Genomic DNA, 144,179 nt, shown 5'->3' with positions numbered 1-144,179 from the left:
TGTTCAGCATTCGCTCGACCCCTCGCCTGCTCTGATTTAATTACCTGACGAAGTTCTGTCAAGTGCCCGCTCCTTAATTCACACTATTCAGGATCAGCATTTCATCTGCACCGGGTTGATGGAACTTCTGGCGCCGTGTCAATGCTGCCATTTAATCTTCCAGCGGACAATATATCAGCAGTCATTAACCACAATTCCAGGCTCCTCACGCTGCTCAGATGTCAGATCTCCTGCTGAATAAGGGGCCAGATTGCGATATAAAAAAGCACTGGGGAAGGTTTCGATTGCTCGGGTTCTCCTGTGAACCACAGCCAAGAGTCAGCGTGAAAGTGAACCCTCAGCCGTCACGTTTTATACACTTAATCCCACGGCGGAGTTGGGGAGGGGTCGCCGAGGACCAAAAGAGTAGGCTGTGCGGAGACCCCTGAGCCTGTCGCACTGAGCAACAAGCTTGCGTGACGTGTTCTCAGCTCCGAGTCAGGAGGGTGAGGGTGAGGGTATGCCCCTGATATGTGTGCTGAGGGAGCGGCACCACACTGACTTTTGCATGGGGACCATAAAAGATCATATAACACCATCTCAAAGGAAAAGGCAGGGTTTACCCAGTGTGCTGGGTAGCCCTTCTCTCCATATTACTGTTGTTAAAGCTCAGAATCTAGTTCTAATCTCATTATTGTTTGTGGCATCTTGCTGTGCAAATATGATTACGTTTTCCTCGGTTTCCTCATTGTATGGCATTGGTAGTGAAAGAGGTTAGTCCTGCTCTGTATCTTAACATTAACAGCCCACTTTGGTTCCATGAATAAAAGCGTACAGATGCAAATTTGGCATGGGCTAGATGGGCCTAAGGGCCTGCTTCTGTGCTATTGTGCTCCGTAACTCTATAAATGCCAGAAGGTCTTTCTGGGACTGAATGAGATACCTCCTCAAGCAGCGTACAGATTAACCAGGAAAGGACCTGCAGGCTTTGGTGGGGCGACACAGGTACTTGTGCTGGATTCAAGGCAGGAGGGGTAAGGGTTATGTAGAGAGATGGGAGAAGCTGAAGTTGTTTGCAGCTCAGAGGGTGAAGGAAATCTTGGACACAAGGCGTTCTCCAGAGGCTGGAAATCTAAAGCAACAAACACAAAATTCTGGAGGGATTCTACAAGGAAATAAAGAGCCCATGTTTTGGGCCGAGACTCTTCACCAAACCATGCTGCAAGCTTCTGCTGCCTTCCGTTCCACTCCTAATTAAGGGTCTCAACCTGAAACATCAACTCTTTATTTCTCTCCGTGGATGTCTTTGCTGATATAAAGTGCATCTCCTCAAATTCCTAATGAAGTTGAGCCACTAGCGTTCATCGTGATTACATAAAATTTTCGGTTGAATAATAAACACAAGAAGTTCTCATTCCTCCCCTCTGCGGTCTCTGCTTCTCTCCGACTCTTCAACGATGTGGGTATCTCTTCACCTCTTCACCTCTCCCTACCTCTTACATTGTCTCCTTCCCCCTTCCTTTCCAGTCCCGATGAAGAGTCTTGGCCGGAAGCTTCGACTGTTTATTCCCCTCCGTAGATGCTGCCTGATCTGCTGATTCCTCCAGCATTTTGCATGATTGAATATTTTTTTGTTAATGTATAGAATGGTGGACAAGCACCTTTGGACACAACCCTATAGTCCAGAGACAAGCTCTCTACGTGTTGATGAGGTCCCTTTAAATCATGGTCGGACTTGATATTTTCCCCCTCCATTCATGTAAGAGTTGTGGAAACACCTTTAACAACTAATTTTTGTGTTAGATATGATTGAAAAGGACTTTATTGATGGGCCATGCATAAAATGGATTTAAGTAGCGGTTCCCGTTGTGAGTTATTGATTAGTACCAGAGTTTTGTTGACTTAGAGAATAATAATTGCTGATTTGTGCAGACGGAAGACACTGTTTGCTCACTAGTGTGGAACTGAACTATCTAAAGCGAAGAAAGCCCTTGTTTTTGCTTCTTGACCTTGAGGCTGGAGTACTGTAACACTTCACTCAGTTAAGTTTAATTCATTTAGCATGCAGTGATCTCAAGTGGCTGTAATAATCAAGTTCTGCTTTCAGATGTAGGCATCAAACAGAATTCATGGGAAATTCATTGCCAAAGATGGCAGTGGAGGCCAAGTCATTTCATATACTTAGAGTGGAGTTTGATAGGATCTTGATTAATAAGGGTGTCCAAGGTTATTGGGAAGAAGGAAAGAGAATGGGGTTGGGAGGGAAAATAAATCAGCCATGATCGAATGGTGGAACAGACTTAAAGGGCCAAATGTCCTGTGTCTTATGGTCTTATAGTCTTTGGTACTGGTTCAGTTTAATGAGATATTGTTGAACTGCTTTTTGTTTAAGAATGTGCACATGTGATTTGTGTGCATTGAAAACCAGAGTTTTATTCCAGATGACTGAGCAAATTCCTCTCACTGCAACACAAAGCATTTTTGTGAGCTTGAATGGCCTCACTCTGCCTTCTGGTTCTCTGCATTCTGTGTCCAGGCCTAGTGTGAATCTTCTCATTCCTCAGGGCACTTTCCTACCATCCTCTCCCATGTCAGTACAGTGGGGTGTCAGAAAGGCAGAAAACCACCAAGGAAGCTGGATAGAGGCCAAAAAGCTTTCTGCAACCAAGAGGCCAAGTTTCCAAGGTGCCCAGTAACTGAAAAAGCATTTTGGAGATTGAGTAGGAGTGGCTGATGCTCGATGCAGAGAATGGAAGGTTAGAGCTTCTGGGATGGACGGGGAAGTTCAGCACTGGAAAGGTGGACACAGCAAGCTGGAGAGTCAAGAACCAGACAGCAGGCTACAGGATAAAGAGTTTCTCAGCTTCAGATAATTAAACTCCACACCAGCGAGCAAGCAACACAAATCAGCAAAAATCAATAACCCGCAGCAGGAACCATCACTTAAATCCATTTTAGAACCAGGATGAGACAATTCTTTTCACTAGGGGTTGTGGGTCACTGGGCTTTTCTGCCATTGGGATCTGTGATTGTTGGTCATCGGGTGCAATCAAGACTGGGGCTGATAGATTTTTGGATAATGCAGTGGGGATCAGACCAGAAAGTCGAGGAGTTTCAGCATCCTTTATGAGAGCAAAGCATGCTGCAGAACCTTCGAATATATCTTATGTGTTTTATAAATGATATGATCTAATAATTAGATTGCTGCATATTTCCTCATGACATAGTAGGCTACCGCAGCCCATCAAGTCTGTGCTGGCTCATAGAACAAAGCAATTGTGCAATAGTTTCCCATCTGAGCAATTCTTCCCACTTTTCCATCGGGGATGGAAAGCAGAGTGAGAGAGGAGCGTAGTGGGAATGAGAAGGGCAGAGGGAGAGAGGAGAGAAAGTTTGGGGAGTAATGAGAGTGGAGGAAGGGAAGAATGCATGAGAGAGGGAAGAATCTGAAACTCATAGAGTAAACCTACGTGATCACAGGGGGAGCATGCAAACTCCACACAAACAGCACCTGAGCTCGGGATGGATCTTGAGTCTCTGGACCTATGGAGCTCTGCCATTGTGCAAGCCTGTTCTATTCTTGTCTTGTCTTGTCTTGTCTACACGGCACCTTGCAATCTAGTGGTGCACGATGAATATAAAAGATAATATATTCAAGTTTGAAATCTGTCCTCAACACTACTGAAAGCACCATCATACCTCAGCTTTGTGCTACTCCCTATTCCGGGTCTGCTTTTGGTGAAATGAAGTCCCCTACAAAGTGGTTTACTGTAGAGTCTCAGTTCTGTTCATACTGAATGATCACTGCAACCGACTTGTCTGGTTTTGAATTCATATTTCAGTGCCAAACAGCTGCTTCTTTCCACCCACCCCCTCTGTCCTTTCTTCTTCCCTCTGCCGTGCACTCTTTCCCTTCCCTCACTGTCTCCTCCACAACTCTTTCTCTTCCCCTCATCTCCTCACTTTCTCTCCTCTCCCCACTCTCTCTCCTCTACCACATTCTCTCCTACCACAGCACTCTCTCTTCCACAAGCTCTCCCTCCATTCTCCCTTGTCCCTCCAATCTCTGTCCAACCACCATTCTTTCTCTTCCACCCACTCTCCCTCCTACTCTCACCGTGCTCTCCCTCCGCTCTCCCCTCCCCAAACACTCCTCTTCCTCGTCTCTCCACTTTCTCTCCTCTCCTCCACTCTTCCCTCCTCAAGCTCTCTTTCCTCTCTCCCCCACTTCCTCCTTCCCCACATTCTTTCCATCCCCTCACCTCTCACCCACTCTCCCTCCCTCACCTCTCACTGACTCCCTCCCCTTCCTCTCTCTCCTCCTCATCTCTCACCAACGCTCTCCTCCTCCACTGTCCCCCTCCCTATCCAACCATCTCTGCTTTCTCTATTCCCTTCCCCTTAAACTTCCCTTCCTCTCCCTTGCTTGCTACACCCTCCTTTCTCTGTCCTCTACCCTCTCTCTTTCACCCCCACCCCACACTCACCCCTTCCCTTCTCTGCTCTCTGCCATGAGGTTTTCAGTCAGTACCAAGCCAGGGGTCCCTTGTTCTAAGCAGACCATTAACGATGGATGTGTGTGTGGGGGTGATTGGGGAGGGGTGGGTTGTGATCTATGCTTTGTGGGTGATGGAGAAAACATGGGCTCCAGTGGAGGAGAGTAGAGCAGAGGGAGAGAGGAGCAAGTTTGGGGATTAGACTGCTGCAGTGTGTCTGGGAACTCCTCCCTCCCCCTTACACTGCATCAGTCTGCGGTGTCTGACGGAGGCTCCAGGAGCACTGCTCATTGGCTCTTCACTCGGACTGCATAAGAAGAAATACTGTTACCTGTCTCCCTTACCTCTGCTTGGTATTTTCCCTCTGTCTCATTTACTCTGTTCCATTACTTACCAGCTCTCTCTCTCTATCTATCTCTCTTATCTTTTCTCACTCACTCTCTCTCTCTTTCTCTCTCACACACTCTCTCTCATTTTATCTCTATCACTCTCTCACTTTCTCGCTCTCACTTTATCTCTATCACTCTCTTACTCTCTTGCTCTCTCTTTCCCACTCTCTCACTCTCTCACTCTCTCCCACTCTCTCTCTTCCTCTCTCGCCTTTTACATTCACATTTTCTCCCTTCTTTCTCCCTTTCTGCCTTTGTTTTTCTCTCCTTGGCATTTCTCTCATTTTCCCTTTCCATTCTCTCTCTCTCTCTCTCTCTCTCTCTCTCTCTCTCTCTCTCTCTCTCTCTCTCTCTCTCTCTTTACACCAATATATTACACGTTTTAATCTCTGCTGCCTGTTGTTTCCCATTCTCTAATCTCTCACCTCTTCCATCAGGCCCCCTCTTTTCTTATCTCCTCCTTGCTCTTGCGATTTATCTGTGTCACCTCATGTTCTCATACCTCAGTCACTGGATTAATCTGTCGTTGTCAGCATCCCATCCCCAGCTGCACATTCCCCCTCCCACATCTCTCCCTTTCTTTCTCTGTAACTCTTTCTCACATTTTTCATTCCCACCCCCACACTTTCTCCTCTCTCTGCCTCTCTCTCTCGGATACATACCCTCCCTTTCTGTTGCGCTCTTTCCATCTTTCTCACTCCCCTTCTCCGTTACGCATCTTCCTCTTTTTCTCCCTCCCTTTTAACCTTCTCCCCATCTTTGCCCCTTTCTCCCTTTCCCTTTTCTCCTTTCCCTCTCTCCCTCTGCCCTGTTTCCCATCTCTCTCCACACTACCTCTATCTTCCTACCTATTGCTCCCTCACCCTGACTGACCGCCTTCTTTTTGCCGTGTGCTCCCTGCAATCTTGAGCTGACTGAGGCCGCTCTCAAGACTGCAGTGCGTCACCACCGCAACGTGCTTATTAAGCTTCAGTTACATCTGCACATCTCCAAAGGGATCTGCAGCCAGGCATAAGCCAATTGTTTTGTGGCTTTTAGTGGCAATTGACCACAGCTTAGCCTAGCACGACTCCCAGACACATCAAGTGAAGGATAAACTGAGAGTGTTCAGCAGGGAAAGATCTGAATCTAAAGTGTTAAACCATTTCTCTCCACATTCACTGTGCAACAGAATATTTAGAGAGTTGCTGGCAGGCCAGTCACACTTGCTGTCCAATCAGCAGGAGGCTGTAGCTCCCGCAGGCTGGTATTCTTCAAGTGTTGCAAATAGATGATGGACAGACTTAATAATCAAATTAAAACATTACACTCTGAGCCTTAAGGCAGAGCAGGTCAGTGTAAAGTCAGCATAGCGTGCCTTTGAGTGTAGGGAACAATTAAATTTCCCCAATCCAGGATGTCCCACACCAACTTCCCTATCCCTGGAAGTCCCACTCCAATTCCCTATCTCTGGGATGTCCCACACAAGTCTCCTTTTCCAAAGATGTCCCACACCAACTTCCCTATCCCTGGAAGTCCCACTCCAATTCCCTATCGCTGGGATGTCCCACACAAGTCTCCTTATCCTAGGATGTCCCACACCAACTTCCCTATCCCTGGACGTCCCACTCCAATTCCCTATCCCTGTGATACTGCACACTAGTGTCCTTATCCCAGGATGTCCCACATGAGTTTCCGTATCCCTATCTCTGGGAAGTCCTACCCCAATTCCTTATCCCTGGGATGTCCCATAGGACTACTAAACCACCTGATCACTTCCTGAAGCACCATCATTTTTATAACAAAGTATCACCAGCAGCCAATTGCCAAATGGACAGCTCCCCACAACAACATAATAATGACCAGATAATGGGCTCGAAACTCCTGCTTGTTATCCATCCTCTGTCCCCACCTTCTTATTCTGGCTTCTGCCTCCCTTCCTTTCCAATTCTGATGAAAGGTCTTGGCTCTAAATGTCGACTGTTTACTCCCCACCATAGATGCTGCCTGACTTGCTGAGTTCCTCCAGCATTTTGTGTGCATTGCTCCAGTGTGTACCAATGCGCGTGTGCTGTTGTCAACTGAGTCACAGAAAGACACGGCACAGAAAACGCCCCTTCAGCCAACCATGAGCACAAAAGCCCACCAAACGTAGTGGATACGGCCCAGTCCATCACAGGCGAAGCCCCCCTCACCGTTGAGCACTTCTGCAAGGTGCGCTGTCACAAGAAAGCATCTTCCATCAGTGAGGACACAAAAGCTTCCAGGTTATGCTCTCTTCTTACTGCTGCCATCAGGAAGGAGGTTGAGAAGCCTTAGGTCCCATACGACCAGCTTCAGGAAGGTTACTACCCTTCAAACATCAGGCTCCTGAACCAGCATGGATAACTTCACTCTCCTCAACACTGAACTGATTCCACAACCTATTGATTCAGTTTCAAGGATTGTATGGTCATATTCTCAATATTATTTACCACTTATTTATTATTAGTAGCAATATTATTATTTGTTTTTTTTATTATTTGCAGTTTGTATTCTTTTGCACATTGGTTGTTTGTTTCTTGCTGATTCTTGTAATGAGTTCTGAGCGCCTGTGCCGATTGCCGGAGAACGCTGAGCTCCGAGGCTTCACGGCTAACCTGAATGGGTTAATTGTTGTTTAATAAAAGTTGTTAATTGACTAGGGTTCCTTGTGCTTTCTCCTGAGCGACTCGCTCTATGTAATGCGATCTCCCAGCGCTTTCTGCTTAAGCTTATAATTCATTTTGATAGGCTCTGGGATTCCGTGTTACTTGCAATATTTAAGCAGATGCCCAATTTGCGCTAATCGCAGGGTCTGCGTTTTGAGAATTTAATTTCTCACTGAGTCGCTCAGCCAAGCCACCGATGTTCTTCCGGAATAAATATGAATGAACTTCCATCACAATCTCTACATCAGAATCTGTCTTTCCTCTGCACTTGGGTTTCGATGTTGCCAGGACCCGTCGTGGCAGGTTCTATTGCGTTTCTTTGTATCTACTGTGAATGCCCAGAAGAAAATGAATCTCAGGGCAGTATATGGTGACATATATACACACGCATTGATAATAAATACTTTGAACTTTGAGACGCTGCCAACCATCAACCATCCTTTTACATTAATCCAACATCAAAGCCATTCTGTCATTTCCCCACATTCCCATTAACATCCCTCCTCCCTCAACTGCATCCCAGAGCAGTTAATGGTCACCAGTTAGCCCACCAACCATGTCCTTGGGAATGTGGGAGGAAACTGGAGCACCCAAAGGAAGCCCATTCAGTCATAATGGGATAATGGGATCCAAGCTCTGAGGCAGTACCCACTCATTCTTCCATTCAGTGTTGAGAATACAAACAACATCCTTTTCGTTGTAAAAGTGGCCTTGACTTTGCCCAATCCTCCTTCCTGAGCATCATGAAGGAACCTGTGTCACCGCTACAGTTGCCTACCGGCTAGTGATGTGGTGTTGGCACTTTCTGGAAGCCGTTGCCACGTTTGCCCCACCTGTCTCCACCTTCTGAGGGCACTTGTTTGGGCAAGTGAACCCAGCTGCTGGGGTTCTACTTTGTAACCATCATTGCAAATGGCTACAGGTGATCAGAGGCGAAATGGTCAAGCGACATGCGAGCAAGGGTCACTCGATAGTTTAAGAATAAGGGGTAGGCCATTTAGAACAGAGATGCGGAAAAACTTTTTCACCCAGAGAGTGGTGGATATGTGGAATGCTCTGCCCCAGAAGGCAGTGGAGGCCAAGTCTCTGGATGCATTCAAGAGAGAGATAGATAGAGCTCTTATAGATAGCGGGGTCAAGGGATATGGGGAGAGGGCAGGAACGGGGTACTGATTGTGTATGATCAGCCATGATCACAGTGAATGGCGGTGCTGGCTAGAAGGGCCGAATGGCCTACTCCTGCACCCACTGTCTATTGTCTATTGTCTAATAGAATCCCCAGGTCAAATGTTAGACGATGTGAATTTCAGGAGAGAGGAGATATAGATTTGACCAGAAGGATTTTTCCTTTTTTTTAATTGTATCCGCAAGAATGGACCGCCCAGTCCCCCTTTCTTTTGTTTTAGGTTAGTTTAGTGGGGGGGGGGGGGTTTCTCTCAGTAACAGAAATTTTTGAGTCTTTCTTTTCTATGAATTGTTAAAAGGAGATGTGGTTCTTTTTTTTCTTTATATTAGCTTCAGCAATTTGGGCATCGAGGGAGAGGGGAAGAGGAGAGCCATCTGCAGTATCACTGATGTGGCAGAGAGGGCCTCAAGATGGCTGTGGCTTGAGAGAGGGGAGCCATGGAGTCATAAGCAGCTAGCCATCTGGACACAAGCTGGGGTCTGATCAGCCCCGGCTCGGTCACCTGGAGAAGGGTGTGTGATGTTGAAAGACCCGAAACACCCGATGATTCCAGGAACATCACTGATGATGTGTCCACACAGCAATACTATATATAATTTTGACAGTGTATATTCCTTTCTTTGTACTGTTATTGAAATATGTATATGAGATAACTTCTCCTCTGACTCGAATTTATCCTTACCCTTTTAAATCAATAAAGAAAGATTGAAAATGAAAAATGAGAGGAGATAGGTTTAAAGCAGATGTGCGAGGCAAGTTATTTATTTATAATTTTTTGTGTATTTGCTCAGATTGTCTTATTTTGCATATTGGTTGTTTGTTAGTCTTTGTGTGTAGTTTCTCAACGATCCTATTCTATTTCTTTGTTCTGCTGTGAAGGCCTGAAAGAACATGAATCTCAGGGGTAGCATACGGGGCATATAGACTGTACGTACTTGATAATAAATTTACTTTGAGCTTTGAAGTTTATTTTTACAGAGTGGTGGGTGCTTGGGATGGGCTGCCGGGGGAGGGCTGGTGGAAGCAGATACGACAATGGCTTTTAAGAGGCTTTTAGATAGGCAGAGAGTGTAAGGATATGGACTACGTACAGGTAGAAGGGAGTTAGTTGAACGTGGCGTTGTATTTCACTCAAACATCCTGAATGCCAAGCTCTATGACAGTTCCTCCTAGAAACCGGGAGAAGGCTGGTTTGCAACCAGTTGTCGCTTCTGCATTTCAGTGTGCTCTGGTTTTTAATGTGGACCCAGCCTCCGGTCAGGAAAAATTCCCTCTTTTAAGCGCAACTCAATAAAAAACTCTCGGCCTCTCCTTCTGAGTCATAAAGTCCAGGGACGATCTGAAAAGAAATGTTTATCACACGGAGGAGACTGTGCAGACGTCTTAAGGAGATTGCCCACTGCAATCTCTCTCACAGGCAAAGATTGATTAGAACCATATCTCATTCCACAAAGTACAATTTCTGCCCGCTGCTACTTAGGCTTCACAATGGTGCAATATGTTGCTAATTTAAAGTCTATTACTCATGTACTTTGAGAGGGGGAATTTAATCCTCCATACATCTGGGGATTTATAACAATGATTAGCTGGAGTGGTCAGAGACATGGCCGTATCTAGGTAGAAATGGCAAAAGGAATCTTTAACTATATTTACATTGAACATCCAGTGTAGTGGGCTCCTGTTCTGTCCGTTTCAGGAATTAATTGTGATTTACTAGGCAGAGCAGACTTCATTGCATTGTTTATATATTGCAAGACCCTGCATTGGTCCTCCAACCACAATGTGTTAAGTGCACCTCCCCCATCCCCACCTGCCTCCTCCCTGTCAGAAAAGAAGCATCAGTCCTCCCATGGCTGGGTCATGAGGAAGGGACCGTCTCTAAATTGCATTCCACAAATGATGGAGAAAGCTCAAAAGTATTATTACTGGGGTGAGGGGGAATTTGGACATCATTGGAAGAAATGGCCTAATTGTCCAAGCCTTCTTCAAAATTTATCTGCCTTTATCATCTGGAAGCCACCATTCCTCCAGCCGATCGCTTTCCTTTTCAAATAAATATAAACATCAGAACAGTAGGAGTCCATTCTGCCTTTTGACTCTGTTCTATCATTCAGCTAGTGTCAGGTCCATTTGAATTTTACCCCCCGTTCACTGCTCTCCATTCTTTTTATTTATTTATTGAGTTACAGTGCAGAATAAACCCTTCCAGCCCTTGGAGCCAAGCCGCCTAGCAAGCCCCAGTTTAACTCTAGCCTAATCACGGCACAAATAGCCTACCAGCCGGTACATACTTGGACTGTGGGAGGGCACCAGAGCACCAGAGGAAACCCATGGAGTCAGGTCATAGAATCAGTCCATTCGATTTAACTATTTATTTGTTTACAGGCACAGCACAGAACAGGACGCTCAGGACCAACGAGGTGTGCAGACCGGCAACCTATTTAACCCCAGCCCAATCACAGAACAACTTACAATGATCAATTAACCTATCAACCAGTGTGTCTTTGGACCACAGGAGGAAACTGGAGCACCCAGAGGAAACCCATTCAGTCACAAAGAGAGCACACAAGCTCCTTACAGGCAGCAGGTAACCCTTCTCCAAAAAAGACCTCCTCACTATTTTGAAACTATCATCGGACATCCCTTCTTCCCCAGAATCAACACCAACACCATTTTTGTGCGAGAGGTGAGGGGTGCCAGTGATGCAGAGCCCAGTAAGAACACTCCCTGAAATCACTCCAAGCCATTGGTCTCTTTTTTGAGGTTGTGCCCGCCGTTTTCAGCACACCCCCACCCACTGGAGAAAGACATGCACTTTTAAGGCATCTTTTACATTCTTTGCGGGAAATCCAAACATGCTTTGAAGCCACTGTTGCAGATTGGATTAGCTTCCTTTTTTTAAGATTAGCTTTACTTGTCACATGTCCATCAAAACAGCAAGGAATTGAACCTCGAATGGTGATCGCTGGCGCTGTAAAGTGTAGAAGTACGAATGGAAGAGATTATCTTGTCGTAATCATCTGGACCAGAATCAGGTCTATTATCATTGACTTAGATAAAAACAAATTTCAGTTCGGGTGGCCAGATGGAGATAAGGCTCTACCATAGGAGGTGTAAGGCGCTCCTTCAATCCACTAGCCTGCAGGTCACCCTTAGGCAAGATGTAGCACCCGCTTGGCCCGCGATCAGGGTCACATGAAGCCATAGGAACAGGTGGTGGATGGTCATATGAGCAGCCGGTGCATATCACAAGTCATGATTACATGACCACTGACACCAGGCAGACAATCTTTGAAGAGCATTGATAATGGCTGGGATCAGCCATCTTGTAAAGACACTGCACAGAATGGCAAACCACTTCTGCAGAAAATTTTTCCAAGAACAATCATGGGCATAGACCATGATCGTCTACATCCTACGACACAGCATATAATGATGATGACAATAACCTCAAGTCAAGTCAAGTCACTTTTTATTGTCATTTTATTGACCATAACTGCTGGTACAGTACACAGTAAAAACGAGACAATGTTTTTCAGGACCATAGTGCTACATGACACAGTACAAAACAACTACACTGAACTATGTAAAACAGCGCAAGAACTACACTAGACTACAGACCTACCCAGGACTGCATAAAGTGTACAAAACAGTGCAGGCATTACAATAAATAATAAACAAGACAATAGGCACAGTAGAGGGCAGTAAGTTGGTGTCAGTCCAGACTCTGGGTATTGAGGAGTCTGATGGCTTAGGGGAAGAAACTGTTACATAGTCTGGTTGTGAGAGCCCGAATGCTTCGGAGCCTTTTCCCAGATGGCAGGAGGGAGAAGAGTTTGTATGAGGGGTGCATGGGGTCCTTCATAATGCTGTTTGCTTTGTGGATGCAGCATGCAGTGTAAATGTCCATAATGCCGGGAAGAGAGACCCCGATGATCTTCTCAGCTGACCTCACTATCCGCTGCAGGGTCTTGCGATCCGAGATGGTGCAATTTCCGAACCAGCCAGTGATGCAGCTGCTCAGGATGCTCTCAATACAACCCCTGTAGAATGTGGCGAGGACTGGGGGTGGGATGACACTGATTCTGATGATTATGAGCAGATAAGAGGCCATCACGTCACTTAAAAACTGAATTCTGGGTGAATGCAAATGTCCCAGGCAGGTGAGGTGAACACAGGAGTGGGAATAAGGGCAGGGGGTTGAGGGTGTGCAACTCTTGGGCTCCCTCTGTGGTCAGGCAACTTCACTGTGGGGCAGGACTCAAAATCTTTCAGAGAACAAGCTCGACTGTTGCCAACATTGGAAAGGACCTGCCTCAGATGAAGAGTTTATCCAGGAATGCAGTGTTTGGCTTCACAGACCACTGGTAATGCAATGCACATAAAAGGCTGTAGGAACTCGGGTAGCATCTACACAGGCAAATCAACTGTCAATGTTTGGGATGAGACCCTTCATCAGGACTGGAAAGGAAGCCAGAAAAAGAGAGTGAGAGTGGAGGGAAGGGGAGGAGCAGGACCTGGTGGGCGATAAGTCAATTCAGGTGAGTGGGGGGCAGGTGGGAATGATCTGTGAAGCTAAGAGGTGACGGGTGGAAGAGGCAAACCACTGAAGATAAGGATTCTGGTAAGAGACCATGGAATAAAGAGAACGAGGTTGGGAACCAAAGGGAGGAAGATGAAGGTGATGAGCAGATCGTGAGGGCAGGGGAACAGTAAGAGAAGGGGTAGAGAGGCAAGAGCGATAGGGGAAAATGAAGAGGGTGGTGACAGAGGCGAGCTTCCAGAAGTTAGAGAAATTGATGTTGATGGCGCTAGGTTGGAGACTATCAAGATGGAATATGAAGTGTTGCTCCTCCAACCTGCATCTGGCCTCAAGGTGGCAGTAGAGGAGGCTGTGGACACACATGTCAGTGTGATTGGCCACTGGGAGGTCCAGGCTCTTACAGCAGCTGGAGTGAAAGTGCTCAGTGAAGTAATACCCAAATCTCCTTTGGGTCTCACCAATGCGGAGGAGGCGACAGCAAGAGAATTAGATGCAATAAGTGGCCCCCAAATGTTTCACCTGTGAAGTGCTGCCTTACCTGGAGGGACTGGTTAGGGCCCTGAGTAGTGATGGCGGAAGAGTGGCAGAGGCAGGTATAATGCCTTCCTTTTTATGGTATTACAATTTGATCTAGCAACACCAGATTTACATTGATAATTGACACAATCACATATGTGATGAGTACCCTGTTGACAATGTTCCCTCTAACTTTATTTTTTACAGCTGCATGGACCAACCATTGCTCTGAGCAGGAAATTTTTACATGGCCTGAAATCTGCACGGCACTTTACATTGTTGTTTTTGTTTACAATATGGACAACAAAGAAACACAAACCACAACTCACAACACAAGTAAACAATGTCAGTCAGTCAAAACAACTGACAGGCAAAAATAAAATGTTTTGATGGGACTTCTTTGGCATTTAGCAGCCGGTGGGTTATTAACAATGAGCTACCAATTTCCATTCTGTGTTTATTGTTACAATTGTAACAGTGTTGTAACCTGAAACACTGACAATATTGAATGTTGAAGCTCTAAAATTTTTCATAATAAAGTTTGTAGTATTCAGAAGAATGAGGGGGGATCTCATTGAAACCTATCAAATGTTGAAAGACCTAGATAGAGTAGAATTGGTGAAGATGTTTCCTATAGAGGGGTGTGTAGAACCAGAGGACACAATCTCAGAAAAGAGGGACATCTATTTAGAATGGAGATGAAGAGGAATTTCTTTAACCAGAGGTGGTGAATGTGTGGAATTCATTGCCACATGAGGCTGGAGGCTAGGTCATTGGGAGTATTTAGTATGGAAGTTGATAGGATCTTGAATAGGTATGGGGAGAAGGCAGAAGAATAGGGTTGAGAGGGAAATGGATCAGCCATGATCAAATGGCAGAACAGACTTGATAGGCTGAATGGCCAAATTCTGCTCCTATGACTTCTGGTATGTTTATTACTTGGAAAATTTATGGCTTATATTCATTAGCACATAATTAATTGCAAGACATATCAAAATTATATTAACACTATATGAAAGAAAATTCCACCTGTACGGCAACAAAGGCTATGTGGGCAAGAGAATTTCAGTTACTGTGTGGCCTCACACATAAGCAACTTAGAGGGAACAGTGCTTGTTGCTGTATCTAGCAATTCATTGCTTTATTAAGCCATTTTCTTTATGGTTTAATGTTTATACTCTTGATGGCATCTCATCTATTTCTTCCAAAGCCCTAAGGTGTTTTCTTGGGTTCCTGGTTTATTGTTATTGTCAGATGTATGAAGGTACAGTGGAAAGTGGTTGTTTCTGTGCCATTCAAGCAGATCAGGCTAAAGTAAATACAATGAGATAGCAGAAAGAAAATCAGAATATAGTCGAGCAGCTACTGAAATTTCTGGGTAGATTGGGAGATCAAATCTTCATTTCTACCATATGAAGGTAGATAGGTGGAACACAAATTCATCTTTACTGTGCGAAGGTAGATTGAGAGAACAAGAATTCATATTTTCCATGTAAGAGCTCTGTTCAAGAGAATAATAAAAGCAGGACGTAGACCGTCCCTGAGTCTGGTGGGTATATCCAGATGTTCGGGGAGGGACAGACAGGTCCCCACATCTGTATTGTTTGCTAATTGGCAGTTCTACTAGTGTAGCCTGATTTATAGACCAGTGCTGTCTTGTGTCAACCCAGACAATAGCCTCTACCTATTCAGGGTTCTGGAAACTGCCAGTAATGCTGGTGTTTATTTCCCATCCCTAATTCCCCTTACTCCAATGGCAAATGTGATGCACTCAAGGAAGATTTGAACTAGATGAGAGAAATCCCTCAGCTTGTGATATAAAACAAAGGGAGAGCTCTTTCAAATTCTTTGTTAGGAGCTGACACTAGCCCAAGCAGAACTATAAGTTTATTTGGATGCAAATTTTATTGCCACATCTATAAATGGCTTCCATTTATGTGTGTTTTAGGATTGGCAGTTCCTTGTCAATATGTTGCAACACTTCTGGGGTTCCCCCAGTAGAATTTATATTGTGTTTGTTAATGCAAGTGACCCATTTCACTGCATGTTTTAATGTATGTATGATAAATAAATGAATCTGAAATCTCATTGTAAGGATTGCCCTTACCCAGTCTCATCTATCACCTGCCAAACTGTACTCCTCCATCTCCACCTTCATATTCAGGCATCTGTCCCCTTCCATTCCAATCCAGAGGAAAGTTCACAGCCCACAATGCCGACTGTTTATTTCCCTCCATAGACGCTGCCTGACTTGCTGGGTTGCGCATGCATTTTGTGCGTGTTTACAACTGCAGAATTTCTTGTGTCCTAAGGTTTTTGAGGAAGTCTAACATTCCTCCTGCGGCCAAACTTTGCAGACTAAACATCTCTCCACAAGCCTGTGTACTCAGCCCCCTGCTGTACTCATTGTACACCCATGACTGTGTAGCCAAGTTTCCATCGAACTCAATATATGTTTGCTGATGACACCACAATTGTAGGCCGTCTCTCGGGTAATGATGAGTTTGAGTACAGAGAGGAAATTAAGAACCTGATGGCATGGTGCGAAGACAATAACCTCAACGTCAGCAAGACGAAGGAATTGGTTGTTGACTTCAGAAGGAGTAGCGGGCCGCATGACCCCATCTACATCGGTGGTGCGTAGGTGGAACAGGTCAAAAGCTTTAAGTTCCTCGGGGTGAATATCACAAATGACCTGACTTGGTCTAACCAAGCAGAGTCCACTGCCAAGAAGGCCCACCTTTACTTCCTGAGAAAGCTGAAGAAATTTGGCCTGTCCGCTAAAACCCTCACTAATTTTTATAGATGCACCGTAGAAAGCATTCTTCTAGGGTGCATCACAACCTGGTATGAAAGTTGTCCTGTCCAAGACTGGAAGAAGCTGCAGAAGATCGTGAATGCAGCCCAGCACATCACACAAACCAATCTTCCATCCTTGGACTCACTTTACACCGCACGCTGTCGGAGCAGTGCTGCCAGGATAACCAAGGACACGACCCACCCAGCCAACACACTTTTTGTCCCTCTTCCCTCCGGGAGAAGGTTCAGGAGCTTGAAAACTCATACAGCCAGATTTGGGAACAGCTTCTTTCCAACTGTGATAAGACTGCTGAACAGATCCTGACCCGAATCTGGGCCATACCTTCCAAATATCCGGACCTGTCTCTTGGTTTTTTTTGCACTACCTTACTTTCTCTTTTCTATTTTCTATTAATGATCTATAATTTAAATTTTTATTATATTTACTATTGATTTGTAATCCAAAGAGCACGAAGCGCAGAATCAAATATCGCTGTGATGATTGTACGCTCTAGTATCAATTGTTTGGTGACAATAAAGTAATAATAATAATCTCTCCAAAATATTAATTTGTCTCCAGTCATTGGCCCCCCTACTTTGAGAGGAACCTATACTTAGGCAGCTCAATGTTTCCATATTCTACCTCTTTGTCCATTTTCTCTCCAAAAGCGACATATAAAAGGGGAGCTGCAGGGAATAAGTTTCTCCATGGCTCAGGCCATCCAGGAATAGCGACAGCATTCAAAATTTAGAGGCAGGCCTTTCAAGAGTGAAGTTAGGACAAAGGGTAATGGAAATTTAAAACCTTTCCTCAAACTGGTGATTGATTCAGAGTGAAATGATTCATTTTTTAAATCTGGGGTTGACAGAAGATCTTCAGTGATTTGGGCTCAAGACGGTGTTAGCATCAGCCCTGATGATAACCTCAGGAGGCTAAACAATCTCCTGTGTTGTGACAATGCCATAATATATATCGTCCTGTTGTAACACTACTTTATCTCTCCTCTTCAATCTCCTATGTACTTTTCATCAGTTACAGCAGGACATGACATGATGAGGAGGTGGGCTAAAAAGTGGCAGATGGAGTTCAATTCGGAAAAGTGTGAAGTGAGGAAGGTTGAGATTAATGGCAGGGATCTTAGCAGTGTGGAGGAACGGAGGGTTCCTGGGGTCCAAAATCAAAGTTGCCACATAAGTTGATATGGTGGTTAACAAGACTATGGTATGTTGGCATTCATTAGTCAGGGGTTGAGTTCAAGAGCCCCAAGGTAATGTTGCAGCTCTGTAAAACTCTGGTTAGACCACACTTGGAGTATTATATTCATTTCTGTTCACGTCATTATAGGAAGGACTTGGAAGCTTTACCAGGTTTACCAGGTTGCTGCTTGGATTAGAGAGCATGTCTTATGAGGAAAAGCTAAGTAAACAGGGCTTTACTCATTGGAGTGAAGGGGGTTGAGAGATGACCTGATGGAGGTGTATAAGATTATGAGAGACATAGACAGAGTAAACAACCAGCTCCTTTCTCCCAGGATGCCAATGGCTAATACGAGAAGACAAGTGAAAGAAAGTTCAGGGAAGATAGTTTTTTTACACAGAGGGTGTAAATGCACTGCTAGGGCTGAGGGTAAAGGCATAATACACAAGGAACATTTCAGAGACCTTTAGAAAGACACAAGGGTGAACAAAAAATGGAGGGTTTGGGGCTATATTCGAGGGAAGGGTTAGATTGACTGTAGAGTAGGTTAAATGGTTGACACAACATTGTGGCCAAATGGCCATACTGTGACTTACTGTTGTACGTTCTATGTTCTATTTCCAAGCAGAGTACCTACAATTAAGAAAGCCTTCTCCATCCTCTTTCAGCTGCCACCACTGTCATTTCAGTTATTCAGCCTCTCATGGTCTCTGCCCCATCACAGACATTTATTCTCTCCACCTCTCCCTCCTTTCCACTACTAAAAACATGCCTGGTTTCTAACTTTGACCCTCATTTGTTTGAAATGGATTGCAAAAAGATCCTGAGGGATCTTGAGAGAGTGGATTTGAAGAAGAAGTTTTCTGCTGTAGGTGAATCCAAAACCCCCATTTAAAAATAAGAAGTCACCCATTTAACACAAGTCTGAGAGAGCCATGAACGTTTGGAAGTCCCTTTCTCGAAAGGTGAATAACTTGAAGGCAGCTGTAGGTACGTACCCCTCAGGAAGTGAGTGGGTAAAAGGTCACAGAGGGTGGGCAGAAATGCAGAGATTGAGAGAGATTAGATGTATTTTATCACATGTACATCAAAACATGCAGTAAACCCACACAAAATGCTGGAGGAACTCAGCAGGCGAGGCGGTATCTATGGAAACATTTTGGGCCTAGACTGTTCACCAGGACTGGAATAAAAAAGAAGTGTCACCGTGTTTCTGGCACCAACATAGCATGCCCGTAACTCACTAACCTTAACCCTAACCATATCCTTTTTGGAATGTGGGAGGAAATTGGAGCACCTGGAGGAAATCGCACAGTGACAGAGAGAAGATACGAACTTCTTACGAGAAATAGCAGGAGTTGAAACCCGATCAGTGGTCGCTGCATTGTAAAGTGATGCACTAACCGCTACGCTACCATGTCGTGTAGAATCAAATAAGTTGTGATCTTACTAAATGATGAGCTGGGCTTAAGAGGCCGATCTGTCTAATTCTGCTTCAAATTTAGGTGACACTTTTACATGGTTTCTGTCTCTATAACCGATACAGAGTATTCCCAATATTTTTTGAACTGAAGGAATTGAGAATGAAAGATCTTCTGTTGTAAATCTTACATCCAGTTAACATCAGATCAGTCAAGAACAGCAGGGTTCATTCCTCGATACAGCTTCCTCTCACTGGTGCTTCTCACATTTCTCCCTCGACATAACGAACACACCTTTCGCGGGGCGAGGCGGCCTTCTCCCTCAGTGGTGGAAATGCATGTCACCCATTGCACAAGTCTCAAGGGTCCTCTTGAGAAGATGTGAGTTTAATCAGAATCAGAATCAGGTTTATTATCACTGGCATGTGACGTGAAATTTGTTACCTTAGCAGCAGCAATTCAATGCAATACATAATCTAGCAGAGAGAGAAAAAAATGATAATAATAAATAAAATAAAACATAATAATAAATAAACAAGTAAATCAATTATGTGTATTGAATAGATTTTTTTAAAACATGCAAAAACAGAAATACTGTCTATTAAAAAAAAAGTGAGGTAGTGTCCAAAGCTTCAAAGTCCATTCAGGAATCAGATGGCAGAGGGGAAGAAGCTGTTCCTGAATCATTGAGTGTGTGCCTTCAGGCTTCTGTACCTCCTTCCTGATGGTAACAGTGAGAAAAGGGCATGTCCTGGGTGCTGGAAGTCTTTAATAATGGATGCTGCCTTTCTGAGACACCGCTCCCTAAAGATGTCCTGGGTACTTTGTAGGCTAGTGTCCAAGATGGAGCTGAATAGATTTATAACCTTCTGCAGCTTTTTTCGATCCTGTGCAGTAGCCCCTCCGTACCAGACAGTGATGCAGCCTGTCAGAATGCTCTCCATGGTACAACGTTAGAAGTTTTTGAGTGTATTTGTTAACATGCCAAATTGCTTCAAACTCCTAATAAAGTATAGCCGCTGTCTTACCTTCCTTATGCCTACATCAATGTGTTGGGACCAGGTTAAACCCTCAGAGATCTTGACACCCAGGAGCTGCTCACTCTCTCCACTACTGATCCCTCTATGAGGATTGGTATGTGTTCCTTCGTCTTACCTTTCCTGAAGTCTGCAATCAACTCTTTCATCTTACTGACGTTGAGTGCCAGGTTGTTGCTGCAGCATCGTTCCACTGGTTGGCATATCTCGCTCCTGTACACCCTCTCGTCACCACCTGAGATTCCACCAACAATGGTTGCATCATTAGTAAATTTATAGATGGTATTTGAGCTATGCCTATCCACATGTGTATACAGAGAGTAGAGCAGTGGGCTAAGCACAAACCCCTGAGGTACACCAGTGTTGATCATCAGTGAAGAGGATATGTTTTCTCCAATCTGCACAGACTGTCATCTTCTGGTTGGGAAGTCAAGGATCCAATTACAGAAGTTACCATTCAAAGATTTGATGGTGACCTGTCAAATGACACCACATACATAATTAACTCTGGTGAGTTGGCTCTCCTATAGAGAATTCTGGGAATTGAGGGTCTCTTTACACTGCTCTGAACCAGAATTCCTGTTAAGTGCCATTTAATCAATCAACAGTGCACAGCATCATTGATGTGTAATCTTAAAGCTTTCAAAGATGTCGTTTGCAAGGACGGTAATCCTACAAAGTTAGCCTTGCCTCCTGTTGTCCTTTGTTAATAATGTAGGACATATGTTCAAGTTGTAAGGAATTAAGCCTTGTCAATTTGCGGGGCAGTGATCCAGCTGAGCTTTGGCAAAAAGTCTGTCAGTTTAAACGTGACTTTGCCTTCGAGGCTGATAAGGAATTGTGTAGGTTTATTAGCTGAGTGAACATAATGGGTCTTGGAAGCCAGAACAGCTATCGGTAAATGTTTCTGCCCTTCAAAGCATTGTATCACGTTCAGGTTACATTGTCCACCATGGCCATGGCCAAAAGTGATCAAAGAAATAATGACCATCAGGGGTCCAATTATGAGCTGGTCTTGGACCCTGAGAAGAAGGACAAATGTGAAACACTGCCTATTGGTTATTGATTAATATCAAAATCTGGTTTAATATCACTGCCATATATCATGTGTTACTCACGTGTTAGCCATTTCATCCCTGGTAAAAAGCCTCGGGCTATCTACATGATCAATACCTCTCATCATCTTACACACCTCTATCAGGTCACCTCTCATTCTCCGTCGCTCCAAGGAGAAAAGGCCAAGTTCACTCAACCTATTCTCATGAGGTATGCTCCCCAATTCAGACAACATCCTTGTAAATTTCCTCTGCACCCTTTCTATGGCTTCCACATTCTTCCTATAATAAAGGGACCAGAACACGTGATTTTAAAAAATCTGAATGTAAGACTTTCAATTCTTAGCCATCTTCAAAACTTCCCCTGCAGTTCTCCCACTGGTTCTGACCAAAATTATTACTTGGAGTCCTATTAACCAGTTCTCTATTAAATGAGAAAGAAGAAGAAACAGGCATCTGTGTGAAATGCCTAAATGTTTGGACCATTCACTACAATGAAGCATATATACACTGGGTACAGGGTAAGGTCAATGAACCCATTCACTAGCATGGTATGGTACTAGGTAGTGTAATGAGTTAATTCCCACCGCTGTCTATAAGGAGTTTGTACGTGACCGCGTAGGTTTCCTCCAAGTGCTCCGGCCTCTTCCCTCATTCCAAAGATATATGGGGTAGGTTCAGTGAGTTGTGGGCATGCTATGTTGGTGCCAGAAGTGTGGCAAAAATCAGCTCAATCTTTATGATTTCATTTGACGCAAATGATTGATTTTTCTCGATATTTTGATGAATATATGACAAATAAAGACAATCTAATCATCTTCAGCTGCCTCTGCAGTGCATGGCGAGGAGAACTACAAGGGTCCTGGGTCCTGGTTGCACTGAGATACCCAACTGGGCTAACCAATCGATCCCTCCCAGTTTCCTCCCAACGCTCTGACCTCAATCACCAATCGACTCTTGTCGGCCCCATCCTCATGCCCCGTCCTTCCCACACCATCGTTGGCAAACATGCCTCCTGCTTGTAGCTCCATGACTGTGTTGGCTCTGTTACTAATCCAGAGATAGAATTACTGAGTTCAAACCCGCTGAGCCAAAGCTGGGGAATTCAAAGGCAATTAAGTTCAGCAGTTGAGCTGAAGTCATTGAATTCAAGGGCATTGATCAATGAACAATAAATGCTGGTCTTTCCAGCATTCTGGATCAATTAATAGTTATTATTAGAATTGCAACACCTCTCAACTATTTTCCATGCTTCTGTTTTTTCCGATGCCAGCGTTACTATAACCTACTTAGAGAGATTAGTCATCTCCCTCCATGACCCCTGCAAATAAAATGCTTTCAAGGGATCCACTGTAAGTACATGCACACCTTGCCCCTGAACATAGATACACATCTTGCCAGTAGCAACAGACTCCTCCAAATCAGAGTAAATCAAAGTTCAAAGTAATTTTTTTATCAAATGATGTATATGTCACCAAATACTACCCTGCAATTCATTTTCATTCAGGCATTCACAGTAGAACAAAGAAATAGACAAGTGCTCCCAGGGATTGTTTATAAATTGAGATCTAATCTTGGAATCCCCCTTGCAAGTTTTTGAGTGCACTCAGAATCCTTTATAAAGAGTGATTCTTCCACAGGTTTCTCCTGCAAATAGCCCCACTGTCTTGGTGACCTTTTACAAACAATGCCACTGCTCCCAGGATCTCCTGCAAATAGCGACACACATCCCACACTTCTAGGAAGGGTTCACACGTCCGCTTGGTCGCTTGAATAAACATTCACTGCCCCTTTCCATGCTTCCAAACAGCTTGGGACATTCGACCCATTGCGATGACGACTGCTCTTGGAACAAGCTCGCTCCCCAATCGCACAGACCAGCCTCCCCTCCACCGGCCCCCTCTACACTTCCTGCTGCCTTTGTCATCAAACTTGCTGGTTCGTTGGCAGCAGTACTCTGCCAAACATTTTAAAAATACCGTAAGTTACAAACAACGCGGTGCAAAACAGAAATAGTGAGTGGTATTCATGCATTCATGGGCCCTTCAAAAATCTAACGGCGGATGGAAGAAGCCATTCCTAAAATGTTGACTGTGGGTCTTCAGGGTCCTGTACCTCCTCCCTGATGGTTGTGATGAGAAGAAGGCTTCTACCCTGCTGTTATCAGACTCTTGAACGGATCTCTCATGTGCTGAAGATGAACTTTTGATCTCCCAGTCTAGTGATCTTGCACTTTTATTTGTCAACCTGCACTGCATCTTTTCTAGAGCTACATTATGTTTTTCTCTATACTACCTTGATGTAGTATAAAAGCTTCTCGGTACATGTGGCAATAATAAACCAATATCAAAGCTGAGTTCTTCTGAAACCTATTCCTGCATTCCCAGCCACTTGGGTCAATTTAGAGTGGTAATTAATCTACTAAACTGTGTATCCCGTAGGATGCAAGAGGAAAGCAGGACAAAACTACATGGCCATGGAGAAACTTCATGCAGACAGCTCTGGGGACAGGACTGAACCCGGGTCACTGGACCTACGAGGCAGTAGTTCTGTTAGCTGCACCGCTAATAACCAGTAAGCTGTCAAAGACAGCAGTAATCACCTGACACATATCTGTACGCACTGCAGAAAACCTGCTTAGCAAAAGCGTCACTGCAGCAACAGGACATGGGTGGTCACCAGAAGAATTCTGGTTGCCTCAGAAGATTTTGGAATCCCCTTGAAGCTTCTGTAGAAAAGAGCTCCGTGTGAGACTGATTACAGACAATATTTTCATTAGCTCTGCAATATCTTTGAGATAATCTTTTCTAAAGCTTAATTTGGCCCATAACAAAGTTGAATTTGCTTTGAAACATAAAACGGGTTCAGCTGCAGCAGCACTAATTTCATTTATGTACTGGCTTTAACGAATGTAAGGCAGGAGCGTCAATGAGACGTTATTACAGGAGATTAAAATTGCTGAGGATTGTTCAAAGAGAGGAAATAAAGGCTGAAATAGTTGAGGGCACGGTCAGAGATGACTCATTCAGCCTGTGGCTGAGCATGGAATGGGGGAGTGCAGACCCTGGAAGTGTAAGGGACTGGGAGAGGTTAAGAGGTTGGGAGAGGAAGGACCTGTGAGGGATTTGAAAACAAAGATGGGAATTCTAATAAAAATCATTAGGGCGCAATGGTAGCATAGTGGTTAGCTGAATGCTTTACAGTATAGGCGACCCGGGTTCAAATCCCACTGCTGCCTGTAAGGATTTTGTACATTTGCCCTGTGACCGCATGGGTTTCCTCTAGATTCTCCAGTTTCCTCACACAGTCCGAGGATGTACTGGATGGCAGGTTAATTGGTCATTGTAAATTGTCCTGTGATTAGGCTAGGATTAAATGGGAGGATTGCTAGGCAGCAAGGCTTGAAGGGCCGTATGGTCCTACTCAGTGCTGAAACGCAATCATTCAATCAATCAATGGAAAGACTGTAGATATAGGAAATCCGAAGTCAGAAAATACTTGGCAGGCCAGGCAGCATCTGTAGAGATAGAATGAGATTTTATGTCAGTGACCCTTCTTCAAAAGTGGGGCAGTGCTTTTCTGGTTGAAGTGTCATTAATTCTGCTTCTTTCTACATAGCTGAAACCTGGCTCTGCTGAATATCCCGAAGCATGACCTGTTTGTAATTTTAAATCCCTGATTCAATCCTAAATCACACGCTATGAAGACTCAAGCATAAATTCCTTCACTGTTGCTGGGTCAAATTCCTGGGAACAGCGTGCGGCCAGAAAGAGTCAGACCTTCTGAAGGACACTGACAGAAATGAAATAAATGCTATGTGGTGGCTTCCAAAGCCATACGTGATGTTTGAAAAGCCAGGAGTACAACAAATGGCAGTTAAAAATTCCAAAAAATTACTAGCAAAGAGAGACATCAGAAAGAAACATTAAGGGAAGCAGTTCCTAAAAAAGCTCAGATTAATAAAGAGATTGTCTTCAAATCATTATTTTACATTGATCTGTTGCAAACCTCACAAGGGCATTTCAGAGCCTGGTTGGACTCAGCAGCCTGACTGTATGTCAAATGCACTGAAAGCATTTTTGGAATATGTCCAATTAAATTAGACGCCCTGGAAAGATAAATGGCTGGACAGGACTGCAATAACTTCGGCTCATATTGACCAAATAATCCAGCCATTACTGCCCCACTGCTACGACTTAATAATTGGGAGGTGGCCAGGTACAGACAGTCCATTTGGCAGTACGTCTTACATCTGTAAAGAATAATGTGCCTCATGTGCCCCAAGATATTCTTTACCCTTGCTGAGGTTTTGATGTGTTTTCATAAATGTGACTTCAGAAGTAAAGCCCCATCCTTCCTAGGTGTAGTCCTTTCATAAATCCTCAATCCTCTCGGTCTACGGGAGATTGGAACCCACACTGAATCTGAGATTCTCTGTAGATAGAGGGAAGCCACTGAAGCTTTTGTGATCATTGCATCATGGCCTGATATGGAAACATCAATGACCAAGAATGGAAAATCCCACAAGAAGCAATGGATACAGCCCAGCCCATCACATGGAGAGCCCTCCCCACTATTGAGCAGATCTATAAGGAGGGCTACTACAAGATAGCGGCATCCATCATCAAGTAGCCATGCTTTCTTCTCATTGCTACCATCAGGAAGGAGGTGCAGGTGCCTTAGGATCCACACCACCAGGTTCAGGAACACTTATTGCCCTTCAACTATCAGGCTCCTGAACCACCATGGGCGTCTTCACTCACCTTGACGCTGAACTGATCACTGAACACAATCTATGGACTCACTTTCAAGGACTCTACAACTCATAATCTTAGTATTATTTATTTATTTTTGTATTTGCGCAGTTTGTCTCCTTTTGCAAATTGTTTTTTTTTTTGTTCATCTGTGTTTGTGCGTTGTTGTTCATTAATTTGATCTACCATGAATGCCTGCAAGAAAATTAATCTCAGGGTGGTATATAGGTACTTTGATAATAAATGTACTTTGAACTTTGGACTTTGTGTCACAGGTTTTGGAGCAGCTACGGGCTAGCAGAGTCCATTGTTCATTGATAATTGGTTTATATTGCCACATGAGCCAAAATGCAGCGAAGGACATTGTTTTGCATATCATCCAGACAGACAATTTTGAGTAAGTACAAAGCGAAGGGCAATTACAGACTGCAGAATATAGTGTTACAGTTTCAGAGAAAGTATAGTATAATCGCTAACTAAGGTGCAAGGGCCATGACAAGGAAGCTGCAGTGAACAAGGCTTCATCTTTATTGCATAAAGGGTCCATAAAGTGGGGTAGAAACCGTCCTTGAACCAGTGATGCCTGGTGGTACAAGTTTTCAAGTTTTTGCATCTTCTATCTGATGGGGGAGGGGAAGAAGAGAAATTGTCCAGAGAGGGTGAGGGCTTTGATTATGTTAGAGGTTTTTCCAAGACAGTGGGATGGTGGAGAATCAGGCGGGTTGGTGTTCTGGTTTTCCTGATGGTCTAGGTCACGTTCACAACTTACTGCCATTTGTTGTGGTTTTGGGCAGAGCAGTGGCCACACAAAGCTGAGGTTGTAGCTTAGGCTGGGCTCAACTGATGGGTAGAACAACCCTGAGTAACCTCCAACTTCTGACTGCGATCTACTTTACAGAGTCCGTCAGAAACTTCAAACACATCTGCTCAGATCACTAACCTCTCTTACATCAATTACATAAAACAGGAACAGACCCTTCATCCCACCATATCTGTGACAGCAGTGATGCTAATTTCAACTATAAGGTATACCTCCTGCACATGGTCTATGTCCCTTCATTTCCTGTTTGTTCATGTGTCTGTCTAACTTCCTCTTTAACATTGGTATCATATTTGCTTCCACCACCTCCTCTGGCAGTGCGATCCAAGCATCCACCATCATCTGTGTAGAAAGCATACCCCACATATTTCCTTTAAACGGTCCCATTCTCACCTTGAAGCTATGCCCTCCTGTACTTGAAGAGAGGTGAATGGTCTGAACAGGTCTGTTTGGACTTTCCGAAGGGTTCCTTAAAGTAGTGAAAAGCTGGAGGGATTTACAAGCCCATAAAGTTCATTCTCCCCTCAGTAAAATCTACCCTGAGCAGCACCTCAACTCTGCCAATCCATGTTTGCTCTGTAACCCTTGACATCAAACATGAAGGCTTCACTTGACAATTGCTTCATTATATCGAATAGGACAGGTGCAAAAAAGACATTTGAGATACTCTTAGATAGGATGATAGAAAAATGGAGGGCTCCGTAGGGAGGAAGAGTTAGATTGACCTTGGAGAAGATTAAAACATTGGCACAACATTGTGGTCCAAAGGGCCTGTACTGTTCTATGTCCTATGTTCTATGTTCTATGTTCTAGGATACAAGTAGAGCATTTACCCCATTATAATATTCCTTTGAAATAACCAGTCACTTGTTCCAGATATCTCAACACCAATCTTCATTGTATCTCAGTGGGTGACAATAGTAAAATATTTACCAAATAACAATAACTCTGTCAGATATGGCCTCACCATCCAATCCTTCCTTCATTGACAACACAGTGTTTTCCTTGTTGAGTACCTAATTTCTTGGTCAAGATGGTTACATCTTCTTCTTGCACCACCAGGATCTCATATCATCACTCAGTGTTAACAATGTTAAAGATCTTTGGAAAAGTAGGAGTTGGAAGTGGGACAATATAATGGACATTGTTCAGTGCAGGAGGAACTGAAAGAACTCGCAATATGAGAGCTCAAATCTTGAGTGTGTGGAGGAATCAAGAGCTTTAGAAAAGGATAATGCATGGATGTTGCAATTAAGCATCCGATTCCTGGTGTCCATCATCTGTGGCCTATTCTTGTCCCTCAATGAATCACAAAAGGTTGGTTTGCAGTTGCAGCAGGTTATCAAGAAGACAAATGAAATGTTGGCCTTCATCACTAGAGGGATTGAATTTAAGATCTTCAAGGTTATGTTGCAACTGTACAGGGTACTGGTGAGGCTCCACCTAAAGAACTGCATGCAGTTCTGGTCTCCTTACTTGAGGAAGGATATACTGGCTTTGGAGGTGGTGCAGAGGAGGTTCACCAGGTTGATTCTGGAGTTGAGAGGGTTAGACTACGAGGAGAGATTGAATCACCTGGGACTGTACTCATTGGAAATCAGAAGAATGAAAGGAGATCTTACAGACACAAATAAAATTACGAAAGGGATAGATAAAATAGAGGCAGGAAAGTTGATTCCACTGGTAAGTGAGACTAGAACTAGCGGACATAGCCTCAAGATTCGGGGGAGTAAATTTAGGATGGAGGTGAGGAGGAACTGCTTTTCTCAGAGGGTGGTGAATCTGTGGATTTCTCTGCCCAATGAAGCAGTGGAGGCTACCTCAGTAAGTATATTTCAGACAAGGTTGGACAGATTTTTGTATAGCGGGGGAATTAATGGTTATGGGGAAAAGGCAGGTAGTGGAGATGAGTCCATGGCCAGATCAGCAATGATCTTATTGACCGGTGGGGCAGGTTCAATGGACTACTCCTACTCCTATTTCTTATGTTCTTATGTAATTCTGTTCTCAATTTGTATGAATTTCACTGCCTGGGAAATACCTTCTCTTTACTGCTATCAGGGAGGAGGTACAGTTGCCTAAAGACCCACACTTAATGTTTTAGGAACAGCTTCATCCCTTCAGATTTCTGAATGGTCCCCAATCCCATGCATACTACTGCACTTTCTCTTTTACACTATTTTTTGAGGGGTGGTGACAGTTGCGGGGGGAAGATCTCAAAGAAAGTATGAAGTGCTCCTTCCCTCCGTTAATCTGCAGTTCCCCCTTGGGCAAGGTGTAGCACCTGCTTAGCCTCCCAATGAGGTCACATGAAAGCAAGGGAGCAACTGGTGCATATCACAAGTCCTCGTTATGTGACCACTGACGCCAGGCAGACAGTTTCTGAAGAGCACTGTTAATGGCTGGGGCCACCCATCTCGCAAAGACACTGCCCAGAAGAAGGCAATGACAACCACTTCTGTAGAAAAAATTTGCCAAGAACAATCATGGTCATGGGTAAGACCATGATCGCCCATGTCATACCACATGGCGCATGATGAAGATTGTAACATAGTAATTTTTCATATCTTACACTGCCACAAAACAACAAATTTCACAACGTATGTCAGTGACAACAATCCTGATTCTGATTCTAATTCAATGTCTTGACACTCTGGACTCCTTCACTCTGCTCACATGTGTCCTCCACTCTCTCCTTTCTCCATCTTAGGTAGAACTACCTTCAGCTATCCACCAGCTACCCCCAGAATTCCCTGCTCAGACCTTCTTACCTCACTGAGAATCAGGGAAAGACTCCAGCGAATGGACAGCATCGCCCTTTTGGACCCAACTGCCTTCGGTTTCCCCACAGCTTCCTGATGCCACATTTGGTCAGGGCCCGTTGGTCTCCCCCTCACCTCTGGTGTTCAGCTCCTTAGTCCATATGTGAACCAAGGCTCTGTTGAGATCTACCACCAAATGGTGGAGGCACCCCTTCTGAGCATCAGTGAGCAGATTATTGCTCTGTTACGCACAGAAAAAAAATTGTGCTGCTTCTAACAAAAATCCAGCAAGTCCCATTTACTGGCTATTTCCCCAGGGCAGTGCAAATTATTTTCCCTTTATTACTTATCCAATTCCTTCTCTAAAGGCCATGACTGAACCAGCTCTAACTGCTCTCGGGCAGTGAGTTTCTGATCATCCCCACTTGCTGAGCGCGAGAGCGTTTCTTCCAGTAAATCTGCCCTCAAAGCAGTGCTGCTGTCAGCAACTGAGGTCGAGTTTCTGAACATAATCTGTATGCACAATTATTCCCCATGGATCAAAGAGCTGAGTTCAGATATTCACTGTGATTTTTCTAGAGAAATTTCTCTGCTTTTTTTCGGCAAAGACGCTGTTGTGTCAGACGGCAGCTCAGGGCTGGTTCTACTCATTGGGCTCAGTTTTCTGAATAAATTAATTCTGCTTTCCGCATTTTCAGTCATTAGGGAAGAAGAGAGTGCAGGGGCAGATTCACCAACATGTTGCCCGGATTGAAAGACTTCAGTTATGGGGAGAGATTGGATAGACTGGGCTTGGTTTCACTGGAGCACAGAAGGCTGAGCGATGACCTGATTTAGAGGAGATTATGACAACCACAGGGTAGATAATAAAAACATTTTTCCAATGGCAAGGGTATCAAAAACAAGAGGGCATTGTTTTAAAAAGAGAGGTGGGAGTTATATTGGGGATCTGAGTAACAACAGTTCTACACAGAGGGTGGTTGGTATCTGAAACGAGCTGCCAAAGAGGTGATGGATCAGATACAATTCCTGCGCTTAGGAGGCATTTAGACGGGGACAAGCAAAAGGCAGAGAAGGATACTGTCCTAATGTGGGATTGGTGCAGAAAGAGGAAAATGTCACCATGGACATGATGGACTGAAGGATATAATAAGGACATGATGGACTGAAGGACTGTATAGGATATAATCTCCATCGTAATCAGGTAGCATTAACATAGAACATAGAGCATAGAAATATAGAACATAGAATACAGAATATAGAACATAGAACACAGAACATAGAACTTAGAACAGAGAATATAGAACACAGAACATAGAACTTAGAACAATGGTGTGCTGGCCTTTCAACCTACTCTAAGATCAGTCTAACCCCTCCTTCCCACATAGCCTTCCATTTTTCTTTCATCCATGTACGTACCTTTCTAAGAGTCCCATAAATATCCCTAAAGTATCTGCTGTATCATTGCTCCAGAATGCATTCAACACACCACCGGTCTCTGTGTTAAATACCTGCCTCTGATATCCCCCTATACACCCTTCCAATCACCTTAAAACTATGCCCTTTCATATCAGCCGTTCCACCCTGGAAAAAAAAAAGCACTGGTTGTCTACTCTGTGTATGTCTCTTATCATCTTATACACTTCTGTCAAGTCATCTGTCATCTTCCTTGCCTCCAAAGAGAAAAGCCCCAGCTCGGTTAGAGCAGTCATACCTTGTTCATTGATAGCTCATTTGGGTTTTGTTCAGACTGCTGCACTCCATACCTCACGACAGCCTCACTAAAATCAAGAAAAGATATATTACTGCTTCTTTGTCATCACTGAGTCAAAAACCCAAACTACTTCCCAGCATCTCTGTGGGAGTATCTTCACCAGGAGGACGACTACAGTTCAAGAAGGTTGCTCTCCAGCACCTTCTCAGAGACACAGAGGGTGAGCAATGAATGCTTGTTTGCCAGTGGCAGTGACACTCTGTACGTTAATAAAAATACTATAGACTGTTGGCCATGAACCCAGACCTATGCCCAATCCCATCTCAAGATCATTGGTTGATACAATATTGTCAATATATAATTGTACCACTTTGAAGGTGCTATGGAAATACAACATTTTGTATGTTCATATTCCATAAACCAGATGCATACAATAGGACAGGTCACAAACAGGACTAAAAGGTCACCGATCCAATATCAGTCTGGGAAGAAACTGCTGAGGGATCAAATGTTTAACTAAACACTCATCGCAGATTCAGACTGATGTACGAAGAGATCATGGGACCCAAATCCACGGCTCCCTGAAAGTGGCCACACAAGAGGATAAGGAGGAAATGATGGAATATGGCATAGAAACATAGAAACATAGAAAACATACAGCACAATAAAGGCCCTTCAGCCCACAAAGCTATGCCAAACGTGTCCCTACATTAGAACTCCTTATGCTTTACCAAAGCCTTCTATTATTCTGAGCTCCGTGTAGCCATCCAGGAGTCTCTTAAAAGACCCTATTGTTTCCACCTCCACCGCCGCCACTGGCAGCCCATTCCATGCACTCACCACTCTCTGCGTAAATAACTTACCCCTAACATCTCCTCTGTACCTACTTCCAAGCACCTTAAAACTGTGTCCTCTCATGTTAGCCATTTCTGCCCCGAGGAAAAGCCTCTGACTATCCATATGAGCAATGCCTCTCATCATCTTGTATACCCCTCCAAGGAGAAAAGGCCGAGTTCACTCAACCTATTCTCATAAGGCATGTTCCCCAATCCAGGCAACATCCTTGTAAATCTCCTCTGCATCCTTTCTATGGTTTCCACGTCCTTCCTATAGTGAGGCGACCAGAACTGAGCACAGTACTCCAAGTGGGGTCTGACCTGGGTCCTATATAGCTGCAACATTACCTCTCAAGTCCTAAATTCAATCTCACAGTTGATGAAGGCCAATGCACCGTACACTTTCTTAACCACAGAGTCAACCTGCGTAGCAGCTTTGAGTGTTCTATGGAATCGGACCCCAAGATCCCTCTGATCCTCCACACTGCCAAAAGTCTTACTATTAACACCATATTCTGTCATCATATTTGACCTACCAAAATGAACCACCTCACACTTATCTGAGTTGAACTCCATCTGCCACTTCTTAGCCCTGTTTTGCATCCTATTAGTGTCCCACTGTAACCTCTGACAGCCCTCCACACTATCCACAACACCTCCAACCTTTGTGTCATCAACAAATTTACTAATCCATCCCTCTATTTCTTCATCCAGGTAGGTCATTTATAAAAATCACGAAGAGTAAGGGTCCCAGAACAGATCCCTGAGGCACCCCACTGGTTACCGACCTTCATGCAGAACATGATCCGTCAGCAACTACTCTTTGCCTTCTGTGGGCAAGCCACAGAAGGTAGGAATATCAAATACAAGAGGACATGCACTGGAGATGGGGAGTGTCGAGTGAAGTTTAACGAAATGTGCAGAGCAGGTTTTTTACTCAGAGAATGCAGAGGTACAGACCTTGTGCAGGCAGAAAGATACAGTTTAAATCAGCATCACATTGGGGACAGATATGGAGCTCCCTGTTCTTGTGCTGTGCTGTTCCATGTTCCGTTTCACATGTAATACCATAATGTCTACACGATCACCATAAGACCATGAGACACAGAAGCAGAATTAGGCTCCACCATTCCCTCATAGCCAATTTATTATCCCTCTCAATCCCATTCTCCTGCCTTTCCCCTGTGACGTTTGCCACCCTGACTAATCAAGAACCTTTCAACCTCCACTTCAAATAAACCCACTAGCATGGCATCCACAGCCACCTGCGGCAATAAATTCCACAGATTCACCACCATCTGGATAATGAAATTCCTCCTCATATTTGTTCTAAAGGGATGTCCTTCTATCCTGAGGGTGTGCCCTCTGGTCCTAGACTCCCCCACTATAGGAAACATCCTCTCCTCATTCACTCTATCTATATTAAATAGATTTCAATGAGATCCCCCCCCCCTCATTTTTCTAAACTCCAGTGAGTACAGGCCCAGAGCCATCAAACACTCCTCATACTCAACACTTTAATTCCCGGGTCATGTTGTCAGCACAGTACTACAGTGGTTAGCACATTGCTTTACAGTTCCAGCGACTCGGGTTCAGTTCCCGCCAGTGCCTGTAAGGAGTTTATACGTCTTCCCACCCACCACGTGGGTTTCCTCTGGACGTTTCTGGTTTCCGCCCACAGTCCAAAGACATACCATTTGGTAGGTTAAGTGGTCATTGTAAGCTGTCTCGTGATTAGGCTAGGGTGAAATCCAAGGATAGCTGATCAGTGCATTTCAGAGGACTGAAGGGGATTGCACTGTATCTCAATAAGTAAAATAAATTATTCTTGCCGACCTCCTCAGGACCCTCTCCAATGCCAGCACATCCTTTCTTAGATAATGGGTCCATAACTCTTCACAATATTCCATAGTCCATAACATTACACAGTCTGGCCAATGCCCCATAAAGCCAAATTGCATCTTTGCTTTTGTCATGGTCTATTGCTGACAAGGCACTAAGACCAATAACTGAGCATTTCATTGATGGGGATGAGCTTTGTATTGATTATTACTTTAACATACTAGGGAAAATGTTGAAAGGGATCTTGTTGGATTAATTGGGACTTCTAATATCCCATTGATGAAATAGAGAGCATTTCAAAGTTCAAAGTTGAGAGTTCAAATTAAATTCAGAATCAGAATCAGAATCAGGTTTATTATCACCGGTTTTGACGTGAAATTTGTGGACTTAGCAGCAGCAGTTCAGTGCAATACATAATCTAGCAGAGATAGAAAAAATAGTAATAATAAATAAAATAAAACATAATAATAAATAAACAAGTAAATTACACATATTGAATAGATTATTAAAAAATGTGCAAACACAGAAATACTGTATATTTAAAAAGTGAGGTAGTGTCCAAAGCAAAGTTCATTCAGGAATCGGATGGCAGGGGGAAGAAGCTGTTCCTGAATCGCTGAGTGTGTGCCTTCAGGCTTCTGTACCTCCTACCTGATGGTAACAGTGAGAAAAGGGCATGCCCTGGGTGCTGGAGGTCCTTAATAATGGACGCTGCCTTTCTGAGACACTGCTCCCTGAAGATGTCCTGGGTACTTTGTAGGCAAGATGGAGCTGACCAGATTTACAACCTTCTGCAGCTTCTTTCGGTCCTGTGCAGTACCCCTTCCATACCAGACAGTGATGCAGCCTGTCAGAATGCTCTCCACGGTATAACTATAGACTTAATATGAAAGTACAGAAACATCAGCACCATATTGTAAAACGGTTGAAATACACAGTACAGGAAGAATAATTTCCTAGATTTATATTTTGCCTTTCATTTCTCCGGGGGGGGGGGGGGGGCGGCACAGTAGGGTAGTGGTTAGCACAACGTTTTACGGTACAGGTGACCTGGGTTCAATTCCCGCCACTGCCTGTAAGGAGCTTGTATGTTCTCCCCGTGACCAGGTGCATTTCCTCAGGGTGCTCCAGTTTCCTGCCACAGTCCAAAGACGTACCAGTTAGTAGGTTAATTGATGATTGAATGTTGTCCCGTGATTAGGCTAGCATTAAATTTGTGGATTACTGGGCGGCATGGCTCAAAGGGCGAGAAGGGCCTGCTCCACACTGTATCTCAATAATAAAAAATAATCACCACCATCTCCAAGATTTCCAGCCACTGAAAAACATTTGAAATATAGATATGGAAGAAGAGTTGGAAACAGGAACCTTTTGTGCACAAGGAGCTCCCACCAGTGGTACTGTAGCATAGGTAATGTGTTACAGTTATTTGGCTTGAGGGGCAAATGTCAGCACAGGAAAAAGGGATATACTCCCCACCCTTCTTAGAAACCGAGTGCTTTAAAATCTACATCTCCCTGACGCAGATTTACAATGTCTACTAAGAGCACAAGGTCTTAATCAGAAACCTGGCCCTACCTTCTGTAGACAATGCTGCTGAGCAGCTGTTAATGAAGCTCATTAAATTGCAAAGTGTGAACAGGCTTTCACACGTTTAATAATGCGCAATTTAATTTTTGTATATGTATGACTATCAAATTCAATATAGAGTTCTGGAGAAATATTTTTACCTAAACAGTATTGGAATATGGAAATCAGCCGCACAGGAAAAGGCCAAAGCAGATTTCGGAGTAGCAGTTAAAGATTAGATTATATCAAAACACTAAAACATGCTGTGAAGTGCACCATTTTGCGAAAAGGACCAACATAGTTCAAGGATTGTGCTTGGAGCAGTCTGCAAGTGTCGCCCTCATAGCATGTCCTCAACTTATTAACCCTAACTCTAATCATATGTCTCTGGAATGTGCGAGGGACATGGTCTAAGTGTTCAGCGGGAGAACGTACAAACTGTTTACCTTCAGCGCTGGGAACTAAACCTGGATCGCCGATCGCTAGCGCTATAAACTAACCGCTGCACTACCAAGCCACTTGTCCTTTTATCCATTTAAGAAGGGAAGAATGGATAATGCAATAAAATGAAAGAGATGGAATTGGGTGGGAAGAAGTTTGTCTAGAGCAAGAACAGCATTTATCATGCAAGACTGTCACATGGCCATAGTGACGTAGACTCATCGAATCATGCAGCATTGGATCAGACCCTTCAGCCCAATTCATTCATGCTAACCTTGCTGCCCAGTGAGCTCGTCCACCTGTCTATGTTTGACCAATGGCCGTCTCAACGCATCATATCCGTTACTTATCTAGATGGCTTTTAAATGTTGCCAGCGTGCTGGCCTCAACCACTGTATCTAACAGCTCATTCCAAATACGCACTGCCTTTTGCATGACGAAGATACCCGTGATAACTCTCTTGCCTCTGCTGTTGGTGATCATCAGAGTGGTGTCACAATCACGTCATGACTTCCTTCCCACCAAAATAGGCTCGCTTACTTATGACATTGAAGAACCAGGCCTTTTGGCCCATTAGCTTTGTGCCAGCTCTTAACAAAGAAATCCTCTCTGTCCATTCCCTAGCCCTCGTGTTGTAGCTCCTGTATCCCAATGCTGCTTTTCTAATCAGAGCTACCCAAGACCCACCTCACATTGGTTGTCATCCTTCTGACTTGAAAGATGGTGGGAAGCACATGTCATCTCCTGATGGTGCACTTCCTAGAGTGGCTGAGGAGTCCCGTTCTGGAGTGACAGTCTTTTCTACACGGACTGTAGGTGAAGGAAGACGGGAATCTGGTTGGAGAGACTTTCTCCTTCCATCGAGATCTCTTGCCATCCAGCTCTTTAATGTGGGTAGTTTCTGCTCTTTACACGCCTTTTCAAAGTGCCGGACTCCAAGCGGCTGTGTCTTCCCAGTAGTTCACATCGATACTGGCCAGCTTCAGATCCTTTTTTCAGACGTCCTCGAAGCAAGCTTCGCTTGCACCCTCTGCTAGCTGCCCATACAGCAGGTCTTTTGGGATTTGACCAGCGCCCTTTCGTTTGACGTGTCCTAACCACCTGAGCCACCTCCGGCTGAGGAGGGCAAGCATGCGGGGGATGCCTGCACATTGCAAGACCTCTGTATTAGTGGCTCTGCCCTGCCAAGTTGTGTGCAGGGTCAGTCTGAGGAAGCACCGGTGAAAGCGGTACAGGTTCTTCTCATGGCTAGCATAGATTGTCCAGGCTTCGCTGCTGTAGAGCAGAGTGCCAAGAACCCAGGGCAGGTACATAGGCAGCTTGTTATTTACGATCTGATTGCTGTTGCTCCACACCCTCTTGTTCAGCTTAGCCATGACAGCTGTAGCCTGTTGCTTAGCTCAGCATCAAAAGACAATGGCTGACCCAAGAGAGGTGAAGGGAGCAGCCACCTCCAGAGGATGACCATCACTGGTGATGGATGGGGAGCGAGTCAGTGTCCTGGACCATCATACCATCTCCTTCAAGCTGATGGTTGGCCCAAACTCCTTGCAGGCGTGCTGCAGTTGGGCTTCTGACCGAGAAGTCACTGCTGCATCGTCAGCAAACAACAGCTTGCGAATGAAGATCTCAAAGATACGTAACACAAAATCTGATTTTTTTTTTACAAATTCAGGAATGGATCAGAATCCTGAAGAGCATTGATCCATTTCCTGTAGATAGACTGCGGACAGAGACCAACTGGGGAGGGTAACTGTTCCCTCCAGCTGGCAGACGATAGACTGAAGTACGCAAATTGGAAATCAAAACCACAGGTATAGCAAGGGAATGATCTATAAAGTGGTGTGTTAGCAGGGTCTACAGTTTACCGCTTGGAAATGCAATACGAACAGATCCAAGGAAGAGGAGAAAATTACAGTGTTGTTGTGAAAGGCCAGGGGAAGTCAATTTATTCATATTTCCTTATGACGTAGAAGGCTGTTCAGCCCATTGATTGTATACTAGCTCTCAAAGAAGATCCTCTAATTATTGCAACACCTAATCCCTCCTTCACTCTCTCTCCCTCTCTCTCTCTCTCTCTCTCTCTCTCTCTCTCTCTCTCTCTCTCTCTCTCTCTCTCCTCTCTCTCTCTCTCTCTCCTCTCTCTCTCTCTCTCTCTCCTCTCTCTCTCTCTCTCTCTCAATGTCCATTGTCTCTTCTTTGCTTCTCCTACCACACACCTACTACAGGATCAATTTTAGGATAGCATAGCAGTTAACATTATGGTGTTCAATTCCCAACACTGTCTGTAAGGAGTGGTCCACTGGTCCTCCAGGTTTGGGGGTTCAACTCTGGGCTGACAACCCTAATTGGTAAAACAAAACTGTTACGGAAACAGCACTGAAGGTTTCTTCTACATCTGAGTGTGATGGTATTCCTGAGTCTCCACCCGGGACTTGCATGACTGACAATAAACCAAGAGGAAGCTACTGACACGATGAAGGAAGCCCTGAACACCGCCAGAGATGGAGGACCTTCATTGCTGCCCCAAACACCAACAGCGTAGCAGGCAGTAAGCACGTAATTTCATCTACAGCATCCAGCTGCCCTGCCAACCAGCATGTGTCTGGGTTGTGGGCGAAAAACCTCAAGGACTCAGAGGGAATCCCACACAGTCACAGGGAGAGCTTGCAAACTCCATACGCAGGGCAGGATTGAACACAAGTCACTCAAATCTACACCAACTTGCCACCATTGAACAGATGGTCTGACAGGGGAAAATTCTTTCAGATATGTGGAGCCTTGCCTGGGCTCTTTCTGTGCATGTTGACATCATCCTTCCCTTCCCACTGCACCTCACCATCCTTCAAAGCTCTAACTTTAAGTAAATTTATTATCCAGGTACGCAGATGTTACCCGATAATACCTTGAGACGCATTTTTGCAGGCATTTACAGGGAAGAGAAATACGGTAGAATTTTATTGAAAACCATTCATAAACAAAGACTAACAACCAACGTGCAAAAGAAGACAAACTGCAAATAAAAATAGTACAAAGAGCATGTGTGAGCTGTCCTTGAAAGTGAATCCACAGGTCATAGAATCAGTTTATTTGATTGATTTATTTATTTTCAGGTGCATTGTGGGACAGGTCCTTCTGGCCCAATGAGCCAGCAAGCCACCTATTTACACAGGACAATTTACAACAGACCAATTAACCTACTAACCAGTACATCATTGGACTGTGGGAAGAAACTGGAACCAGAGAGTGCCCCAGTGGCTGTGAGAACATAAAAAACTCCTTACAGAGGATACCAGAATTGAACTCCAACTCCAGCGCCCTGTGCGATAATAGTGTTGCGCTAACTGCTACACCACCGTGGCGCCCCTTTCAGAGTTCAGGGTGGTGGCGACTGAAGTTCTCTCTGCCGGGATGGTTCAGGGTAATAGCTGTTCCTTAACCTGGTTATTGTGGGACCTGAGGCTTCTGTACCTTCCTCCTGATGATGGCAGCAAGATGAGAGCAGGCCCGGGTGGTGAGGGGGGGCGCTGTCAAACCTGTTAAATCTTTTGCTTTCCCTGCACTGATAGCTCCACTTGCTCCTTCGGTAAGTTTGTGACCCAAACAAGTACTCTCGGAAACTTGAAAAGTAGGTCGTCTGTCAACGTCTGTTGTAAATCTGCACGGCTGAAAGGATGTTTCTCTTGTTCTTCTCTGAATCCGTTTCCAATCACTGATTTCATGTACTGCAAAGCTGTTAATAATAAATGGCTCGCTTATTGCAGAGTGCGTGCCCGGCTTTGAGGCCAGCGGTTCTCTCTTGGAGTTCGTAACATTGGGCTCTTGTCCTGACTCGGCTGTGCTACTAACACATCAGGAGCCTCAGGAGCCCAGCCAGGATCACAGCTGACGCACACCCATCTCCACTCATTGTCTGCATCTCAATGTGAAGCTTGAAGCGGGAGTAAGCCAAGGAGAGTTCAGGGCGAGGTGTGAGTTTTCACGTCGGAATGGCTGCATTCAAGAGAGCGTAGAAGTCTGAGGGAGTGACCTTACAGAGGAGTATAAAATCATGAAGGCCATAGAGGGAACAAGTGCACGCTGCCCCTTCCAGGGAAAGGGGATCAAAAATTAGAGGGCGAAGGCTTGAGGAGAGAGGACAGATTTAAGAGGGATATGAGGGGCAACTGCTTCACACAGAGGTTGGTGGGTATAGGGAACCAGCTCCCAGAAGAGAGGCCGGTACAACAACAATATTTTTTAAAAAAAGGTACTTGGATAGGAAAGATTTAGAGTGATAAGGGTGAAAAGCACACTTATTATCAAAGTATAAATTATACAGCCGTGAGTCTTGTCTCCTTACAGGCAGCCACAGAACAAGAAACCCGAAAGGACCCATTAAAAAAAAGACCAACAAACACCCGATGCACAGAGAGAGAGAAAAAAAAAGCACGAATCATGCTAACAATAAAAGCAAGCAACGGCGTTTAGAACTAAAGTGAGTCCATAAACAGGAAGCCCAGAGTGCCTGGAGTAGGCCTAGAGCCTCAGTGCCACGGAGAGTGGGGTAAACGTCGCAGAGCAGCAAGAGGAACCGGCTCCACCCTCCCCTCCGGGTCCCAACACCTGACCTTAATAATCTATCCAGCCCAGCATTTGAATCATCCAAACACAGGCGAAAGGGATGGGCCTGGATGGGTACCTTATTCAGCTTGGACAAGTTGAACAGAAGGGACTGTGTCTGTGTGCTGCATTAGTCTATGACCTAATGACATGCCTGCCTATCTGAGGGTCTTTCAAAAGGCTTCTAACGAAGATCGGGCACTTGCTATGCTGAGAGTCTGCTCTAAAGAGCGGAAGTTGAAATCTTGCTCCCAAGAGTTGCACTCGGAGATCAAAAGCACAGAGTGACTCTGCTCTGTAGTGCTGTTGGAGAACAGTGCCACTTGTGATAATTCATTAAACCGTATTTCATGTTGCCTTCGACAATACGCTCTCTTGGCACTATTTCAGTGAGGAGCAGGAGCCTTCTTCCCATGTTCTTAGTCAGTTTTCATCCCTTAACCAGCAGTGCTGGATCAGCTGATCTGCTCTTTCTCATAATGCTACTTGGTGTGACTTCCGCTGGGCCCTGATTACCTACACACAGTGGCCACTTCATTAGTTACCTCTACATCTCGTTAATGCAAATATCTGATCAGCTAACCATGTGGCAGCAACTTAGTGCAAAAAGGCATGCAGGCAGGGTCAAGAGGTTCAACTGTTGTTCAGGCCAAATATCATAATGGGGAAAATGATTGTTGGTGCCAGGCAGGGTGGTTTGAGTATCTCAGAATCTGCTGATCTCTAGGGATTTTCATGCTTGACAGTCTCTCGAGTCTGCTGAGAATGGTGTGAGTATCGAAAAACTCCCAGTGAGTGGCAGCTCTGTAGACAAAACACCCTGTTAATGGGAGAGGTCAGAGGAGAATGGCCAGACTGGTTCAAGCTGACAAGAAGGTGACAGTAACTCAAATAACCACATGTTACCACAATGGTGGGCAAAAGAGCATCTCTGAAATCACACCACGTCGAACATTGGAGTGGACGGGCTACAGCACAGAAGACAGCTCTACTCCTACACCTGATAAAGTGGCCACCGAGTGTATATGTCAATGGTGACTGCATGCTAAAACTGCCTCATTGGCTGTAATGTGCTTTGCAACATCCTGAAGGTGCCTTTCTCATCTTTTCATCCGGACAGGTTGAATGTTATCCTTCCCAAACAAAGGCTGAGCATTTCACACAGTACAAAGAGTGGGAAAAGATGGTGTCGGAAAGGTGTGGCATGATCAAAAAGCAATGATCAAGACTATTTATCCACACGCACACACACACCTGTGCACACATATACACACACACAAGTGCGCACACATATACATGAAAGCACACTAACAGAGCTACCACATGCACACATGTACATGTACATCAATACATATGCGCCTGCCAGTACAGGCACATATCTTTAAACAGACACACCATACACATGCATAGGCACAGATACGCAACCGCACACACACACACACACACACACACACACACACACACACACACACACACACACACACACACACACACACACACACACACACACACACACACACACACACACACACACACACACACACTGGTGTCAAGAAAACAACCCCTCTCTCAATGTCACAAAGACTAAAGAGCTGGTTGTGGACTACAGGAGGAATGGAGACAGGCTCACCCCTATTGACATTAATGGATCTGGGGCTGAAAGGGTGAACAGCTTTAAGTTCCTCGGCATCCACATCACCGAGGATCTCACGTGGTCTGTACAGACCTGCTGTGTGGTGAAAAAGGCACAACAGCGTCTCTTTCACCTCAGATGGTTGAAGAAGTTTGAAATGTGCCTACAAATCCTAATAACTTTCTACAGGGGCACAATTGATACACAAACGCCCCCCCCCCCCCCGCACACACATACACCACACACATTGCCTGGTATGGGAACTGTACCTCCCTCAATCGCAGGACTCTGCAGAGAGTGGTGCAGACAGCCCAGCTCATCTGTAGATGTGAACTTCCCATTATTCAGGACATCTACAAAGGCAGGTGTGTAAAAAGGCCCGAAGGATCATTGGGGACCCGAGTCACACCTACCACAAACTGTTCCGGCTGCTACCATCCGGGAAACGATACCGCAGCATAAAAGTCAGGACCAACAGACTCCAGGACAGCTTCTTCTGCCAGGCCATTAGTCTAACTAATTCATGCTGATACATTTCTATTTCTATGTTATATTGACTGTCCTGTTGTACATAATATTTACTATAAGTTACTATAAACTGCGCATTGCACATTTAGCTGGAGACATAACGTAAAGATTTTTATTCCTTATGAATATGAAAGCTGTAAGAAATAAAGTCAATTCAATTCAATTTACACACACACACACACACACACACACACACACACACACACACACACACACACACACACACACACACACACACACACACACACACACACACACACACACACACACACACACACACACACACACACACACACACACACACACACACCCTTCTCTGCCTGTTCAGTCGATACTGCCTCACTGCATAAGCGTCTTTGACAGCTTCACTGGATTGTGTCTCCATTTGCTATATGCTGACTCATCACATTTCCCTTATCCGAGAGCCATCTGTATTCATGTAATGCCCTCTGTGGAGCGAGCGATGTTGCGTGATTTGCTGCTTTCAAACCCCCCCTCCACCCCCACCTGTGTCCTTCAGCAAACATCAATTTGTATTCCGATCACCTTGGAGAAGGAGCAAGTGAAACAGCAGTGGGGGGGAGGGGAGGAAGAGGGATAGATAGCAAACGTAGAACCAAAAGGTTCTATTCTCCTTAATTAAGGTTTCTGACATCACTCACCTGACTGAACTGTTGGGCAAATACATGTGGAAAATAATATTATAACTCCGGGAAATCCTGACAGGAAAAGCAGCCTGATCATGACACGAAGGAACTTTGAACCCTTAACCCCTTGATAAACAAAGAGAACCCCCTTCTCTCCATGCCACTTCATTCCCACTCACACCCTCGGAACCATTAGTGCATATGCACCATTGGAATGGAGTAGTTAGCACTTGTCACTTTATCACTCAAACACAATCACGGAGTGCTTCCACTTTATCCAAGTAAACAGAGACATCTTGCTTGCTTTTATTGAGCAAAGGCCAAGCAATATTACAATACCCATGGGATCTGTGCTATAAGACCACAAGATATAGGAGCAGAATTAGGCCATTTAGCCGAGTCTGCTCTGGCATTGCATCATGGCTGATTCAATTTTCCTCTCAGTCCCAGTTTCCTACATTCTCCCGTATCCCTTCATGCCCTGACCAATCAAGAGTCTATCAACCTCTGCCTTACATAAAGATGTGGGCCTCCACAGCAGCCAGTGGCAAAGAATTCCACAGATTCACCACTCTCTGGCTAAAGAAATTCTTCCTCGTCTCTGTTCTAAAAGGACGCCCCTCTATTCTAAGGCTGTGTCCTCTGGTCTTGGACTGTCCCTTGATAGGAGGCATTCTCTCCACATGCATTCGAACAAGGCCTTTCACTATTTGATAAGTTGCAATGAGGTCATCCCTCATTCTTCTGAATTCTAGTGAATTCAGGCCCAGAGCCGTCAAATGCTTTGTATAACAAACCATTTAATCCTGGAATCATTTTCATGAACCTCTTTTGAACCCTCTCCAGTTTCAGCAAATCCTTTCTAAAGGGCCCAAAATTGCTCACCGTTCTCCAAGTGAGGCCTCACCAATGCTTTATAAAGGCTCAAAATTACATCTTTCCTTTTATGTTCTGGTCCTCTTGAAATAAATGCTAACACTGCATTTGCCTTCCTCACCACAGACTCAACCTGCAAATTAACCTTAGGGAATCCTGCACAAAGACTCCCAAATTCCGATCTGCTTCTGATTTTCGTATTTTCTCTCCATTTAGAAAATAGTCAACCCTTTCTTTTCTTCTACCAAAGTGCACAACTATACACTTCCCAACACTGTATTCTATCTGCCATTTCTCCTAGTCTGTCAAGGTCCTCTGTAGCCTCCCTACTTCCTCAAAACTACTTGCCCCTCCACCTATCTTCATATTGTCTGCAAACTCTGCAATAAAGCCATCAATTCCATGACCCAAATCATTAAAGTAGAACATAAAAAGAATCGCTCTCAACACAGACCCCTGAGGAACACCGCTAGTCACCAGCAGCCAGCCGGAAAAGGCTCCCTTTATTCCCACTCTTTGCCTCCTGCCAATCAGCCGTTGCTTTATCCACACTAGAATTTTTCCTGTAATACCACAGGCTCACAGCTTGTTAAACAGCCTCTTCTATGGCACCTTATCAAAGGCCTTCTGAAAATCCAAGTACACAATATTCTCCTTTGTCTATCCTGCTTGTTATTTCTTCAAAGAACTCCTACAGATTTAGAAACAGAGAGAAACATGGAAAATCTACAGCACAATACAGACCCTTTGGCCCACAAAGCTGTACCAAACATGTGCTTACCTTAGAATTTACCTAGGGTTACCCATAGCCCTCTATTTTTCTGAGCTCCATATACCTGTCCAGGAGTTTCTTAAAAGACCCTATCGTATCCACCTCCACCACCATCACTGGCAGCCCATTCCACTCACTCACCACTCTCTGCGTAAAAAACTTACCCCTGACATCTCCTCTGTACCTGCTTCCAAGCACCTTAAAACTGTGCCCTCTCGTGCTAGCCATTTCAGCCCTGGGAAAAAGCCTCTGTCTATCCACACAATGCCTCTCATCATCTAATACACCTCTATCAGGTCACCTCTCATCCTCTGTCGCTCCAAGGAAAAGGGCTGAGTTCACTCAACCTATTCTCATAAGGCACGCTCTCCAATCCTAGCAACATCCTTGTAAATCTCCTTTGCACTCTTTCTCTGATTTCCACATCCTTCCTGTAGTGAGGCGACCAGAATTGAGCACAGTACTCCAAGTGGGGTCTGACCAGGGTCCTATATAGCTGCAACATTACCTCTCGGCTCCTAAACTCAATCCCATAATTGATGAAGGCCAATGCACCGTATGCTTTCTTAACCACAGAGTCAACCTGCATAGCAGCTTTGAGTGTTCTATGGACTCAAACCCAAAGATCCCTCTGATCCTCCACACTACCAAAAGTCTTACCATTAATACCATATTCTGTCATCATATTTGACCTACCAAAATGAACCACCTCACATTTATCTGAGTTGAACTCCATCTGCCATTTCTCAGCCCTGTTTTGCATCCTATCAGTGTCCAGCTGTAACCTCTGACAGCCCTCCACACTATCCACAACATCCCTAACTATTGTGTCATCAGCAAATTTACTAATCCATCCCTCTATTTCTTCATCCAGGTAGGTCATTTATAAAAATCACAAAGAGTAAGGGTCCCAGAACAGATCCCTGAGGCACCCCACTGGTTGCCGACCTTCATGCAGAATATGATCCGTCAGCAACCACTCTTTGCCTTCTGTGGGCAAGCCACAGAAGGTAGGAATAGCAAATACAAGAGGACATGCACTGGAGATGGGGAGTGTCAAGTGAAGTTTAACGAAATGTGCAGAGCAGGTTTTTTACACAGAGAATGCAGAGGTACAGACCTCCATGCAGAATATGACCCTTCTACAACCACTCTTTGCCTTCTGTGAGCAAGCCAATTCTGGATCCACAAAGCAATGTCCCCTTGGATCCCATGCCTCCTTACTTTCTCAATAAGCCTTGCATGGTGTACCTTGTCAAATGCCTTGCTGAAATTGGTCAGGCAAGATTTTCCCTTGAGGAAACCATGCTGACCATGGCCGATTTTATCAAGTGCCTCCAAGTACCCTGAGACCACATCCTTAATAATTGACTTCAACGTCTCCCCAACCACTGAAATCAGACTAACTGGCTTATAGTTTCCTTTCCTCAGCCTCTCTCCCTTCATGAAGAGTGGAGTGACATTTGCAATTTTCTAGTCTTCCAGAACCATTTCAAAATCTAGCGATTCTTGAAAGGTCATTACTAATGTCTCCACAATTTCTTCAGCCACCTCTTTCAGAACTCCACAATGACTGAGTCCAGGTGACCTTTCTACCTTCAGACGTTTCAGTTCCCAAGAACCTTCTCTCTATTTATGGTTACTTCACACACTTCGTAATCCCTGATACCTAGGACTTCCACCATACTGCTAATGTCTTCTACAGTGAAGACTGTTGCAAAATACTGAATCAGTTTGCATGTCTTTTCTTTGTCCCCCATTACTACCTCTCCAGCATCATTTTTCAATGGCCCAATATCCATGCTTGCCATTTATATTACACTTCATATACCTGAAGAAACTTTTGGTATCCTCCATAATATTACAGGCTAGCTTACTTTCATATTCTATCTTTACCTTCTAAATAACTTTTTTAGTTGCCTTCTGTTGGATTTAAAAAGTGGCCCAATCCTCTAAATTCCCACTAATTTTTGCTTGATTCTATGTCCTCTCTTGGGCTTTTATGTTGGCTTTGACTTCTCTTGTTAGCCACTGTTGTGTCATCTTTCCATTGGAATACATCTTCCTTTCTGGGATGATATATCCTGTGCCTGCCAAATCGCTTCCAGAAATTCCAGCCATTGCTTCTCTGCTATCATCTCTGCCAGTGTTCTTTTCCAATCAATTCTGGCCATCACCTCTCCCATGCCACTGTAATTCCCTTTACTCCTCTGTAAAATTGCTACATCTGACTTTAGCTTCTCCTTCTCAAATTTCAGGGTGAATTCAATCATTTTTCAGGGTTAATGTCCCCAAGTGATCATTTACCTCTAATCAGTTCTGGTTCATTGCACAACCCCCAGTCCAGAATAGCTGATCTTCTAGTGGACTCAGCCACGAGCTGCTCTAAAAAGCAATCCCATAAACACTCTAGAAACTCCCCCTCCTGTAATCCTGCAACAACCTGATTTTCCCAATCTACCTGCGTCTTGAAGTCCCTCGTGAATATTGCAACATTGCCCCTCTGGCATGCATTTTCTATCTTCCATTGTAATTTTCAGGCACATCCTTACTAATGTTTGGGGGTCTGTATACAACTCTCATCAGGGTCTTTTTACCCTTGTAGTTCCTTGGCTCTATCCACAATGATTCAACACCTTGCAACCCAATGTCACTTCTTTCTAATAATTTGATTTTCTCTTTTACCAACAGGGCAATGCTGCCCCTTCTGCCTTCCTGCCTATCCTTTCAATACAATGTGTGTCCTTGGATATTAAGCTCCCAGCTATAATCTTTCAATCATAATCCAGTGGTGCCTACAACATCATACCTGTCAATCTGCAACTGTGTTGCACGTTCATCTACCTTATTCCATATGCAGTGTGTATTCAGGTACAATACTTTCAGTCCTGTATTCACTCTTTTTGAATTTGTCACACCAAGCTCAACTTTTTGATTCCTAACTTTGTCTAAGGTCTTACCAACATCTGACTCCACAACCTTCTGCTAACTGTTCTGGCAATCTGGTTCCCATTTCCCTGCAGCTCTAGTTTAAACCCCACCATGCAGCATTGGCAAACATTACTGCTAAGATATTAATCCCCCTCCAGCTCAGCTGCAAACCGTTCCTTCTGTACAGGTCCCACCTTCCCTGGAAGAGAGACCAATGATCCAAAAATCTTCAACTCTCCCTCCTACACCATCTCCTTAGCCACCTGCTAAACTGTATAATCTTCCTAGTTTTTGCCTCACAAACACGTGATACGAGCAGCAAACCTGAGATCACAACCCTGGAGGTCCTGCCCTTTACCTTAGCACCTAACTCCCTGATCTCCCAATGCAGAACCTCATCACTCATCCTATCCATGCCACTGGTACCCACATGGACCACGACTTCTGGCTGTTCACCCTCCCACTAAAGAATGCTGAGGACTCAGTCCAAGACATCTTGGACCCTGGCACCCAGGAGGCATCATACCATCCAGGAATCTCGATCTCACCCACAGAATCTCCTGTCCGTTCCTGTAATTAATGAATCTCCTGTCACCACAGTGTGCCTCTTCTTCCCCCTTCCCTTCTGATTCACAGAGGCAGACACTGTGCCAGAGAGCTGACCACTGTGATTTTCCTCTATTAGGTCATTCCCCCCCACCCCCGCCAATAGTATCCTGTTGTTGAGGGGGATGGCCACAGGGGTACTGTGCACTGGCTCCTTAACCCCTTTCCCTTTCCTGGTGATCACCCAGTTTCCTGTGTCCTGCACTTTTCTATGTGTCCTATCTATCACCCCTTCAGCCTCCCAAATGTTCTCGAGTTCATCCAGTTCCATCTCAATTCCTTAACGCAGTTTGTTAGAAGCTGCAGCTGGACACACTCCTCGCAATCACCCCGTTAGGCTGGAACTACATGTGGCTTCATGACCTCCATCAGTCTCCAATGGTAAGCTGAGACTGAAGTTTCGAGTCCGGAAAGAAGATTTGGCATGGCAGCCAAGATGATTGACCAACCTCTGCCCTTGGCATCTCTGAATATGGGCTTATTTTCCCCTGGAGTGTAGGAGGCCAAGGGATGATCGTACCGAGGTTTATGAAATCATGAGGGGCACAGGTAGGTGAATGGTCAGAGTCTTTTTTCCCCTGGGTAGGGGAGTCTAAAACTAAAAGGCAGAGGTTCATAGTGAGAGGGGAAATAGTTACAACAGAGGACCCAGAGGGTGGTGAGTACATGGGATGAGCTGCCAGAGGAAGCTTTGGAGGTGGGTATAACAGTAGTGTTTAAAGGATATTTAGATAGGTATATCATAGGAAAGGTTTAGTGGGATATGGGCTTAATACAGGGAGCTGGGACAAGGTCCGGTAGACATCTCGGTCAGCATGGATGGGCCTGTTTCTATCCTGTACAATTCTGTGAAACCTTTGGATTTCTGAAGGCAGATGTTTCTGGGAGCCAGTCAGTGCCGCTGCCTCATAGCTCTGGATAAATAGGTTCTAATCTGACGTCGGGTGCTGTTTGCAGCACGTGGCCACGTGGGTTCCTCCTGACGTTTTGGTTTCTTCCTACATCCCAAAGGAGAGCCAGTGTGTCAGCGGTAAATCACTCCTTAGTGTAAGCGAATGACAAAAGGAGCGAAGCAAAACTGATGGACATTTCGTAAACTGACGGTGATGTATGTGCTGAGTACTGTGTGTGACTCGTGATACTGCATCTTGCACCTTGGCCTAGAGGGACACTCTCTCATTTGGCTGTGTTCATCTATTCCACCAGGCTTAGTAGTCAAGCCACACATGAAGGCCAGGAGCTGGACTTGGTTATCAGAGGCTATTTGAGACTCACACCATCGGGAGCATTTAATAGGTAGTGGGAGCTTGTCCTCACCACCACCCCGGCTATAACAGCCTTAAGGAAACAACATTTCTACTGAGAGGAGAAGGAGCAAAGGCGAGTTGCCAGCACCTTAAAACCAATTGCTTCAAACCGATGGGGCTCATCAGCTACGGTTGACAGCTCATCCAGGAGAAGACAAACCCTTATCTGAAACCTCCACTTATGGGGACGACTTCAGGAGTAAACCCTGAGGAAAAAGTCCCTGAGGCAGTCCCACCTTGAGTTCACTGGCAACTCCTACAATACTGCTGGTGCTAAACTATATTGGCCTCTGCAGTTCATTTGGATTCATCAGCTGGAGGGAGAGGGGAGCCTGCTACATGGGCAACAGCTTGCTCGCCATATTGTACTGTCCTGGCTTGTGTATTACATAGATGGCTACAACACATTGTAGCCATCTCTGGATGCATTCAAGAGAGAGTTAGATAGAGCTCTTATAGATAGCGGGGTCAAGAGATATGGGGAGAGGGCAGGAACGGGGTACTGATTGTGTATGATCAGCCATGATCACAGTGAATGGCGATGCTGGCTAGAAGGGCTGAATGGCCTACTCCTGCACCCACTGTCTATTGTCTATTGTCTATTAACGCAACATCCATGTTCGAACCCAACCAACAGAGGGCCCTTCAAATTCATGTGTATGGCTAAATGACAATTAAAATTAAACTTATACCTGAACTTGATAGAAGAGAGAGAATAAGTTGCTGGTTCTGTGGAGGTAAGAGGGAATGAGATTGATGGGCTTACTACGCTGGAAACCACATGGATTAAATGGACCAAAAGGACCTCCTTCTGTTTTGGAATAGGTAAGTGGTCTCCTGTTAAAAGCAGCAGACGATCTCCTTGAGGAACCTAGTGGCCCCATCAGCAAAGGGTGGGCAGAAAGGAGCTGTCAACATTTCAAGTTGACACCCTGCATCAGGACTGTCCCTCTCCTCGTTTCAATGCTGCAGAGCTCCTCCAGCAGATAGTTTATTGCCTCAGATTCCAGCATCTGTAGTCTCTCATGTCTCCCGTTAAAAGGTCAAATTTTTCTCAAGTATTAGTGGCATAAAATAGAGTTAACACATTCTGCCATGTCCCATCAACTATTTCTGCAGGGAGAATTGTACTGAGATGTTACGTACTTGACTCATGTTTAGTAGGTCTATTATATCAGTGAACAGACACAAGAAGATCACAATTCCAATACTTGTTTTATTTGTTTTGTTATTATTCTGCATTTAATTTGATTCACATTCACTGAATCCAGTTCCTGATCTTTGCAACTGGAACAATTAAGCCATCAGTGAAAGTACTCCGGAGGCCACAAAGTATCGAGATGTTGAAGTGACATACTCATCATCCCTCTTCACACTTTTTTCTATTTCTCATTCTGGTTCCCCTCTCACCCCTTCCTTTCACCTGCCCATCACCGCCCTTTGGTTTCCCTCCTCCTTCCCTCTCTCCCATGGTCTACTATCCTATCAGATTTCTTCTTCCTCATCTCTTTACCTCTTGAACCTATCACCTGCCAGCTTATTACCTAGTTCCCACTTCCCCACCCTCCCTCACCTGGCTTCACCTATCACCTGCAAGCTTTTACTCTTTCCTCTCAGCTTCTTCTTCTGGCTTCTGCCCCCTTTCTTTCCGGTCTTGGTCAGAAATGTCGACTGTTTATCCCTCTCCATAGATGCTGCCTGACTTGCTGAGTTTCTCCAGCATTTCGTGTGCGTTGCTCAGAATCCCTTGTGTTCATAATCTCACATTTGTTTCATGTCACCCACAGAGCTGGAGATAAGTGAGATGGAAATCCAAAATGCTGGAAATGCTCAAAGAGACAAAGGACATTTCAAGTTCAAGCCCCTTCATCAGCAGGAAGGTGGGAAAGACTCTTTGACCTGAAATATTCGCTCTGCCTGGATGCTGGGTGAGTCCACTTTTCAGATTTCCAGCAGTTGCAGTCTTCTTTTTTCAACCCCTGCAAATGAATGCAACCCTTTATAAGGTTATCGCCAAAAGCACTTCACCACATGACTGACAGCTGTTCAACTTTGACCTTAATCATGTTAAGCAGCAGAGTAACACACTGTGGGATTGCTCACAATGATGCCCTGGTTAAGTAGCAGCTGACCATCACAGTAAACAATTTCTCAATATCTTATTCTACCTCCACTTAAAATGTATTTCAGATTTCTGATTTCACAAATCTGAGTGGCAGGATTACGTGAATGCTTGATCAGGGCCAGAATGCAGTCAAAGCCAACCACTGAGCTTCCATGAAAACAAACGTTTATCTCTCCTGAAATGGAGTCAGAGAGATCCAGAAAGGGAAGCAAAGGCTCACAGATTATCCATGTGAATTAACACCTGTAATATCAAGTCAAAGTCAAATTTATTAACATATATACTGTATGTTACCATATACTACCCTGACATTGATTTTCTTGCAGGCATTTACAGAAAATAAAGAAATATAACAGAAACCGTACATAAACAAAGATGGACAAATCAGCCACGATGGAATGGCAGAGCAGATTTGATGAGGCGAGTGGCTTAATTCTGCTCCTATCGCTTAAGGTCTTATGGAAAAACACCAACATGCAAAAGAAGTTGAATAAGGTGATAATAATAATAATAATAATACTTAGAAGAAGAAGAGTTGCAGAGTCCTTGTAAGTGGGTCTGTAGCTTATAGAATCAGTTTCACCTCCCTCTGGTGCTGCTCCCCCTTTCCTTTCTTCCACGGCCTTCTGTCCTCTCCTGTCAGATTCCCCCTTCTCCAGTCCCGTATCTCTTTCACCAATCAACCCCCCAGCTCTTTACTTCAGCCCTCCCCCTCCCAGTTTCACCTATCACCTTGTCTTTCTTCCTCCCCTCCTCCTACTTTCTTACTCTGACTGCTCGTCCTTTTTTTCTCGAGTCCTGATAAAGTGTCTTAGCCCAAAACATCGACTGTACTCTTTTCCATAGATGCTGCTGAGTTTCTCCAGTATTTTGTGTGTGTTGTTATGTATGTATACAGTATTTATTGTGTAATCTATTATTGCATTTTTATTTGTGCTGCATTCAATCTGCAGTAACAATTATTTTATTCTCCTTTACACTTGTATACCAGATATGAAATTAAATAATCTTGAATCTTAAATGGAAGGGCACTGGGGAGTGTGGTAGACCAGGGGGGTCTGGGAATACAGATCCATAATTTCTTCAAAGTGGTGCAACAGATAGATAGGGTCATAAAGAGAGCTCTTGGCACACTGGCCTTCATAAATCAATGTACATGAGATGGAACATTATGACCAAGTTGTATCAGACATCCATGAGGCCTAATTTGGAATACGGTGTGCAGTTCTGTTCACCGACCTACAGGAAAGATATCAATAAGATTAAAAGAGTACAGAGAAAATTTCCAACAATGTTGCTAGGACTTAAGGACCGAATTATTGGGGAAAGGCTGAATAAGTTTGGACTGTATTCCCTGGAGCAGAGGAGATTTGACAGAGATGTACAATATTATGAGGGGTATAGATAAGGTAAATGCAAGCAACCTTTTTCCCACTGGGGTTGGTGATACTGGAACTAAGGTTATAGGTTAAGTGTGAAAGAAGAATACTTAAGGGGAAACTCAGAGGGTGGTGAAAGAGTAGACTGAATTCCCAATGGAATTGGTAGGTACAGGTTCAATTTCAAAATTTAAGAGACATTTGGATAAGTACATGGATGGGAGGGTTATAGAGGGCTATAGTCCAGGTGCAAGTCAATTGGACTAGGAAGAATAATAGATTGGCATAGACTAGATGAGCTGAAGGGCCTTCTCTGTGCTATGAACTCACTTTCAAGGACTCTTCACCTCATGTTCACTATATTTATTGTTTTTTTTCTGTTTCTTTGTGTATGCATAACTTGTTCTCTTTTGCACATTTTTTTCTCCATCCTGCTGGATGCAGTCTTTTCATTGATTCCATTGTCTTTCATTTGTGAATGCCTGCAAGAAACTTAATCTCGGGGTTCTATTTATGGGCTTTGAACTTTGAACTTTATAGTGCTCTAAGTCTCTAAATGTGCCGTGGGGGAATGGAGCAAATAATCCCACAGCTATTCCACTTGTTTCTCACCCATCTGAAATCAATATCAGATGCTCATCAAGGTCACTATGCCCATCCCCACGTAAGGAGTAAAGACCCTGACTGAGCACAAAGCACTTCCCCCTCTCTGCAAGCAGACTTCCTTGCATCCATTGAGACTGAACAGGGAAGAGTGCGTAACAGACACAATGCTTATTGTGTATCATTCTTTAGGTTGTAGCTGCATGATACTGAAGTCATTTTCTTTGAGTGTCTGAGGCTTTATAAGGCATTTGTCAGACCACATGAAGTATTGTGAGAAATTTGAGCACTTTATCTAAGAAAGGATGTGCTGGCATTGGGGACAGTCCAACGGAGGTTCTCGAGAATTATCCAGGAATGAAAGTAGCTCTGGGCCTGTTCTCTCTGGAGTTTGAAAGGATTGAGGGAGATCTTATTGAAACGTACTGAATATTGAAAGGCCTAGATAGAGTGGACGTGGAAAAGATGTTCCCAATAGTGGAGGAGGAAACAGTCTCAGAATGCAAAGATGTTCCTTTTGAACAGAGTTAGGAAGCAATTTCTTTACCCAGAGGGTAGTGAATCTGTGGAATTCATTGCCACACACGGCTGTGGACACCAGTTCATTAAGTATACTTAAAGCAGAGATTGATAGTTTCCTGATTAGTAAAGGTGTCAAAGGTTACAGGGAGAAGTCAGAAAAATCAGGTTGAGAGGGATAATAAATCAGCCTTAATTGAAAGGCAGAACAGACTCAGTTGGCCTAATGGCTTAATTCTGCTCCTTTATGTGATGGTCTTATGGTCTAACTTGGAAGCAAACATTCAGTGCATGATTCCCATTAAAGAACGAGATTGCTCACCGTACAGCTGCTGGATGGCTTTCCTGTCAGTCCCAGCCAGCTCCACGTCTCTGCCCTTTGCACTGTAGCTGGTCTGCGTCACTGACCCCCTGATGAACGTGTGAGGCAAGCCCAGGCACTGCCACCTGAATCAACAAAGAGGAGTGGAATTCCACATTAGATTGAGAACCAGCAAACAAAGGAGTGGTTCAAAGCCAGAGATCCTCTTCTAGGCCACTCGATCTCACTCTTTGGTTCCATATCCTTTCCCTCCAGACACTATCAATTCTATAAGACCATCAGATATATTTGAGCAGAAGTAGGCCATTCAGCCCATCGAGTCTGCTCTGCCATTCAATCATGGGCTGATCCAATTCTTCCAGTCATCCCCACTCCCCTGCTTTCTCCCCATACCCTTTGATGTGCTGGCTAATCAAGAACCTATCTACCTGTGCCTTAAATGCACCCATTGAAATGGCCTCCACAGCTGCTCGTGGCAACAAATTGCACAGATTTACACCCTCTGACTAAAGTAATTTCTCCCCATCTCTGTTCTAAATGGACATCCTTCAATCTTGAAGTCATGCCCTCTTGTTGTAGACTCCCGTACCATGGGAAATAACTTTTCCATATCTAATATGTTCAAGCCTTTTAACATTTGGAATGTTTCAGTGAGATCTTCCCTCATTCTCCTGAACTCCAGGGAATACAGTCCAAGAGCTGCCAGACGTTCCTCATACGGTAACCCTTTCATTGTTGGAATCATTTTCATGAATCTTCTCTGAACCCTTTCCAATGTCAGTATATCCTTTCTAAAATAAGGAGCCCAAAACTGCACACAATAATCTAAATGTGGGCTCACGAGTGCTTTATAGAACCTTAACATCACATCCCTGCTCTTATATTCCATACCTCTAGAAATGAATGCCAACATTGCATTCGCTTTCTTCACCAACGACTCAACCTGGAGGTTAACCTTCGGGGTATCCTGCACAAGGACTCCCAAGTCACTTTGCATCTCTGCATTTTGAATTCTCTTCCCATCTAAATAATAGTCTGCCTGTTTGTTTCTTCCACCAAAGTGCATGACCATACACATACCAATATTGTATTTCATTTGCCACTTCTTTGCCCATTCCCCTAAACTATCTAAGTCTTTCTACAGGCTCTCTGTTTCCTCAACACCCTCCCCTCCACCTATCTTTGTATCATTGGCAAATTTAGCCACAAATCTATTAATCCCATAGTCCAAATCATCAACATACATCATAAAAAGCAGCGGTCCCAACACAAATTCCCTTTCACAAATTACTGTATCATTTTCCTCCAATGCCTTGTGGCCTTAGGGTCTCATAGACCTAAGGTTTTATGGGATATAGTTTAACGACAACTGGCAGTGATTCAGGTTCTTTCTATGGAATACTGAATGGTGAGCTAACCAACACCTAGTAAAGGATTCAATGGGATTAAGCAAGAGAGATTTCTTAGAATATAAACCATAGAACATAGAAAACACCCAAATTCCTCCTACCTGCACCATGCCCATATCCCTCCATCTTCCTCACATCCATGTGCCCATCCAACAGCCTCTAATGTATTTGCCTCTTCACCCTCAAATCCCCCTTGAATCTACCACCCCCTCCCCCCCCCCGTCACCTTCAATGAATGCCCTCTGGTACCAGGCACTTCAACCCTGGGAAACAGATACTCTCTGTCCACTCTATAAACTTGTAAACCTCTATGGGATTTCCGCTCAGCTGCGATGGCCCAGAGAAAACAACCCAAGTCTCTCCCGCCTCTCATGATAGCACGTGCCTTCTAATCCAGGCAGTGTCCTGGTAAACCTCTTCTCCACCCTCTCCAAAGCCTCATCCTCCTTCCTATAGTGCGGTGACCAGAAATGTCCACAATACTCCAAATGCAGCCTAAGTAGAGTTTCATAAATTTGCAACATAACCTCCTGACTTTTGAAGTCAGTGCCTTGACTAATAAAAGCAAGCATACCATAAGCCTTCTTAATCACTTTATTGACCTGTGTAGCCACTTTCAAGGATGTATGAACATGGATCCCAAGATCTCTCTGCTCAGCAACACTAAGGACCTTGACCTTAACAGTGTAGTGTCTCCTTGTCTTTGCACTACCAAAGTGCAACACCTCACCTTTATCTGGGTTAAACTCCATCTGCCATCTCTCAGCCCATGCATAAATCTGATTTATATCGTACTTCCTTTGGCTGAGAGAATCCAGAACCAACTTAGCAATTTGAAACAGAGCAGAAAATGTTGGATACACTCGGGGGATCAGGTAGTATCTGTGAAGAGAGAAAGAAGGATGAGGACTCTTCACCAGAACTGGGAAAAAAAGATGGAAACATCAGAATGTGAGGAAACAGGACCATTTGGTTCCTGAAGCCTACCCCGTTATTCAATGGCTGATCTGCCTCAGGCCTCATCTCACCTTCAATGCTGCTTCCCCCAAACCCTCAAAACTTAACCCAGTTCCTCTTTAAATATCTCCAATAGTCTCTGTGGATGGTACTACTCAAAACATGCTGCAGAGTGTAATGGACTCAACCCAATTCATCACAGGCACTTTCCTTCCCACTACTGGCAATATCTACAGGAGATGTTGCCTCAAGAAGGTAGATCCATCCACAATGATCCCCACCATCTGAACCATACTATCTTCTCGCAGCTACCACTGGGCAGGAGGTACAGAGGCCTGAAGTCCCACACTAGCAGGTTCAAGAACAGCTGCTTCTCTTCAACAATTTTCAATTCTTGAAGCATCCAGCACAACCCCAGTATAGCAACTCTGACTACCTTGATTGCATTGTACTAAAACAGACTTAGAATCTGATTTCAAATTGTGTTCTTTCTTGTAAAAGTTGTGTATAAATCACGTTTAATTTATGTGTTTTTTTTCTTACCTGATGCTATGGCTATGTGCTTGTGATGCTTCTGCAAGCGTTTGTACATACTAACATGTGGGCATATGACAAACTTGACATATTCTTGTGGAATCTCAGTTACAATATATTCTTACAACACATAAGCCCATCAGGTTTGCACTGACTGACAGAAAGTTCTCATTAATTTTCTCTGTAACCTACTTACCCTCCATTCCCATCATCTCCCCCCAGATTCTACCGTTCACTTACACACCAGGAGCGATTTATAGCGGACAATTAACCTACTTGTTTTGGATGTGGGAGGGAACTGGAACAAAGCACATGATGAGTGGAAGACATGCAGACTCCACGTAGGCAGAACAAAAGGTCACAGATGAACCCTGATCATTGGGAGGTGCAAGGCAGTTGCCCTAGCAACTGCACAGTCATATACCCTGTGTCAAGTGTAATACCAGATTTTTGTACTGCAAATGGAGATTGAGTAGGGAGCAGTCAAAATAAAATTCCTAACAACCTATCATTCTAATCAATATTCATATTGAAATTCAAAGCTACACCATTCCTATTTACTGCAAGCGGCATGTATAATGCTCATTCCTTTTTCTTTCAATATCAGCAATGCTACAGCTCTTGACAATCGAAGATCTTTGCTGAAGTTTATGAAAGTGGGTGTTGCTGCCTCTCAGTGGTTTAAGGTTCTTGCCTTTACTAGTTACTGAAGTGGGTGGTGCTGACTTCTGTCTGACCCTCATGTTCATTTGATAGGACACTTGCTCCTTCTGCTTGACACAGCTCCCAGCTTTTGCTGACGAACGCAGGGGAGATGTCTGCACCCAGCGGGTGGTAAGAGTGTGGGAGGCAGTTCTTCAGGTGGTGGGTGACTGTTGTGTTACATTTAAGGGTTACCTAGATTTTCCCCGACAAGTGAGTGAAAATAATGCAAGTTTAGATGGATTAGATTGGAAAACCCATGCATGGGCCAAATGGCCTCATCATCGGCTATAAATACCAGGAGCCTATAGATCATTTAATCTATCATTGGATACACAAACAGATTCAAGAGGCTGGAAAATATATTCTTGCTCCTGTCTTTAAATTTTCCAAGGTGCATGGCTATCCAGAGACCAATACTTCAGAGTTTGCTAAAGAGAGGAGTGCAAGAGGGAGGTGGTTCACCGGAGAGTATGAGAGTCCAAGCTAGGAGACTTGAGCCAGTTACCTTTGTCTCTCTGGTTGGATTAAACCTTTGTTAGCATCAGCATTCGCCAGCCGTTGGTGTAGTGGTATCCACACCGAACTTCAAGGCGAGTAGTCTGAGTTTGAATCTGGCCGGCTCCTTGCACGCTTTCCAGCTGTGCTGGTTTGAGCATCGAGCTAGTAACTGAGCCTTGTAAAAAAAAATAGATAAATGCTACAGAAATGACAAGGTTGCCACCTGTGAGATTTTACTTGTATTCATTCAGAATGTCAAGGACATCATAGGAACAGAAGGGCATCCTGTATCTTGGCAGCCAGAGAATGAAGGGCTTTACTTAGTTCTCAAACCTTGAAGAGGTTCTCAGGTGTTCACCTGTGAAATGTCAGTCACACTGGAGAGAAATTAGTCTCAATAGACAGTGAGCACAAGGAGGTAAATAATGTAGACACAAGAGATTGTGGATGTAGGAGTCTGGAGCAACAATCTGCATTTTCTCCCCCTCCCCAACTCACTTTTATTGTTTTTCCCTCATTCTGGTTGCGCTCTCATGCTCTCCCTTCCACTCCCCGACCCTCATGACCTGCTCATCCTCTCCCTCTGGTTCCGCACCTCCTTCTCTTCCTCCCATGGTCCACTGCTTTCTCCTATCAGATACCCTCCTCTTCAGCTCTTTAGTTCTCACATCATCCCCTCTCCCCACCCATCCACCTCCCCCCTGAACTGGTCCCACCTATCACCTGCCCACTTGGACTCCTTCCCCTCCCCCCCCCCACCTTCTTATTCTTGCTTCTTTCCAGACCTGATGAAGGGTCTCGGCCCAAAAATGTTGACTGTTTACTCCTCTCCATAGAAACTGCCTGCTTGCTAAGCCCCACCTGACATTTTGTGTGTTGTTCAAGATTTCCAGCATCCGCAGAATCTCTTGCATCCTCTAGCAGACTGTTTGTTGCACAAGAAGCAATCCTCATGAAGGATAGTCCACGTAGAACAATATAATGTTGAAATAAGCCCTTGAGTCTGCACTTACCATCAATCACGGGTGCAAGATTAGTCTCCCGTTCTATCCTCTTCACATTATGATCACCTCCACTCGCCCTCACCCGATTTACAGTGGCCAGTTAACCTACTGACTTGTATGTCTTTGGGATGCAAGAGGAACATGGAGCACAGGGAGAAGCAGAGTCAGGGATTGAACCTGGATGTCTGGTGCTCTAATGCAGTGGTTCTCATAACTGTGCCAAGTGTGGCTTTAAAGATGTTGGCTAAGGGATATGGGCACAAACATTGGAGAAAACTCCACCACTCTTCTTCAAAATGGTCACGTATGATGTTCTACAGACATCTTAGCAGACAGAAGGCATCTTGGCTGAGAGACAGGACCTTCAACATTATGGCTCTCTCTCAATGTCACACTAAAGTTGTCAGCCTGTGATGATGTCCGGGAGAGAGCCTTGTGTCCACCTAAGAAAGCAAGAATCTCTCTCTCCACATTGAGTTGGCATTGTATAGAAACATAGAAAACCTACAGCACAATACTGGCCCTTCGGCCCACAAAGCTGTACCAAAAATATCCCTCCTTAGAACTACCTAGGCTTTACCAATAGCTCTCTATTTTTCTAAGGTCCATGTAAGCCATTCAAAAGTCTCTTAAAAGACTCTATCGTATCCGCCTCCACCACCGTCACCGGCAGCCCATTCCACGCACTCACCACTCTCTACATAAAAAACTTACCCCTGACATCTCCTCTGTACCTACTTCCAAGCACCTCTCATGCTAGCCATTTCAGCCCGGGGGAAAAGCCTCTGACTATCCACACGATCAATGCCTCTCATCATCTTATACACCTCTATCAGGTCACCTCTCATCTTCCGTCACTCCAAGGAGTAAAGGCTGAGTTCGCTCAGCCTATTCTCATAAGGCATGTTCCCAATCCAGGCAACATCCTTGTAAATCTCCTCTGCACCCTTTCTATGGTTTCCACACCCTAAATGTACAATATACATGTGACAAATAAAGCTAATCTTTTAATCTTCATCTTTACTCTTTAACTGGGATTGCAGGCATGAACTTTCTTGCAATGTGGTGTTTTATTCAGGTTAAGGGCTTCAGATGCCTTCCAGGTCTGCTGGCAGGGAGCTGGAGACAAAGGCAATGAGCCTGTGTCTCTAAATTCTTAGCCATAAACTCTACCGGACAGATTTATTTATCCTGTGATTTGCCTTGGGCTTAATACCAGGAGCGATATCTGGGGGGCACCTCAAGTCAACATTTGAATCCATCAGGATAAGGAACAATTTGAAGATTAGGGAATGGCAGTCACAGTCCCAAAGGAATGGGAGGTTTTGAGGTAAGAATGAAACCTCTTACAACTGAAGGCACAGCAGCATAGTGGTTAGCACAACACTACTACAGTGCCTGTGACCCAGGTTCAATTCCCACTGCTGCCTGTAAGGAGTTTGCACGTTCTCCCCGTGACTGCATGGGTTTCCTCTGGGTGTCCCGGTTTCCTCCCACATCCCAAAGACGTGAGGCTTAGGTCAATTGGTCACATGGGAGTAATTGGGCAGCTTGGGCTCATTGGGCTGGAAGGGCCTGTTACCGTGATGCATCTCGAAATAAATAAATAAATTTAATTAGCTAGGTACCTTTAGGAGTAACCGGTCAAAGCAAAGGTAACAGGTCGAGCTGGTATCTCAGTCAATCAGAGCGAGGCTGGGGCTGGGGCTGTGGCCACTCTCAGTGTTACTAATGGGTTTTGCAGGTCCATTTGGTGAGAATGATCAGTCAGCATTCTACATCATGCAGCCCAGCCTCACACTCATCACTGTAGACAAAGGACCAATCAATATTTTGTGATTTAACGCATCCTTGTTTTGTTGGGCTATGAAGATATTTCAAAGTGAAGTTTCCATTACCTCTACATCTCACGCAGTCCCCTCCTCCCCACCCCCATCACCAACACTTTGTCAATTTCAGAGGCAAGCTGGCAAGGACGTCACTTTCAAAAGCTCTAGTCTGGCTGCAGTTTATTGGCTGCGAAATTAGTCTGAAACATCGCCCTCATTGGAAGATTTCAGAGCACACAAGCTTGCATATTCTCTGCCAAGATTTAGCCAACATATCTGGGCAACTTGGCCCGTGATCAATCACAAAAGCAGCTAGCAATGCTTTTAGCTTCCCTGTGCTCCATCTTTCTAGGCTCTTGACTTTGAACAGTGAAATGCTGCCTAATTTGTCCAGTTGCTCTGAACGCCTTTTAAAAGCTTTTTTGGAACACACACATTCGTCTTGAAAAATTCATCTCTCGGTTATGCAGTGGCTGATTTCAGAAAAGATTAGTCTTGTGGCCAACATTCTCTCTTCCTTGAGAGTTTATGACCTTCCTGTGGTTCAGCACCCCGCCATTAGCATCCCAAGGTCACTGGAAGCTCTGCTATCCTGGCCGTGTAAATGCAGTGTCAGCAAGAGCAGGTCAGGGCTTGGGCATTCAGTGGCAAGTGATTCATCCCCTGACTCTGCAAAGCCTTTGAGATGAAGAGGAGAAGAGCCAGACATAAGGGCAGAAAAAGCAAAATAGTCATGCATTTTTCTCAATCCACCTAGGGGAAACAGAGGCAACAGGAACTTCCAACAAGCAACTGAAAATTATGGGTAACAGAAACAGTTCGAAAACTGTGCGGAATGAGCAAGGGAGTAGAGGACTCTTTCAGAGGGCTAGAACATGGACAATGGGCTAAATGGCCTGTTTTGTGATATTACAAACCAAAGCAACAATTTCTGATGAAGGGTCTTGGCCCGAAACGTCGACAGTGCTTCTTCCTATAGATGCTGCCTGGCCTGCTGTGTTCCACCAGCATTTTGTGTGTGTTGCTTGAACTTCCAGCATCTGCAGATTTCCTTGTGTTTGCAACAATTCACCCTGCAGTTGACCGCCATAAGACCATAAAACCAGAAGTTATAGGAGCAGAATTATACCATTTGGCCCATCAAGTTTGCACCATCATTTGATCATGGCTGATTTATTATCCCTCTCCATTCCATTCTGCTGCCTTCTCCCCGTAACTTCTGACTAATCAAGAACCTATCAACCTCCACCTTAAATTTACCCAATGACTGCCTATAGACTCATGTATGATTCCAACCTCCTGATTCATTGATCTGAACTCTGAGTTATGTTCCTGCGTTTAAACAATTGCCAATCCTAACCCAGTCTGAACCGGCACAGTAGAGGAAGTGAAATAACACTGTTGCTCATTTCCCCATTGGACATCTCCCAGTGCAGTGATTCCCAGGTTTTCGAGCAATGTCCATTGCAGTTGGTGTTTCTTCCGGACTCACATGGTGTCACATTACATGGCAGGGAAATGCAGCAGATTATGGGAGAGGAGGGCATCTCTAAATCAAGGCTGCATCACTCTGAGCAAGAGTCAGAGTCATAGCAAGGGAACCGGCCCTTCAGCCCGATTGGTCTATGCTGTCCAAGCTTCCCATCTAAACTAATCCCATTTGCCCTGGTTCGGCCCAAATCCTCCTAAACTTTTCTTGTTCAAGATTCAAGATCTTTTCATGTCACCATGGTAGAATTGGAAAAACCGGATTGAGGAGGCAGTTGAGTGTGAGAAGCCAAATACCGGGAGCTGGTGGAGCAGGATGGAGGGCACATTGCAAAAGCCTATAGAGGTGTGGAGCCAAGCTCTTGCTGTCTGATCACTTTGCAGAACCCACTCTCTCCTTGACATAGCGAGGGCTACAAAGAGAAGAGCCAACAGGACAATCACAGAGTCTGTTGAGCAAGCTCTGGATCAAGAGGTGCGACCCTGGGACCAGTGCAGCTGGGACACAAGCCAGGGCCTGGGCAAGGGAGCCTGATATTGAAAGGCTCGAAACACCCGATGACCCCAGGTTACGTCCTTGATGACGTGTCCCAGCGCATCCTAGGGCGTATCACGGCACCAATGCCATTTCTGTAGACAGGTGTAAAGGAGAACGAAATCATTGTCAGATATTATGCAGCACAAAAAAACACAAATGAAAAAGAACACATTAATAATTAAAAACACAATAAATACTGTATACTCACATAAGATAGCTTATATACATAGATTGAATGTTTGTCCATAAAGTGGCATTAATCACAGAAGTGTCTGTACATAAGATGATTCTGACAGGAAATGATAAAGTACTGGTGGTTGGGGTTATGGAAGGGAGGTTAGTGGTTGAGATGTTGATCAGCCTTCGTACTTGGGGAAGAGTAACTGTTTCAGTGGTCCTGGCATGGACACTACATTGCCTCCTCTCTAATGGGAGTAGGACAAGCAGTTCATGAGCAAGGAGGCTGGGATCCTTCATGATACTACTGGCTCTTTTCCAGCACCTTTCTGTATGTATGTCCTTGACGGTGGGTTGGGCAGTTTTGACTGCCCGTTGTGGAACTTTCCTGTCTGCTGCAGTGCAGTTTCTGTACCAAGCTGTGCTGCATCTTGTTAGGATGCTCTCCTCTGTGCTTCTGTAGAATGACGTGAGTATAGACGTGCACAGACCAGCTCTCTGTGCCTCCTCAGGAAGTACGGCCATTGTTGAGGTTTCCTGACCATGTAGGATGGGTTCTGGGGCCTGAGTGCACTCCCAGGAGATTGAAACTGCTTCTGGTTTACGCTGCTGTGCCGCTAATGTAAAGGGGGGAGGGTGTGTGAGTGGTGAGAGTTCTGCTGGAGTCAATAACTATCTCCTTTGACATTAAGGAAGAAGTTACTTGTTTTTCCAAATGCCTGTTAATGTCCCTGCCTCAACCATCTCCTCTAGCAGCTCATTCCATATACTGACAACTTCTGGGTGGAAAAAAATCTTTTTAAATCTCTCCCCTCTCACCTTAAATCTCAGGATTATTCCCCAGCCTGAGGAAAAATATTGTGCCTATTCACCCTATCTGTATTCCCCATAATTTTATACACCTCTGCAATATCATCCCTCGTTCTCCAATGCACCAGTGGAAAAAGATCCAACCTGTTCAACCTCTCTCCATAACTCAGAACTGCAGGAAAGATGCCATGGAGAAAAAGCAATAAAGTCCCGTCATTGCAAAACACACAAACTGCTGGAGGAACTCAGTGGGTCAGGCAGTATCTATGGAAATGAATAAGCAGTCAACATTTCGGGCCAAGACCCTCCATCAGGGTAAGGTCTGAGCCCAAAACATCTACTGTTTATTCATTTCCATAGATGCTGCCTGACCTGCTGAGTTCCTCCAGCATTTTGTGTGTCTTGCCTTGAATTTCCAGCATCTGCAGATTTTCTTGTGTTTGATAATCCCACCAATGTCCTTGATAGCATAGATCATAGAAATAAAACTACCAACAATGGTTTAGCCCAATGCAATCCACAGAGTAGTGATGAGCACTACTTTGCTGTACTGAAGCATGAACAGCACATCAAAATGTTACAATACTAGGTTCAACACGGTAGTGTAGCAGTTAGCACAATGCGTTTGCAGTGCCTGCAAAGTCGCTTCAATGCCCATCAGTGTTTGTAAGGAATTTGTACACTCTCCCCATGACCACATGGATTTCCTGCAGGTGCTCCAGTTTCTACCCACATTCCAAAGACATGTTGCTTAGTATATTAATTGCTCACATGGTTGAAATTGGGCGGTGCAGGTCCCTGGGCTGGAACGGCCTGTAACTGTGCTGCATCTCTAAATAAAATATAAATGAATAAAAAACTTCAGAATGTCTTGAGAGATGGTTCAATGTAGACTATTGAAATGACTGCACACCTGGGAGGGCAATGCAGTGACTTGTTACGATCAAAGGTGATGGAAGCAGACACAACAATATGTTCTCAGACATACATTTGAAAAGGAACATTTTCAGGCTTATGGGTCTTTTAGGAGAATGGAGTTGAGGAGGAAATGGATCAGCCATGATCAAATAGCTGAGCAGCCGAGGGGCCAAATGGGCTAATTCTGCTCCTATGTCTTATGGTCTTACGGTCAGATGGTGAGTTGGGCTGAAGTCAAAGAACCAGCACGGACAGAATGGATTGAATGGCCTAATGATAAACAGGTTCTTTCTTTTAGGGCAAAAAGAAGCTCTCAACCTCTTATTTATTTATTTATTGAGTGGCAGCATGGAATAGGCCCTTCCAGCCCTTCGTGCCGTGCCACCCATCAACCCCCGATATAACTCTAGCCTAATCACCGGACAATTCACAATGACCAATTAGCCTACTAACCAGAAAAAAACAGAAAAACTGCAGATGCTGGAATTCTAAAGAGCACTCACAAAGTGCTGGAGGAACTCAGCAGGCCAGGCAGCACCCATGGAAAAGAGTGTAGTTGACGTTCCCGGCTGAGACCCTCCATCAGTCCCGATGAAGAACCTCGGCCTGAAACGCCAACTGTACCCCTTTCCATAGATGCTGCCTGGCCTGCTGAGTTCCCCCAGCATTTTGTGAGTGTAACCTACTAGCCAGTGTGTCTTCAGGCTGTGGGGGAAACCGGAGCCCCCGAGGGGCACCCATGCGGTCACGGGGAGAAGGTACAAACTCCTTACAGAAAGTGACGGGAATTGTACCCCGGTTGCCTGTACTGTAAAACTTCATGTTAACCACTATGCTACTGAGCCAGACATCATGAGGAAACAATCCAACTGCCTCATCATCTGCAGGTTTTCAGTCAAAACCCGAGCTGGCACAATTGACCATGAAATCAAAACCTTCGACTGCTATGCAATACACATTGAGCTATGGAAGTGTGGGTCACAAAACGTTGCAAAAATTAACGCAGGAGTTTGTAATGAGAAGCCAAGAATCTCAAGGCAACGATTGATGATAAGGCAAGTTTTATCCCAGATTTGATCAATAAAGAGATTAAAAGAAGAAAAACTGCTAAATCATTTAAACCTGAACAATGGTGCAACTGTATGTCACAAAGAGCAAGGCGCTGCAAGCCAAGTGAGTCTTGGCAACACGTACAACAAGCTGGAGGAACTCAGCAGGTCGGGCAGATTCCGTGGAAATGAGCAGTCAACGTTTCAGGCTGAGACCCTCCGTCAGGACCGAAGAGGGAGGCGGCAGGGGCCCTATAAAGAAGGCGGGAGGAGGGTGGGACCCACCTTCTTTATAGGGCCCCTGCCCCCTCCCTCTTCAGTCCTGATGAAGGGTCTCGACCCGAAACGTTGACTGCTCATTTTCACGGATGCTGCCCGACCTGCTGAATTCCTTCAGCGTGTTGCTTTGACCACAGCATCTGCAGTGTACTTTGTGTTTACAAAATGAGTCTTGACTAGGTAGGTAGCAGTTTCACATTCTAAAGCGTAAGGGTGGGGGTGAAGACCTGTCCCAGGCTGGTGCAACCAGGAGAACCACATGCAAAATGCTAGAAGAACTCAGCAAGTCAGCTAGTGTCTGTGGAGGAGAAGAAACAGTCGACATTTCAGGCTCAGACCCTTCATAAGGACATGATAAATGGTCTTGGGTCGAAATGTCTCCTATCGATTCCCCTCCATAGATGCTGCTTGACATGCTGAGTTACGCCAGCATTTTGCGTATGGTTTACTCTGGATTTCCTGCATCTGCAGAATTTCTAAAGGCAAGGCAAATCACTGACTCGCTGCTCCAACTACCCAGGTTCAGTCCCAAACTTGGTTGACGTCTATGGCCACTCTGTGACAACATGAGTTTTCTTCAGTCAGCATAGTTTCCCCTCACGTCCCAATGAGGTGGGAATTGGTAGGGTAATTGGCTGCTATAAACCACCCTTCGTGTGTAGGTGAGTGGGGGGAGAAGAAGGAGGGAATTGATAGAAATGTCGGGAAGTCCATGGGGAAATAGAAATGATTCAGCAGCCAGCATAAACTGAACGGGCTGAATGTTTTCCTTGTACATCATATGGAAATATAGAACTCAGAAAGCTTTAGAAGATGTAAGTCTGAAATAAAAGCAGAAAATACAGTAAAGACTCAGCAGGTCAGGGAACATCCCTGGGAAGAGAAGTATTCAGAATGGTTCAAACCCAAAACATGGGATGTTTCTCATCCTACAGATGCCGCCCAACCTGCTGAATTTTCTATGTGGAAATGTGTAGGATGTTTTCTGTGAGTTGATGTTCCGCAGCACTTCCAACATAACCACAATGACTCACTTGAAGAGAACACGAGGCACTTTGGGACGCACTAAAGTTGAGAAAGGTACATAGTAAATATGCTGATTTCTGTACAACAATAAACAAGGGTTTTCCCACGCTTGTTGTTTGAAGTGAGTGGCAAGTGGTAAGAACTTCACAAAGTTCTCCTAAACGCAAGAGATTGTGCAGGTGCTGGAAATCCAGAGCAATGCACAAAATGCTGGAGGAACCCAGCAGTTCAGGCATCATCTATGGAGGGGAATAATCAGTAGACATTTTGGGGCTCGACCGGAAACATCGACTGTTTATTCCCCTCCATTGATGCTGCCTGACCTGCTGAAATCCCCCAGCATATTATGTGTTGCACAAAATTATCCTTTTCAGATCAATGTTCAATTTATTGGTCACTCTTCGGAAATGTTGAGGAAGAGATAAAGAGATCAAAATCATTGGAAAGTTCTTCGGTGAATGGTGTAAGGTAAGCCAATAATTCAAAACCTTGCTTCATGACAAGGAACTTGTTGGTCTTCCAGTACAAGGAGTCATCCACAAGGGAATGCTGCCGACTTGTAACTAAGGTGTTGAATAATTGGTTAATCCTAATCACAATTTTCAAAAGAAATATTCCATGACCTTTATTTCCCCTCTACTTCCCATAATTTTATGAGGTGATTTTAATTTTAAAATAAACTTTATTCATTGAAAGTATCTATCAAAAACACAAAATTGTGCATGGCTTTTTTTTGCATCCAGTAGTTGATAGTGTTGTCAACTCCATACTTTCCTAGTATGATGAGGTTAACAAGCCTATCCCATGTGCAAAGCACTATTACCTTGCACATGACTTCTTTGAACAACACAATCATGAAGTGTTTGTGCAGCTGTTACACGGGACCCAGTTCCCCAGTTTCCAAGGGCAACAGGACCTTAGAATGCATTCTTTCCCTGCAAAGCCTTTGCTTTGACTGCAGCCAGCTTCAGTGAATCCTTCAGCACATACTCCTGAATCCTGGGGTGTGCAAGGTAAGAGGCCAGTCATTTAAAAGGGAGGTGCATGGAAATTTCTTTTTGTATGTCTGTGGACCATCTGGCTAAGTGGGTTTTGGAGCCTAGGTCAATAGATCTTAAAGGGTCAGCATAACATCATGGGCCGAAGGGTCTGCTCTGTGCTGTACTGTCCTATGTTCTATGCACAAGATAGAGGAAGGCATTTTTCTGAAAGATAATGGAACTCAGGGCACTGGGCTGCTGGTACCAGTGATGGCTTGAGAGCCAGGCTACATCAGCCATGATGGTGTTGAATAGCAGGGCAGGCCTGAAGGGGCTGGTAGCCTACTATTGCTCCCATTAAATTGTGCTCATGTGTGCTTATGAGGCTGTTGCAAATGCCACCCCCGACCAATCTCCACCAGTCATTCTGCTTGAAGTCTTCTGTTTTGGCAGAAGCTGACCTCAAACTAATTGTGCCGGACTGTTTAAGGGGCACCTTGGAAGTCAGGGAGAGGCAACAGCCTGCACAATCATGAATACACACTGCATCATCTTCTCGGCTGCCTTAATTGCCAGAGCCTCGGATTAAAGCGCAATATTGACAAATTGTATCCTTTCATCAGCACTACACCCTCAGAAAAATAAACTCCAAGGAATGGGCAGCGAGATCAAAAATTCATCCTATGCCCTCTGACGGATGGATAGAGGGCAGAAATACAGCTGTGGTTAAATTAGCAGATGATTATCTAGTGGCTTGGATTATTGACTGGACAAGCAAGTTTGAATCCCACTAGTTGAGCTGGGAATTAATATACAAATAAATAAATACATCTGGAGTTAAAACACTGGCAAGAGAAAATCTGCAGTTGCTGGAAATCTAAGCAACACAGACAAAATGCTGGAGGAATTCAACAGGGCAGGCAACATATATGGGAAAGCGTAAACAGTCGACGTTTCAAGCCAAGACCCTTCATCAGGAGTGGAGAAAAAAGATGAAAAGTCAGAGTGAGAAGGTGGAGGGGAGAAAAGGAGGAAATACAAGGTATAGGTGATAAGTGAAACAGGGAGGAGGTGAAGTAAAGAGCTGGGAAGTCAATTGGTGAAAGGGGTACAGGGCTGGAGAAGGGGTATCTGATAGGAGAGGATAGAAGGCCATGGAAGAAAGGAAAGGTGGAGGAGAACCAGAGGGAGGTGATGGGCAGGTAAGGAGATAAGGAGAGATAGGGAAATGGAAATGGGGAATGGTGAAGGGGTGGGGGGTTGACATTACTGGAGATTCAAGAAATCAATGTTCATCCCATCAGGTTGGCTACAAAGATGGAATATAAGATGTTGTTTCTGCAACCTGACTGTGGCCTCATTGCAGACCAGTAGAGGAGGACATGTCAGAATGGGAATGGGAAGTGGAATTAAAATGAGTGGCCACTGGGATATCCTGCTTTATCTGATGGACAGAGCATAGGTGCTCAGCGAGGCGGTCTCCCAATCTAAGTCAGGTCTCAGCAATATACAGGAGCACCGGACACAGTAAGTGACCTCAACAGACTCACGAGTGAAGTGTTGCCTCAGCTGGAAGGGCTGTCTGGGGCCCTGAATGGGAGAGAAGGCAGGTGTAGCACTTGTTCCAGTCGCAAGGATAAGTGCCAGAAGGGAGATCAGTGGGGAGGGATGAATGGACAAGGGAGTCATGTAAGGAGCGACCCTTGTGGACAGCACACCTTCCCCCTCCCCCCCCCCCCCCCCCCATCACATGGATTCTGCAAGCAGTATTTGTTATTTTCTGCTGCATTATTCCACAGTGGTGACGTTTGGAAATCAGCAATACCTACCTTGATAAACTGGAGGGATCAGAGGTTTACATGGTAACGAGTGACAACAGAGCATCAGGTTGAAGACCAGTATTGCCAATCTTTGTTGGATCCTACTTACAAGGTACGGCTCACGTAGGATAGCTCGGGAAACTCCCTTTAGCTGCTGAAATTGTTAAAGGTGCTAAACCTGGGCAAAAAAAAGACAGGAGTCCTGAAGAAGGTTCTTGGCCCGAAATGTCAACTGTTTACTCTTTCCTGCAGAGGCTACCTGACTCATAGAGTTCCTCCAGCATTTTGTGTGTGTTGCTGAAGGAGGGTGAAGAGACTGCCGGAGGAACTCCATGGGTCCAGGAGCATCGGCGGGCCAAAACACTGCATCAGGTCTAACCCCGAAACAACAGCATTTCCTTCGCCCCCCCCCCCCCCCCACAGATGCTGTTCAACCCACTGATTTCCACTTGTTGCTCTGAATTCTAGCAACAGAAGAGATTCATGAGAATGATCCTTAGAATGAAAGAGTTAACATATGGGCAATGTTTGATGGCTCTGCCCTGTACTTGCTGGAGTTTAGAAGAATGAGGTGGAGGGATTTCATTGAAGCATCGAATATTGAAATGCCTGTGTAGAATGAGATGGCAAGTATGTTTCTAATAGTCGGGGAGTCTAGGACTAGGGGGCAAGGCATCAGAATACAAGGACGTCCCTTTGGAACAGAGATGAGGAAGACTTCCTTTAGCCATGGGGTGGTGAATCCGGATGTGGAGGCAAAATCATTGGGTACGTTTAAAGCAGAAGTTGGTAGGTTTTTGATTAGTAAGGGTGTTAAAGGTTACAAGGATAAGGCAGGAGAATGGGGTTGAGAAGAGTAAATCAGCCATGATCAGGTGTCACAACAGACCTGAATGTCCTAATTCTGCTTTTAGCGTCCTAAGGTCTTACGTTTTTATGACCTAACCCAGTTTGTAAATCTTGCACGCACACTGCAAACATCAGCGGCAAGGTACACATTGCCAGTACGAGCATGGCATTCCAGATCAAGATGAGTCAAGTTCTTGCAGCTGTCTGCAGTGGTCCAGCAGCTCCAATCTCTGAAGCCCGTCCTTAAGGTGATATACCGCAATGTAAGCAACACTCTTCCATCTATTGGGGAGCATTGCAACTGAATCAATGATGGGACATGGGAGGTAATGGCTGGGGATGGGGTGGAGGGGGGGAATATTCCCGGGGGAAATGTCCAAAGGGTGATACTTGTCCTGCCCTTGCCAAAGAGATCCCTACAAAGTCATGCGCCATGTGTGAAGGTCAGCATTCTGCGACAGCTCGTGCTTGTTCATGTCGGCTAAAGAAAAAGTTGGTGAAGCCTCTTCTCCACGAGCTTGGAGCTGGGTGACATGCCTCGTACATCAGTGAGCAGCAAGCAGTGAGAGGTGGCAGAGATCAGCTGCAGGGGCTTGCAGTGTTCCAGAGGCTAGGAAATGGAGTGACCTTGACCCTAAGCTGTATGGGCAAAGCTGCCGAGGCATATTATTTAAAGTGGCAGGTCATTGATCTCAGGGCACAGAATGCTGTTCAAATGTTGTCCCTTTAAATATTACAGATCAATTGTAACTGTTCAATGGAAAAAATGCCAGGTTAAACTAAAACCCCAACAAAAAGCCAAGAGTCACTGACACTCAGGAAACAGCACAAACTTTGCTGTACTCTGCATCACGCCAATTTTCAACAGCACAACACTGTTTTATTGTGAAGTTGTACAAATGAATTTCCTAGCTGAAAACCTGGCAAAAATCATTGGCAAGACTATAACTGCGACTCATTTTCCTAGCGCCTCACTCACTGGGCCTGTGGGAAGCCACTGTGAATTACAGCCTGCTCTATCTGTTTCCTTGAGCCGTCAACTTAAAGCTCGAGAACAAAGGAAATCTGGAATTTCTGCAGTGTATTTCTCATCCTGGAGTACTCTGCAGCCCCAAGCACTTTCAAAGTGTGGGAGCTTTAATAATGTGAGAAAGTTATCAGTCAGACTGTGCAAAGTTAACTCCCACATATGACAGTGTATTAATCAGATAAAGAGATTATAAAGAGAATGAGGGATAAATATTGGCATCGATGATTATATTCACACATTTCGACCCTGATTCTGAATTTAGAAACTTAGAATGGTAACATTTAATTTACAGACTCAGACCAAATGGACTAACTCTGCTCCTGTATTTTGTAGTCTTTTGGTCTTATAATTTCCAATGGCCTGATATCTAGAGGTGGAGAGATTTATATGCATTATTGAAATTGTGTGTTGGCGCATGGCATAGTGGGCAAGGCATCAGACTAGTAACCTGAAGGTCACTGTTTCGAGCCTCAGCTGAGGCAGCATGTTTGTGTCCTTGAGCAAGGCACTTAACAACACATTGCTCTGCGACGTCACCAGTGCCAAGCTGCATGGGTCCTAGTGTCCTTCCTTTGGACAACATCGGAGGCGTGGAGAGGGGAAGGCCTGCAGCTTGGGCAACTGCCGGTCTCCCATGCAACTCACATACTCCCTGCCCGGTCCTGCGTCCTGGAAAATTCCAGGCGCAGATCCACGGTCTCTCGAGACCGACGGATGCCACCACGATTGAAATTATACTTTTCGTGAAAGAAGCACAACAGAAATATTACACTTTCACCGCACTCCGCACGATGAGCTTTATACTGTATTGTCCAGCACATTTTTTTGTATTGTGCATGATGCTCCTGCACATGCGGTAATAGAACAAATGAAACAGAAAAGGCTGGAGAAGCTCAGCAGGTAAGGCAACATCTGTGGAAGGTTCCAATGAAGAGTTATCGACCTAAAACGTTAACTCTGTTGCACTTTCTGCAGATGCTGCCTGACCTGCTGTTCCCAGCGCTTTCTGCCGAGAAGGTGACGGTTGAAATTGTCTGTGCCGTGATTTATATTCCAAGAGGATATGTAAAGCAAGCAGGGCTGGCGCTCACGGATTGAAATCCATCGGCAATTCCCAAGGGTGAGTAGGGATTGCGATGTCCGGGCCAAGAAGAGAAGGAGGGGGTGGATAACCCAAGTGGAAAACCGGAAGGTGTGTGCAAACAGGAACGCACGAGGCGCTATGGTAGCATAACACTATTGCAGTGCCCCTGTGACCTGGGTTCAATTCCCGCCTCTGCCAGTAAGGAGTTTGTATGTTTCCCCATGGCTGCTTGGCTTTCCTCTGGGTGCTCCAGTTTCCTCGCACATTCCAAAGATGGACGGGTTAGTAGGTCACATGAGCGTCATTGGGCAGAGTGGGTTTGCTGGGTGGGAATGGCCTCTTACCACGCTGTATCTCTAAATAAAATAAAACATATAAAATATAGTAAGGAGGTCTTCTGTACATAGAGCATAGCTTTTTGGCCCTCCATGCTTGTGCCAAGCAAAATGCCAAATTAAACTAAACCTATTTTGCCTAAGTGTGATCTGTATTCTTCCATTCCCTGCATGTTAATATGTCTATTTAAAAACCTCCATAATACCACTCTCATATCTGCTTCCCCCACTATCGCTGACAGCCTATTCCACACATTCTGTGAAAAATACAGCTCCCGTAAACTTTTACCATCTCACATTAAATGTGTGTCCCTGGGAACTCAATATTTCTACCCTGGAAAAAGGATTCTGTCTGTTTATGCCTCTCTTAATGGCTCTGTTTCAGATTTTCAGCATCTGCGGTGCTGTGCTTTTCAGGGAGGGCCATTTTTCTCCAGTTGTGGTCAGATTATGAAAGGTGTATGTGAATGGGAGAGAGTGGAAGTGGTGAGTTTATAGATCGGTGCAAGTATTAGCTTGAAAGATGTGCATTAGTGTTGGTTTCCGTGTGTGTATCTGTGTGTGCATTAATTGTGTGTCTGTGTTTGTGTGGGTGTGGATGTGGTATCCCGGCAGGTGTTGGAGACTTTAATCCTTTTACAAGACATGCCAGATGTGTGTTGATGTAGTAAACACAAACACTTTTTTTTTAATTGAGTTCCTCTTTGCCAAAACCACAATAACCCTCAGGAACCATTTACTATGCCAAAAAACAATTAAATGAGGTGTCATTGTTCTCAGGGAATGCAGCGAAGAGTAATAAAAGCAAGTTGTGAATAGTGGTATTGGACCCGTTGGCCTGAATCCAGCCTCTGCATTTTCGTTACAAGGTGCTGGGCAAACAGTACTGCAGCTTCAAGGTGGACGTAAGCAAGATAATAAGGAGACTAAGAAAGCCACAGTGTCCTTGGAAAAGTTTCTAACAGCCACAGAGGGAAGTCACAGCATAAGCATACAAGTCATTGAAATGCTATAGGCCTACAACTTATATTGAATCTTGGTTGAGTGACATTAATGTGAAGTCTTTATATAATGAAAAGAATACAGAGGCAGTAAAAAAAAAACTTAGTCAAATGAAACAGAGCAGAGAGCTTAAGCCTAAAAAGCGATATTGAATAGATTCTTTTCCGCTGGGACAGTGAAACTGAGGGTGATTCCACAGGTTCTGAAAATCGTGATGGGGTTTGAAAAGATAAATGTAGAGAGGATGCTTCCTACTGCAGCCAGGACCAATCCTGGGGGGCAATAAATGCTTAATAGTAATTCATAAATATGTAAGAATATCACTAACAAATGTATTATGGGTTGCACGAAGTACCAAAGAGCAGTGAGAATGGGAAACATCCTGAGGGGACGGTTGAGGTGAATAGCAAAGAGGCGTTTAACAGGAAGTTGGATGAATGGAATAAGGAGATAATATAACAAAAGCTTTAAAACTAGTGGAATCAATAAACTTCATACCATACAAAGTGAGCTCAGAGTAGATTATTCATCTTAAAGAACCATTGAACCAATTTTATAATTGCCATCTTATTTAGCTTGTAATGATAGTTGCTTTTTTTTTACTGAGTTAAGTATTGTATGTAATTAGTTTTGCTACAACAAGTGTATGGGACATTGGAAAAAAGTTGGAATTTCCCCATGGGGATGAATAAAGTATCTATCTATCTATCTATCTATCTATCTATCTATCTATCTTCCATTTATTGTTGAAATCTTCTCTGAGGAATGAATTATTTTGCGTTATCTTAATCAGAATCGGAATCAGGATCAGATTTAATATCACCGGCATATGTCGGGTAATTTGTTAACTTTGCAGCTGCAGTACAATGCAATACATAGTAACAGAGGAAAAAACTGTGAGTGACAGTGTGAATGTATTTATATTAAGTAGTTAAATTGAATAAGTAGCGCAAAGCAAGAAGAGAAAAAAAGTAGTGACGTAGTGTTCATGGGTTCAATGTCCATTCAGAAATCAGATGGGAAGAAGTTGTTTCTGGATCATTCCGTGTATTCTATCGGGCTTCTGTCCCTCCTTCCTGATGAGAACAATGAGAAGAGGAATTGTCTTAGTGGATGGGGGTCCTCAATAATGGCCATTTTGAGGCAGTGCTCCTTAGAGGAGTCCTAGGTACTACGCGGGTTAGCGCCCATGATGGAGCTGACTAATTTCATGACTTTCTGCAGCTTAATCTACATTTCCTCTGGCATAGAATAAATATTTTATCTTTCCTTTGAGCTATTTGAGCTATTGAGCTATTGAGCTAAGAGACTACTAGACAGGTATATGGAGGAATTTAAGGTGGGGGGTTATATGGGAGGCAGGGTTTGAGGGTCGGCACAACATTGTGGGCCAAAGAGCCTGTAATGTGCTGTACTATTCTATGTTCTATGTTCTATTTGGTTCGGAGTTGGGATATTGAGGTGCGGAATAGAATTGTTTGAAACCTTCAAGGGTTTTGGAGGAAGGAATGGAATCATAAATCACAGATTGAAAATAATTAGGAAATGGTGAATGGGGAAATAAGTCAGGTTTAATGCAGCAAAGCTGGCATCGTGATTTCTGTAGGGGCAGTGGAAATAGATTCAGTAATATCTTCCAAAAGAATTTATGCTTTAACAGTGAATCATTAGCAAGGTCATGGTGTGAAAAAGGGAAGAGGGATGCACAGTATTTTTATGGCTTTCTCCTGCACTGCAAAGTTTCAGGTTTATTTGCAGCCCTTTGATACCAGCTCTGTGCTCTGCTCTTTATGTGTGGCACAGTAACACAGCCCGAGGGGCTGCTGCCTAAAGTCCCAGTAACCAGGGTTCAATTCTGACCTTGGACCTTGTCTGTGCGGAGTTTATGCATTCTCCCTATGACTACATAAGTTGCCTCCCACATCCACAATGGCATGGGGGTGGGGGAGGGGGGCAGTAGCACGGTAGTGTAGCAGTTAGCACCGTGCTTTACAGTACAGGCATCCGGGGTTCAATTCCTGACACTGTCTGTAAGAAATTTGTACATCTTCCCTGTGACCCACCAGTTGGTAGGTTAATTGATCATTGTAAATTGTCCCATGATTAGGCTAGGATTAAATCGGGGGATTACTAGGCAGCGGGGCTCAAAGGGCCAGAAAGGCCTGTTGCACACTGTTTGTCAATAAGAAAATAAATGCTGGTTGGAAAGTTAATTGTCCACTGTAAATCCCCCTAGTTTATAGGTGAGAGGTACAACCCAGTGAGAGGTCATGAGAGTGTGAGGTGAATTGAAAATGGGAGTAATTAAGGATTAGTATAAGTGAATGCTTGATGGTCAGCATGGATTTGATGGGCCGAATAGCCCGTTTCAGTGCTGTAGCTCTTTATTACGCTGTGAGTCTTTCTTACAGGATTAGTTAATAGGTTTATTGTTATCACATCTATTGAGGTACAGTGAAAGTACTTGGTTTGGCATGCCGTGCATACAAATCAGGTCATCATATCAGTACATTGAGATAGTGCCAGGGAGAAGCATTATCAGAATGCGGAATATAGTGTTATGGTTACAGGGGAAGTGCAATACAGGCAGACAAAAAGGTGCAAGGCCATGATGAGATAGACTGTGAGGTCAAGAGTCCATCTTATCATACTAGGGAACTGTTTAGTAGTCTTGTAATAGTGGGGTAGAAGTTATCATTGAGCCTGATGGTGTGTGCTTTCAGAATTTTGTATTTTCTGTCCATTGCTCTTTATTGGTTACAGCTCAGCATTTAACACCATCATCCCCTCAAAACTAATCAGTAAACTCCAAGACCTGGGCCTCAATACCCCCTTGTGTAATTGGATCTTGGATTTCCTCACTTGTAGACCCCAGTCACTTCAGACTGGCAAAAACATCTCCACAATCTCCATCAGCACAAGAGCAGGCAAGGATGTGAACATAGCCCCCTATTCTACTCGCTTTTCTCCTGTGACTGTGTGGCTAAGTACAGCTCCAACACCAGATACAGGTTTGCCGATGACACCGCTGTTGTGGGCTGTATCAAAGGAGGTGATGAATCAGCATACAGGAGGGAGATTGAAAACTTGGCTGACTGGTGTAATAACAACAACCTCTCACTCAATGTCAATAAGACCAAGGAACTGATTGCAGACCTCATGAGAGGGAAACCAGAGGTCCATAAGCCAGTAATCATCGAAGGGTCGGAGATGGAGAGGGTCAGTAACTTTAAATTCCTGGGTGTCACTATCTCAGAGGACCTGTCCTAGACCCATTGTATAAATATTATTGCGAAGAAAACATGAGAGCACCTCTACTTTCTCTGGAATCTGCAGAGGTTTGGCATGTCGTCAAAAAACTTGGCAAATTTCTCTAGATATGTGGTGGAAAGTGTGCTGACTGGCTGCATTATGGCCCGGTGGTACGGGAACACTCTAATGCCCTTCCCTTGGACAACATCAGTGTGTGGAGAAGGGAGACTTGCAGCTTGGGCAACTGCCAGTCTTCCATTTAAAAAAAACCTTGCCCAGGCTTGCGACCTGGAAACTTTCCAAGGCACAAATTCATGGTCTTTCGAGACTAACGGAACCCTACTACTACTATGGGAACACGAGGACCTTAAAGCAGAAAATCCTACACAACGTAACGGATTCGGCCCAGCACATCTCAGGTGAAGCCCTCCCAACCATTGAGACATCTATATGAAACATTGCCGTAGAAAAACAGCATCCATTGCCAAAGATCCTCACCACCCAGGCCAGGCTCTTTTCTCACTGCTGCCATCAGGTAGAAGGTACAGGTGCCTCAGGATTCACATCACTATGTTCAAGAACAATTACTACCCTCAACCATCAGGTTCCTGAATGAAAGGAGATAACTACAGTCATTTACAGATTCTGTTACATTGCTATTTCATGCTCGTGATTTATTGCTTTTATTTATATCTGCATTTGCACAATTCATTAACACTTCCTGATGTTTACAGTTTACGGATACTGCCCTATGGATTTACTGTATACCAGCAGAAAAAGAATCCCAGGGTTGTATGTGGTGACATGTTTGTACTCTGATAATAAATTTTACTTTGAGGTATGTGCCTTTACTTTGAACAATGGGAGAGCGTAGAAGAGGGCAGAAAGTCGGGATGGAAGGGGTATTTGATTACATTGGCTGCGTTACCAAGGCACTGAGAAGTGTAGAGAGGCTCCATGAAAGGATTACCATGAGAGACGCTGATGCCCTCAACTCTGCAGGTTCTTGGGGTATCAGGCATAGTAGCTACCACATCAAGCTCAGAAGCATCAGATACGATGCTTTCTATGGTGCCTCTACAAAATGGGTGAGGGTCACTGAGACAATAGGGGATCACAGAATGATTACAGCACGGAAGGAAGCCACTCAGCCCATCATATCTGTGCCAGCCCGCCATCAGATCAAGGTCGCTGGTTCGACATTTCCCCGTCCCTACCCATCCCTTCAGTGAAGCCTTGCAATATTTTTTCTTCTTCTCTTGTTTGCTGGGTGCCTTCTCATACCAAGTGATGACAATCCAATTAAAATTCCAAATAGTCTGGGTTCATCAATAATCAAAGAGGTTCCTAAATATTCTTTTGTATAGCACAAAATGGGTGCGAGGTGAGGAATCAGAGAAGAGGTGAGTGCTCCCTGGATCTAACCAGCATCTGCTTGGTGTGTTTCCTGATGCAAGGAGTGTCAGGACTCACAACGATGCTTATCGACTAGTATTATTCAACCTGCATTGCAGTAGCTCTCTGCACTGCATTGCATACAACCTGCAGGAACTTGTGAATTTTATACAGTGCATTAAAATACTAATGGGCAACAGGGGGAAGGTGAGAAATAGAAAATGGCAAGAGTGGGATTTGATAGCAAGCTGATACAGCGTTACTGCTTGCAAATTTAAGTACAGCTTGTTCCCGAGCTGTTTGTCCCTGAGCTTTATTTTATCCTGCCATCTTACAAAACTTTCAAAGTAACCTTACCAAACATAATTTGACAATAAGCCACAGTGGCACAGACAGCAAAGGCCACTGCCTCACAGAATCAGAGAGGCAAGTTCAATTCTGACCGAGGGTGCTGTGTGTGGAGTTTGCATGCTCCCTGTGTGAAATCAAGGGCTTTGTCATGGGTGCTCTTTGTTTCCTGCCATGTGCATGTTGTGAGAGTAATTGGCCACCGTAAATTGCCTCTAGTGTGATTCTGGAGTGAATTGGTTGGAACGTGAGAATGCAAAGTGTAGGACTAATGTAAGAAAAAGTTGCTGATGGTCAGTACGGCCTAGATGGGCTAAAGTGCCTATTTCAATCTTCCTGTGTCTCCAATTGTCAGTAATAAAAAGTTTGGTGAATGAGACTAGGGAGGAGGGGGGGCTGATGTAGATAGATTAAGGGAGGGAAGCAGCAAAATGTCTGAACAAGGTGCTGCAGATTTTGATGGGGAGAGAAATTCTGGATAAGACCATGCAGGAGCCCAGAGGTGTCATGGAGGTCTAATCATCAACTCATGAAGAATGTTTCTTATTGAGACACAGCATGGGGTAGATCCTTCCAGCCCATCGAACTGCGCCACCCAATAACCCAGCTATTTAACCCTATGCTAACCCTAACTTACGACACAGAAAATGGCTGCTCAGCCTGTCATGTTGCTTAGTTTCCTAGCTTGGACCCACCTTCCAATTCTTCCTTCACAGCCTTGCCAGTCACAGCAACCAGCGTTAAAATATGAAGAGGGCTTCTGCCTCTACCATTCTTTCAGACCGTGGGTTTAAGACCCCGCCATCCCGTGGGTGAAGACATTTTCCTTCATCTTGCACCTGCTCCCTTCTTAAAGTCCGTGCTCCTAGTTTCTGATCTCTCTGCTAAGGGAAGTATTTGATCTACTTAGAGCCTTCAGAATTTTTTGACCTTAATTAAGTCCACCCTTTGCCTCATGTCTCCCCAAGGAAACATCCTTAACTCATCTAATCTTTCTATATTTTGCTAGCATTTTCCTGAGTCTGCTCCACACCCTCTCCAGTGCAGTCGCATCTTCACTGAATTGTGTAGAGCAGCAAGCTTTGCTAAAATCTGCATACATTACATCATTTATGTTGCCCTCATCGATCCTCTTATATCCCATTATATTAGCCAAGGCACAATCCTCCCTTCTGAAAAATATGTGATTCTAATCAGTGCCTTTCCTAATGGTTTAAACATTCCTTAGAATGGATTTCAATCATTTTTCCACCAGTGAATTTAAACTAGCCCATACTTGTTTTACTTTAAAAATGATGGTGCACCATTGGCAGCCCACCAGCCCTCCAGCACTACTCATGAGCCAAGTTATCAACTTCTGCCATCTCCTGGCTTGCTTCTTATAACAGCCTATAAATTAGGGATTATGATAGCGCAGAATGGTTTGCATTTAAATACATTAATTTGAGCAAGCAGAACATGCTTTCTGTTTCAATTAGGCTCTTCCGTTGGGCTTTCTCAATTATTTCATGTACTTTTTCCCGAGATACAGGAGTCCAAAATTAGAGACAGAGGCTTAAAGTGAGAAGGGAACATTTTAAAGGTGGCCTGAAGGGGATATTTTTGACACACGATGAGTGGAATGAGCTACCAGAGGAAGAGATTGAGATTGGTGCAATTACAATGTGTGAAGATGTTTCGACAGGCTCATCAACAGGGAGCATTCGGGGGATATGGGCAAAAAGCATTCAAATGAGACCAGCTTGGTTGCAGAGACAATTTGAGCCTGTTTCCATTTTGTAAAACTCTATGACTATGACCCATAGAATGTAGAACAGTGCAACACAGGTAATAGCCCTTCCGCCCACGGTGTCTGTGTTGAGCAAAATCTTTTCTGCCTGAATACGACCCCTCCACTCCCTGCATATTCATGTGTCGAACAGCTTCTTAAATGCCACTACCATGTCTGCATCCACCACTCCCTGTGTACAATTCTTTCCCTACACATCTCCGTTAAACTTTCCACCACTCTCCTTAAATGTATGCCCTCAGACATTCAAGATAAGGATGTAAAGATTAGCTTTATTTGTCCCACGTTCAGTGAAACATGGAAACATGAAAATGGGTTGTCCGCACCAATGACCAACAGAGTCCAAAGAAGAGCTGGAGGGAGCCCACAATTGTCACCAACCCTAACTGATATGTCTTTGGAATGTGGGAGGAAACCGGAGCACCCAGAGGAAACTCACCTGGTCACGGGGAGAAAATGCATGCTCCTTACGGACAGTGAAGGAAATTGAGCCCCAATCTTACAGCTGGCATGCTGTAAAGTACTGCTCGAACCACTAGTCTACCATTCCACCCACGCTAATAGGTGCCACCACATGTTCATGCCACCTCATGTTCACCAAACCCTGTGCACCGTTTGGATCAATGTTGTTATGTCAATATTATCTCTTGCCCTACATTCTCCCATACTGCCTAAGCTCACAATTCTCTCCATTAAATTCCACTGGTAACTTGCCAACCCCTGCACTGGCACTGCCAGGTTGCTTATCACTGGCAAATTTTGAAATTTAATCCTGCACTCCAATAGCCCAGTAACATCACTGAAGGCAGTGGTCCCACACTTATAGTTATAGAGACACAGAGTACTTAATCAGGCCTTTTTGGCCCTTTAAATCCATGCTGATATTCAACTATTTTGACCACTGCATCGGCGCTGCCTCCTGCACGCATGTTGAGCTCGTTGACTTCATTAACTTTGCCTCCAACTTTCACCCTGCCCTCAAATTTACCTGATCTCTTTCTGACACCTCCCTCCCCTTTCTTGATCTTTCTGTCTCCATCTCTGGAGACGGCCTATCTACTGATATCTACTATAAGCCTACAGACTCTCACAGCTACCTGGACTATTCCTCTTCCCACCCTGTCTCTTGCAAAAATTCTATCCCCTTCTCACAATTCCTCTGTCTCCGCCGCATCTGCTCTCAGGATGATGCTTTTCATTCCAGGACGAAGGAGATGTCTTCCTTTTTTAAACAAAGGGGCTTCCCTTCTTCCACCATCAACTCTGCTCTCAAATGCATCTCTCCCATTTCCCGCACATCTGCCCTCACGCCATCCGCCCACCACCCCACTCGGGATAGGGTTCCCCTTGTCCTCACCTACCACCCCACCAGCCTCCGGATCCAACGTATAATTCTCCATAACTTCTGCCACCTCCAACGGGATCCCACTACCAAGCACATCTTTCCCTCCCCCCCTTTCTGCTTTCCGCAGGGATCACTCCCTACGCGACTTCCTTGTCCACTCGTCCCCCCCCATCCCTTCCCACCGATCTCCCTCCTGGCACTTATCCTTGTAAGCGGAACAAGTGCTACACCTGCCCTTACACTTCCTCCCTCACCACCATTCAGGGCCCCAGACAGTCCTTCCGGGTGAGGCGACACTTCACCTGTGAGTCGGCTGGTGTGGTATACCGCGTCCGGTGCTCCTGGTGTGGCCTTTTATATATTGGTGAGACCCGACGCAGACTGGGAGACCATTTCGCTGTACACCTATGCTCTGTCCACCAGAGAAAGCAGGATCTCCCAGTGGCCACACATTTTAATTCCACATCCCATTCCCATTCTGATATGTCTATCCATGGCCTCCTCTACTGTCAAGATGAAGCCACACTCAGGTTGGAGGAACAACACCTTATATACTGGCTGGTTAGCCTCCAACCTGATGGCATGAACATTGACTTCTCTAACGTCCGTTAATGCCCCTCCCCTTCTTACCCCATCCCTGATATATTTAGTTTTTTCCCCTCCCTTTTTTTCCCTCTCTGCCCATCACTCTGCCTGTTCTCCATCTCCCTCTATGCTCCCCTCCCCCTTTCTTTCTCCCGAGGCCTCCCGTCCCATGATCCTTTCCCTTCTCCAGCTCTGTGTCACTTTCGCCAATTACCTTTCCAGCTCTCAGCTTCACCCCACCCCCTCCGGTCTTCTCCTATCTTTTTGCATTTTCCCCTCCCCCTCCTACTTTCAAATCTCTTACTATCTTTCCTTTCAGTTAGTCCTGACGAAGGGTCTCGGCCCGAAACGTCGACAGTGCTTCTCCCTATAGATGCTGCCTGGCCTGCTGTGTTCCACCAGCATTTTGTGTGTGTTGTTTGAATTTCCAGCATCTACAGATTTCCTCATGTTTGATATTCAACTATTCATTTACACTAATCTTACCCTCCCCTTTTCACTCTCTGCCCATTACCAACGAATGCCCCCCAGATTCTGCCCCTCACCTACACTAGAGGCAGTTTACAGTCACCACTTAATCTACCACCCTGCACATCTTTGAAGTGGAAGGAAATCAGAGTGCCCAGCAGAAAACCGGCGGTCAACAGGAGAACGTGCAAACCCCACACAGACAGCATCCGAGGTGGGGATCGAGATCAGGAGACAGAATTTCTGAGGCTGCAGCGACCTAGGTGAGGATGATAAGAACTCAAGTGCTGGAGTGTCTGCGACTGGAATCGAGTCTGAAATGCGAACAGGGTCCTTGGCTAGAAGCTAGACGAGACTAGATGAGAATCTAAACGGGACAGAAATCCTAAACCCAAATGCAGACTGAACTGAAGTTGAGCTGATGATTGGGCACCAAACCTCAGTTCAGGAACTCTTTAAATATCCAAATCTTGATGCCAAAACATGGCTGCCAATTAGCGGAGCGGGCCAGTATCTTTAAAGGGACCATATCAGCTGTCCAAATTCCAAAGAATTGGAATGTCTAAATCCCAGAGGCTGGCACAGTCAGGTGTATCTTGTATCAACAGCGCTGCCAGATGTGCCACTGATGTGACCCCTGGCACCATTGTCTACCATCCTCCATTCTGAAACACGAACTCACTGGTTTCTAACCACAAGTTGTGCTTTTATCCAAGCTGACAGTTATGAAGCTCAAATTCCTGAACCACACTGTCGAAAACTCACATTTTGATGGCATCCAATGCATTCCCTTCACTAATCTTCGCTGTAATTACATCCAAAAGTTCAATTAGCCCAGTCAACAGGATTTTATTTGCAAATCCTTGTCAGAGGTGCTTTAACGGCCTAAAACCTATCCAAGTGCCAATTAATTTTTCCCCCGATTGTACAGTGTCTTTAACTTTAAGAAGCTTCTAGCTGTAGCAGACTCTCTAACAAGGGTTCCAGTTTCACTCGCCGAACCCATGCAGTCTGTACAAAGGAAGGGGCAAAGGTCAAGAAGGGTCATAAACTCCGCCAGCTCCATCATGGGCACTAGCCTTCCCACCATCGAGGACATCTTCAATAAGCGATGCCTCAAGAAGGCGGCATCCATCATTAAGGACCCTCACCACTCAGGACATGCCCTCATCTCATTGCTACCATCAGGGAGGAGGTACAGGAGCCTGACAACACACACTCAGCATTTTAGGAACAGATTCTTCACCTCCACCACCAGATTTCTGAGCTGTCCATGAACCAGTGAACACGAGCTCACTTTTCATTCTCTTTTTGCAGTACTAATTTTTTTTACATTTCTTATTGTAGCTTACAGTTTGTATTGCACTACACTGCTGCTGTAAAGCAACAAACTTCATGACATATGTCAGTGATAACAAACCTGATTCTGATTCTAATCTACAGTTCGGGAATTCTTTGCCATCCCAGTTTACCTGACCACAACTTGTGAACAGCTTGCTTCAAGGTCAGAGCTTGTAAATGATGAATCAATAAAAGCCCTAACTGATTTGAAATAAAATTTATTCATTACTAAAAGTCAATGATCAATATGGTGACCAATCAAAATTCACTACAGTATAATGAAGAGATTCCAGTTGCCAATACTTGGGACAGTTTTGACAGCCGGCAAGTCTGGGGCAGAGCTAGCTGTACCGTTGAAGAGGTTCTATACCTCACAGGGTCCCACCAATCAGATGCCATCAGGAGCTTGTTCCCAGCACCATAATAGATGGAACAGTATGATTCAACAGTACAAGCTTGGCCTGGCATCTGTAGGAAAATTCAGCGCAGAACTAATATAGAACTAGTTCTGGCACTATTAGATGTTAAGGAAGGGTAAACCACAGTTTAATCAAACTCTCAAAGAGGGTGTACCTAAGAGATGGAGTAGATATTAAGGAGGGAATTGCAGACCTTGGTGGCTTTGGTAGCTGAGCCCACTGATGGATCCATGAGGTGCCAGAATTCACTGAGTACACAGATTTCAGTGGACTGAGGTCAGAGGGATTGGGCAATGAGGATGTCAATTTTACCCCAACTGTGCTTTGGAGAAAATGCAACCTTTTCAAAGTGGGACACTGGGGTTGGCAAGTGGAAGATCTGATGGTCCATTTGCCAACCCAGAGCCTTCCTCTCTTGCAGAGAACAGAAGCATTGTCAGAGGTGCAGTGCCATTGGGTCTTGTGGACATCTTCACTCAATATGGATGCCCTCAATACAACCCCTGTAGAATGTGATGGGGGGGGTGGGAGATGGACTTTCCTCAGCCTTCGCAGAAAGTAGAGACGCTGCTGGACTTTCTTTGCTATGGAGCTGGTGTTGAGGGACCAGGTGAGATTTGAGATTTGTAAGTCTGTGTATGTCTGTAGTCTAGTGTAGATCTCTCTCTGTGTTTTTTTACATAGTTCAGTCTAGTTTTTGTACTGTGTCATGTAACACCATGGTCCTGAAAAACATTGTCTCATTTTTACTATGTACTGTACCAGCAGTTATGGTCAAAATGACAATAAACAGTGACTTAACTTGACCACAACACTGAACCGATCTTCAAACACAACCTATGGACTCACTTTCAAGGACTCTACAACTCAAGTTCTCAGTATTGTTTATTTACTATTATTATTATTATTATTATTATTACTTGTTTCTTTCTCTATTTGCACAATTTGTCAGTCACTGTGTGTAGATTTTCATTGACTCTATTGTACTTCTTTGTTCTGCTGTGAGTGCCTGCAAGAAAATGAATCTCAGGGGTGGTATTTGGTGATAATAAATTTACCGCAAACTTTGAACTTTGCAGTTTGGAATGAGAGCACTGGGAAGGGGTAAAAACAGACTGCCTCTTGTTCTCCATACATGCACCTTTCCAAGAAGTTGGCCTATCTCCTCCACCCTGTTGTAACATTTGCAAAATATCATCTATAGGTTGTTTTCATATTTCACTCCCGGCAACAGTTTAGGTTAGCAAATCACGTCTGTGTGAGGGGCTTGGTGGGAAAGCAATGAGACCAATTAGTTCTCTTTGAAAGTACGTTATTTATGATTGATCTGTTTATTGAGATACAGTGCCATGTAGGCCCTCCCAGCCCCTCAAGCCGAACCAGCCAGCAACCCCCCGATTTTAACCCTCGCCTAATCACAGGACAAGTTACAATGACTAATAAACCCATCAACCAGAGCACCAGGAGGAAACCCATCTGATCATGGGGAGAACATATAGACTCCTTACAGATAACGGTGGGAATTGAACCCGGGCCACTGGTATTGTAATGAGTTGTGCCAACCACTATGCTGCTGTGCCACCCTTACTCCTAACAGCGGCACATGGTTACTGAATAGTCTCAGCTAATTGACAGTAATGTTCATGTAACAGATTGAGAATACTGTTCCCAATAGAGCATTCAATCCAGTCTACTCACCCCTGATCTTTGTGCTAAATCTTTTTCTGTGTTCTGCAAGGTTTTATCTGCAACCACTTGCAAAAGGTTCTGGGTACAAATGCCCTACCTGACACCCGATCGTATAAACCAAGGTGACTCTCCAGTGCAGTACAGAGAGAATGTTGCACCTTCTCTGAGGATCATCACTATGCTGAGGTGGAGGGGTCTGTCAGTTGCTGCGATCTCGAGAGCAAAGCCTTTTGGAGCTTAGCTTCTGGTAGGGTCAACCATGGTGGTAAGGCCAAGGGGGACATTCCAGAGAAAGAGTGATCCAACCAGGACCTTAGTGATGGAGCTGGCGGAGGATGATGACACATCACGACAGTGAAGGGGAAGGATGAGTCAGCAGTGAAGTGTCCCCAACCGTCTAGCAATCCACGCCACTGGATCCTGACCCCCAATCTGTCAAGGACCGGACCGGTTTGATGCTACTGTCGCTGTTCTTTACTGTGAGTGATGAGGTTGGGGATTGTTGCTATTGCTGTTTTTGCTGTGGAGGAGGGATGAGGTTTTTGGGATCTGTGACTTTTGTTTCTTTTCTTTCTCATGCCGCTGGGGGGGGCGCGCGGTGGTAATTGATGTCTTTTCTTTCATCAGCTTCCCTGGTCTTTCTGTATTTTGTAGCTATCTGGAGAAGACAATTATCAGAGTTGTGTTGTACATGCATACTTTGACAATAAAATGAACCTTTGAACCTGTTCACCATAAGACCCTAATACATAGGAGCAGAATTAGACCATCTGGCCCATCGAGTCTGCTCCGCCATTCAATCATGGCTGATTTTTTTTTAATCTCCTCCTCAACCCCAGTTCCCAGCCTTCTCCCCATAACCTATCAAGAACCTATCAAGCTCTGCCTTAAATACATCCAATGATCTGGCCTCCACAGCTGCCTGTGGCAACAAATTCCACAAATTCACCACCCTTTGGCTAAAGAAATTTCTCCACATCTCCGTTTTGAAAGGGCGCCCCGCTATCCTGAGGCTGTGCTCTCTTGTCCTTTGGTCCTTTGACCATGTAATGGCTGCCCATGCATCAGACGCTCCACATTAAGCAAAGTCATGCGCAGACGATCTCCATTAGGAGAATAAACCCCCGGGAGAACATCATACTCAAGTCGAGTGACTGCAGTGCCACTGTTTAGTATGCAATCTATCTGATGAAGTGTTAAACCGAAGCCTTGTCTGCCTCCCTCAGTGAACCTAATACTACTGGAGGGGAAGATGAAGAGAGGTTTCCCTGGTGGTCTGGCTGCTACTTATGGCAACAGATTGATATTGGCAATCAGTATCTCGTGGGACCTTACTCAGTGTAAATTGTCTGCCACATTTCCTACATTAGCGAATACGTTTCATAGGTAATTAGCAGCAAATTGCTTTAGGGCATCCAAGAGTCATGAAAGGTGCTACTTAAATGGAAGGTCTTTTCCTTCCATACGCACAGTCAACGAATGCTTCATAAGTTAGGAAATATGTCTTGAGCTCAGAGGTACTGAGTTAAAAATGCTAGTGAATTATTTGGTGGCCTACTCATTTGTTCGTCTGTTTTGAAGCATTCCAATGCCTCCAAGCTCTTCAGGAACACTTGATAGATGGATCAATCATACTGCAGTCTAGTCATCAAGCTAAATGAACAATGCGGTAGCAATGGCTGGCAGGGTGGAGAGGTAAAGTTACATCTCTACCCAGGGAGGTGTAAGGCACGCCTTCCCTCCGCTAGCCTGCAGGTCGTCTTTGAGCAAGGTGGAGCACCTGCTTCGAACCCCAATCAGGGTCACATGAAGCCATGGGAGCAGGTAGTGGATGGTCATATGAGCAGCTGGTGCATATCACAAGTCCTGGTTATGCGACCACTGATGCCAGGCAGACAATCTCTGAAGAGTATTGATAATGCCTGGGGTCACTCGTCTTGTAAAGACACTGCGCAGGAGGTGATAATGGCAAACCACTTCTGTAGTAAAAGTTGCCAAGAACAAACATGGTCATGAGACCATGATCGCCCACGTCATAAAACACGGCACGTATTGATGATGATGGCGGTGGTGGTAGCAATAGAGAGGATGAAGAATAATTTACTGGAATGAAAGGCTGTAGTTAAAAGGAGAGATTGGATAGGCTGGGTTTATTTTCCCTGCAATGTAGAAGGCTGAGAGATGGCTCCATAGGTGTATAAAACTATGTAGGGCACATGTAAATAAATTGTCAAAGTCATTTCCCCAGGAGCAGGGAGCCTAGAATAGAGGGCACATGCATAAAGTAAGAAGGTAAGAAGGGGAGCTGAGGGGCAAGTGGTGAAAATCTGGAATGAGCTGCTAGAGGAGGTGTTGGAGGCAAATATATATTAGCACAAAGCTTAAAAGGTGGTTGAATATGTACTTGGACAGGAAAGGTATAGGGGGACACAGGCCTATTGTGCCCACATGGGATTAACATATAGCCAACTACAGTAAGCACGGTTGATAGGCCTGTCTCTGTGCTGTACTATGTCCCCATCAAGCACAGTAGAAAAATAACAAAAAGAAACTCCATTTCCCAGGCATCATTAAGAGTTAATAAAATCTCTTTACTCCTAATATTTTTTCCCAATTGCTCTCTCTAATGGGTGTATTTAATAACAGAGATTAGAACAAGTTGATCTTTCCTATGTCTGTACACTAGAATAAAGCAAAACTATTCATCTGATTTCATCATAGATCTTTGACCTGGGGTGTAGAAGCCTTGTTACAAGATCAAGCAAAGGCAGATGATATCTCCCACCACAGCTCACAAATTAGGCATTGCCCTGCTTAATATCGGACTAATAAAGGAATATTCAAATTGTATTACAGCAGCTTGCTCAGATAAAATGCCCAAGGCAGCGTTGTGGCACAGCCAATAGAACCTGTGCCTCACAGCTCCAGCCTCATGGGTTTAATCCAGTGTTGTCTGTGCAGAGTTTTCACATTCTCCCTGTAACCATGCTGGCTTCCATCTGGGTGCTCTGATTTCTACAGCGCATTACAGGCCCTTCGGCCCACAATGTTGACGCCATGTAACCTACTCTAGAAACTGTCTAAAGTTACCCTACCATATAGCCCTCTATTTTCTAAGCTCCATGTACCTAAGAGCCTCTTAAAAGACTCTATCGTATCTACCTCCACCGCTGTCACCAGCAGCCCATTCCACACACCCACCACTCTCTGTGTGAAAACCTTACCCCTGACCCTCTGTATCTACTTCCAAGCACCTTAAAACTACACTCCTCGTATTAGCCTCAGCCCTGGGAAAAAGCCTCCGGCTATCCACACAAGTAATGACTCTCATCATCTTATGCACTTCCATCAGGTCACCTTTCATCCTCCATCACTCCAAGGAGAAAAGGCCAAGTTCATTCAATCTATTCTCATAAGGCATGTTCTCCAGTCCAGGCGACATCCTTGTAAATCTCCTCTGCACTGTCTATATAGTATCCACATCCTTCCTGTAGTGAGATAACCAGAAATGAACACAGTGGGGTCTGAACAAGGTCTTATATAGCTGTAATATTACCTCAAGGCTATTGAATTCAGCCCCATACATCTTCTTAACAACACTGTCAACCTGTGCAGCAGCTTTGAGTGCCCTATGGATACGGACCGCAATATCTCTCTGACCCTCCACACTGCTAAGAGTTGTACCTTTAATACTATATTCTGTCTTCAAATTTGACCTACCATGAACTTCACACTTATCTGGGTTGAACTCTGCCACTTCTCAACCTAGTTCTACATCCTATCAATGTCCCGCTGTAACCTTTGCCAACCCTCCAGACTATCCATGACACCCACAACCTTTGTGTCATCAGCAAACTTACTAACCTACGCTTCTACTTCTTCATCCAGGTAATTTATAAAAATCACAAAGAGGAGGAATCCCAGAACAGATCCCTGCAGAACACTATTGGTTACCGACCTCCATGCAGAATACAAACCATCTACCACTACCCTTTGCCTTCAGTGGGCAAGCCAATTCTGGATCCACAAAGCAAGGTCTCCTTGGATCCCATGCTTCCTTAGTTTCTGAAGGAGCCTTGCATGGGGAGCCTTATCAAATGCCTTACTGAAATCCATATACACTACATCCACTGCAGGATGAGAGGGGATCTGATTGAAACATATAAGATTATTAAGGGATTGGACACGCTAGAGGCAGGAAACATGTTCCCAATGTTGGGGGAGTCTAGAACCAGAGGCCACAGCTTAAGAATAAGGGGTAGGCCATTTAGAACAGAGTTGAGGAAAAACTTTTCACCCAGAGAGTTGTGGATCTATGGAATGCTCTGCCTCAGAAGGCAGTGGAGGTCAATTCTCTGGATGCTTTCAAGAAAGAGTTAGATAGAGCTCTTAAAGATAGCGGAGTCAAGGGATATGGGGACAAGGCAGGAACAGGGTACTGATTGTGGATGATCAGCCATGATCACAGTGAATGACAGTGCCGGCTCAAAGGGCTGAATGGCCTACTCCTGCACCCATTGTCTATTGCTCTACCTTTCCTCCCATATCTCAGAGACATGCAGTTTGATAGGGTAATTAGCCACTCTAAATTGCCTCTAATGTGTAGGTGAGTGGCGGAATCTGGGGATAGCTGATGGAGAAGTGAGCGAATGAAGCAAGATCAACATAAATGGATATTTGAAGGTCAATATGGACTCAGTGGTCTGAAGGGGCTGCTTCCTTAGTGTATAACCCCAGCAGTAGGCTATTCTACAATCCTATGACTCTAATATGATAAAATGTCTCAAAGACATTAACAATTATTGATACTGGGATAAAGATTGTATTAGGATTGGAAAGATTAAAAAGTTGCTCAAAATTCCTAATAAGTTTCTTAAAGGGGGGAAAGATGGGTAGGAAAATGGAAAATGTAGACACTGAATTCTAAAACCACAGGCTGAGAGAAATGAAGTGGTGAGAGTGATGGAGTGAAGGAAATGAGGAACACACAGAAGTTGGATGTAAAGGAGCACAGAGTCCTCCATTGGTTGACAGTGAAGAGGAGCTCCCACTGTGAGGGAGGGGCAAGACCAGGCATTAGAGTACAGGAAAATGAATTGTTGGACAGGGATCCAAAGCAGTTATAAGGTTGCTGAGTGTTAATGCATCTTAGAATCTCAGCTGCTGAGCTTTGTCTGAGCTGAGGCTAATGGACCTTGAAAGGTGAGAATCCAGACGGAAGAGCATTAACTAGCTGCAAATAGAAAATGCAAAGATGAGAACTTCAGCTGAACGCAGAGAGCTAGGGTTGGAGCTGGGCAATATGATGGAGGGTGGTGAGTCACAGTAATTGGTCTTGTTGTTAGAGAAAATATAAGAGTCCCAAAACTCATCTTGGGATAAAATATGACAGCAGGGACATAAACAACCCAGATGTCTGACCAGTGAAAGAGTTGGATTTGATGACAAGAGAATAGTGGTACTACTGAGAACTGTGCACAGATTTGGAAAAGATGCCCACTTTAGCTCAGAGACATGCACCTCAGCAGATCAAAATGGTATGGGTTTAAAACCTACCCATGGTAGTTAAAAACTCAGTGGCCACCTCTTAGATACACCTGTACACCTGCTAATGAATGCAAGTATCTAATCAGTCAATCATGTGGCAGCAACTCAATGCATAAAAGCATGCAGACATTGTCAAAATGTTCCGTTGTTGTTTAGACCAAACATCAGACAGGGGAAAAAATACGACTTAAGTGACTTTGACAGTGGAATAACTGATGGTGCCAGACGAGGTGGTTTGAGTATCTCAGAAATTGCTCTTCTCCTGGGATTTTCATGTACAGTAGTTTCTGGAGTTTATAGAGAATTGTGCAAGAAAAAATAACAGCCAGTGAATGGCAGTTCTGCAGGGGTCAGAAGAGATTGGCCAGAATTGTTCAAGCTGACAAGAAAGTGACAGTAACTCAAATGACTATGTATTTCAATGGTGGTATGCAGAAGAGCATCTCCAAATGCACAGTACATCAAACCCTGAAGTGGATGGGCTACAGCAGCAGAAGCCCATGAACATAAACTCAGTGGACACTTCATTAGGTAAAGGAGGTAACTAATAAATTGGCCAGTGAAAGTAGAACTAATCTCTGACTTTCCTGCAATGATAAGGGAAATGGGACTGGCTTAGATGGAAGTTTTGCTCTATGGATGAGTTGGGTCAAAGGACCTGTTTCCATGCTGTATGTCTTTATGATTCTGGGTGCTGCTATTAAGCAGAGCTCCTGCTTCCCCTCTAATGGTGTGTGAAAGGTCCCTTCACATGTTGTGAAAAGCAGACCTCCCAGTATTTGCACTCAGATTTGTCCCTTATCTCCAGTGTCACTAACACAGATTGAGTCTCAGTGGATCTTGCATGAATTGTCAGCTGCCCCTCCCCATATTCCAATAACTCAAAATCTACTTTATTTGTTGCCAAGATCTTTAGCTCATAAAAAGAATATTAAATGCAAGGTATTTTATTGCAGTTATAAGCATATTAGAATTTTATAGAGTTATTTATTATCAAAAGATCCACACAATCTGCCAGGCAGGCTACATGCAAAGCAAACAGGCTACCGCAATAGAGAACAGTTGGTGCAATGTCACTGTTCTACAGATACAATAACATATTAATGTGAATATCCTCCTGTCCATTGAAAAGATTGTCATTTAGTTGTAAATTAAACCAGCAAGCACATTATATTAATTTAACCTGATATGTTGTGGATGATCACAGGTCCAAGACAATTGTCACATCTGTACCTGTAATTTGATAGTGCAATTATAGTTAACTTAAAATTAAAATTATAGTTAATAGCAAATACAAGCCAAAATACGTTGAAGCTAATGTCAATGATTTGGGCATATAGAATGGTTTGATGACAGTATTCTCCCTTTCCGCAGTTGTATCCAGTACTTGGACGGGTAGCTCGCTGAAAAATTACTCACAGTGTCATATTCTCATCCATTTTTCACCTTGCTGCTTGTCAGCCAGGCATTAGTATGCAAGGACACACCTGCCAGCTAAGGCTCCTTGCTATCTCTCCTACTCGATTAGAAACCATAGCTTCATGATTTCCGAATCTGACCACAAGACAGAATAATGGACTTACACTTCGGTAGCTGTTTCCGTGATATGTCAAACTGGCTGCATCACAATAACAAGCTGAGAGAGTTGCTGGCACACAATGCCAGCGGTCTGAGCTCGTGGTTCGGGACAGATTCTAGCCCCTTGTAATAAGACTATTGAATGATTCCCTAGCACGGTCTCATTATGATATTGCGCCTTACAGTCTGCACATTTTAGCTTTCGCATTTTATCCTGCTTTATTTTACCTTGTGCCGCCTCGGTGCAGTAATGAATTGGCCTGAACGAACGGTACGCAAAATAAGCTTTCCATTCTGCTCCTCGGTACATGTGACAGTGGAAAACCACTTCCATTCTGCCGGCCGCTGGTGCAGAGACATCAGCACCGGGCTTCGAGGCGAACGGCCCCGGCTTTCCATCCGGTCGCAACTCGGCCTCGTAAAGGGAACAGAATCGGGAAACGGCAGAAAACAATGTCGCCCGGTGCCCGACAGGGAAGAACAATGCCATTCTGATCCCTAATGCAGAATGTGTACCGCCTGGAATTCCATTTGATCCACTTCTTTCTTCCCACATCCCAAAGTTACCCGGCTAGGTCGGTTAATTAGCCATCTACCCACTCTAAATTGCCCCTAGTGTGTAGGCAGGTAGCCGAACTTGGGAGGAGGTGATGAGAATAAAGTTAGAATAGGTTACAATGAAAATTAATGGATGAAATGCTTTGTTCTGTAACTAGGACACCAGGAGCTAGCATAGTAATATGAAAATGGTCAGATAATCAGTTTTAATTATCTTGTCTGGGAGACTTGTTTTCGGGATGAACTCCTTTGCCCTCTTTTGAAACAGAAGCATTGGATCTCTTACACCAGTCTGTGAGGGCAGGTGGGGCTACAGTTTAATGTCTCAGGGGACAATCTTGTTGATATTTCCACTGCATTACTGAGGAAATTATCCAATGTCAGATGTACTGTCTTTCAGCTGAGACCCTGCCTGCTGCTTTAGATCTCTTGGCACCATTTAAAGGAACATAGGAGGGGCTCCCAGTCGACCTGGACCAATATTAACCCCTCAAAATGTCACTAATTCCATTGACTGTTGGCTGGTCCACGAGTAAATTGACTATTATATTTTTCTGCTAGTAGTAATTGACCTACCCTTCAAAAACCACACAACTGGAGGTGTCTAATGGTCACACAAGAGTTAAAGTTTGATATAGCTCACCACCCAGTGGATACCAAAAGCATTAGCCTGAACTCTGAAGAGAATGGCTAAACCATTGTTTTCTCTTTTTCTGAGATAAAGGAAACTGAAGATATGTTATTGTGATATATAAGGTGAAGAGAGGAAGAACAGAATAGACTGTGTATGAAAACAGGAAGATTTAAATTAATTGAGCAGAAGGTTAGAGGGAAATTGAGGGATTTATTTTCAGTGGATAGATTTGAAAGCTAGCACAAGCAAAACCCCTCAGCACGCAAGACAACTAAGAACTGGGAAAAGGGATTAAGTGGAATTATCCGTTCTTGGCAGTCCTGGATAGAATGAACTGAACAGAGCATTCCTCTGATGGCAAATGGCATAATGCATTGCCACATCAAATTCAAATTCAGGATTACATTCAAGTTTAATTGTCATTCACACATACATGAATACCCATGAGTGCAGCCAAATGAAACAGCGTTACTCCAGGGCCAAAGTGAAAAACACAGTACCAACAGCCATACACAGCACATGGGACATATTGCACATATAAGATAGCAGTAAAATATGGTCACACAAAGAAAATATATATACAGTCCAAGTCCGCAAGTCCATGAATGTTGCAGCAGTCTGCAGTTGAACACAATACAGCTTGTGTTCATCTGCACAAGTCATGCACAGATAATGAACCTTTTGCACCACTGAAGGCAACAGAGAAATCCAATCACAATGGATTGCCAGAGGGAAGGTTCATCAGTCAGAACAGTTCACAAGACAGTAAGAAATTGAGCGGTATTAGGGCATTTGGTCCATTGAGCCTGCTGCACTATTCGATCCTGACTGATTTATTCTCCATCTCAACCCCATTCTCCTGCCTTCTCCTCATAACCTTTGATGTCCTTACTAATCAAAAACCTATCAATGTCCTCTTTAAATATACTGAATGATTTGACTCTCACAGCTGACAGTGCCAAAGCATTCAACAGATTCATAATCACTAGCTAAAGAAATTCCTCCCCATCTCTGTTCTAAAAGAGCATTGAGGCTATGCTCTCTACTCCTAGACTCTTCCACTTTTGGAAATATCCTGTCCATGTCTACTCTATCCAGACCTTTTGATATTCAGTATGTTTCAATGAAATCTCCCCTTATTCTTCTAAAATCCAGTGATAACAGGCCCAAAGCCATCAAAAGCTCCTCATTCCAAGAATCATTCTCATGAACCTCTTCTGGACCCTCTGCAATGCTTGCACTTTCTTTATTAGAAATGGGGCCTAAAAAACTGCTCACAATACTGCTACGACCAATCTTTGAGCCACGCATCTAACTCTCTGATCTAATTAATCCTCTGCCAATTTCCTTGTGGCTTAAGTAACAATCCAGAGATTATTCGTTTTTTGTTTTTGCATTTTAATTTAGTCTCGCGGTGCTCAAATTCCCTCAGCAGAACCATTTACTTCCTCCTTATGTCGTTGATACCCACATTGACCATGACAACTGGATCTTTCCCCTCCTGCTCCAAGTTCCTCTACATCTCAGATGAGATGGCCAGAAGCCAGGCAACATAACCTTTGGCATCTTAATCTTTGCCACTGAGAGTAGCGTCTATTCCCCTGACTATACTATCCCCAATTACAGCTACATTTGTTGTTTCTGTTTTCTATTCTTCCTGTTTATTTGCACTTTTTGTTGAAGTATAATAGCTTTTGTTGAGATCGTGGAGTTCGACTTTGGGGGAGGGAGAGCAGTAGGTTGCTGCTGTAATCTTAAAATGTTCTTCATTTAGGCAAAGAGGGATCAAAGCATTGTCAATCAAAATTTCAAAATTCCAGTAAGTTTCACTGTATATTTTTGCATGTATGCACCAGAATCCCTCCATCCCTGCCTCACCCATCTCTCCGCATCATGCCATGCAACCATACAGCCCTGTAATATACAGCGCTGCATTCCTGCACCCTTGTACCGTACATCCCTGCAACTGTACAACATGCATAATTGCATTCTTGCAATGTTCATCACTGCAGCCCTGCAACACACATCTCAGCAGTCTTATGCCATCCCAGCACCCTGACACAATTCATCCCTGATCCCTACATAATATATCCCTGCACCATATGTCCCTGAATACCTATACTGTACATCCTACAACCTTATAACACTCATCACTGCACTCCTGCATCTCTTGACTGTACATTCTTGCAACTTTGCTACATATATCATTACATTCCTGCAATATACATCTCTGCAACGCTTTCAAGCGGTGCTGGATAAATATGAGGGAAAGAAAGAACAGACGGTAGCCCTGAGAGGATAGGATGCTGAAACCGGGTGAGATTCCTGTAGATCAGAACCGTCCTTCTTTTCATGTAACTCAGCCTTCAACAAAATTCATACAACCTCACAGTCAGAAAAGCTTTCAATCTGACCCAGGTGTAATGGGCGGACAACATTTTGTGACTTCAAGGTGAGATTAAAGCTTGTTTATATCCCAGTCTGGAAACTAGATTGGATTGTGTTTTTTTTTTTCTGATAAGCATCTCTGCACCCTTTGATAGGAGTTTACTATAAAGGAGGAAAGACATTCTTTTCACTGTAGATTTTACGATTTAGCCAGTCTTTCTCCTGTTGAAGAAACGATCCCTCAAATGAGCATTTTATGATCAGATCCCTGCTAGCTACTATGCAAATGCCTGAAGTGCGAGGAAAGTGAAATGCTGCAGCAGCAAAAATAACAACAGGACAAGCCAGGGCTTATCAGTTCTTATCATGGGAAGAAGCAGAAGCAGGAATTGTTCAAATAACCCTTCCAGTCCGCTCTGCCTTTCATTAAGGTCAATGTCTCAAGCATCCCCAATCCTCTGAGTTAAGAAATCACAACGATTCGTGCCCTTCTGAATGGAGGAACTCTTCCCGATGCCTCTGCCGTACATCCAGTTCCAGTCCTCTGGCATCAATAGATACAGAGTCTGAATCCGTCCACCTTTCCAAAAGTCACCCGACATTCTGTTAAAACTCAGCTTGACTCGGTCCCCCTTCACGTTACCATCCCCCTATCCTGGGAATCAAGCGCACTGCGCGGACTCTTCCCATCGAGTCTGACTGTCTCCTGTGCCCTGCATGGACCTGCAGACTTTTCTTGTAAGCAGCCGCAGGTGCACTGCATTCAGTTCTTTTGTCGATGGGGGTTGCTTTCTGCCTCTCTGTCCCACTGTTCTAGGTTGCTAAAGACAAGGGAGTTTGACTGCAATCTGTGTGAGAGAGAGAGAGAGAGTGAAAGAGAAAGAGAGAGAGAGAGTACTGTGTGACTGTGTATGTGTGCGAGAGAGTTTATCCGTATGGCAAAGTTCGTGTTTGCGAGAGTGGGTGTGGGGAGAGGGCTGTGTGTAGTGGGTGTGCAGATGTGTGTTAAGTGTCAGTGGGTGTTAGGAGTTTGCGTGTGGGGTGTCTGCGTATGTGGGGATGTGCGGATGTGCATATAACAGTGGGTCGATGTAAGCGGAGGCGCTGTGTGTGAGGGGGTTGTATGCGGATGTGTGTAGAAGAGTGGGTGGGTGTGTGTGTGGGGGGGGGGGTAGGTGGATGTGCGTATACTGTGTGCATTTGCGGTGAGGCGTGTTGTCCCCTCCCTTCCCCCCTGCATTGCAACATGCTATCTTCCCCGTCACCACACCCAGCCATATGCAGTCAAGCGACCCGAGAAACAAGGCAGGAAAGGACAACAGAATCTTTGGTGAATTATCTCCATCTCGCACATGTCGCAGACAAGGGCGGATGAAGAGGAAACACAGAGAGTGACACTGGGAGAGGTGACAATGGCCCTAAATCAGCCTGTATCCCCTTCAGTCCGAACGTAATATGTCTGAGTCACTGAATCTGATGAAAGAGAAAAGTGCGGTTACCGCACTAAACCATGAAGAAAGAGATGTGGAGGCGGGGTGTGGGGGTTGAGTACAGGGGTGAGATGTGATCACAATAGTGCCCACCCTTGCTTCTGAGGTCTGAAGCCACACACACACACACACACACACACACACACACACACTTCGCAACCCGAGCCTGCCAGCTCATCTCCCATCTCACACCCGGACTCTGCGCTCTCACCAGGAGACATGAAGAAGGGCCGGTGCCTGGCTCGCCACGAATGCTTGCAACTCTTTACATTATATTTTTGGAGGAGGGGAAGTATAAAACAAGAGTGGGGAGTAAATCCCAGTCGGGAGACTGTTGTCCCCTGACTTTTCAATAAAACTCGTCCCATGACCCCACCCTTCATATGCCACAGGCAAAGATGCCCTGTCACCCAGTAATAAAACGCTGGAAGCCTAACAAACAATGGTCTAACACTGTCTAACAAACAATTGCGGACATCTCAACTTCCGGTCCCTTTTATATCATAAATGTATAATATTTACTCCAAACAGTCAGAGTCGGCTCGTGTATCTTTTAAATCAGAACAGACGACGCAGAATAAGGCCCAACTTCTTCATCACCCCGGTAGCACATCAAATATTATAAATGATATAAAATCCTTTGCACTGTCCGGTACGTTTAGTCTCTCTTAGCTACATTAGGGGTTGTTTACAGGGTTCAACCTGTGCACACTGTATGGCTTTTAATGATCTGGGGGTTTCATTTATATTGCTTACCTTAAATAGAATAAAATATCGACAGCCCCGTCTCCTGCTGCGGGAGGTCGGTCCGGGTGACTGGGGATGTTTTAAAATTAATTTTACACCCTGATTAATTCGAGCTTATTGGAGATTTTACAGCCGGGCGGGCGAACGGCAGAGAGCTGCCGGTTTCATTTGGCACCCGCCCAAAACACGTGGACGGTTCATCAGGGGAGGTAAAGACGGCTGTACACTCCCCCCGATCAATGGGGAGCCAAGGCGGACCATTCTTGCCTCGTTAGCGATTATGCCGCGGGTATATAAAGGGAAGCATCACCACACCAAGTCCTCACTGTGAACATCTCTCGCAGCCTCTTCTCAAGATGAGCTACATCCTGGAGACGGTCGGTAACCCTTCCTCCTATCGGAGAGTGGAAACCAGGAGCTTCAGCAGCCGAGCCAGTGCCTCCCCGTCCAGCGGCTTCCGATCGCAGTCTTGGTCCCGGCTGAGCCCGAACCCGGCGGCGTCTTCCTCCGCCTCCTCTTACCGGCGTATAGCCAGCGTCCACGCTCCCCGGGCTTACAGCTCTTCCGACAGCATTGACTTCAGCCAGAGCAGCGCCCTGAACGGAGATTACAAAGCCATTCGCAGCAATGAGAAGGAACTGCTTCAAGGTCTCAACGACCGGTTCGCCGGCTACATCGAAAAGGTGCATTACTTGGAGCAGCAGAACAAGGAGCTGGAATCCGAGATTCAAGCTCACCGCCAGAAGCAGGTGTCCCACGGGCAGCTGGGCGATGTGTACGACCAGGAGATCAGGGAACTGAGGTCCCTCATCGAGCAGATGAACCATGAAAAAGCCCAGATCCAACTAGACGCCGCGCACTTGGACGATGACTTGCAACGCCTCAAAGACCGCTTTGACGAGGAGGCGCGCCTGAGGGACGAGACCGAAGCCGCCATCCGTGCGCTGAAGAAGGAGACGGACGACGCAGGGCTGATGAAAGTGGAGATGGAGAAGAAGGCGCAGTCTCTCCAGGACGAGGTGGCTTTCCTCCGCAGTAACCACGAGGAAGAGGTGGCTGATCTCTTCGCCCAGATCCAAGCCTCCCAGGTCACAGTGGAGAAGAAGGACTTCCTCAAGACCGACATCACCTCGGCTCTGAAGGAGATCCGCTCGCAGCTCGAGGGCCACTCGGCCAAGAACATGCAGCAGGCCGAGGAATGGTTCAAGTGCCGCTACGTTAAGCTCAACGAGGCAGCCGAAATGAACAAGGACGCCATCCGGACGGCCCGGGAAGAGATCGGCGAGTACCGACGCCAACTTCAGTCCAAGAGCATCGAGTTGGAGTCGGTGAGGAGTACCAAGGAGTCCCTGGAGAGACAACTCAGTGACATAGAGGACCGCCACAACGCAGACGTGTCAAACTACCAGGTAGGAAACCGCACCAGTGCGGAACATTGTAAGCAACCGGAATCCAGAGACCTGTTCGGTATCCAATCCAGCCAGGCAGCAACTGTCCTTCAACAGTCATTGGATACGCATGTCAATGAATACTATCTTCATTCATTTTCTCTTTTCGGGATAATTCGTATTTGAATTAACTGTTCTCTTTTGCGTGTGTTTGGGTGGGGGGAGGGGGGGGAGATGATATTTAAATGTCCAAACCCTGGGCAGCCATTCTTCTCCGCGGTCCCACTTTTACGGAGGGTTAAAAGTCTTCCTGTCCTCTCCCACGTTTAACATACCCCTTTATATTGACGAACTTTTTACAACTCCTCCATCAGTTTGCCGCGAGCCAATGCTGGGCTCGAAGGTCCTGTCTCCATTCGCTTTCAGCCCACTGACTTGACCCTTGTGTGTGCTTGTGTTGTTGTCTGTCACATCCAGGAAACTGTCCAGCAACTAGAGAACGAGCTCCGAGGTACGAAATGGGAAATGGCGCGTCACTTGAGGGAATATCAGGATCTGTTGAATGTTAAAATGGCTCTCGACATTGAGATCGCTGCCTACAGGTACGGAGGTCACAAAGGGGCGTTTGCAGACGCTAAAGAGGTCCCGGGGTGGGAAGGGGTTAAAAGACGTGTCATTTAATAAGGAATAAGACCTGAATCTTTAAGGTATCATTCCTTTAGTCGCAGTTGCGGAGGGCGCCCTCGTTCGCAGTGCAAGAGCCGTTAGTCTTTTCAACACAAAGGGCGGGTGTGTCGGCCGAGCAAAGCCGAAGCTAATAAGAAAAGGGTCGAGTTAATGTCACCCTTGCGCACATCGCAAGAGAGGGGCAACAGTTTATTTCCTGATGTGAGGGTAATATTCTCAAACTTCCCCCTCCTACCATTTCCCCACCCGCGTGAAAATCTCCTGGATGCATCCTTTGGATCAAACCCCACCCCTTTACATCGAAAATGATCCAATGAAATTCCAGCGCGGTCTGGTTTGACTCCCTGTTAGAATTTCCGCCTCAGTACGAGTGTGGCAAAATATATCTTTTTACATTTATGATCTTTTGAGATCTGGGTTGTGGCGAAATTGTCGTGGGAAGGTGTGGAACGTATTAAAAAAAACTAAACACGGACATATTTCAAATCGTACAAGTGATCGGGAAGGCCAACGACAAATCCAAAAAAAGCATTCGCCGAATCGATTTAACTCAGCAAATGCTACCTTAATAATATATTTCCTATTTCTCCTGCGCGATCTCTATGTCTCCTCACTCCCATCTTTGTCCCGGATTACATCACTCGTTCCGGTCTCAAACCCGGACCTTTCTAAAATGCCAACACTGCTGTCACCGTAGCAAACATGCAGGGCTCTGCCGAAATGTCTGTACTAAATCCTTTGGCTTTCGTCGAATTTCACACTGAACAGGTTAGTTCTACAGGCGGCGCTCTTGAGTTAGGATAGTTTTTGATGCTCACTGGGGAAGATGCCTCGTTAACCCGGTGTGTTCCCACACCCATGCTACCCACATTCAACCTCTCTCTCTCTCTCTCTCTCTCTCTCTCTCTCTCGTTCTCTCTGCAGAAAGCTTCTGGAAGGCGAGGAATCGAGGTACACGTTCTCTGGAAGTGTTACTGGCCCATCCATCCCCTACAGATCCCCGTCCACACCCACACCCCCGATGAAAGTGCAGAAGGCGAAAGAAACTCCGAAACTGAAAGTCCAGCATAAATTCGTGGAAGAGATCATCGAAGAGACGAAAGTGGAGGACGAGAAAATGGAGATGGAGGACCTTGACTTGGCCGAGGCGGTGGAAGAAGCTGCAGCTCAAAAGACTCCAGAGGAAGAGGGAGAAGCCGAGGAGGTGGTAGAAGAGGTCGTTGTTGCCACGGTAAAGGCTGAGGTTCAGGCAGAGCCGGAAGGAGAGGGCGAGGAGAAGGAGGCAGAAGTGGCGGAAAAAGAAGAAGGCGAGCAGGAGGAAGAAGAAGAAAAGAAGGAAAAGGCTGAAGAGAAGGGAGAAGAGGAAGCAGAAGAGGGCGAGGCAGAGGGTGAAGCTGAAACAGAAGAGAGTGAGGCTGTGGAGGAAAAGGTGGAAAGTGTGAAGCTGGAGGAATCAAAGGCTCTTCCAGCAAAGGATGAGGCTAAGGAGGAAGATAAGGAGGAGGAGAAAGAGGAAGAAAAGAAGGAAGTAGAGGCCGGCGGTGAGTCCGACAAAGAAAGCACCGCAGATGTTGTTAACGGAAGTCGGGATGACTCAAAGAAAGAGGAGGAAAAAGCAAAAGAGGAGGTAGCTATCGAGAAGACCAAGAAGGCTGCAGAAGAGAAACTATCCCCGAAGGAAGAAAAACTATCTCCGAAGGAAGAGAAACTTTCACTGAAGGAAGAGAAACTATCGCCAAAGGAAGAGAAGCTATCGCCGAAGGAAGAGAAATTATCACCAAAGGAAGAGAAGCTATCGCCGAAGGAAGAGAAATTATCACCAAAGGAAGAGAAGCTATCGCCGAAGGAGGAGAAGCCACAGAAGGAAGATGAAAAAGTAGAAGTGGAAGAGAAGAAAGAGGAAGTGAAGGTCAAGGATGAGGCCACCGTTGTCAATGGTGAACCGGAGGAGAAAGCAGGAGATTCAGATGTCAAGGAGGAAGAAACACACATCATTTCCAATGGTGTTGACAAAAGCCCTGCTAAGGGTGACGCTTTTGACACGGAAATTCTCCAGATGAAGACAGGAACAAAGACTATCCATAAAATCATGGATGAAAGCGACGGGTCTACGAAACACATCAAAGAAATAACGAAATCTGTGACGGTGACCCAGACGGTTGAGGAGGTGGAAGAGGTCGTCCAGGAGACGATAGTGTCCACCAAGACGGTCGAGAAGACCTCACACTCGGTGCTAAAGAAGGAACAAGAGAGCGAATGAACGAGGCCTCATGAGGCGGAGGGATGCCCGACAGCTAAAGATGCATGGGTGTGATAGCTTAAATGGCCTCAGGCAGAATGGGTTTTCCCGTGAGAGACTCCAGACTTCCCGTCTTTTCCTTTGTGCAATAGAAGAAACTGCATGCAAGTTAACAATGTGCCTCCACAGTGCGGGAAACTAAGGAACACCGGAAGAACAATCACGACACAACTGCGAAGCAAGATGCATGGAAGAAGACTTCACTGAATTGTGATTCACCACACGTGACCAAGAGAGGTTATCTCGATCTGTTGGAGGGGCGCTTTTGAGAAAGTCTAAAGATGTACAGTGCCTTGTAAAAGTATTCAGTCTCCAACACTTTGTTCACATCAATGAGTATTACAACCAGGGATAATGATCAATTTAACCGAGAATTTGTGAATCAAATGTTTTTTTTTACTGTAGGGCCTCCCCCCACAAAAATAGGGGAAATTGAAAAGCATGAAAAACTAAAAATTCAAAGTGTGAAATGTCAGCAGTTCAAAAGTATTCATTCCCCTTTATTCAGTACTTAGTTGAATCACCTCTTGCAGCTATTACAGTCAGTGGTCATTTTGGATAAGTCTCTATTCGGTTTGCACAACGAGATGAAGCAAGATTCGCCCATTCCTCCTTACAAAATTGCTCGAGCTGTGCCAGGTTAGTTGGGGAGCAGTGATGGAAAGCAATCCTGTGGCCTTGCCAGAGATATTTGATCGGGTTAAGGTCGGGACACTGACTGGGCCACTCAAGGACATCAATTTGCTTCATTTGAAGCCACTCCCTGGTTGCTTTAGCAGCATGCTTTTGGTTGTTGTCCTGCTAAAAGATGAGCTTCCTCCCCAGTTTGAGGTTTCTGGCAGAGACTAGCAGTTTTTATACAGGATCCCTCTATATTTAGCAGCATCCACCTTCCCATCAATCCCATCCAGAGTTTCAGTCCCTGCATCCCCATAGTATGATGTCACCTCTGCCATACTTTGCAGTAGGGATGGTGTTACCTGGCTAATGTGCAGTATTAGATGCACACTACGTGTACTGTCTCTTGTTGGGGCCAAAAGTTCCACTCTCATCTCATTCAACCATAGGATCTTTTTCCACTTCTTTACAGTATCTTCTAAGAGTTGCTTTGCAATCTCTTGATAGACAAGGATATGCATTTTTAGCCAGGGCTTCTTCCTTGCCACTCTTCCATAAATATCTTTTTGTACAACTCCTTAGAGACTGTGGAGCCATGAACTTTATCTCCAGTTGCAGCCACTAATTTCAGCAGTTCATGCAGAGTTACTGTTGGCGCCACAGTAAACTCTCATAGAAGTACAAGTCTTCTCTGACGACTGAGTTTAGAGGGGTGGCTTGACTTAGGCAACGTGGCTGTGGTTTCTTTGTTTCCACTGTTTTACAATGGATTGCAATGAGCTCCGAGATATGTTCACTGCTTTTGAGATAGTCCTGTGTCCTTCCCCAGATATGTACTTCTCTATTATCCTTTCCCTGACTGGCATTGAATGCTCTTTCAGCTTCATTTTGGTTTGGTCCGTTGAAAATCTACCATCCAGTTGGACCTTACAGAGAGAGGGGAGTATTTGTTCAGGTGATCCATCAATTTTCTACATCAAAAAATAGGGTGAGTTGTTAAGGTAATACACAGTTTTGCACCTGAAAAATGTTAGTGTAGTAATTATAAAGGGAATGAATACTTTTTCAGCCTTACAATTTTTTTTTTAATTTTTAGTAAATTGTTGACAGATTTTGGATTTTTTCTTTTGATTTGACGTTGCAGAATGTTTTGCAGATTAGATTTAAAAACCTATTTCAATATTTTATAAATTTTAGAAAATGAGAAATTAAGATGTGAAACTAGTTATGGTGGGGGTTGAATACTTTTTCAAGGCACTGTATTATGCAAAGAATAAACTGAGCCAAAATTTAAAAAAAAATCCTTAGCCTTAAACAGCTCATTATGGTTAATATATGGTTACCTCACGAGTGCTATTAAAATGGACTCTACTGGTGGGAGGGAGGGTCTAGTGATCATTCACCAATATGCCACAGTTTATCACCCCATGTGACACCACTGCAATATTTGCTGAATAAAATACATATTACAAAAATCTATGTCTGGTTTATGAGTCTAAGGAGGCTATGAGGTGGGATAGGAGTGGGAAGATTGGTGCTGGGCATTGGCATGAAGTGATATTATTGGAAGACGTCCCACAGCCGGACCTGGGAAATAATTGGCAAACCCAGGATGGTAAATTGTGAAGATACTCTCGAAATAGATAACTTTCCTGAATTATAGGAAGTAATAGCAGGGCAGGTATCTGTTTGTAGGATGGGGTTGGTGCCTCTTCAAACCTGGAATAGGAAATTGATTTATATTATTAAGGGAAATCCAATGTGCAACAAGTGTAGAGTGTTTCATAACCAAACTGTTGTTCAATAGTAGTAGAAATGCTTGAAATCAGCTGATTAAAAGGTCAGAATTTCTATTTTAATACATGATTACGATCAAAGGTTTTCACTTTGATTCTTGCTGAATATTTTAGCAACTACTTTGAAATTCACAAATTATGCTTAGTAGGTTAAAATAGGGACTCAAATTCTGCTCAGTATAACCATTCAGTGGAAAGAATAAGATCTAGGTTATCACCCATTTTTTCCAAGTCAAATTACATATCAGAGTGAGCACTGATTATGTTTGAAAGATAGCCAAATCTCTCCTATTTTCAGCTCCCATAGCCACCCCTTTTTCTTATCATGCAAACACAAGCGAGCACAGATGCTGAAGTCCAGTGTTATAATCTGGTAGAGGAACTCAGAGAGTCAAGCAGCAACGTTGGGAGGAAAGTCGACATTTTGGGTCGAGTCCCCCCCCCCCCATCAGAACAATTCCTTTCCTCATACTAATGCTGCTCGACCTGCTGAGTTCCTCCAGCAGATTGTATGTCACTTTGTTTTCGTGCCATCCCTGCCCCGTCTCAGAGGCCCAGACCACGGCTTTGTCAGTTTATGCTTTCTACCACTGCATCTAGGATGATCTCATCAATTAGCTGAAGGTCACCATTTCCTTCTTACACAATAAAGAACTCACCCCTCGTTCAGAATGTAAATTGACGTTCATTGATATTTGGACGAGTTCCTTCATCTCCAACCCACTCTGGTCCCATATGTGTTTTGTGTTTTAGCAAGGACACGGATTCCTTTCACTTCAATGCAAGTAATAAAGAGAAATACGAAGGAATATTGCTAACATATATTACAGCAGCACACACAAACAGTGGGAGGAACTCAGCAGGCCAGGTAGCATCTATGGAAAAGAGTATTGTTGAAGGATTTCGGCTGGAAAAGTTGACTGTTTACTCTTTTCCATAGGTGCTGCTTGGCCTGCCGAGTTCCTCCAGCAGTTTCTGTGTGTTGCTTGGATTTCCAGCATCCGCAGATTTTCTCTTGTTTGCAACATATGTCATTTCTGCCTAAAACTATATTTAACACTGGATCGTCAACTAATTGGATCCAACCCAAATTTTAATGTGCTATTTCAATCATTATATTTGCAGGGATGTACTTCCAATAACACCAGTAACAGCTCTGAATTCAAAGCTCCGTTTGTGATATTTTACCTCTCATACATGAAATAAATCTTGCCGCATTTTTCTGATAGACAGCGGGCTCAATTGGAAATACTGAAGCCTTGCCCCATTTGTAGATGGATCAGACATTTCGAAAAGTCTGCCCCTTCTGGAGTGCGGGGTGATTTGTTACATTAGCCGCAGTGCATTAGTGCTGTGGGATTAAAAGGGAACTGCGTCGGAAAGTCATAAACATCCCAAGAGAAATATATATTTTAATGAGATGACAATGCAGTGAATATTAGAGAGCCACCTCTTAAGTCACAATTACTGCCAAGGAACCTTTTTCTATTTTAATCAATAGCTTGTTATCCTCGTTAACATATGCAACCAAAGGTGGTGACTGAAATTCGGCAGAAGGTGCCTGGGGCTCGTTCTACAACTGCAGGAAGCTAGTTTGTAGACTAAATATTAAACGATTCATTTAGGTGTAGGATACCACTCTCCCCCCACCCCCGGACCCTACCAGCATCACATTCCACGAGCTTAAACAAAACTGTTTCCTCTTCCAGTAGCCACAGTATATTTTTCAGCACTTTCTGTGCTGGACGGCACACATTTCAGCAGCGCACTTTTGCGGACTGCTCCATTAGAGCGGAAATTGACCGTGTCGTGTTCTTCTATGTCCAGCATTCTACCAGCCTTCGATAAAAACAAAAAAAAATTAGAGCTCGTCAGAAGTTCGGGCATCATTTATGTAGGTAGATCGGAGTTAAAGTTTCAGGACTATAGCATTTTATCCGATGGTGGGCTATGACTGCGTTAAACAAAAGACGTTTAGTCTGTTCCTGTGTCCACAGATTTTGTCTGACTGAATGCTCCCAGGGATTTTCTGTATTTGTTTCAGCATGCTCTGCACTGCACGGAAATGCGACTCACATTTCAGCACCGCAGCCGTGTGGACAGCTCCCCTGGCGGAGGTGGAGCGGTTTGCTGTTCCCAATGCTCGTTGCAACCACGTACAAATCCACTGTGCAATGCGTCCAAATCCGGGGACTGCGGCGTCTGCGCATTGTCTAGCTTAAAGTGAAGTGCGAATAAATTCAAGTAACTCTAGTAAATGCAGCTAATTTATTGAGGAACTCCTAGACCTGAAGATTGCCCGGAGAAGGCAGGGCAAGTTCTCTGACCGAAGCCACACACATCTTTATCTAATAAAGTTAGACATAAAAGCGATTTGATATTGAACTGTGGGCAATGGAGGCAATGACCTAGCGCTATAGAAATATTAACAAGGCCATCACATGTGCTAAAGGAGTGGGTAAAATGTTATTTCAAATGTGAATTATTGTTACTGTAAGTTGTGTCTCAAAGTTATCTACCACCTCCTTCGCTCTCCCGAATCCCCCTCCCAACCGCCCCCGCGTCCTTCAAACATTCGTCAAAAGATGACTCATTGTTTTTTGTCAGAGTTGCGCAAAGTCCTTGAAACGGCTGTCCTCTCAGGCCGGCCGCTTCCCAACTTCTGATAAAATGCACATCATAACTGAATCGTTACTCTGTGTTAAACCTAAATCGCAATGAATTGCTCAGAACGAGAATAATCTTTGCTTCTACAACCACCCCGACCCCTACCTCCACCAACCACCGCCCTTAAACCGCAAAGAGACTCATATCCATTTCTAGAGGGATATGCAATCTTTCCTTCAGATGGATATCCGCTTATTGGTAGTTTGCAGAGCCTGGGTTGGTTTAATTGACGCATTTGGACTCTCTCTTGTAATAAATGCAGTTTTACATATCTGCTGCCCAGGGAGTCGTCGATTTTTATCTGCAGTGAACACCATCGTCATCTCCCCATCCCCCGCCTGTCATCTGCAGAGGGGTTTGCTCCGGGTTACGACATTAATAGCCATTTTTTTACAGCATTGCGGGGTTTTAATAATTAAACAGCCACAATGCCCACTGCTGAAAGTTTGCTCCCCTTCTATACAACATCCTCGCCTTCCCCTTAGTTTGTAAGTAAATAGACACAGTATCTCTATTTAGTGTGTGTGTGTGTGTGTGTGTGTGTGTGTGTGTGTGTGTGTGTGTGTGTGTGTGTGTGTGTGTGTGTGTGTGTGTGTGTGTGTGTGTATGTGTGTGCGGAAACAAAACTCAATTTGCTAGCAAGTTCTTACTTCTTTCTATGCGGCTGGTGCACCATATCTTTTGATCGCACCACGCGTACTGGAAGATCGCCCATTGGCTCTCAGAGTCGAGGGAAATTGGCGTGAAACTAACAGGCCATATGAAGCCGGAAAAACAGCAGCTGCGGAAGCAATATACATTTGCTTTCCAGCACCCCCACCCCTCCATACACACACACAAACACATTATCTTTCGTTCTCTCTCTCTCTCTCTCTCTCTCTCTCTCTCTCTCTCTCTCTCTCTCTCTCTCTCTCTCTCTCTCTCTCTCTCTCTCTCTCTCTCTCTTCTCTCTCTCTCTCTCTCTCTCTCTCTCTCTCTCTCTCTCTCCTCTCTCTCTCTCTCTCTCTTCCTTGAAATACTAACCAGTTGGTTCTGCAAACACTTGGCTCCCCTCTGCGACCCAGCATATATCGACAGCCCTAAAATACTCACTATGTTAACTGATCATGGAGAAACACCGTCTCGCTCTTCTTTCCAACAATCCCCATCCCTCTTAGAACTTAAAATGAAATTCAAACAAATATCAAATAAAAGCGTTTATCAGATGTTTACAATATTCTTATTTTTTGCTATGTTAATTTAAACGAAGTATTGCGCGAATTTCTCATATGTCAATGTATTTAGGGAAAGATAATTCAATAGTGAGATTAGGGTGTCTGAAGAATTAACCGCACCGTACTCCCCGCCAACCCCTGCACCAAGAAGCGAGGTATCTAGATGCTGGATGCGGGAGAGGACCCAGCTCGCCATGCCGGTGGAAATGGGCGTCTGCAGCGGTGAATAAAGCCATAGTCCGTCCAGAACTGGTGCAGAAGTGTTGCAGTCATGGTCTGTGACGTCACGGGCTTCCCCGGGATCCGTGGTATTTAAAGGAGCCGCGCATGAACAGCCTGGCTGTGCCGTGATCACATTTTTAGTGATATAGTTAATGCAGTAACTTATTCGCTCCGCTCCTATTTCCTTTAATTATTTCAGAGTGTGTATAAGGACATTATTTTCACTTTCAGGATCTCAAAAGTAGTCGCATATACTTTTAGCGATTAAGGCAATTCAGGAGAGTGAAGGGCAGAGAGAGTCGAACACAAAATTAAGCAACGGCGAGCACAAGTATTAAAATAAAAAGGATATAAACTCAGTTGCAGTAGCATAACAACCTTTTATTTATATAGCGACTTCTAGTTCGGGGAAATAAATTTCTAAGACGCCATACAAAGGTAGAATCAGATAGCTGTTGGTTTGAAGCTTAACAAGATACAGAAAGAAACGATCAAATGCTTGTTGGATTGAACAAGCATTTGAAGAATTTTTGAGGAGGCGAGTGATGTAGGGAGGTTACAGAGAAAGTTTCAGAGATTAGTGCTCCGTAAATCGAAGAAGACACGTCGGTGGCGATACTGAGCAAGTAGAGGCGGATGTGGTCAGCAATTATTGCCCGGAGATACGGAGGGGTGAGGGCCTGGAGATGTCCAAACAGCAGGATGGGGATTTTTTAATGCTGAGGTACGGGGCGAACCGCGCAAGTTAGGGCCTCTGGTTAGTGGAGGGCGGAGAGCAGACTCTCGGGCAAAGCTGAGAAGTCAGGGCTGAAAGCCATTGAAAAGACAAAGCAGCAGAACTCCGGGAAGATCTGATTTCATGCGCGATCTAATAAAAGAAAGGAAAGGCCTGAAGATATCCGTCTTTTATTGATTAATCGAATTAAAATATTTTCAAGAGATCACACTCTACAGATAGAATTACTAAATCCATGTGTAAACTGTGTCCAAGCATGTAGACAGTTTAATTCGTTTTTTAATTTATTTTGCCTACGGGTTGTTTTTAGTCAATTTTATTGACATGTCGTGTCCGCTCCACCTCAAACAATCGTTTTTGGGGTCACAATATATCTAGAACTCCAATTAAAATATGATGGATTTTAATGATTAAGTATTAATGCGTTTATCATTCTAGTTCTTCTGAGCAACGTTTAAATGCAATTGTTTAAAACATTTATTTGGAAAACGTGCAATAACGCCAAAAAGAGGCAAATTTCAGGGCAAAAACAGCAGCAGCTGGGTCATTGATCGACTGACTTTGGCGATGTTTGCAGTCCCTGACAACCAAAGCAATAAACAAAAAGAGAAAATCAATCCATGGATTGGATCATTGCACTCACAGCAATATGAAAGGCACAGGGATCCCTGCCTTACAGTGAAAGCACAGATGATTTTCTCCATTTAATAACACTCATTGGGTTATCTGATATTCCTGCCTTTCTCTGAGTGCTGTATCTGCAGTGTTTCTCCTGAGCTGAGAGTCTCAGGGTGGATGTTTTCATAGAAAGCTGCATTGATGTCAAAATGTGCCCCTTTGTATAATTTATGTTCTGGGTTATCGTCATTTCCTTAGCAATCAATGGAGTGTTTAAATCTATGCTATGGTCACTTAAAATACCACTGAAGGAGTGTTGCAATGTCACGTGCGCCATATTGCAGAAAAGATGTTGAGGGAAAGCCATTGTTGCCTGTTATGTCAATGTGCAAAGGAGAGGAGATTCAACATTGTTTAATATCATTTCCAATACACAAACGTAAAGGAGAACGAAATCATTGTTGCTCCGGATCCAATGCAGCACCAAAAAATGCAATAAGATAAATAACAATAAATATAACTACATAAAATAGCTACATACAATTGATTGTATGTACATAAAGCAACACTAGATACAGAAGTAGCTACTTTCATGTAAAATATTTAAAGCTCCAGCAAATTCAGGTGCTAAGGTTGCCTGATGTGTTATTGAGTTAAACTCATTGAGGTAAAGCAACAGAAAGGTCAAGCTTGTTAGAGTAATAAAAACGCAAAATGCTGCAGATATTCAGCAAGCCAATCAGTATCTGTGGAAACAGAAGGAGAGTTAGCATTTCATGTCACATTCCATCATCAGAACAGGGAACTGTAAGCAAACTAGTTTATTTCAAATTCAAAGTCGAGTTTATTGTCATCTGTACAAGTATAGCTGCTAAGAATTTTTTTTGCAGCAGCATCACAGGCAGATAGCATTATAAAATCAACATTCAACAGAAAAAAAAACAGAAACATAAATTACACATAATTTTACAAGAAAGAACACAATTAGAACCAAAGTGATCAAACGAGTTATTGTTGCTAAATGGTAGTGATTAAAGTTTTGTCAGCTGAATGGAGTAGGTGTTCTTGAACTTGGTAGTGTGAGACTCAGTGCTTCCTGCCCGATGGTAACTGCGTGAAGATGGCATGGCCCGCATGGTGAGAACTCTTGATGATGGATCACAAGCAAGAGGAAATCTGCAGATATTGGAAATCTAAACAACACACACAAAATGCTGGAGGAGCTCAGCAGGCTAGGCAGCATCTATGGAAAGGAGTACAGTCAATGTTTTGGGTTGTGATCCTTCATCAGGACTGGAGAAAAAAAGATGAGGGGTCAGAGTTAGAAGGCGGGCAGAGTGGAGGAAGAAACACAAGGTGATAGGGGAAACCGGGAGGGGGTGGAAGGGTGAAGTAAAGAGCTAGGAAGTTGATTGATGAAAGATGTACAGGGGTAGAGAAGGAGGAGTCAGATAGGAGAGAACAGAAGGCCATAGAAGAAAGAAAAGGGGGAGGAGCACCAGAGGGAGGTGATGGGCAGGGAAGAAGATAAGGTGAGAGAGGGAAAAGGAAATGGGGAATGGTGAAGGGGGTGGGGGAGGGCATTACCAGAAGTTCAAGAAATTGATGTTCATGCCATCAGGTTGGAGGCTAACCAAACAGAATATAAAGAGTTACTCCTCCAACCTGAGTGTGGCCTCATCGCAACAGCCTAGGAGGCCATGGATTGACATGTCGGAATTAGAATAGGAGATAGAATTAAAATTGGTGGCCACTGGGAGATCCCACTTTTTCTGGTGGTAGAGTGGAAGTGCTTGGGGAAGCGGTCTCCCAATCAGCAATGGGTCTCACCAATATACAGGAGGCCACACCGGGAGCACCAGATACAGTACATGATCCCTACAGACTCACAGATGAAGAGTTGCCTCACCTGAAAGGGTTGTCGGAATGGTAGTGAAGGAGGAAGTGTACGGGCAGGTGTAGCACTTGTTCTGCTTGCAAGGCTAAGTGCCAGGAGGGAGATCAATGGGGAGGGATGAATGTACAAGGAAGTCATGTAGGGTGCAATCCCTGCAGAAAGCAGAAAGTAGGGAGAGGGGAAGATGTGCTTGGTGGTGGGATTCCACTGGAGATTGCAGAAGTTATGGAGAATGTGTTGCCTTCCTGTGGTAATACCTCCTGTAGATATTGCCATTGGTGGGTGGGAATGTGCCCACTATGCTCTGTAGCATTTTACATTCCTGTGTATTCAAGTTACCATACCAGAAATAAGGATATTCCCAACAGTTCATCTATAGAAGTTTAATAGAATATTTGATGAGAAAATAAACTTTTTTAACACCTTAAGGAAATAAAAAGACTGCCATGCTTTCCCTATGGTTGCATCTAAGTGCTGGACTCAAGATATGTCATCAAATATATGTTAACACCCAGGAATTTAAAACTGTTGACTCTCTCCACCTCTGACCACCCCCCATGAAAACTGACACATATGCACTCTCCTCCTTCATGAAGTCAACCAACTCTTTAGTTTTGCTGACTTTGAGCATGAGGTTGTTGTCACTCCACCATTCAATCAATTCCCCTATCTCACTCTAGTCTGCTGACGCATTATAACCTGTGGATGGTCTGCAAGTACTCCCAGCTCTAATACATATGAAACCAAATGGTGTAATCAGAGAGATAAACAAAGAATATTTCTTGAAAACTTTCTGCCTAAGATAGTCCTAGTCCCATGTTGGTTTACTAAAAACAAATCACAACTAACTTTCTTACTATATAATCACTTTAGTACTGCATGCTGGAAGAAATCAGCATTTTCAGCTCCTTCCTGAACAATTCAGAGAATATCCTCACTTTATCCAGCACACTTCCATTCATTTCAACAGGAATAGGAACTTAAAGCCAAATTTTCAGATAAATGCATCTGATATATACATTTTTTTAAACTCCATTGGAAAATTTAATGCATTCTGTGGGGCAAGGAAGGACAGAGTGTCTCTGATAGGGTAAGATTAGGTTTATTGAGTGATCCTCTGGTTTATAGACTAGCTAATAGGTTAATGGCAGTTAGAGCCTATGGTGTGTTGAATACCGGCTGAACAAGTAGACTTTGGGTTACTGCAAGTCGATGTCATTATTGATGCTTTGCTGCACATTTGAGTGCTTGGTGGGGGGCGTCAATGCTTTTTTTGCTGGTGGGGGAGAGGGGTCATCCCTTGCTGCCGCTTGTGTATGGGAAAGAGAGCTGGGCGTGCTTCGGGGTTCTAACATTTAACTGTCATTCATTCTTTGGGGCACTCCTCTGTTTTCATGGATGGCTGCGAAGAAAAAGAATTTCAGGATGTATATTATATATATTTCTCTGACATTAAATGCACCTATTGAACAAAAACAACCAAAAGTAAATGAAAAAACCATGAAATGATGGCCAGAGCTTTTACTGAAGCCTAAAACAAAACATAGAATGCTGTAAAGCCTTGGCTTTTGAGAGGGAAATAAGTTAATCTTAGAGATAAAACATACTTACAGCAGATATGTCCAGTTACATTGTACAAATAGAAAAAGAGCATAATCTATGATTGTTAAGTTTGATACTTAATCCCAAAGGATGTGATGTACTCAGACAGAAGATTCAGTCCTATATCTGAAACTTTCCTTGGCTTCATTGGAACACAGATTAGAGAGGTCAGAGTGGAAGTGAAATGGAGAATGAAGGGACAGGTAAGGCCACCCACGTGGATAGAACAGAGCTGTTCTACAAAGCATTTACCGATTTGCATTTGGTTTCACCATTGTAGAGGAGTTTATATTATGAATGTCATTGGCAATATACAATACTAGAGAAAGTGAAATTGAATATCTCTGTTAAGTTTATCGAATATAACCTGATAGCTATTGAAGAAGTTTGGTAGCTAGTAATTAATGTTTGCTCATCAGGATTTCCTTCCATTCTCCATCTGACCAATTAATACCAAGAGGATAAAAGTGTTGGCAACAAAATTAAACATTGAATTAATCAACTACTAACAATCATGAGAAAAAGCATTTTGACATTGTTGGATGACAAAAATGTCGATTTCAAGTGATTCTGCAGGAGAGAGATATGCAGGAGTTCAGAGTATTACATAAATCAGTCAAATGGATTACCCATTAAGACTTCAAAACTGAATATGTATTGACTGAGATTTCAAGGTTTCAATAATTCTAGCCAACTGCAGACGGAAGTATTAAATGTATGATTTAATATGATAGACGTAAAAGAAGACGTTTCTGAATAAAACAGGGATCAGAAGTATGAAATAGCCATTTGAGCATGCCGCTCAAATAGCCTCTGGCAACAAAGTCCAGCTCCTGCCATTCACTTAGCTACTAAGCCCAGCAGAACCATTTCTACTGACAGAAGGGAAAAAGGTAGGTTACTTGCACCATAAAACCATCTGCTTTGGGCAGATCGGCCTCATCACCCTTGCTCATCTAGGAGAAGGAAATCTCTGACCTCAAACCTCGCTACTTTGCATCTATACTCACTTATGGAGAAGGCTTCGGGAGTAAACCCTTTGAAAAATCCGGAGCTGGAGTTCCCTAAGGCAGTCCTACATTGAATTCAACACTGACTGGTAACTCCTGTGACATCGCTGGTGTCAAAATATATCTGTCCGTTCCTTTTGATTCATCAGCTGTGTAGAAAGGAGAAGCCTGCTACGAGGGCAACAGCTTACTTGGCTTGTATTTCATGCAGTTAGCTGGGATGCAGCATCCATGGTAAACTCCAGGCAATGGAAGGCCTTAATCCAGTCTGGAATTCAGGAGAAACAGTTTTCCCTGGAGAATGGGGAGAATGGTTTCACAGAAACTATTCGAGGCAGATAGCAGAGATGGACTTACAGGAATTTTGGTGGGTAATGAGAACACAGCTGCCAGGGTGAAATAAGTTGAGGTGAAGGTGCAGAATCAACACTGACACAGCTAGATGAGCCAAGCTGCCCTTTTCCATGATGTGCATTTGATTTAATGACTGGTGCCACCTTCATGCAAGGAATACAGATTCAAGAGCAGATGGTGGGGTTCCTTCCACCAGAATGGAGCAGATGGTTGAAGAAGGCTGAGGTACAAACGCTACAGATGGAGATTCACCACAAAGATGCCCACAGCTGATTAATGTATAACAAGGTCGCCAACCACCAGGGAAGAGGAGGTGGCATGAGGTGTAAATATTGCACCGTTAGAATTAAATGCTTATCAGTTATGCAGAGGACTACATGTAATATTCATGGAAGAAATGTCTCTCATATTGTTAAGCAATCTGCAATATGAAAATTAATTAAACTTATCCTACTTACTTTGACGGTAATAAGACATAATATGTACACTGGGTGACGGACTTCAACGTCCATCACCACTAGTCAGAGTTATAAGGAAAGGTTTGATAGGTTAGAATCTCAGTTCCTGGAGCATGAGAGAATTAGGGGAGATTTGACAGTGGTATACAAAATCATGAGTGGTAAAGATAGTGTAAATGCAAAATGCTTCTTCCATTGACTTTGGGTGAGGCAAGAACTAGAAGTCATTGGTTTAAAGATTAAATGCTTAAGGGAAACATGAGGGGGATCTTCATTCAGGGGCTGCTGACAATGTGGAACGAGCTGCCAGCAGAAGTGGTGGATAGGAGTTCAATTGCAATATATAAGAGAAATTTGGGTAAGTACAAGGATGGAAAGGATTTGGAAGGCTAAAATCTGGGAGCAGGTTCATAGGGCTAGCAGAATAATAGTTTGACATGGACTAGATGGGCTGGAAGGCCTGTTTCTGTGCTGTGAAAAATGATTGGTTGGGGTGATGACTACACAATCCTTGTGAATGCTGTGGACAGCCCTGTCACTATAATCATGGGAAATGAGGTAGATTTAGAACAGTATCCATGAGGCACTGCAATCCTCCTGCAGCAGCAGATAGGCACATCGTCAGAGTATGTAACCGCGAGGCCTGGCAGGTTTTCACTTTGCTGTTGCTATCTTTCCAGGGGATAAGTGCTAGTTGAATAGGTAGAGCAAAAGCACCTGTCAGGAACAGTATCAGATAATAAATGATGAGATGCCAGCCTAGTGAAACTGGAGTGTAGGGTAAACAACAAAAACATCACACAAAAACTGAGATGAGCCTTGTCACAGTGAGCAGATCAGACTGAATCTCTGCAGGTGTTACCACATCTGGTCATGAATGGGGGTGGCGTCGTAACATGATACCAATTAAACTGCTAATGGGAGGAGGAGGAGACTCCGAGAACATCTCAGCCATGACAAGGCTCAGTGTGTGAATGCTGTTCAAAACTGCTGAATTATTCACAACCATGTTCAGCCAGAACTGTCGAAGAGATGATTCATCTGGGCTTCCAAAATCACAGAAGCTGGTCTCAGCCACTAGGAATCACTTCACATGGCATCAAGAAATGGCTGGGAAGTCTGGATATAGCAAAAACTAATTGGCTCAGACAATATCCATAGGATATCACTGCCAATGAGCTTCAGGACAGTGCTCTAACCCAACCATCTTCAGAGATTCCTTCCTTCATGTGCAATTTCTGTGTTGTGACTCCATTCCTCATCACCTCATCTACAAGTCAGGGACATGGTGGAAATCTCTCTAATTGCCTGGTTGAGTACAGCACCAACAATACTCAAGTACTGTATCTCAACACCATCCCAGACAAAAACAGCCCATTTTATGGACTCTTTATCGTATTTTTTTCTTTATCATCAGTGCACAGTGGCACCTGTTTTCCATCCAAAACCCAGGAACTCTCTGATAGCACCAATGGCCTTAATGAAAAGCCAACAGGGCAGATTCTTTTCCAAGATGCACACCACATTGACTTGGAAACATATCACTTGGTCTTCATTGTGCCTGTATCTAAACACTAGAACTTCTGTTCCAAAAGCACCAGGCCTGCCTGCAGCAGCTTAAGAAGGATGGGTGGTCACTGCCTTCTCAAGGGCAATTCAGAATTACCAGCAATTATGCCAAAAATGAATAAAGACAACAGACCAACAATGTTAAAAATATCTAGCATTATTAGTGCATTGAGGATTACTTCACATTGTCAATATTTGTCTTTTAATTGGGCGGAGGTAGAGAATGTGACTCTGGGCTGGAGTGCCTGTGTGCAGTTGCACTGTGATATGTTCTTGATGCTCCGAGTGCTTTATATCTACCCTATATTCTTCCTCCTTACAGTAAAGCCTAAGGCTCCTAATTGAGGTTCATGTTTTGACTGCAAATGGCCTTCAGGGGTATGAAGGCAGTTTATGATTCAAGTGCCATCAGGAAATGAGTACAGGAGCCTTCAGTCCCACCGAGTTCAGGAACAGTTATTACCCTTCAAAGATGAAGCTCGTAAACTAGCATGGATAACTACACTCACCACAATACTGAACTGATCAATGAATACAACCTATAAATTCACTTTCAAGGACTCTACAACTGATGCTGTTTGTTTGTTTATTTATTTATTTATTGCATTTGCATAGCTAGTCTTCTTTTGCACTTTGGTTGTTTGTCAATCTTTGTGTGCCATTTTCATTGATTCTATTGCATTTCTTCGTCCTGCTATGAATGCCTGCCAGAAAAAGAATCTCAAGGTGGTATATAGGGACATATATGTACTTTGAAAATAAATTGACATTGAACTTTGAAATGGGGTGATTTTAGCCAGATTTCTATTGGTTGATTAACTGAGGGAGAAGCAGGCAATTCAGCAATGTTTTTCATCAAGTCCAGTCTTGTTTGAAATTCTGGTCTGATTCTATAAAATGAGATGATCTCAAATCCCTCATTCATTCAGCAAGGGGTGCCTACATAAATTTCGGCACCATGTGTAACTGAAGGCTATCGTGTGAAGGCTGGCCTTCAGGATGCAGCTCAAAGTTGTACCAGGTTCTGTGTCAATCTTGGGCCTAAGTTCCAATGTAAAGGGGATATTAGATACTGTCATACATATGACCTACGCTCTCTTCACTTTAAATCAACATGCAAGTGTCATCGAGAGGGCACCAGACACAATTTCACCCTTCAACAGTCAAATATTGATGCTTGTTCTGACAGTTCTGTTTATTTCCATTCACGGGATGAGGACATTGCTGGCAGGGTCAAATTAATTTCCATCACTAAGTACCCTTGAGAAGGTGAAGATGAGTCAACTTCTTGAATGGCAACAATCCTTCTGGAGCATGTATTGCAACAATTTAGACTCAGTGACGAATTCCAAGTGAAAGTGGTACATGAGGTAACTGCAGGTTTATGCTCCCAAGTGCTTTCTGTCCTTGCCTTTGATGACAGAGATCATAGGTTTGGTAGGTACTACACTTGAGGTTTTGGTGAATAACTACAGTGTATTGTTTAGATTCCACACCCCTGCTAAAGTGTAGTGGTGGCCATGAAGGACATATAAAGAGGATACCAAAAGTTTCTTCAGATAGATAAAGTGTAAAAGAGAGGCGAGAGTGGATATTGGACAGCTGGACAACAATGCTGGAGAGGTACTAATAGGGGACAATAAGGAAATAGCGGATGAACTGAGTAAGTATTTTGCATCACTTTGGAAGACACTAGCAGTATGATGTTCCATGTGTCAGGGATTATGAAGTGTGTGAAGGTACCATTGCTAGGGAGAAGGGTCTTGGGAAACTGAAATATCTTAAGGAAGATGAGTCACCTGCACCAGATGCTGTACACCCCAGGGTTCTGAAAGAGGTGACTGAAGAAGTTGTGGAGGCATTAGTAATGATCTTTCAAGAATCACTAGATTCAGGAATGGTTCCAGAAGACTGGAGAGTTGCAAATGTCTCTCCAAGAAGGGGGAGAGGCAGACGAGAGGAAATTATAGTTCAGTTAATCTGTCCTCAGTGTTTGGAAAGATGTTGCAGTCAATTATTAAAGGTGTGATTTTGGAGTACTTGGAGGCACATGAGAAAGTAGGCCAAAGCCAGCAAGGTTTCTTCAAGAGAAAATCTTGCCTGATAAATCTGCTGGAATTCTTTGAAGAAACATCAAGCAGAATATACAAAGGAGAATCAGTTGATGTTGTGTACTTGGATTTTCAGAAGGTCTTTGACAAGGTGCCACACATGAGGTTGCTTAACAAGTTACAAGCCTATAGTATTACAGGGAAGATTCTATGATGGATAAAGCAGTAGCTGATTGGCAGGAGACAAAGAGTAGGAATAAAGGGAGGTTTTTCTGGTTCGCTGCTGGTGACTAGTGGTGTTCAACAGGGTTCTGTTTTGGAACCAATTCTTTTTTCATTATATGTCAATGCTTTGGATATCAAAATTGATGGCCTGTTGCAAAGTATGTGAATGATACAAAGATAGTTGGAGGGGCAGGTAGTTTTGAGGAAGAAGAGAGGCTACATAATGTCTTAGGCAGATTGGGAGAATGGGCAAAGAAATGGCAGATGGAATATAGTGTCAGAAAGTGTATGGTCATGCACTTTAGTAGAAGAAATGAAATGAAAGGGTTGACTATTTTCTGAATGGAAAGAAAATACAAAGCACTGAGGTGCAAAGGGACTTTGGTGTCCTTGTGCAAGATTCCCTAAAGGTTAATTTGTAGGTTGAGTCGATGGCAAGTAAGGCAAATGCAATGCTAGCATTCATTTCAAAAGGACTAAAATATAAAAGCAAGGATGTAATGTTTAGACCTTATAAAGCACTAGTGAGGTCTCACTTAGAGTATTGTGAGCCCTTATTTTAGAAAGGACACTCTGAAACTGTAGAGGGTTCAAAGTAGTTTCACGAAAATTATTCCAGGATTGACCGGCTTATCATATCAAGAACGTCTGATGACTCTGGGCCTGTATTTACTAGAATTCAGAAGAATGAGGGGTGACCTAATTGAAACCTATTGAATGGTGAAAGACCTTGATAGAGTGGATGTGGATGTCTCCTGTGGGACTTCCTGAAAGTCTAAGATCAGAGGACGCTGCCTCAGAATAGAAGGGTGTCATTTTAAAACAAAGATGAGGAGGAATTTCTTTAGCCAGAGAGTGGTAAATCTATGGAATCCTTTGCCACAGGCAGCTGTGGAGGCCAAGTCTTTATGTATATGTAAGGCAGAGTTTGATAGATTCTTGATTGGTTAGGGCATGAAGGGATATGAGGATAAGCCAAAAGACTGGTGCTGAAAGGGAAAGTGGATCAGCCATAATGAAATGGCGGAGCAGACCCAATGGGTCAAATGGCCAAATTCTGCTCCTGTATCTTATAGTCTTATGGTTTTATATACATAAAGGTGCAGGAAAAGGGCCAATAGCATCAAAAGGATTCCCCACGCCTTGCTCATGGACAATTTGTTCCACTCCCATCAGGGAGGAGGCTATGTAGCATCCACACCAGGACTACCAGAATCAAAGACAACTACTCTCCCTTAGCAGTAAGGCTGACCAACACCTCCACTCCCCAATCACCACTACTTCATCATTTTCTATTGTACACCTTATGTGCAGCAACTCCTGAGCCAAGTGACAATCCGTCTATGTATATACTGTAAGTTATCTTAAATATTCATTGTTATTGTGCTTATTTCTGTACTGATTCAGATGCAGTATAACAATTACTCTGTTCTCTTTTACACTTGTGTACTGGAAATAACATTAAACAATCTTGAGTCTTCAATATTTAGACAGGTGAATATATTTCCAGTCAAGCAAAGTTCTTTGTCTTGGATGAGGTCATGCTTCATCTGTGTTATTTGAACAGTACACATCCAAGCAAGCACATTTTATCACACTCCGGATGTGCCTTGTTGATGAGGCACAAGTTTATGAGATGTTAGGAAGAAAGCTACCTACTGCAGGACACCCTATGACAAGTAGGGCTTTGACATGTAGCCAACATAAATTCTGCTGAGTGGCAAGAGGAGTCAGCAATGTCAGAGCCATTGAATGTGTGAGGTGGTAGTCAGACTCGCCCTTTCATTGGTCAAAACATGGGTAGTGTGAATATTCCTTGTCGCACACTCAAATATTGCATAAGTTTCTCTGAGTGCAAGAGTGAACTATTTCCTTTTCTGACAAGTTTCTAATCATTAGCAGACACCTCCACTTCTGAGGTCCAAAGCTACAGCCATCTTTTGTGCAAAGCATTGGAATGTTTTCCCTTTGATTCCCACTCTCATTTTTACTGATGCTCTAAGTTGCCTTAATGCTAGTTCTGATGAAAGATCTCAGACCTGAAGCATTAACAGTTTCTTGATGCGTAGGCATGAGGATTCATGCTGAATCCAGTCAATGTTGTGAACTCCAAGGTAAAATTCCTCATGACAGTACAACACAGTATCAATTCCTACTTTGAGTGGACTTGCAAGTTACCCTTTTGACCATATGGATTCCCTCTAGGTGCTCAGGCTTTATCCCACTTGCTAAATATGTGGGAAATCATACTATTGAGGACAGAGTTGATGAGCAGATGAGAGAAAGTAGCTTGCAAAAATAGAAGGAGGGAACAGTGACTTTGCTGTGGGAATTAATGTGGAACACAGCCTGAATGACTTCCTCCTTTGTCATAAGGAAACATGAGATGAATATAATTATCTGATAACAGTAAACAGGCCTAAAGAGAAGTAAACAAACTCTCAATGAGAATGCTCCCGAATTATTTTATTGATTGTGAAGAGGCACTGAGTTGGAGCAGTGAGCATAGACCTAAAGAGCTCCCTCAGAATTTTGATTTGTATTCAAATGATTATTTTCTTTACAATATACTATTGGATTGTTTAAAAGTCTGGCTGATGTGCACGTCCTTGATTAATCATTCAAAATTGCTCAAGCATTCAATGTAAGCACAGTATCTCAAGAGAATGAGGGAATAGAATCAGTATTACAGCCATCCGTGTTGGGGATGACTAACCTGGTCAGAATATGCTCCAAAATGCTTCAATTTAAAACAAAACTATTCCTGACTTGGAAGTTAAATTTCATCGCCCAATGAAACGGAGTAGGTGATTGATTATGTGCAAGATTAAATATGGATAGAAATGTGTAAACAAATTTAAATTGATCAGCATGAGTTTAGTTTTCTTCACTGGGGCATGACAGTTGAACAAACTCTTTGGTTCTGGCATTACAAAAAGGGATATAAGTATTTTCCTAGAAATTTAAGAAACCTTAGAATATAATAAAAGTGATGGACTTAAGTAATGTAGAATTAGAAAGGAAATAAGGCTGAAGAAATTAATAGCACTTAAAGTTATTAAATCCTCAAATCCTGGTATTCCGCTTCCAGAGTTCCAAAGAAGGTAGCAGCAGAAATCGCTGATGCATTCGTTATTAATTTCTGGAAACCTGGAACAGTTTCTATAAATTGTAGGGTTACAAATGTAATCCAACCTTTAAAAATAAGAAAGGGAAAAGAATATAGTCTGTAAGTAGGTAGGAAAATGTGAGAGACAATGATTCAGGGATGACATAACAAAGCATATGGAAACTAACAACAGGATTGCACAAAGTGAAATTACTTTTTCCAAAACTTCTGGTATAGTCTGAGGTTGTAACTGGTAGAGTATATACAGGAAAACTTACGGTTGTGATATATAGAGATGTCAAGAAAAGCTTTGATAAACTTCTACATAAGAGATGTCTGTGTAAAATTAAAACCTGTGGCATGGTCTAAAAGTTGTTATTTTACACAGGGAAAACCTGGCAGATACAATATTTGTTGCATATTGGGCCAACACACCACAGCAAGCTTTTAATACATGTAAATGTACATGGCAAATAAATAAAGTTTAAATCTTGGGAAATCAGAATGGTTAAATGGTTAAATTGGGAAGTGTTGTTGTACAAAGAGACTTGGCTGATTTTACACATCAGTCATAGAGTCAAGGAGCCATAGAGTCATAAGCCACAAAAACAGGCACTTCATCTCACCAAATCTATACTCACCATCAAGTAACAATAATCACATTTTCTGGTACATGGCCATAAGTTACAAAGCCTTGGCAATTCATATTTTCATCCAGATATTTTGCAACTGTGTAAGAGTACCTGCCTACACTAACTCTCAAGCAGTGTGTTCCAGACTGCAAACATATCCTACATGAAAAAGTTATTTCACAGATCTCCTCTAAATATTTTATCTCTCACCTTAAACCTGTACCATCTAGTCTTAGACACTTCAACCATGGGAAAAGTATCTCCTTATCTGCACCTCTCAGTAATTTCTGTAGATCTATCAGATTACCCTTCTGCCTCTACTGCATTGAGAGAAACAAAGTCAGCCTATCAGTCTCACCTTATAATTGAAATGTTCCATCCCAGGCAACACCCTAGTGTATCTCCTTTCCCAGTCACATTTTAAACCACCCACAGCACTTCACCATGCACTTAGCAGGATTAGTTTCTATCTGCTATCCCCAATTTACCAGCCTGTCAATGTCATTTTGTGACCTAAGACTACTCTCTCACCAGCAATGGTTAAGAAAGCAAGTGGCATATTGGATCATAGAGCAAAAGAGATAGAAACAAAATTAAACAATTTCGCACATTGAGTCTACTCTGCCTTTTAATCATGGCTGATTTGTTTTCCTTCCTAAACCCATTCTCCTGCCTCGTCCCCATAACCTTTGACACCTATGTTACACTTCATATCAAGAGGATTTGTGTACAGGAGCACAGATGTCTTGCTAAAGGGCCTTGAAAAGACCACACAGGAGTACTGTCTGCACTTTCAAACTGTCTTTGTGAAAAAGGGTAGACTTGCCCCAGAAGGAGTGTAGCAGAGGTTGACCAGATGGATGTCTGGGTTGGACGGGCTGCTATAAATAAATAAATAAATAAATAAATAGATAGATAGATAGATAGATAGATAGATAGATAGATAGATAGATAGACAGACAGACAAACAAACAAACAAACAAGGACATTTTTGGTCACATGTTTCACTAGAGTTCACAAGAATGAGTGCAGATCTAATTGACACCTACAAAGTTATCACAGGGCTGGATATTTTGGATGCAGGAAAGATGTTTCCCCTGGATAGAATAAGTAGCCACAGTATCAGAATATGGGGTAAAATGTTTAGGATCAGACTGGGTAACACAGTAATGGTTACGGCAATCACTCTACAGTACCAGCAATCACCGATCAGGGTTTGAGTCCCACCACTGCCTGTAGGAGTTAATACATTCTCCCCATTGCATCTAGTTAGGGTTAGGGTGAGTGAATTGTGGGCATGCTTTGTTGGTGTCAAAAGCATGGCAACACTTGCAGGCTGCCCCCAACACTATCCTCAGACTGTGTTGGTTAATGCCGCAAAACAACTTATTTCACCGTGTGTTTTGATGTACACGTGACAAAGCCAATATTTATCTTTATCTTTGTAAATTTATTCATTCAGAAGATGATGAACCTGTGAAATTTAGCACCACGGTCAGCTCTAAATGCCAGGTCAGTGAATATATTTAAGAAAGAGATGAATGAATTTCTAGGCACAAAAGGCATTGAGTGGTTGGAGAGAGATGATGAATGTTGTATTCAGGTAGATGGTTATCAAACATTGTACAGAGCAATGAAACAAAATTGCAGAATCTAATAGCCTACATCTGCTTAGTTTTCTATGTCTCTATGTATATGGGCAAATAATTTACTTTAGCAACAGTCAGGATGTGTTTCATATTCATTAACCAAGAACCTGCTTATCCATTCCCTGAGGATTATTATCCAATACCAGACAGTGATTGGCTGCAAATGAGGAAAATGGAACTGGCAGGGCTGCTGTGAGTCAGCATGTGAGGTACATGGGAAATTGTTGAATGACTTCACAGGACTCTTTTTTCCGGTCCTTGTTGCGGGGGTTTTAGGAAGCAGTGGAGTTTAGTTCTTTGGGGTCATTTGGCTTAGTTGCAGCACAGCAAAAATGGACCGCCTTGATGGCTTGACTATTTGTCCTTGCTCTTGCAGCTTTTTCATCTCCATGAATCAAAGACAAGATAAAAATTAGCATCCATCATAATTCAATGCAGTGTAGAGAAGTTAGCTTGCTAATATTGGCCTTGGAATTTTGACCATTACCATTGATGGCTGCCATCTTGACTGTCAAGTACCTGCACTCTGGGTTTGTCTCCCCAGCTCTCTCTCTCTTCCTTTAAAAGGGCATCTACTAGCTAAAATCTCATCATAGTTATCGGTGTCAAGGTCTCTCATCTGAAATAGCCTAGTATGTTAAAGACATTGTATAAATGAGATGCTCAAGATAGTTGCAGGGCACCCCGCCTAAAAAGACTGCTCCAATTGGACTTTTCTCTCAGAACTCCTGCTCCTGAGTCACACAAAAATTTATTTTGGCCATGTCCTTAGGATGGGAAGCAGTAGGGAAGGGTACCTACCAGGGAAAGCCACTAACAGTTCACTTCAGCCTCAATCAAACTGGGGAAGATTTTCAGTGATCTTATCTATTCAATGGGGATGAATGCATTTATTGCCCATCCCTGAACGGGGTGCTAATTTCTGACAGCAGGCATCCTTACCCAAAGGTCATCAGCGAAGCTACACTGGAGTACTGTCTGTGTTTCCAAAATGGCAAACCCATGGTAACTTTTTTTCCAAATTTAATTCATTAACCAAATTTAAATTCCCCTGATGCCTTGGTGATATTTGCACGTGTAGGCCTCTGAAATGCAATCTATTGGGCAGATACTTAGGCCTTTGAAATGCAATGTATTAACTTAACCATATCCAATAGGTTGTCAGGGTCTCTGCTTCAGTCACTAGGTTTGCGTTCTTGCCGCACCTTTTTCTTTTGATTGTTCAGCCTTTACCTGATAAAATGCTTCAGGATGGGTGAGCATCTTAAATTGGTTCAGTGTGTCATGAGGGTATTACTCTATAGAGCCAATGTGTGTCTCAGGTTGTACAACAAATTAGACTTTTCTATATTTGTTGAGAGTTGTATTTATTGTTGATTGCACCATCCATTGTGACTCAACCTATCGCAAACATATCATATTGTCCTGTGTAACTTTTCTAAATAATTGCACATCCCTGCTTTTATGGTTACTGCATAATGACAATACTATATTGTTCTAGTATTTCTGGCATGTATGTCAATTGTATTCACTGCATGGCTTGCATTCCTCATTAACCATGCTTACACATCATTATGTTTACAATCTGCACAAGCATTTCATTATTTTTCTTACATTTTGTGCTGAGTCAATCTTAATACATAAAGCATTAAACTTTCATTGGATCATTTTGCATTATATCTTTGGCTCATTTGATTGAATGGCTGGGGTAGATTCCCATTTTGCAACTCAACACCCTATAACTTCTCTTTATTCAGCTCCTACTTCTTTTCTTCATCCTTTGTTGAACTCTTCTCATCATCTGCATCTCCATTCTCTTTACTTTCTTCCTGCTCTTCACTCTCTCCTTTCTCCTCTTCCTTCTCTTCCTTCTCCTCCTTCTCTTCACTCTCACCTTCGGCCTCATCCTCCTTGTCTTCTTCTTCATCACCACCTTCTTCCTCTTTTTCTTCTGCCTCTTCACCATTTTCTTCTCCACCTTCCTCTTCTCCTCCCTCTTCCTCACCTTCACCTTAAAAATCAGAAATCAGCGTTAACACTTATTTCACTTTACAATGGACAGAGGAGCAAAAATTGGCGAGAAATTTTATTGGAATGCAGAAGAGAAATATCTCCAGCTGAGAGGGGAAACGTGTTCGCTTCGCCCACAGCTGAAACTCTGAAAGTGAACCCACCCTCAGCATGGACTGACTGAGCTGACGTGGGCCCCTGTATTGTAATGGGGAGTGGGACTTGAACCATTCACCTGGAAAGGGGGGAGTGCTGCCAATTGAGTCCCAATGACAGCTAATTACAGGAGATGGAGGAACTCTTGACTTTGAATGCCCACTGCTTCTAACTCTTACCTTCCGCTTCTTCAGCCTCATCTGCGGGAGGTTCCATCTGCTCTGAGAATGCCTGGGCTTGCTGTATGATTTCTTCCTCAGCCTGACTGCTGGAATAAGCACTGAAGATTGTGGGTCTGCTGGACAACATGTAGGAGCTGCTTTGCAGGGAGTAGCTGGGTCTGCTAAAGATAGGCGCGCTCTGGGTGTGGGTGTAGCTACTGATCACACTGCCAACGTTGGCATAGTTGATCCGTGTCTCCTCGCCTTCCAGCAGCTTCCTGGACACAGAACGGAAATTAGGGTGAGATTATTCCAAATATTTCAATATTTCATGAGAATATTATCCATGCTCACTTCACTATTAATGCCCATCGGTAAGAACCTCAAGCCCTTGGAGACTATTTTCATGTGCCAATTTCCCATTCTGATCCCTGTTCTCCCATACGATGTCCCCTTTCCGTACTCATCTATTTTCTTTAAAGATACCGCCTGTCAGTGTCCTGCTGCAGGTCACAACAATCCCACCGCAGCATTTCAGGGCACGTTTTCTTTCTCTTCTTTGGAGCTATAGTAAGCTTGCGGTGATTGTTTTGGCCTGCAGTGGAGACCGTGAGGCCTTATCCACCATTTGGTGATGAGAATGTTGAACGCTGGCTCAACAAGTTGTCAAGTAATGGAGGGTTGCATTGGGAGTTCCCGGATGGACCGAAGCTCTGTGCTCGGGATGATGCCGTCCATAATCGGGACGGAGAGGACCAATGGACCAATTTAGCTTGAAAGCCCAGTACACAGAAATCCTTGCATCTGCCCCGCGGTCCAACCCTCTACAGACCGAAGACTACGGTCCTTTTGAGTCTCATAGCGCACAGCAAGAGGCCGCAAACGGCACAGAATGGCTGCCACACAAGTGGTGCATTGCAGACCCCTAGGCGGCAACCCCGCCCAGTCTGGGAGTATCCGCCAAGGGCAGCGGTGTGCTGTAAGTCCGAGGAAGAGACCGGCTGGCATCTGACTGCGTCGAGGTGCAGAATGATGAGCTAACTGAATACTAATTGGGTTGCCGTGTCTCCCCGGATCCCGACTCATTGCCCTGGTTCCCAGAGTAGTGAGAGGTTCTGAAATCTTAAATCTCCCTGCTCTGGGAACTCCTTTGTGTCGGAGAGCCCGCGTTTACCTGTAGGCTGCGATCTCGATGTCCAAGGCCATTTTCACGTTTAGAAGGTCCTGGTACTCCTTCAGGTAGCGTCCCATCTCGTTCTTGGTGGTCCTGAGTTCGTTTTCTAGCTGACTGATAGCGTCCTGAGCGGAGAGATGGCAGCTTGTTAAGTGAAAGCCACCCAGCACAACACATACCAAAGCACAGCCACTTGTATTCCCCAATCACAGCTAACCTCGCTATCAAACAACTAATCCCTTCAATTGTAAATCTGTGGGTTCGCGTGCCTTCCTTACCTCGATCCTCCCCGGCCTTTGGCCTTTTTCCATGATTCCCCTTCCCTCCCACTGTTTTCCAGCACCTTATTTTCTTCCGTCCGTCCCCCCCCCCCCCTGTCTATCTGTCTGTCTGCTGTCTGTCTCTCTTTCTTAATCTCTCTCAAACTCTCTCTCAATCTCTATCTGGCTTTCTTCCACCCCTCTCCCTCCCTCCCTCTCTCTGCTCCGTTATTCCCCCCCCCCCATCCTCCGCACTGGCCTCACCTGCAGTGCGCTGATCTCCCCGCCCTGCTTCTCGTCCAGTTCCTGCAGCTGCCTCTCCAGCGCCTCGTTCATCCCCCTCACGCCGTCGATCTCCAGGGTCTTGGCTTTGACAAGGCGCCGGTATTCCGCAACCTCGTCCTTGGCCTGCTTAGTGGCGTCGTTGTCTTTGGAGACGCTTTCGCTGAGCATGGCGAAGCGGCTCTTGTACCAGTCTTCGGCCGATTGCATGTTCTTCGCAGCCACCTTCTCGTATTGGCTCCGGATCTCCCTCAGGGCAGAGGACAGGTCGGGCTTGGCCATGTCCACCTCCACCGTCACCTGAGCGTACTGAATCTGAGCCTGCAGCTCGGCAATCTCCTCTTCGTGGAGCTTTTTCAGGAAGGCGATCTCGTCCATCAAGCTGTCGATCTTCTTCTCCACCTCGGCCCTCGCCAAAGCTGCATCGTCCGAGCCTTTCCTCGCTTCCATCAGCCTGCCCTCGGCATCCTCCCGGTTCAGCACCTCCTCCTCGTAGCGGTTTTGCAGGTTCTTCAGGGCGTCTTCCAAGTGGTCCCTCTCGTTCTGAGCTGCCTGCCTCTCATGCTTGGCATCATCCAGAGCCATGCGCAGGTCCCTCAGCTCCTGCTCGTAGATGCCTTTCAGTCTGGAGGGCCCGCCCTGTTTCTGGCGCAGGAGAGAGAGCTCGGCTTCCAGCACCTTGTTTTGCTGTTCCAACTCATGCACCTTCTCGATGAAGCTGGCGAAACGGTCGTTCAGATCCTGGAGCTGAGCTTTCTCCTGGGTCCTCAGCGCCTTGAACTCGCTGCTCACCACGCTCGCCTGGCTAAGATCGAAGTTATCCATCGAGGACATTAAGGTCGAAGTGGCGCTATGGGCTTTCCTGATGGCAAAGGCCGGCACCGAGTAAGTTGTGTAGGAAGGTTTCATGCTGCCGCCGTAGCTGCTCCCGCCGTAGGGGATCCCGCCGTAGCCGCTCCCGCCGTAGCCGCTCCTGAAATGCTGGACAGTTCCGTAGGACCGGGGCACGGAGCTGTCCCCATAGCGCCTTCGGTGAGCGTGGAAATAGGACTCGTAGCTGGCGGTGCTCATGGTGGCGTGTGTGCTGGACCTGCTCCGCGCCCTGCTTTTATAGCGCTCACAGAACTGACGCAGCCTCTGTCCCCAGCAAAATCGATACAGCCTTCGTCTGGCCACTCCCACTGGCAGACAGCTAACCGGCGCAGAGCGAACAGAACTGGCGACCGGCACAATGCAACTTCAGCCTTAGCTCAGCCAAAATCCCACTCAGAATGTGCGTTCAGCAATATCTCCTTCCTGGACAGACGGGGCAGCTCCCGTGTTTCTGCTCGCATTTACGTTCCCTATTATTATATATAGGATCTGACTACTGCAGTTCAGAGGAGCTTAAATTCTACCCCAACCTATTCCGGACCCCAGACTTTGGCACCTGTCCTTAATCCCCAATTCCTCCTTCTCCTTTCATCTCTGTATAGGACCTCGTCTGCCTCCGAACAGATATGTATTTTCTCTCCCGGGATATTCTGCACATACCATGCCTTTCCCTGGAAGCTCTATAGTTATCGGTTCCTGCCCCGGGATACTCTTTGGATACTGGTGCCTTTCCCAAAACACACTACAATTATCAGCACGAAGCACTCTGTAAGATATTGGTGCCCGTCCCAGGATACCCTTTAGATACGGTTGCCTTTACCGCGACACCCTATGGAGACCGGTGCCTTTTCGTGGGACACCCTGCGAACGCTGGGGACCCTTCCAGTAACTGCCAGTGCCCCCGTTCCACCTTCCTTTGTTCTCTCCCTTCTTGACACTGAAACTCCCTGAGGGATCAGTTCGAAACCACTGGGTGACTCGGTATATAAAAGGGGTGATCCAATTTAACTGTTTCCGAAAAAGGTTTGGTCAGTAAAATTTAGAACAAGTGGGGCTGAAGTTAATCTTACAGTGAGGATTTTAAGGAGCAATCATTTTTTTTATATCATGGGGCGTGGGTTGTGGAAATCTCTCTCTTCAGATAAAGGGCACAAACGATTGGAGCTGTCAAAGTGATTTTTACTCGGTATGAATATCGATCAGTGATGGATATACAGAGGGGCTAAAATCTGATTGAACGAGTGGCAGTCTGGGGACCGACGCCCTTTCCGAGTAGCGCAGACGGGTGGTTGTCTGGAGGAGGTGGGTGGGGGACCTCTGACCCAGTTATTACACACGTGATACCCTGTACCTGAGAGAGACCCATAAAGCGGTAACGCTCTCGGTATCATATACCGTTACATCTCTGATGTGGCAGCCGAGACGCCAGAATTCGGGCAGCTCTCTATTGCCAAGCTAATTAACATTATTCCCTCGTCCAAAGCATTTGTGAGAACCGCACGCCACAAGCTGAATTGCATTGGTTTAAAGTAGTAAGGTTGTTCGTGCAGATATGAACAGAACAAAATCTTATCCATGAAATTTAATGGTTAACTAACTGCGCTAAGAGAACAGGGCCAGATTACGTGTATTTCGTTGTAAAGTGCAGTCAGATGCCACATATAGTGTGGAAATTAAAGCAACTGATTAACTTCTCATAACACACAAAAAAATTGCAAATGTTTGGAATTCGAAATACAATCAGAAAATGTCGGAGGGGTTCACGGCACCTATAGAGAGAGGTAATGCTCGAGGTCTACGAGCTTCAATGCCCAGCATTTTCTGTCTGTAGTTGTACCGGCCACACACTCAAGCAATCGAAAGGCCAGCACATTGAAATCGGAGCCATTTAGGAAGTCCGCTCGAAAACTAATCAGAAAATTGACTGAACACGTGGGGGTCTTTAAGCGTACTGTTATTAACTCTAGGGAGGGGATGTCTCGCCTGTTTATGCATGGCCCACAGAGGGAAACGAGAGATTTCTGGCTACAGCGAGGATTATACACAAACTCCAGACTGAGGCCTCCAGGTATCCGTCTGGTTTATTTCTGTGTTTAGAAACGGAGCACGGACTTGGGCACTTCGGTCCATCGACCATCAAGCACCTATTTACAGGAATCCCTAACTAATTGCAGTTTATTCTCATGTCTGTGGTATGTGGGAAGGAACCGAGAGCACCAGGCGTAAACCCCCACAATCGTAGAGAGAATGTGCAGACTCCATACAGACAGCGTCCAAAGACAGGATCGAACCCTAATCTCTGAGGCGCCCGCTGTAATAACTGTGACGTTGAGCTATCCGAGAGATTGCATGGGATATAAGAGCGAACAGTGATCGACGAGCTACGTCCCATTAAAAATAATCTACGTCTCCTTTTAAAAAATCAGTGGATTGTGGATCCTTTGTCGCTCTTAGCACAGACCATATGACAATAAGGCATGGGGGCAGAATTAGGCCATTCAGCTCATCGAGTCTGCTCCGCCATTTCATCGTGGCTGATTTATTATCCCGCTCAACCCTATTTTCCGGCCTTCTCGTAACCTTTGACGTCCGTACCAATCCAGAACCTATCCGCGTTAAGTATATGCAGTGACTTGGCCTCCACAGCTGTCTGTAGCAATGAATTCGACAGATTCACCACCCGCAGGCCAAAGAAATTCCCTCCTTATCTCTGTTCTAAAGGAACGTACAGTACTTCTATTTTGAGGCTAGTTGTGATAGCTGGAAGTTTAGACAGTAAGGAAATTGAGCGATGTGGGGATCGGGCAGTGAAGCCAGTTGGAGACATGGGATTAACCGTGATCTTTCCCGAGGGAAATGGACAGAATGACCTCTCCCTATTCCTTGCATTTGTTTTATTTGTGATGCAATTAAGATGTTGTAAACACGTACCAAAATCTGGAGCAAACTAACGCACTTGACGGAAAGCACATTCAGGAGAGTTGTGAAAATCAAACTAAAATACTGCAGATGGTGGAAATCTGAAATAGATTCGCAAAATCTAGTACACAAAGGGCGGAACATACGCGACGGGCCAAATAACCAGGTTCTGCTCCAATCTGTTATGGTCTTAAAATGCTAGAGACACACGCAGCAGGTCAGGCTGTACCCGTAGAGAAAGAAACGGAGTTAATGTTTCAGCGTGAGACACATGATCAGAACTGGGAAAGAGGGAGAATAAGTGAGAATTTAATGTGAGTTATGTGAGGGGGGAGTTTTCTGATAGGATGAGATTAAATGAATTAAAGTGGCAGCTAGGACTGAACGGCGTTCACTGTGCACAGTGGAAATAACCGGCCACTGAAGGTGGTTACACCCAGCACACAAGAGGATGAGGCCACTGACAGGATGCTCTGAAGCAGAGATTAAAGGAGTGAGAAGGCCGATCTTTGTCCAGATCCATGTCCTGGCAATGTAAATGTCTCACTCAGCAGATTGTGACGGGAGAGCTGATTGAATTTCACTTAATAGTAATGCTACCCTCTGGTACTTGCAGCTGGTTACTGACAGTGCAGCTGTATTGCCTGAATGGGAGAATAATCCGCCTACAATAAGGATTATAGCCCACTGCCTATACAGTTGCTAAGATCCCAGAAGAAAATTCCACAAGAGAAGGCAGTTACTGTTGCTTTATCCATTCTTCTCTCATTACAACTGTGCTATCTCCTGACTCTCCTTTCACTCCCTCAGTCCCCTCCCTGGACTCTGTCGAGGTTCAAGCCTGGTTTCTCTAGTCCATTTGCCATCCGGTGCTGCTGGCAAATCATCAACTCAGGGCAAGACGCTCTTTGGTCGGCCCGAAACTTAATGGTCTACCAGCACACGGAGATGTCCGTGGGGGAATGCTGCCGACTGGCACATTCTCGGCTGCAGGAGTACGTGCTGAAGGACGCACCGAAACTTGGTGCAGCCACCGCAAGGGCCCGGTGGGGAAGGACCACAATTTAGGGTTCTTCTCCCGTGGGAGTTGAGGGGTAGGGGGCGGGGTGTATACCCTTCAACAAGGGTATGTAAATATGAAATAAGAGTGCCACCTGCGTGGCTATAAGTGTGGAAATATAAAGACCGTAATGGAAACACTTGTAAAGGATTAAGAGTCATTGAATGGTTTATTGTACATACTTTTACTTTTCATTAAAGTATATTTTATTTACAAAATATTGCCAACCGTAATACCTTGCACGTATACAGCACCTTCAATGTACAAATAATTGATTTTGACACCTTGCCTTTTAATTGAAACATTGTGAGTGGTGAACAACATGGAGAAAAGGAATTCCAGGGACTTCCAGGCACTTAAAACCCCACCTGTTAGTGACCTAAATGCTTATGAAGTGTGGGAGCGCCTCACAGGCACTTCCTGAAATATCTCAGTCCCAGTTGGTGTTGAAAGAAAGGAACAGCTTGCGTCAACAGGTACACTTTCCTTGACCTCAGGATCAGGTGCTTTACAGCCAATCAAATTAGTTTTCAAGTGAATGCAAATTGCCTGGAAATCTTTCAGTGGTGAAGACATAGGAGACTGCAGAGGCTGGAATCTGGAGCAACACAAAGAAAAATGCTGCAGGAATTCAGTACGCCAGGCAGCATTTGGACATCCAATGCATTTTATAGTGATTCTCTCAATGGTATATTTACACAAAGAAAAAAATGATAGGAAATGCAGTACTCAGGTCTGGTAAACAGGATTTCACCTGGATTGGAGGTCTTTAAATACAGGGAGAGACTAGTTCTTTTCCCTTGTAGTGAAGGAGGCTCAGATGAGGGGCAAATATTTCTCATAGAGGTATATGAAATCATGAGAGGAACAGATAGGGTAGATTGGCAGGATCTTTTACCTGTGGTAGAGGTTTCAAAAAGAGGAGCAAACAGATTTAAGGTGAGAAAAGGAATTTAAATAGGAATCTGGGGGACATTTTTTTTCATAAGGAGACTGGTGGATATCTGAAATGTGCAGATAGATAAGTTGTGAATTTGCACACAGCGGCCAGTACATTAGTACGCCTGTCCACTTGCTCGATAATGCAAATATCTGATCAGCCAAACACGTGGCAGCAACTCAGTGCATAAAAGCATGCAGACATGGTCAAGAGATTCAGCTGTTGTTCAGACCAAATGTCAGCGTGAGGAAGAAATGTGATCTAAGTGACTTTGACAGTGGTTTGTTTATAGGTGCCACACAGGATGGTTTGTGTATCTCAGAATCTGCTGACCTCTCAGTTTTTCACACACAACAGTCTCTAGAGTTTATAGAGATGATGCAAAAAAAAAATAAAAACATCCAATGAGCACCAGTTCTATGGGCAAAAATGCCTTGTTAATGAGAGAGGTTGGAGGAGAAGAGCTAGACTGGTTCAAGCTGATAGGAAGATGACAGTAACTCAGTTAACCACGTGTTACAACAGTGGTGTGCAGAAGAGCATCTCTGGTGGGCTACAGCAGCAGAAAATCATGAACATACTTAATAAATTGGCTGAAAAAAGTACATAATAAAATGGTCACTTATTGTATATTCAAGAGACATTTAGACTTACGCTTAAATAGGTAAGGTTTAGAAGGTTTCAGACCTAATATGGACAAATGGGATTAACATTTGGCAAAAAGGTCATTTTGGATATGGTGGATGGCCCCATGTCTGTGCTGTTCAACTCTATTACTCTATACCAACCTTCAATACAAGTGCATGGAAGCAATTGAAGTAAAGGCACAATTAATTGGGAATGGTTCCATCTTCATCATTACAGAGAAAAAAGAGAATAAATTATGTCTCACAAGAATTGCCAAGGAGCTGTTTCGTTTTCAATCCATTTCAACAAGATATTTGCTCAGTTTATTGGTTCACAGTGATGAAGAATTAATGAATGACTGTCTTTAATTTTATTGCTTTGGTCTTGCCTGGAGTGCTGATTATTTATTAATAACTTTCAATATGAATTCAGGCATCAATCAGTTATAGTTAGACTTGGTTCAGAAGCTTGATCTTTAAAGTCAAGGTCATTTCCTACTATCTATGTACTTAAATTGTACTTTGAAAAGGAGAAGGAAACACATAAAGAGATCTTGTTCACCATGACCAGACTGCCATACCACTAATGGAATCAGAATGCTGGTCCATAGTATAACTTCTGATCATTCAAGGCAACAGCTGATATGTATAATTAACTGACCTTGAAATGAAGCCAGTTTAAATCCAATCACTTTGGTGTGTTCACCATACCAGGTAAGGGATATGAGCTTTGATTTTTTTTTGTGTCAATATGGTTATCTCAGTATTATGTATTTAGTTCAAATCCCTCAGCTACAATGATAGGTTTGAAATTTTAAACCATTTGCTCACTCTGCTGGAGTTTTAGAACAGAAAAGTGGCAAATACATTGTTTAGTCTCCAAAGTAAATATATATTATTATATGTACACATTTACAAAAAGAGAGCTGTGGACAGAAGAGTGTTTTGGAAAGCTGGCCCTAATTCTGAGTGGTCCCAAGATACAATTTGTAGCAGGATTCTTTTTGTAGACGGCTTCCTACTAATTATCATGTCAGTTGAGGCTTAGTGGTAGCACTCTTGGCTGTGAGTCAGGAAGATGAGTACTGCCAAGGGAATGCTGCGTTGTTAGAGATGTTGACAGGCATTTTTGTATGGGGAGAAGGTACAAATTGTGCTCGGAACTGTGCAAATGTTATGAAGAATGATTCCCCATTCACCGTTACATGTTTGCATATCATCTATAGAAGGACATGGGTGGAACAAAGGGGAATTGGGATAACATCATGGTCCACATGGAGTGGTTAGGCCGAATGGCCCGCATCCATGCTGTACTGCTCTAAGGTTCTGTGATTCTATCATAAAATCTTCCACAAGACAGTACAATAGGTTTGGAGTTATAGAGTTAGAGTGGGGATCTGAGGCTTTGGCTCAAGAGGCTTCAGTGGGAAGAGGCTGAGGCCTAGGTCCTGGAGGCCATTTTGGATCAGCTATTATGAGTAGGCCAGTGTGGTAGTATGAGTTCTGAGACCTGGCCAAGGAAATACAGGACAGTACCAGATAATAACAGGCAAAGAAGGCTTCCTTTCAAGTGCTGATGAAGGGTCTCAGCCCAAAAACTTTAATTGTTTATTCACCTGCACAGATGCTGCCTGACTTGCTGAGTTCCTCCAGCATCTTGTGTGTGTTGCTCACAAATTCCAGTATCTGAAACATTTCTTGGCTTTAAGACCAGGTAAGACTTTTTTACACAATAATAAACTAAAAGGATTCCAAATTGCAACTAATGAAATAAAGTAGGAATGCAGGATCAGGGAATGTGGTGTAGCTGCATGATGGTGTTCCCTGTTTGCACAATTTTCCATGTGTTTTCTGTTGGTTAGCGAGGGTGTCGAAGGTTATGGGGAGTAGGCATTTGAATGGAGTTGAGAGGGATAATAAATCAGACATGATTAGTAGCAGACAGACCAAATACAAGTGTAGAATTAGGCTATTTTGACCAGTGAGTCTGCTCCCATGTCATTATAGTCTTCTAAAGGAGAGAAGAGGGGGCCTGTGAATGGTGAAGGGAGGGAGTAGGGGGGTGCCACTAGTGGGGGGAAAGAGGGGAAAAGGAGGGTGCAGGGTGGGAGGGGATGTGGAGGAGGGGATGATAAAGGAGGAGATGAGAGTAAGTGGGGGAGGAGGGAAGGGGAGAAGGAGGAGTTTATTGAGTAAATATGGGCCTTTCCCCAGGGTACAAATTCACCTGAGTGTCTAAAGATTGATGGAAGAAGTGGGTTTGGATTCTTAAAACATTGGCACAGTACTTGGGAACAAGGAAGTTGGTCCGCTGAGTCAGGCTCTACCTGAATCATGCTGGGATAACAATCCCAGTGAACTACATTACTAGGGATAAAGCTTTAAACTGAATAGTAGGGAGGCGGGTTCAACAGCTTAGAAAAGTATGGATAAAGTCAAAGGGAAAGCTAATATGTGAGAATTTACTGAAATCTGATTTTTAAAAAGGACTAAATATTTAGAAAGAGGTAACAATTTAACTTCAAGCAACATGGAGACAAAATTGGAAAGAAGGGTGGTGAATATAGGACTGAAGGTGATATATTTGAATGTACACTGCATACAAAAATAAGTAGAGGATCTCAGTGCAGTTAAAAATTGGCAGGTCTAAAGTTGTGGGCATCATGGAGTTGTGGTTGAAAAAAGATCACAGTTGGGAGCTTAACATACAAGGATACATTTTTTTTCAAAAGCACAGGCAAGTGAGCAGAGGGCTTAGGGTGGATTTGTTGGTAAAAAAATGAAATCAAATCCTTAGAAAGAAGTGACATAGGATCAGAAGATGTAGAATCCTTGTAGATAGAGTTAAGAAACTGCAAGGGCAAAAAAGTCCCAATGGGTGTTATATACAGGCCTCTGAACAGTAGCCAGGATGTGGCGTACAAATTAAAATGGGAGTTAGAAAAGGCAGGTAAAAAGGGCAATGTTACGATGCTCACGGGGAATTCAATATGCAGGTAGATTGGGAAAATCTGGTCAGTGCTGAGTTCCACGAGAAGGAATATATGTACCATAATGGGTATAAATGACTCTTTAAAGAAGCTTGTTGTGGAGCCCACTGGGGAATAGCAATTCTAGATTGACTTGTGAAATGTACAAGATTTGAGTATGAGGCTTCAGATAAGGGAACCCTCAGGATGCAGTGATCATAATATGATAGAATTTGTCTTGCAGTTTGAGAAGGAGAAGCTAAGATCAGATGTACAAGTGTTACATTTGAGTAAAGACAACTTCAGAGGCATGAGAGAAGAGCTGGCCAAAGTTGATTGGAAGGGACACTAGCAGGGATGATAGAACAGCAATGGCTGGTGTTTCTGTGAGTAATTCAGAAGACACAGGATCAGTTCATCCCACAGTGTGGAGGCGAATATGATTAACAAGCTCAGTCAAGGACAGCAAAAATGCAAAAAGGGAGGGCAATGTAAAAAGAAAAATTAGCAAGAAACTAGAAGATTGGGAAGCTTTTAAAAACAGAAAACAATTAAAATAGCAATACAGAGACAAAAGATACCTATGAAGGTAAGCCAGCCAATTGTATAAAGGAGGATACCTAAAGGATTTTCAGATATATAAGGAGTAAAAGAGCTGTGAAAGTGGATGTCAGACAACTGGAAAATCATAGACTGTAAAACCATAAAACTTTGGAGCAGCATTAGGCCATTTGGGCCATCAAGTCTTCCTTGCCATCCTATCATGGCTGCTTTATTATTCCCCTCAACCCATTGACTTTGCCCATTAACCTTTAACGCACTGACTAATTCATTCATTGCTTTATGGCTAAAGAAATTCCTCCTTATCTCTGTTCTAAATGGAGATCTTTGTATTTTGAGGCTGTGCCCTCTGGTCCGAGACTCCCCCACTATAGGAAATATTTTCCACAACTATTCTGTCTAGGGTTTTCAATATTTGATAGGTTTCAATGAGATCTCCCCTCACTTTTCTATACTCCAGCAAGTACAGTCCCGGAGCCATCAAACGCTCCTCATGCATTAATGCCTTCATTTCTGGAATTATTCTTGTGAACCCCCTCTGATCCTTCTCCAATGCTAGTATGTCCTTTCTTAGGGGCCAAATCTTCCCACAGTAGTTCAAATGTGGTTTGGCCAATGACTTATAAAGCCTCAGTATTACATCCTTGTTTTTATATTCTAGTCCCTCTTGAAATTAATGCTAACATTGCATTTGCCTTCCTTACCACTAACGAAACCTGCAACTTCATCTTTAGGGAATCCTGCATGAAGACTCCCAAGTTCCTTTGCACCTCTGGTTTCTGAATTTTCTCCCTGATTAGAAAATAGTCTATGACTTTATCCCTTCTTCTCCAACAGGACCACAGCCTTGTCATAGGGTTTGGAGGCTTGTGTGCCTCAGTGACCTAGAGAGCTATGTTAGCTGGAGTCAAGGCCTTGTGCTTTGGCTCTTGGTAGGGTCACCAGTGCCAAACAGGTCAAAGGATAGAGGCCAGGTTCAGGGCTTCAGCTCAGGGTGAACAACTATGATTGGTTAAAAAATAATTATTATGGAAACAACAATGAAGAATCCTATTGACAGTATTGACAGTCAGAGATGGAGAACCTTCACTGCTGCCCTCGATGCCAGATGTGTAATGAGCAGTAAGTTATTCCTTCTACCAAAGTGCAATACACTGTATTCCATCTGCCACTTCATTGCCCATTCCCTTAATCTAAATCCTTCTAGAGACACTCTGCTTCCTCAGCAATACCAGGCCCTCCACCTATCTTTGTATCATCTGCAAACTTGGCCATAAAGCCATCAATTGGAGTAGTAGAAATGTGGAATAAAGAAATAATCGACTAACTTACTAAGTTAGCCAAAATATTTAAATAATTATTTGGGTGAACAGTACTGAGCTTATGAGGAAAATGTAAATCCAATAAGGTGTCCACACAAGCCCTTGCACTTTAAAAAGGAGAGCGAATGCATTTAAATAGCTTTATTTTATATTAATAGCATGTTTAATAGGGAGTTTGCAGGCATGATCTGTATGAGCTGGTGAAGCCACGCCCAGTTTCGAGTTCTTTTTAACTCCCATAGGTTTGCGGAAGAAAGTTCCCTTGGCAACCTGGTTGTTCACCCCCCCCCCCCCCAATCGCCGGCCTTTCCCCAACTTCCTGGCCAATATGTATCCCTTCGTGGACAATATGCAACTGATTATCTGGCCACTGTTTGTGGAATTTTTCTTCGCAACAAAGCATTGTAAAGTACCATGGAGCATCATGAACAGCGCTGTAGAAAGGTTTTGTTTGATTATTTCTTGTTTTAATTTATTTTGGTTGGCTGTGAAGAATTCTGCCCTGACCAAGAAATCTAATTCATGAAAGAAGATTCCCAAGAACTAGTGAACACAATGCTTGCGCCCACCGCCTCCTCTGCCGGCAAACAATTGCCGTATATTCTAAACGCGTTGATGAGAGTCGGGCATTTAGAGACGGTCTCTTAAATCACCGACGCTCTTCATTGGTACAAGCGGCAAGTGTCTTGGAGAATGGCTGATGCAGATTCTATCTATGTGAACCTGAAAGTGCTTAACAGAGAAATACATTGCATGCCAAGCAGAGCTTGTGGGAGTGCTGGCAGACCGTAGTTCCACAGTCTAAGTAAAGCTGGCTGAGGCCGCCCTGGGAATGCCTGATGGGCGTGTCAGTATGTTCCACTGCAGCACAGGACTGCAGTTATTGGAATGATAGAGCAGTTAAAGGCGGCGGCTATTCGGCCCGTTGAGGCAGTACTGGTAGTATTTCGAGCAATAATCCGATTGGCAATAGGTCTATTTATTGTCACATGTACCAAGTCACTGGAAAAAAAAAGTTACGCATGTCATTCACATAGATTATGTATGTGGCGAACCCCCTTCACTTTATTAATCTATTTCTCATTTAAGAATTCAATTTATTTTTGAATGCAAAGCATCTCCCTCCACCCGCTGGAAAAAGTTACAAGCAATTGAGTGCATATCAAGATTTTATCCATTTCCCACCACAGATGCTGCGCGACCCGCTGCCTTTCTGCAACATCTTGCTCGTTGCTCCTCATTCCAGCCTCTATTGTCTCCAAGTGATCTGCTTGTTCGTGCACTTTGATGTGTCA

At 44.2% G+C, this 144,179-nt stretch overlaps 2 protein-coding genes and 1 long non-coding RNA gene across 3 annotated transcripts; 1 reads left to right on the top strand and 2 right to left on the bottom strand.

The window, feature by feature from the left end:
* Positions 1 to 51,204: 51,204 nt before the first annotated feature.
* On the bottom strand, positions 51,205 to 101,097 carry LOC140734546 (uncharacterized). The gene is made up of 4 exons (XR_012100559.1): positions 100,780 to 101,097; positions 57,016 to 57,167; positions 54,877 to 55,001; positions 51,205 to 51,907 (listed from the first exon to the last, which is right to left on the bottom strand). It is a non-coding gene; the product is annotated as an uncharacterized lncRNA (long non-coding RNA).
* A 29-nt stretch (positions 101,098 to 101,126) lies between these two features.
* On the top strand, positions 101,127 to 107,237 carry LOC140734541 (neurofilament medium polypeptide-like). Its single transcript, XM_073058661.1, has 3 exons — positions 101,127 to 102,179; positions 102,636 to 102,760; positions 103,770 to 107,237. Exons 1-3 carry the CDS (start codon positions 101,127 to 101,129, stop codon positions 105,103 to 105,105), a joined length of 2,514 nt encoding a protein of 837 aa, XP_072914762.1. The 3' UTR covers positions 105,106 to 107,237.
* Positions 107,238 to 128,921: 21,684 nt separating this feature from the next.
* Positions 128,922 to 132,711, bottom strand: LOC140734537 (neurofilament light polypeptide-like). The gene is made up of 4 exons (XM_073058646.1): positions 131,597 to 132,711; positions 131,073 to 131,197; positions 129,917 to 130,176; positions 128,922 to 129,582 (listed from the first exon to the last, which is right to left on the bottom strand). The coding sequence occupies exons 1-4, from the start codon at positions 132,683 to 132,685 to the stop codon at positions 129,332 to 129,334; spliced, it is 1,725 nt and encodes a 574-aa protein (XP_072914747.1). The 5' UTR covers positions 132,686 to 132,711; the 3' UTR covers positions 128,922 to 129,331.
* Positions 132,712 to 144,179: the final 11,468 nt, after the last annotated feature.

The sequence above is a fragment of the Hemitrygon akajei genome, chromosome 1 (assembly GCF_048418815.1).
Source record: "Hemitrygon akajei chromosome 1, sHemAka1.3, whole genome shotgun sequence".
In the NCBI taxonomy this organism is placed as follows: Eukaryota; Metazoa; Chordata; class Chondrichthyes; order Myliobatiformes; family Dasyatidae; genus Hemitrygon; species Hemitrygon akajei.
The sequence above is the reverse complement of the archived record's forward strand: the minus strand, read 5'-3'. Positions and strand labels throughout refer to the sequence as shown.

Coding starts and splice junctions, on each gene's coding strand:
- LOC140734541 (XM_073058661.1), top strand. CDS start 101,127: ATGAGCTACATCCTGGAGACGGTCGGTAACCCTTCCTCCTATCGGAGA. Junction 102,180..102,635: donor CAGACGTGTCAAACTACCAG/GTAGGAAACCGC, acceptor TGTCACATCCAG/GAAACTGTCCAGCAACTAGA. Junction 102,761..103,769: donor ATTGAGATCGCTGCCTACAG/GTACGGAGGTCA, acceptor TTCTCTCTGCAG/AAAGCTTCTGGAAGGCGAGG.
- LOC140734537 (XM_073058646.1), bottom strand. CDS start 132,685: ATGAGCACCGCCAGCTACGAGTCCTATTTCCACGCTCACCGAAGGCGC. Junction 131,198..131,596: donor GGGAGATCAGCGCACTGCAG/GTGAGGCCAGTG, acceptor CTCTCCGCTCAG/GACGCTATCAGTCAGCTAGA. Junction 130,177..131,072: donor ATCGAGATCGCAGCCTACAG/GTAAACGCGGGC, acceptor TTCTGTGTCCAG/GAAGCTGCTGGAAGGCGAGG.